Raw genomic sequence first — 144,179 nt, 5'->3', positions numbered from 1 at the left:
TATATTCCTCTTCCTAACTTGATAAGTGAAAAGGTCCCCTAGACTTAATGTGATAAGTGATATACAGCCCAATTTGTAATCTCCCTCTGACATCTTTAGCAAATGCACAGTTCTTTTTTTCTTCTTCAAAAGACCTGTGTCGGTACAGAGAGACAGCTTGCGCGGTAAACATATCGGATTATTAGTCATTTGACGTAGCTGTTTAATTGAGGTGGGACCGAGGGCTTCTCTGCGGTGAAAGACTGCGAGAGCTGCACAACAAATCAAAATGTGTCATGGAAGCCGATCGGTCTCGCCGGGAACTATGGGGGAGATTCGAGTGATGATGACAACTTATGGAAAACACGGTCCGAATAATGATGAAATGAACCGAGAGGGTGAAAAATAGTATGGAGATGGAGATGGAGATGGAGATGGAGAAAAGAGGATAATAAGACCCAAAAATGGAAAGCAGAAAGAGAAAGCGAAGGAAAAAGAAAAAGAATAGGCGCCTTGCAGGGCAGGAAATGCTGGCAGAGAAAAGCAAGAGGGGAGGTGGAGAGAGAAAAGGGGGAGATTGGGAATCATAAAAAGAGGAAAGCGCATTTATAAACACGTCTCTATAGTAACCAACTGGTAATTTGGCTGGTGGGAGAGGGAGAGAGCAAGGGAGGGCATGAGGGAGTAGCATTTACCATAGGCCTGTTATTACGGAGAGAGAGGGGGGAGAGAGCCAGGAATAAAGGGATAAAACAAGGCTATAGAGAGACTGTAATATGAAAACGAGGGAAAGAGGGAAGGGCTTGCATTAAGGGAAATAGGGTAGAGTGTAGAATACCAAATGAAGGTTAGTAATAGCGCACAAACAGATGAGATTTGAGGGAGAGAAAAAACGAGATTACTGTATCAAACAAATTGCAATGGTCCTCAAGAACTGTCAGCCGTCGAGAGGCGGAAAGCTCTTATCTGATTTTAAATCACTCTTTAAAGGTTAAACCAATCAGATTTGCCAAATTTGACAAGCGGAAGAAAGAAGAGCTTTCAAGGGACTGAAAAACTACAGTTTGAGAAAATAGTTTCTCTATTGCTCCCATCTAGGGAAATTCATTTTGTGGTTATCTCAATACAAATCTGCTTGTTTGGTAGGGTTGGGAATCAAGAACCCCGGTTTGGTTTCACTTTATTTTGGTGGTCCCTTTAACACATTCTTTTTTGACTATGAGTAAAGCAGCACATACATGTCTACTAACTCTCATTAGAGGGTGAGGGATAGAGTAAGTTACTTATAGTCAGTAGAATGTCTGTTGGGGAGCATCACAATAAAGAGTTATCAGATATTAAGCAGACAGTCTACTAATACTCTAATGAGAGTTTGTTGACATGAAGTTGCAAAGTTACTTCTAGTCAACAAAATTTCTGACATTCAGTTCTGTAAAAATAAATCTACTGGGCCAAATCATTTATGATCTTGCTGTCTGAATTAAACAAGTAAATATTGCAGACAATACATTATCTTACCTTTCTACAAGGAACATCAGTTTTACTCAACTGTTCTTTTGCAAGATTTTGCAGATTTTTTTCAAATAAATTTCACACATGAATAAAGCAAAATCCACTTAACTATGTTAAGTGAAGTACATCCTTTTTATTTTACTCTCAAGGCAAGTGTTTACACAAAATTCTCACAAAATGTCACTGCTTGCTTCTCTCGACACTGACATTAGCACGAATGACAAACAGACAGTGTGACCAGTGGTGTATAATGTAAACTAAGGAATTAATCTGCATTTTTCTGTAATTTAATCTCAATTACTTGTAATGTAATTGCATTAAAACTGTAGGCCTATGGAACTATTCTATATAAAACAACAGTGGATTTAACATCAAAATGTAACATCTATTGTTAAAATGTGTGTTTGTAATGTAACCTGCTTGTTTGTAATGTAACCTCCTTTTAGATACAGTACTTTGAACAGTTGATGAATAATGTATGCAATTTATAATATTTATTTGAAAGAATTAAAATAGCAGTTTCATGTCTCCTTGTATTGTTCAACTGGTGGAGGTTTATACGGAATCTAGGACGTAATTAGTAAGCAATTAGTAAGACGTAATTGGTACGGTAATCTAATTGCACGGTTGAAGATGTAATTAGTAATTCATTACTTTTTTAGAGTACCTTACCCAAAACTGGTCACCCGTATGAGTATAGTCAGATTCATGAACATGAACAGTTCACTGTCAAACAAAATAAAAAATAAATAAAAATAAAAATTGTACAGTTTGTAAAGATTATTGGAGTACATTTTACAAGAAAATACAATGTCTTTTTACTTCAAAATTTCACTTTTAATTCAGTGAGTTACTTTCCTATTCTTTGTAGCCTAATTATTTGTGACATTTACAAGAAATTTCTCAGTGAAAATAGTTTCTGCATCAATTTTATTTGTCATAAGCCATTCAAAATGACTCATTAATGGGTTGTAGACAAACTCATCAGTCTGAATCAGCTCTCTCAGTTGGTTAACCCTCCTGTTACCCTCAAATCTACCAACATCTTTTACCCACTGGGGTCAATTTGACCCCACCAATTTAAACCCCCACAATTTGATTTTTTCCCCAAAGGTTTAAGTCAGGTACTTTATGTTTCTTTGTTGACTACTTAAATAGCCCTTTAAATAAAACACCACCAACCCCCCACCCCCACCCCCACCCCTTATACATCCAGAATACTTATTGCACGACTATGGACAAATTAGCAAATCACTATAAAATGTCACTGATTTATCTAAAATTCAAAAATTATATATATTTTTGGTGTTTTAATAGCTATTTATTTATTATATTATACAATATATTTTATCAAGGATAGGTTTGGGGTCAATATGACACTCCCATTGATAGTCTCAGGATGCCTCACTGTTGGCACGACACAGGACTCATGGTAGCGTTCACCTTTTCTTCTCTGGACAATCGATTTTCCAGATGTTCTAATCAGATACATTAACTTTGCACCAGTCTTCTGCTGTCCAATTCTTGTACTTCCTGCAGAATTTCAGCCAATATTTGATGTTTTTATTGGAGAGAAGTGGCTTCTTTGCTGCCCTTCTTGACACCAGGTCGTTGTCCAAAAGTCTTGGCCTCGCTGTGTGTGCAGATGCTCTCACACCCACCTGCTGCCCATATTGAGCAGTTCTGCACTGGTGGTGACACGATTCCCTAAATGATTCCTCAGGAGGAGAAGTTCCTGGTACTTGCTGGACACTCTGGGACATCCTAAAGCCTTCTTCACTGCAGCCGAACCTCTATTCTTGAAGCTCTTGATGATCTGGTAAATGGAGGCCATTTTGATGCAAAGATGATCCTCCATCTTTCTTTGGAGGAAACCATTGCTAACAGAAGAACACAATGATTGGAAGCACTTCTTCCTTCCTTATAGCAATCATGTGCTGATGATATGATTAGTAAAATGATGTTAGCTGGTAATTTGGTGCCAAGGACAAAAACAGTGAAATTTGGGGTTTTGTGATAAAGTTTTTTGAAATTATGTAAAATGCCACTGATCACTCTGCACAATAATCTAGAAAAATGTGAATCAACATCATAACAACTGAAGCAGCAAAAATTTCTAATTTGGCTACAGCTGTACAGCTGTACCCTGTCATTCAAGTGGGAAGTGTCCGGTCTAACAAGGTGATGTTGGTGGCGCATCCGCTGTTCAGCTCCCGCAAAAGGTCCACGTACTCGTAGGAGATGCCCAGTTGTTGTAGGGCGAGCAGTACGGCATTGATCTCTATGCTGTCGAAGGCTTTCTCGTAGTCTATGAAGGCCAGTACCAAGGGCATCTTGTACTTCCGGCAGCATTCGAGCAGTTGGTTCAGCACGTGGATGTGGTCCATTGTGCTGTAGCCAGACCGGAAGCTGGCCTGTTCGGGTGGCTGTTGTTCGTCCAACTGCCTGGCTAGTCGGTTGTACAGCACCTTGGTGAAGACCTTGTACACGGTCGGCAGGAGCCAGATTGGCCGATAATTCCTCAGCTGTTCGCGGTCACCCTTCTTGTACAACAGCACTGTCTTGGCCGTCTTCCATTGATCTGGTGTTCTTCTCTGCGCCATGTAGTGGCTGAAACGGCTGGCCAATGCTGCCCACAGCATCGGTCCACCCTCTTTGAGCAGCTCGGCCTCGATTCCGTCCAGCCCTGGCGCCGGTCTTTCTGGATGTTCTGGATCGCATGCCTGACCTCACTGGTCAACACTGACGGGATGGCTGGTATGGCGTCGTCCTGCATTGCGGGCGGGTCGACTGGTGTCTTGCTGGCAAACAGGTCCGTATAGAACCCCAAAAAAAAACCAAAAAACTTTGCTAAGAGGTAATTTTCAATTGAGAAAGAGCATAAAGAGAGAGCTCACAAAGCACAAAGAGAAGTGGTTTATAAGGCTTCTGTGGAAGCTTTCATACATTTGCTCCTCCCTTATATTATGTTTTCCCCTCCCCCACGGAACAAAATATCAAAGTTCTTGCAAGAATTATGTTTTCCCTTCCCTGGAAATATATAATTGGCACTGGAAATATCTAATTTCTTGTGAGAATTATGATTCCCCCCTCCACTATATCGTGTGAACTATCAGTGGTTCTCGCAATACTTCAAGTAGGCCTATATGGTAATGTCAGGTTAGGGCCCTAAAGCAGAGGGAAGGTTTTTGAAGATCATAAAATCTCAACTTATAATGACCTCAATATCATCCAGAATAAATGTGGGATTTGTGCCTAATCACCAATGTGTGAACAAAAAAAAAAATGATATTTCTTATATGTTTTATACAGCAAAATGAGCCTGGGGTCAAATTGACCCCAAAGAACACCGATGCTACAAAAGTACGTACAGAACATTGAAAACCTATCATCATGTTAATTTTATGTTTACCCAGTTGTCCCCATTAAATTAGGAAAAGTCTTTAAATATGAAGCAAAAAATTTTTTTTAAAGTATGTATTTTGAGACGTTAAACACTGAATGGGGTCAAATTGACCCCAAAGGTAATAGGAGGGTTAATCAATTAACTGAAACACTGTCATTATGTTTAGTCATAATTTCTGACCCAAAGCAAAAACCATTACTGTGTTTTGTACTTGGTCATGACGCTTATGGTAATTAATGGCTAGTTGTTCATTTGACAACATGTAGTTAAAAATACACATTAGGAAAAGTTTTGTTGTAATAAATGGTGTTTTTTGGTAAATATGTTAAATATTGAAAAAAAAAATCATACTGTTTTTGTTCTTTGGTCTGTGTTTAAGTGTATAAGATCAGTTATTTTGGTGCTTCCTCAAAAGTACCAAGAATCATTAATGGAACCTTTAAGGAATTGAAGGAATCAGAATCAGAGGGGTTACACTTGCGTACGATTGCCATCCCTGTCATGTAAGTTTTGCTGCGATCATGTCGCTGAGAGTGAAGTAAATGACACATTTTCTGTGCCCTCTCTCCCTCAGTGTGAACAATCACCACCACTTACGAGCCAGCTTTAGAGCGCCGATAATAGGTCCTGCTCTGCTCAGACACCACTGAGGTGGGTTAGTGCTTATGTGTGTGTGTGTGTGTGTGTGGTAGATCCCTTACGTGATAAACATACCCAAGTCTCACGAACAAGTTGCATTCTGTGGCAGTTCTGGTTTCAGAATAGCCTTCCAGCTGGAGACAGGGATGGAATTGAAATGGTCCGTAAATTGGACTGTCTTTTGCTTCAATTTCCAAGCCAATTGCCACCCCAAATTTTGAAATTGTATTGGAATTGACCTTGTCTGTGCCGAAGTGATTTTGTTCCATACTTTTGCACACACACACACACACACACACACACACACACACACACACACACACACACACACACACACACACACACACACACACACACACACACACACACACACACACACACACACACACACACACACACACACACACACACACACACACAAACCATGTGCAAATTCATAAGTCAACACCATTGCTGAGTATTTTCACCTTAAAACTGCAGTGATCTAAAGACAGTCTCAAAAACGCGGTTTGAAATCGCTGGTGTTTCTGATGTCACAAACTACCTTTTAAACCATCACGTTAACGTGTGATCATCAACAAGTGGATCTCTGAACTAGTGTGAGTGAGTGAAGGCGGGGCTAATTTGCATATTCATAGAACTGCGTATACTAAATGAAGCAAGGGTGTAGAGTTGCATTCAATCTATTTTAAAACATTTTTTTTTCAAGGAAAAAACATTTAAATATGTCATTTTGGTGATCAAAGATGAGTTTTAAGGGTAAAATGAATGACTACAGGGGGACTTTAAATGGGGCTGTTCATCAGTATTAGCAATGTTTGCTTCATGAACAAAATTATTTCTTGGGTTAATACTTTTCAGAATCAGTTGAACCGGTTTGCAAAACAGGTCTGGGCTGCGTTCCCCAGAAGTATCTTTGACATGCCGAAATTGACAGTAAAGACCATTGGTGCTAATGGGTTGTAGGCATACAATGCTTTTAGGGCCTAAAAGAATCACAGAACCAGTTCATGAAATTGAGTTACACTTCCATAAGTATTATTTGACTCGTTTTCTAGTGTTTATAGTGGTATTTAGTGTAAGTTGACCTGTTAATGTTTAATTCTGTCAACCTAATTGAAAATATGTGCAAAAAAATAAATAAAATAATAATAATCAATGGAGTTATCTGCTTTTTATCAGTACCTTATACTGTAGATTGACTTGTTGAATTGGAGTTGCTGGTATGAACCTATGGTAACCACACAGGGGTAATGCACTACTGGTGCTGTTTCTCCTTCTGGGTGTCTTGCATATTAGGACACCTGAGAATAACAGCAGAGAACACAGTTTCACCAGCACCAGCTGGACCCCCAGAGACTGGTTCCCTTGATAGGGGGAAAATGAAAACTCCCAGCCAAGAATGCTACATTAATCACATATGCAGTCCCACAGGACTAGCCAGGTCGCACTGCTAGGGTTGAACCACAGTGAGTAGAGTATTAACAGCCGTGTACCACTGTCTCCGTGAGTGATGGTGGAACCCTCTAAAGGGAGTTTTCTCCTTAATTCATAAGCTGGAGAAGGTGGAATGGGACTCAATGTCACACTAATATCGCTAACAGTGAGCAAAACAAAACACAGCCCAACCCAGCAGGGTACCGTGGACCTATAAAGGCATGTTGTCAAGATTAATGGGCAGAACAAATCTACTTATATGCAGCCTGCTCGTGCCCTGACCTGAGGTAGCTTTGAGGTAACATATTTATTACATGTTTTGACTGTTGCGTGGTGAGAAAGGCCCATTGGGAAATATACATGGAAGTAATGGTTGTCTGATATGACACTCATAGTGATTGCAGCTGTTATATTTGTAAAGCTGTCATACAGTGCCAGTGTTTAAGACTTCCTGGTACTAAAAGTGTTTTATCCCTGGATTTAAGGAACATATATTCTCAGAAACACTTTGCAATGAGGTTTAATTTGTTATTTTTTTCCCCGGTGCATTAGATATCATGAACTAACAATACTTTTACAATCCAAGTTGTATTTTATGTATATTTTTAACATTTTGTTAAAAATTTGTATTTATTTGAGTTATTTATGTATTTATTGTCGGATACTGCCGTTTTTGTATAATTAAACATGTTATGTATTATTTTTTTTTTTTGCAGAACATTAAGTTTACAGAAAAATGCAGTATAAAGTAGGCCTACTTGCAAAAAAGTATTTTTTTGTTATTTATTAGAAAGCATACACCAGTTGAATTAGATTAATAAATGCTGTCAAATGTTTTGTTAATTTTTATTTCATGAAATCTAAGGCATTAACTACTGATAATGAATTGATCCATTCTGTAAAGTGTTGCCGTATTCTTTTTCCTGAGTGAGAGGATAGCAGGTTTCAATTCAAAAACAATCAATAACACTTTACAGAGCAACAGCAGCAGTTTATGTAGGTACTCCGTTCGCTTTTGTAGCAGATGAAATGCCAACTCTCATTCCGGCAGAACTAGGAGTGAACTTCCACTCCAAATAGATCCAGTCTTTGTGAAACACAACACTTAAATGTGTCCAAGGCAAGTGCTTCTAGCCTTTTCTCTCAAAACGTTTGTTGCCTTGCAGAAATTTCGCCATTATCTATCCATTATCATTTCTAAACGTCCTCATAGACTTGTTACTACATTCCTCAGGCAATTATGACTCAGTGGAATAAAAAAAATTAAGTGCCGTTTCACAGTTTTTATGTGCGTGAGTGTGTTTGTACATCGCTCTCATCCGTCTAAGCCAAATTTGAGAACCCTGCGAAGGCTCGGATGGCTTAGCGGCCGTCTCTGGAACGAGAAGAACAAAAGTGGAGACAGACCAGAAATACAACAAAGAAAGAAAAGAAACACAATCCTCTTTTCCCCAGAAGGAGAAAAAAAAAAATAACCCAAACATAAGCACAGGAGAGCTGAGATAAAGAGTGACTTATATTCTTCCATGCCAAACGGAGCTGTTACAGGATGAAATGCACATAGAAGGTGGCCCGGGCCCAAGTTCCCTTGGCTCTCGGCTGACCCTGGTGAGTTCAGGCTTCCCCGTTCGGGTCCTGAAGGAAGCGCTTCCCCAAGCAGTAGTGCGTTCCCACTTAATCCTGCTAATCCAACATCTCTCCACATGCGGCTCTTGGAATCTTGTTACTTGGCTTTGATCTGCTGCCTGCAGTGAAGCCGTCCCAATGTGTTCCCTGCCACTGAAGCTCAGTCTGGGGCTCCAAAACCCCTCCAATGATCCACAAGGAGAGGCAGAAACTGGCAGACGACTCCTTCCGGCAACAGAAATATTTAAATCGTGTTAGGAGAGCATTTGTTCAGGTCACATTTGCAATGACCTTGGAATATTTCTTTCTTTCGCAGGGCCAAACATAGTTATTTACTTCTAACTCTGATGTGGATTTTAAAATTCAGCGTGCTCATATCAACAACTGTAGCTTCACTCAAGTATTCACTTTCCGCTTTGTTCTGATTGGCCTGATATCAAGCACTTGATTGGAAATCCCATTTGTTTTCGAATATGCAAATGCCGCTGCAAGTTTAGGTGAAGTATGTAAATGAAGACAAAATGCTTGCAGGCCTACTTCCAACGCTCAATAATCCACCCACTCACACACCTACTCATACACACACACACACACACACACACACACACACACACACACACACACACACACACACACACACACACACACACACACACACACCCTAATATATAACACTAGACAAAAAGTAAATGTCTGGACGTGCTGTTACAGCTGAGGTCAGTTAAGATGCTGCAGTTCAACTTCAGATCGTAAATCTTGGATGATTTTTTTTTTTATAGTCGAATAATACTTTGAATAAGTATTAATTAAACAACTCATTAATATTTCAGAGTAATGAAATAAGTATTTTAAAAATCTTTTTCATCTTCTTCGTGGTCTATTTAAATATTCAAGTGGAATTAGAGTGTTTGGTTTATAATTTTCTCTTTCCAGCTCAGTCCACTAAATTTAGCCTCTGGTTCATTTGCCTAATAAGCAGCCGATATGTTTTTTAATTAGTGGCAAAGGCTACAGCATCTGACAAGCATAACTGCAAACCATTTTTTTTTTTTTTTGCTAAATTAACTTGTTTACAAGACCTGAGAGTGTGAAGACATAGTTTGACCAAAAAGAAAAGCCCATTTGAAGGTGGTGAGGCATGTGTTTTTTACTTAGATTTAGGGGTAAATCTGTCCCTACTGTGCAATACACACACACACACACACTGATGAGCCACAATATTATGACCAATCTCAGGGGAAGCGAACATATCATCTCCTAACAAGGCCACATATTAAAGTCTGGGTAGATTAGATGGTAAACAAACAATCAGTTCTCATAATCAGCGTGTTGGATGCAGGAGAAACGGGCAGGAATAAAGATCTGAGTGACTTTGACAAGGGCTAAACTGTTATGGCAAGGCGACTGGGTCAGAGTAGCTCTGAAACGGCAAGGCTTGTGGGTCGCTCCCGGTCAGCAGTGGTGAGAATTTTACCAACAAGGAGGAACAAACTACAAACCGGTGACAGGGTGTTGGGCGCCCAAGGCTAATCGATCCTCAAAGGCAACAAAGGCTATTCCATTATGGTCCGAGCCAACATAAAGTCTACTGTGGCACAAGTCACACAAAGTTTTATGGGACGAATGTGTCACATACAGTATAGGCCTATATATTTTAAGTAATTTGTTGTTGAATAAAAATATGTATACATCCCTGAAGCAAGATACATTTTCTTGATTGAGTATTAAGACTTCAGAGAATGTATCTTAAGTTTAGTAAGTTTATTTTTCTTACTGAACAAAATTTAGTGAAGTTTATGCTTAAAACAAGAAATGACAATCTTCAAATGGGGGAACAAAATCTTTATATATATATTTCCAATTTTCCCATTTACAGTAACTGGTTAAGTAAACGTGTTTTAGTTGTTTGTGTTTGTTTCAAGTACAGTATCTTTACTCAGAAAAGTTTGACACCAAGTTTTAGAGTGAAGAGATTCAGGGCGCAAAGCATGTGCTTCCTCAAAGAATTGGATACGAAAATAATCTAAAGGACAAAAATAAAAGAAAGCATGTGTGTGAGAAGGAAACAGGTGAAAAGCCAGGTGAGCTTTGATTAGTTAAAACACGTCTCTCATACTTCTGGCAGGTTCACTGACTGGTCTGAAGGTTGCGCAGGTTGTGAAAAAAAAAACATGAAAGTGAGTGGTTTTTACACCCACTCCAGCGATTTGTTTGCTAAACTAAAGAAGCCATTGAGCATCGTCGAGAGGTTGATTGGATAAAACCCGCCAATAGCATGCCAGGTGGATGAGCCAGTTTGTGATTGGTCCCCACAGATTTGTAGCAGAAGCAGGATAGAAGAATGTACAGGTTTCCAGCCTGAGCTGCAGGGCGAAATCAAATCACCGGCAGATCGGGCTGGGTTTACCGAGTTGTAAAATTGTTGAATTGTATTAAATAGTATGTAAATATAAGCATACAAAAACATTTAAAAGCATGTAGCTGTGTGCCTTATAACATCAAATGTATACACATATATTGACTAAAAAAAGCAATCCCTAACCTTTCGGCAGAGATTTTATATCCATGTTTGCATAATTCCTGCAGTGAAATGGATGTTACAACAGCAAAGACAATTAGTGGCCATGATTCATCCTAGCAAATTCTCCCCTCAGTCTGGCAATTGGTAATATATATGTGCATGTGTTTGTGTGTGTCTGAGAGTTGCACTAGCTTCACTTAGAAACATGTGACTGCATTAGCATAGTGTAGTCGTGAGTAATGCTGCTGAAGAAGCACTCCATGGTCTCGTTGTTCCTCCAAACGAGCGCTGTAGATCTTGAGATCTGTCTGCTAAACAACTGAATGATCTACTCAGTTCTGAGTCTGAGACTCACTGAAATCTCATTAGTGACACAACCGCTCAGAGTCATTAGCTAAACGGCTGCTGGTAATTATTCTTAAAGGGACAGGACACTATTTAAGATTGCCTTATGGATTCATTTGTTTATAATGTTATAGATGTTAATTTGAAGTTAATTAGTTTTTTGTGATTAGTTTGTTTGGTTTGTATTTCCCTAAAATAGCCCTCTAGATGATATCTAAAACATGATGTGAGCACGATTCCAGCATGAGCTTGATATAGCACCTGTTTAATAAATTTATAAATATTCGTGTGTGTGTAATTGTGTAATACATACAGTATATATTCGTCAAATCGATGAATCGTGATTAATCACATCTAACATAACATTTTGTGTTTAAATATGTGTGCGCACACACACACACACAAACACACACACACACACACACACACACACACACACACACACACACACACACACACACACACACACACACACACACACACACACACACACACATATATGCAGACATATATACACATACTGTGTATATACTGTATGTATAGCTATATGCAGACATACACACATACTACATTATAAACACACGTTTTTATATTAGATGTGATTAATTGATTTGACAGCCCTAAAATATATATAGGGGAAAGTGGGGTGAGTTGTGCCAGTTTTTACTCAAAGTGACTTTAAAGTAAGGCCATGGCAGTAATGCCTTCAACTTAAAGGGATAGTCCAAGTGATCTGAGGGCGCTCGCGCATCCTGGTGTGCGACGTGTGCGCAGACTGGTGCATAGATATATACACTAGATGTCGCCTTAAAGACATTCGTTCCAATGAACTGCCGTAGACAAGGCCACATCTAGTGTATATATCTATGCACCAGTCTGCGCACACGTCACACACCAGGATGCGCGAGCGCCCTCAGATCACTTGGACGTGGCTGTGTATAAGAGGTAAAAACGATATAAATACTGTTCGTTTTCTCACACAAACCGCTCGTTTCGTGTCTTAGGCCATCAATGTGTACTTACGATGGGGAATTGTTTAATTTGGACGATGGGGAATTGTTTTAATTTGGACTCTGTGCATGTTCTTTGAGACAGTGACCATAGACCTGCATTATACGACTGACAGACAAGAACGGTTTGACCTGAAAATATAAAAATTTAAACTACTGCGGAAAAAAAGACACCTACATCTTGGATGCCCTTGAGGTAAGCTAAAACATACCAAAAATTAATTTCAAAGTGAACTATCCCTTTAAGGATGTACATATATTTCAGGATGTGGTGCATCCCTGAGAACAATAACTTTGGATCTGAAATAAACTGTTTCAGAAATATAGCTTTTGGGAAAAAAGTGGTCTCATGGCACAACTTGCCCCTGGTGCGGGGGAAGTTGTGCCTTTGGGGGAATACATTGGGGTAAATTGTGCCAGTGATTTCTAAAGTAAAACAGAACATTTTAATGTTATGAACCGTAATGCTATATCAATTGCATAGGGATTTTGTATTGAACATAACTCTGGATCACAGTGTCATAGAGACAAGGGGGCGGGCTCATTTTACTCAGACGACCAATCAGTCTCTCGGGATCATTGTGAAGCTATCAAGCTACGCCCTAGCAACCATTTAGAGCACCATAGCAACACAAAATATGATATTTGTGAATCATTTCAGGCAAAAAGGCTTTGGCAATAGATGCCTGTTGACATAGCGCTGTCTGTCAATTATGTAACATATAAGAATAAAGTGACTAGGCTAATTTCTAAACATCCTATTGTGACATAGGCCACTTAAAAACGGAATAAAACTTCTCTTTAATAACATAGTACAAACTCAAAACTGAAATCAGTTTTAGCTAAATTAAACAAATAGCAGGCAGGCCTAAGTCAAACAATGATGAGGCATGCCCATCTCCTCACTTCTCAAGATTATCCCCTGTGAGTATGTAGGTCTAGGTGGTCTGGATCTGGCACAACTTAACCCAGGCCCTTTGGCACAAATCACCCCAGACCCAAAAGTTTGAAAAACTAGCATGATCCAGCAGTTAAGAGCTAACATCATGCTAACTGTATAGACTCATTGTGTAGCCTACTAAAGCACTAAAACATGTGTGAAATGTTTTCAAACTTGTCTATAATTGTTCAGACACTACAATCAAAAAACCTTAATCATAGAAATTTTACTTTGAAAGGAAAAAAAATGTTTTTTGCACTAAAATATGCTTAACTCTCATGCCATGTGTCTCTCTTCTTTGGAGGATGAGTAAAAGTGATTGCTTTTCAAAATAATGTGGTCACATGACCAATTTCTTCTATGGTTTTCCAGAAACAAGGGGTGGAACTACTCCCCCCCTGGCACAAATCACCCCACTCTCCCCTAAACATAAATGTGTGTGTGTGTGTGTGTGTGTGTCTGTTTGTGTTTGTGTGTATTTTCCCCAGGTATGGTTTTCCACACAAATAACTGCCTTTGCACATATTATTCTTTTTTTTCTTTTTTTCTTTAAAACAGATGCCCTACAAAACATGATCTTATTTGTGATTAAAAGTTCTATTTGGCTGTCAGCCATACTCGCACACATTTGTAATATCAGTAGTTATAATAAATCAGCAGGAAGCAGAACTTCCTCCCAATAGTCCCATAACAGTACATCTACTCTAAAAATTATGGCTCCAATACTTTGCACAAAATCAACAATGCTGAAATGTAAAGGTCTGACACAAATTTTCATATTTTATCCATAAACACAGAGACTAAAATATGTAAATGACACAGAAGCGTTGTGGCAGGGAACACCTGGGCCGCGCTGGTGCAGGTGTAGCAGTTATAAACACTGAGCGCTGCGGCGCTGGCTCTGGCTGTTGGTTGTAATTGTGGGCGTCCTCCCTTAGTAATTGTGCGGATAATGAAGACACAGAGGAGCCACAGAAAACCATCTGTGCAGCTTTCAGAGGTAATGTCCACCAGGAGGGAGGGAGACATTGAGTGTATGTTGCTTTTTGGATGCATTTTGAGATGTAATGTTGTTTTTCGAGATGCTCTCTACTGTTGGTTGGAAACGTAACCAAACCCTCTGGCTGTTTGCTTTTGCTGTCTTTAAAAACAAAAATAACAAAAAAAGCCTTGACATAGATCTGGGAATACTTTGACTAACATTTGGCGAAGCTGAGCTACTATGAGATGGAAGAGAGAGTCGGCTCTTGTTTTTGTGTGTATATGTGTGTGTATTTGTAAGCTTCCCCTCAGGTACGAGTGTGTGCCTTTGCAAAACTTATTTCAGAAACGCAGATGGTCTCTGCATAATGGACTAAAGCCGTCCCTTATCGCCACGTCAAAGGAATAATTCAATTTGGAGGACAAACACAGGGCAGGGGAACACAGGCATGAAAAGAAAGCGCGAGAGAGACTGGAGAAATGCTTTCATTAGTCTTCCTGTATCTCCACATATATGTATTCCCTCAATTCATCCACATTTTAAACATGTTCTCAGCTCCACAATGGAACTGAAGGTGTGTGTGTGTACTCAATATAGATTTCACACCGAAAGTTAGTACATCAACCTGAAGGTGTACAGTTTTAGAATTACACTAAAAGGCCTTTAACTTGCTAAAAAACACCAACTATCAATCAGACAACGCTACAATTCGTATGAATTCGTACGAGTGAGTAAAATGGCTGATTCGTATGAATTCGTACGATTTGTCTAAACCCCAGTAACGATTAGGTTTAGGGGCGGGGTCAGGGTTAGGTCATTCGTACGAATTCATACGAATTGGGCAACCCGTGAGATCGGGTTGAATCAGATGACAGAAAGCATGTTGTAGATTGTGAGCAACAGATTGCTAATAATTTATAGGCCTAAGAAATTGGCATATCAATTATAATACAGTAGCTGTACAATGTTAACGAAGATTAAATTGTCACATTTGTTTAATTTTTTTTGAAGTATCTGAGACAATGTCTATATTTATCTGAAACCTAACTGAGAACCATGTGCATGTATATGTGCTCTATGCGCACGTGTTTGAGGGAACACTAGGATCAACAGGGGAGACAACATATTAGAGATGAGCTGAGAGAGGATGGACAGGTTGAGGGCGAGTCATCAGACCAGAACTCTCTTAACACTAAGAAGGTCCTTTGGGAAATGGAGGGAGGAAAATGGACAGAGAGAGAGAGAGAGAGAGAGAGAGAGAGAGAGAGAGAGAGAGAGAGAGAGAGAGAGAGAGAGAGAGAGAGAGAGAGAGAGAGAGCTGCTGTTGTTTTTGACATACTGTCTTAGGCAGAGAGTGTAATGCATGTTGAGAGACAGTATGGTGATTGCTTTAATTTGTGTATCTATAGGGTTCCTGGACACAATAGAAATACAATTATCTGTCAATTTTCATACATTAAAAAATAATTATGCAATTTAAATGCAATTGAAAGTGCATTTACTTGTAACATTTTTAATTATAAGTTTAGATTGTGCAAGATGATGATGCATTGGCCAATGTGTTATTAAAGGAAATAAAAAGAAACATTTGCTAATTTTGTTGTTATAGAACAAAATGTAAAATTATTCAAAGAGGGGTAAGTTGGCCCCCTGTGTGGGGTTAATCCAACTCCCCCACCCACCAGATAAACTTTTACAGAATTCATTATACATTAATGTATAAATGACTTTTAATATAACTATTATATGTATTTTTTAATTTTCATTAATGTAAAATACTAAATCATCTTTTCTATTTAAAATTTAATTTTGACAATTTAGTTAAATAATTGAGAAACGATGACGGAACAAAGCAGAATCCCAGTAAAAAAAGATTTAACATTATTTAACAGAATAATGAAAGGTAACATTATTCTATGACTTGTATAGGCATATGAATATTTACATATTAAATTGCCCATATTTTAATTTTATATATGTCATAATAGCAAGTTTTTAATTAAAGCGAAGATGTCAGAAATGTACATCGAATTCAAGGAAATACTGAATAATAACCCCATTAATTACAATAGGTTTTGGTCAATTAACCTCAAAAGTGTTTCAGTTGACTAAATCTCACAATTGTTGATATTCAGGTGAAATCACAAAATCCAAAATGGCATAGCCATTCATCAAAAGTTTCATCAAAACAAAATGTTGAACCACATGTATTTCACTGCAAAATGTCATTTGTTTTCTTGCTCTCTTTTTCATTTTCTAAAGTCCATATTCTAAATATGAGGTTCACATGCTTTACAGGTGCAAAAGGTGTTTCTTTGATAACTTTAACTCTTGTCAGTTGTTTGTTGTTTGGATACACAGAATATTCTACAGTATATACACATATACATTTGTGAACATATACAAATAACTAATTACAAGAGCTAGGGTTGTGTCTCGTAAAACAACACATTGATTAAAAATTGGGTCAGGCCAATATTTCAGTTTATACAAATTTGAAAATAACTGCTGCCATATACCAGTATTAATGGAAACACCTTATTTGGAATACAAGGAATATATGTAACATATCATTTGGCCCGACACATTTTTTAATCAATGTGTTGTTTTACGAGACACATGCTTATTTGAAACATGTCCAAATTCCAACATTACTTAAACAATGTGCTGTGCACATATTCACTGCCATTGGAACAAACCATTTGAGATGTTGATTTTCAAACATATTCAAACAAACTGATTTGCTATTGTGAATCAGACTTATCAGTGCCATACTGTTTAACTTAATAATAATGGTCTATTCTTATTGTAATTATGGCAGGAAAAACTGAATTGAATCATCTGCTGTCTAGAAAAATCCTTTTCATTTAAAACAAACGTGAGGCAGCAAAAGTGTAAGTGGTAGATTTTTTTTTCTAGTTATATTTGGCTCACATTCAGCCTTAGATCTGAAAAGTGAGGAGAGGAGAGCCAGCGACGTCTGTGAAGCATGACAGAATTTCAGAGCTCTTTTTTTTTCTGAGGAGATGAGAGCGAGAAAAAGAAAAAAGGGTAGAGAGAGCGCACCCCACATTAAAGGTGTTGGGGGGATAAAAGAATGGGAAAAACTGCATTAAAGACGTCGGAAGTGGATGTACATTCAGTCTGAGAGGATTTGGAGATAGTTGAGGGGAGGTAAATAATATGAACAAAGGGATGGTGTGCAAATGCAAGAGAAGAGCGTGTTTTGTGAGACAGAACTAGAAGGGGAGGAAGAGAAAGGACGGCTCTGTCCTGTGAGAGGGAGCACAGTGCAGTGACCGTGAAAGTGCTTAAATAAACACTGCAAGAGAAGAGAAGGGGAGGAGGGTGCGGGCGAGATAAAGAGATGAACCAGCAAATTGAGCCAGAGGGTTGGAAAAGACAGAGCAATAGACTGTAAAGAGTGAGAGAGAAGAGAACGAAAATACAAACACCACTGAAACACTAAGACTGATCATCAGATATCGGCCGGAATGAATAACGGACAGATGAGGAGAGAGGAAATTAGATCAAGTGAAGCCAAATTTGTGGCGTTAATGGAACAGGCATTTTGAAAATGGTGACACCACCAATTCGCTGGACTGTAATTAACTATTTAGCACTCTCGGGACTGACATTGCTACCGTGGCTGCAAACTATCTTTGTAAAATGGATAGATATGACTGGATGAGCCACTTTCAGTGCTGTTGTAAAATAGCCAATATAAGGTATGCAACTGTGCCCACATTTCAGTCGTATTATGAAGAAAGTAAACAGACTACAGTAAAAAACAAAATCGAATATTTCACGGGAAGACTTGAAATATACCATGGAACTCATTAATTACTGTATTAATTTGCTATGTATTATCATGTTCAAAAACGTAACATGATGGTGCTTTACTAATATTTATTGAGCATTGGTATATTCGATCATAATGCTGCGGAGGTTGTCTTTTTACAAAAGCAATGAGTCACGAAAGGCTTTGCGTTACAGTTTTTCGCCACAGTTTAGGTCAACCTCTTAACTGTAGTAAATGCGTTTAAACACACAGCTTCTCGAGGCGTTTTGTTTTAAAATGTAAATATTCCATGAATAAAATACAAGGTTAAACATTCACTACCGTTCAAAAGTTTGGGTTTGTTATGATGTTTTTGAAAGAATTATCTAATGCTCACCAAGTTGCATTTATTTGATCAAAAATACAGTAAAACAATAATATTGTGAACTATTTTTACAAATATTATTATTATTATTAATATTTTACAAATATTTGTCTTAAATTAGATAAAAAAAAATCTTCATGTTAAAATGACAATATCATCATATATGTTTGCAATAGCTGTTGGGTACATAAGGGAACACAGTAAAACCACTACATTGTAATTATTTAATGTTTCATAATTGTTTAAATTATAATGAAAAGCCTACAATAGTCTGTTTAATCACAGGTTTCACTGTCGTGCTCCGCAATAGGTCAGCGTGTGTTCAATAAACTGTATCTTTAAGGGTAAAAATTATGGAAATGTTCATTAGCTTTTTTTTTTTTTTTTAGCCAAAGCGTGTCTATAATGTAGCAAAAACTGACTCAAAGACAATGCCACACAGTCATATACTCACCAAAGTAAAAAGTTTCCAAAGTGATGTTTCTTTTCAAGCAGTACAAAGTTTGTGTCATTTTTGTGTTCACTGAATTGTGCTCATGAAATTGGATTCATCGTATAACAAAATGAAAAGAAATGTGCAGTGAAATGTCAGTTTAGGCTGAGAGAGAGATACAGGCAGACAAAGAGATGATGAAAAGCTGTTCACCCGCCGCTGCGCACACATAGCGATACGGAGAAGTGTTTATGATAATTAACTTATAAGCACCAGCTGGTGTCTGGTTGCTCAATGTGTGGCGATGTTGCGGTTCATGTACATCTCATAGGTCAAGGGTCGAAGCCACAGCTGTCACACGCGGCCCGTGTTGTGTTTACGGCCAGGCAGGTCTTCTATGTAAATGCATTAGAGCGGAGAGAAAAAGACTGACAGAGAACGACAAAGAGGTCATGGTGGGGGGAGAAGGCGAAGGGCCGGCGAGAGCGTCATCTATGGAGCGAGGAACACGGATCGGAGTGTGTGTGAAGCAGGGGGGAATGGGTTTTTGCTTGGAGCTCGGAGCGGTTTGTTTGAAAGTTAGAGCGTCTGTGTTTCTGAGACTGCTTCGTCATGAAGATATTTACAGCCCACCATGTGTTAAGCACAGTGTTAATAAATTATTAGGAGTCGGAATGAAAGAAATGTGAAAATTTGTAATTAGCATAGACGTGCTAATAAATTAACATAATATAATCCTAAATAAATAAATGATAGAATAATATAAAAATATAATGTAGTTAGGGACCTGTGATTTCTGTGATCTGGAAACGATAGATAGATAGATAGATAGATAGATAGATAGATAGATAGATAGATAGATAGATAGATAGATAGATAGATAGATAGATGGATGGATGGATGGATGGATGGATGGATGGATGGATGGATGGATGGATGGATGGATGGATGGATGGATGGATGGATGGATGGATGGATGGATGGATGCATAGATGGATGGATGGATGATGGATGGATGGATGGATGCATAGATAGATAGATAGATAGATAGATAGATAGATAGATAGATAGATAGATAGATAGATAGATAGATAGATAGATAGATAGATAGATTGAGAAAGACTGATTTACTGATCTTTACAGTGGAGCTGTAACAGTTACAAATGTTGAAAATGGAGCAGGAAAACCAGGAGTGGATTATGAGCGGAATGATTATAAAGCATTTCGAGTTTGAAGAAGAAATTGCTGCCGCTCTGTTCCACTCACATACTCTGACACGGATGCAGTGAGCGAGAACACGGATGAGAGTGACCCCTCCGGCCCTGGGCCACGGTCACGTGTAATCACCCCCGCGCTTGTTCTCTTCTGCGGTTATTCTATATCCCTCTGCCGGCCTGCTACTTTTTTCGTTCCCTTGTTCTGCCACTGTCTTTTATCCCTCTCTGTGTTTCTCTTTCGCTCCACTGCTCAGCTGGCTTTAGGCAGTGCTGTCTATTCCATTCCTTTACATGGTGACGGAGAGAAAGCCCGTGGAAGGGGGGGTGACGTGATACGGCCTCTTGAAGGGGAGACAAACATTAGCTGTGTTTTAACACCTACTGAGCTGCTTGCTGTCTACATAGGCAAGGCAAATCAAGTTAGGTCACCTTTATTTATACAATATAGATTGTTTTAGAGCAGCATTACAGGGATAGATTTGCCATCTTTTTGTTATTTATGAAATATATATATAGTAACTAATGTAATCTGGATGTAATCTGGATGACGTTCAGATCCGTAATCTGAATCACATGTAATCTGGATGATGCAATCAGATTCAGAAGATTGAGTACATTTTAAAATACTCGTAAGTACAGTTCCTTTTCAATTGGTTTCATGATTACATGTTATTCTCACAATGGCAGTAAATGATTCTACTTCTATAAAAGTCTACTGCATATATCCGTTCAGAAGGTCTTCCAGGTTTGTGGAATTGCACACACAGACCAGCCACTGAAAACTGAGACCCACAGCATTTGATCACTGGATTAACAGAAATCATTTCACTTTTAACACGTTTTTTCCCCCTCAACAAAAAAATTGTAAAATCTCCCACTCCCAAATCAAAAATTTCAATTGACCGATAACATCTACATTTTTCAATTGGCCCAAGTGAAATTCTGTAAATTCTAAAATTAAATGTACAGATTTTCACTTGGGCCAATTGAAAAATTTAGATGTTATCGGTCAATTGAAATTTTTGATTTGGGAGGGTTAAATTTTTTTTACAGTGATCCTATTCAAATCAATTTGATAAATGAATGACGTCAAAAGTAATCTAAAAAGTAATCAAAAAGTAGTCATAATACCTGACCTAAAATGAGTAGATTACATTACATTACTACAATTTTTGTCATGTAATTTGGAATCAGTAACTGACTCCCAATTTGTTAGTAATCTACCCAGCACTGTATGTAGTAAATTTTAAAAATATTTGTAATTATTATTTTTTCTGAGATTTGGGTATCTCAGAATTTACATTTATGTATTTAGCAGACATTTTTATCCAAAGCAACTTACAACAGAAGTACAAAGCAATTCGTCAAGGAGCCAGCAATATTCGTAATATATACAATGTTTTAGTTGGCAACTAGATTAGAAAGCAAGCTAGAAAAGAGAAGAAATGCAGAAGTGTGTGTGTGTGTGTGTGTGTGTGTGTGTGTGTGTGTGTTGGTTTAAGGCTTAAGTGCTTGTGAAAGTGATGTGTCTTTCTGCTTCTTGAAGGATGTGATGTTCTCAGTAGTTCAGGAAGAGGTTGGCAGCTCATTCCACCATAGAGGAGCTGTGAGATACAGTATTTGGAGAGACTCTCAGGAGCAGTTTGAGAATAACTTTTTGCCTCGTTGTGTGAAGGAACAACAATGGAATATAATTATTAAACAATAATTATGGAATGTCCTTCACAGGGACAAATCATAAAACTATAGAATAGTCCAGTCCTCTCTAGTGAGATAAACCAGACCTGCTACTGTGTGCGACCCACTAAGGCTTCTGTTTCAGACCAATATTTTTATGCAGACATGACTTTTTATTTTTTTTCAATCCAATCTTAAAATCGTTATGTCCACCCTTGTATGTATTAAAACACTGGGCTATTGATTTATAATGCATCTCTCAACAGTTCTCCTCTACAGGGGGTGGGATGAATCTAATGGTGGATTCTGCACCTGAATGCAACACCAGTGTAATATCAATGTTCAGCTAGAGCTACGAAATGGCCCCTATACCCTCATTCACTATTCCCTAATTACTCCACTAAACTAATATAGTCCACTTGAAGGAATGAATGAAATGGATATTCTCTACTCTCTAGCCGTTGAGCGTAAATCGGTTGTAAACTCATGGTTTCGGACACCACTACAAATGGCTGTCCCCTCAAATAATACCCCATTTAAAGGACAAGTTCGGTATTTTACACTTAAAGCCCTGTTTACAGATCGTTTCTGATGAAATAGAACGGTTAAGATTAAAATTTGGACACATGCTGCTGTCCCGAGAATTTTAGGTTTATTTCACTTCTCCCCCCCCCACCTACAGATGGCAGCCTATGGGCACTGAAACAATCCTTCCTAAAATGCATTAAACTTTCGTTTACAAAGACGTGAAACTCACCGAGCGGTCAGGGGTGTTCACCATATGCTCACACAAAAATCGCTGCAAAAGATGCTTTCCAACAGGTTTTATCGTAGTTTTTGTCCAACTCCATTGAGTTGTATTGAATGTGCTGTGCGAGGTATGGTTTTATACCGCCGCTTCTTTTTCTGCTTCTTCTGTGTATTCAATGAAATGCCAGCGGTTTGCTTGCAATTGGCAAAGGTGCATTATCGCCACCAACTGGGCTGGAGTGTCTATTATTCAAGCTCTCAACGGAAGAATGTACGGGTGTGAGACGTTTGGAAAAATAGATCCACAGTTTTACAATGAATGGTAAAACACCTGTTGGAAAGCATCTTTTGCAGCGATTTTTGTGTGAGCATATCAGTGACCACTCGGCGAGTTTCACATCTTTGTAAACGAAAGTTTAATGCGTTTTATGAAGGATTGTTCCAGTGCACCTATACACCCATTCTAGAGGTTTTGGGGAAAGCGAAAGAAACCTAAAATTCTCGGGACAGCAGCATGTGTCCAAATTTTAATCTTAACCGTTCTATTTCATCAGAAATGATCTGTAAACAGGGCTTTAAGTGTAAAATACCGAACTTACCCTTTAAGGGTGTAGGTGGCGATTCTGGACACAGCCGAAGTGTGGAATGTTGTAAACTTCATGACCTCAACTGTCGCAGCTTTAGTTATGTAGCGGCGGAGGAGCTATCAGACTCTGGTGTTGACTGACAAAATAAACTGATAAATGACACACTACACAAATTAAGTACACAGTGTTTAGTGCGTCATTTGGGACGCAATTTTAGAAACCACCCAGAACATTCTAGAAACTGCATAGCAGCACATTAGCAATCGCTTAGCAACACCCTGGCAACCAACACTACACACTAGTGTTGTTGTGGCAAGTTCTGCATAGGCACAGTAAATGTGAATATCGAGCCCGATCTCACGGGAAAACGTACAAATTCTACGAGGTGGCTTATTCGTATGAATTCATACGACCTGACTCGTACGAATTAGTACTTTTTTGCAAAATCGTACATATTTTACGAATTGGCCAATTCGTATGAATTCATACGAATGACCTACCCCTGACCCCGCCCCTAAACCTACCCATCACGTGGGTTTAGACAAATCGTACAAATTCGTACGAGTGAGGTCGTACGAATTAGTACGAATTAGCCAACTTTTTATCATTCGTACGAATTCGTACGAATTGGTTGTGAGATAGCGTTGGAATATCTTGATTGTTTTATATTACCTAACTATAGATTTATTTATTTTTGTTGTAACACGTACTTTTGTTTGTTAAGTTACTATAATTATAATTAAACCCACACCTCTATAATGTGTTGTGTTCCAGCAATTAAATCCCATGAGCCCTGCACCTTCATGATCATTTCGGTAAACATGATTACCACATGATTCCTGCCTTTGGCTACACTTTCATCAGCCTCGGCTCTAAACAAACGCACTATCAGTCTAATTTAATTTCTTTAGTACCTTGATTTTTCTCCTCATTTGCAGAATCTTATGCTTGCATCAACTTGAGCTAAATGTGCCACTACATGGACAAATAGTGCTTCAGATAACACAGTATTTAGCGCTGTCACTCAAACATTGTGCTGGTGTTCAGGCCGACTGCAGGAGTAAGATAGCTCTCTGCCGACAAAACTGGGTCACATCCAAACGTTGTTGCAGAGCTCGTGGTGACTAAAAGTTGATAGTATTTTCTCACTGTTGTTAGTGGTAGAAATAACTATTTTAGAGGTATAAAATGTAGAAAAGATCAGGATAACACACTTGATAAACCCAACGGAAGCTGCTTTTAATGAAACACTTAAAATGTCAATACGTCAATATATTTCAGAAAACTTAAAAAAATCAAGTTATGTGAACCACAACAAACACAACTGCAAAATATAATGTGAATAAATCTTGGAAAAGTCCACAGGAAGTGACAGCTGTTTAGTGCTGCCAGCTCTTTCTATCTGTCTCATTATCACCTCATAGCATTTCAACAGTACCTGCCTGAACTTTCAGCTTTAAAAAAGCAGCTGTTAGCAAGGACACTTAGATTCTGCTATCCTTCCCCTGTGAGTTTAACTGTTATTAGCTTCTGCTATTGAACAGGGTTAAGAATTAATACCGTAATGGAGCTTTATTGGGCTCATGTCCTCACCACAGTCCTCTAGGTCAAGGATAAATCATTCTCTGCTGTATAAGAACAGTGGCTTCTCAACGTTGACCATAACTAATAACTTAACTTTAATCAGAGCTAAAACACTAGACAGCCGGCTAGCACTTACTGGAATGAAAACATATGTTGCTCTCATCTGTAACAGCCTTTCCATGTGTGTCCATTTGCAGTTCTTGCGTCAGGGGACTGAAGCGCTATAATTTGTGTTTTTTATCATTCCCAGGTCAGGGTTGGCGCTGAGAAACAATGAAGCTAATTACAGAACAGTTCCAAGGAGAAAATGTGCATCACTTTGTGTATTGTGTATTCAAACCTGCTCCGTAGGAGAAAAAAAAAATCTTACATTTTTTTTTTTAATTAAATATTTTCGAAAGAATGAGATTATATATTGAGAATTAAGTCTATTTTTCTTACCACACTGGCAAATTTTTCTTGTTAAAAACAAATATGATAAAAAATCATTATGCTTAAAACAAGAAAAAGAACGTTATTCTTTTTTTCTTTCTTTCTGAAAAAAGATTGTGTATTTATAGTATGGAAGCCCATTTCCGGCACATAAGGAAAATAAAACATGCAGTAAAAGTTGAAATTATGAAATTGACATAAGTCAAAATTATGTGATGAAAAGTCAGGATTGACTTAAAAAGTCATAATTATGAGATACAAATTATGACATACTAAGTCGAGATTATGCCTTTCTGTAAAAAGTCATAATTATGAGAATTATTATTACTATAGTCAAAATTATGACTTACTAAGTTGAAATATGACATACATGGTTGAAATTATGACATTCAAAACGTACTTTTTCTATTATAATTTTGACTTTTATCTTGTAATTATGACTTTCTATGTAATTTCAAAATGTAATTACGACTTTATCTCATAATTAAGACTTTTGAAGTCATTATTTCAGCGTTTAATCTCATAATTATAAACAAATATGTCATAATTTTTCTGATGTGACAAACATGGCCTTCCATTTCTTCTGGACAACAAGATTACGAAAGGTTTTGGGACATTTGTTTTTTTGCTTTGTCTTTGAATCTTTGCAATTAGCGGTTCATCAAATCAACTGAAACAAGCATGATTTTACTGGCAATTTACTTCTCCAAGGTCAGTCACACTGAGAAATACTTACTAAAAGCTTTTAACACACCTGTGACTGTTCTGCACCGAGCCATACTCAGTGATATCTTCCTATTCCAGTTCTTTCAGAGGAGAATACAGTGATTGTCTCACCTTTTATGAAGCAAACAAAAGTCCCACAGTTAGTGATATAATACTTTCAGTGATTGAAGTCAAGGTTCGTAACTCTTTCCGGCACTTTCTTCTTTGTTCCTAAGTGCCATTTACTGCTGCTTGTTCTCAATGAGGGAGAGCACTTCCCTTTAATAAAACCAGGCTTTCATATTATTTATATTGAGAACATTGAGGCACAGCTTTAAATGAGATTAATGTTGTCTGTATTTGTGCAAACCCTAGAAGTCAATCAATGTGATGGGTTTGGTTTCTACATGAGTCTATGTAGCAAATTAAATTTAATAGAGAGCAATCAGGGTAATACAGGATAATGAATAATTTAGATGGTTGATGTTAAGGGAATGAGATTGTTGTAGCTTGATTCATTTTTGCTTGATTTATGCCATAATAAATGTCTCAAAAATACAAAACTTCTAGAGAACTTTAGAAAAGTTAAATATATTTTATAAAAAGCTACTTGCACTCCTGTTAGTTTAGGTCTGGGTTTGTATTTCTTCAATTCTACTGCCATCCACTGGCACCAGATAACTTTACAACATGATGTTTATTGGCACAGTTTGCAACTGAGCTGGATATTTCAAATTTGCATTAGGTTATAGAAGCCCGAAGTTTACACAAGAATGAACATTTTTCATCAGTGCAAACCTGTATTATTTTCTTTCTTCTGTGGAGCATGAAAGAAGACATTTTACTTGAGAAATAATCTGCTGGTTGCTCTTTGCTATAAAGGGCTTTAGAGCTTTTCAAAAAGGACGCAAAAGCACCATAAAAGTATCATAGTTGTAGTATATATATATATATATATATATATATATATATATAGACTATATATATACTGTATATATACTGTATGTAGCTATGCACTGTTCCAAAGTGTGGGTTAGCAATGTTTTTTTAATGTTTAAATCCTTTTGTGCTCCACAAAGCTGCATATATTTGATCAAAAATACATTACAACTTAAAATAACTTTCTATTTTAATATACTTTAAATTTACTTCTGTGATGTAAAGCTGAATTTTCAGCACCGTTACTCCAGTCTTCGGTGTCAGATGATCCTTCTAATATTCTGATTTACTGCTGATATAAATACAAAGTTCTGGCATGAAACTCTAGATGGTGCAGGCTAATAGGTCCTTTTACTCTCCTGTTCATAATCACATCATTATCTATAGGGCGCAGCTGATTGGTTCCTGCCGTATCAGTGTTACAACCCGGTCTCACCCCAAAACGTCATGTACTGACGGGTCTTGACCATACGGCAACATACGACGAAAAGGGTACCCATAAAACGTCCATATGAGACGAAGACATAAGCACACCAGCAGCGCCTCTTAGCGGTACCCTAACGCATACCTAAACCTACCCATAACCCGAATCGTCACATATGGACGTTTTAGGGGTACCCTTTTCGTCGTATGTTGCCGTATGGTCAAGACCCGTCAGTATGTGACGTTTTGGGGTGAGACTGTGTTATATCAGTAGCCAATGAGCTCGCTGCAACCTTCAGATACTTGGTTAGCATTTGCCTTAGCAGTGCAGCGCGCTTCAGAAACCCTCCACCTTCCCCAGCTCCACCTGTTTTATATTATAATATTTACAAAATATTATTTTAAGAAACCGTGATACATTTCTTCACGATTATTGCTTTAATAGAAAGTTCAAAAGAACATAATTTATATGAAATAGAAATGTTCCATAACAATATGAATGTCTTTTCTTTCACTTTTGATCAATTTGTGTCCTTGCTGAATAAAAGTAATCATTTTATTTCAATAAAAATATAATAATAATACTGAGATACAGTGTTGGAGAAAGTTACTTTTAAAAGTAATGAATAACTATTGCATTACTCTCTAAAAAATAACTAATTGTGTTTCTTAGTTACATTTAATGGAAAGTGCATTAAGTTTTGCTTTTTACTTTTTCTTATCTGGGCTTCCATTTTCTATTTTTGGCAAATGTAAAGACCCTTTCACACCAAAAAATGAAATGATTAAGCCTCAGGCTGAAGGAAGTGCAAATTCATGTCTGTATGGTTAATAAAGTCAGATTAAATGCATAAAGTATGTGCTATCCATCATATATTATTATTGCAGAATTGCATAATATAGTTTGCATTTCACTGTTATTTATTTAGAGGAATACTGAATCTGTTCTTGTGCAAATGAGATGAGTAAAAACCTGCTCACATTAAATCTAGAACTACAATAACTATTGTGTTCACAGCAAACACAACGCCTCTGCATTTACTCCCGATTTCTCTCAACATGGGGACAAGAGAGATGTCAGTCAACACAAAACAAAGTAACTCGTGTCACTTATTTGAAAAAGTAACTCAGATATTTTATTGTAAATTTAAAAGTAATGCATTACTTTACTAGTTACTTTAAAAAGTAATCTGATTACTTGAGTTATTTGTAATGCGTTAACCCCCAGTCATTGAACTGATTCATTGAAAAGATATGACTCAAAAATGATACAATTCAAATAATAGAAACAATTCATACAGGTATGTGAGGTTTTTGGCTGACCTATCCCTTTAAAACAAATTGGATCATTTCTCCTTATGTGTCCATACTAGCCTGGTTAAAACCAGACCATTCTCAGTAGTAACTGAGTTATGGTCTGGCAAAGCTTCATTAATAACTCATTTCTAAAAGGGCGTCACCAACGGACGTCGCTCAAATGCCTTTGGGCGCAATTGGATAGACCTAAAACCAATCAGAGCGATCGTCATCGTGTAAAGCCATATGCTGCGTCCCAATTCGCCTAAGTTACACTACGCTATAAAAGTATGTACACTTTTTGTGAAGAAAAGGTATTTACTTTTGAATGTGTAGCAAAAAAGTAGGCAAGCTTTGGGACATACTACTTCGTCATCTTTATCGGACGGATCTGTCGCGTGCATCCTGTCACGTAAACTGCCCTGTCAATCATCTTGTCACAGTTAAAAATCCTCTATTAAATCTAATTTAATTTCCTACCGTTTCGGAGAGAAATGTAGGAGCACGTTCATCTGCCAGTGGGTCTTTCATGGAGACTGTCCTCTTATGTGTTTGCAATTTGAATATAATAATGCATTTAAAAGTTGCTGCGCTTCACCAACGGACGTCGCTCAAATGCCTCTGGGCGCAATTGGATAGACCTAAAACCAATCAGAGCGATCGTCATCGTGTAAAGCCCGCCTCGACGTTTCTGATTGGTGTCGCGATTTCGACGGATTAGAAATGGGCTTGAATGGGCTCTTTGCCAGACTACTTGCAGAGCAAATCTAAATTTGCCGGAAGTTGTCTGGGTTTTCCCAGGCTATGTCCATACCATGCTGACCAACAAAGGAGAGTTTAGATGAAGCATCATAATGTCACATATAAACCAACACAAAGCTTCCATTCCACAGCACAGTTAATGCAAGAACCTATTTGAGGAACTCAATGCCATTAGCTGTGATAACACTAGTGTCTTACTCTTTCCCTGGCTTAGCTTTGATGAAGCCATGGAGCTATTTATGGGTTGCTGCGGTCTGGCTGAAGGAGCTCAGCGTGAGGAAGGTGAGCTGAGATACTGTAAGTTATTGTACATCATCAGATCAGGATGCACCATTAGATAGACATCACTGCATTAGACCTTTAGCATCTGTGTGCTGTTTATGAGTATGAGTTAGTATGAGTAGTATAGCGACAAATGAAGAGGAAGGGCGGTTGAAGATTGACTCTTTTAACTGTTCCCATCGGTAAGATTGTTTCTTTAATGCCTCAATTGTTTTTCCTTGACAGCAATGAGATTAAGCGGAGAGCAAATGGAGACTTTTTCCTCACGTCTAGTGCTTGTCAGATTTTTCTCCTGAGAAAAAGACTCTAATCTCTTGTTTTCAAGAGTTTCTGAAGTGATCTCAAACGATAGCACAAGCTGTTCTCAGAGGAGACTGAAGTAAATTTGTCAAGTTTTAGGATTATATAGCATAAGCATATAGATGATATAACAGATAACAAGGACATACTGGTAATAAAGGAGTCCAATTTTAGTCTCACGAGCTATGAAAAAAGCAGGGTTGACAATGCCATATGGAAATTAGTATTGTTAAGCTGACGTTTATCTTCATTGCAGCACTATCCACCATCACACGCATACACACACACACACTTCCTCAGCTCTATGCAGCAGTGTTTGAGTCATTGTTCCTCCAGCTCTTGGGTCAAGCTGTGAGGACCTCATTAGTGAATGGAGTTCATAACCTATGATAATTAATAAAGGAATTTCAAAGACGAGAAAGTGAGGATAAAACCACGATGACTCCAGTGCTCCAATCATGAGTGTTAGTTTATTTTAAAAAGTGGTGGAGAAAGTTGAGAGGTCACATCACGGTGATGGCTTAGCCAATGAATATCAATTTATTCACAAACAATTTAATATAACCGTTACTATTTTTGACAAATAGTTCATGTGAAATTAAATGTATACAATAGCATTATGAGTGTAGAATATGTATATTTTTTAAATTGTAATATTTCACAATACTAGAATTTTTGCTGTATTTTTTATTAAATAAATGCAGCCTGTCAGAATATATATATATATATATATATATATATATATATATATATATATATATATATATATATATATATATATATATATATATATATATATATATATATATATATATATATATATATATATAATTATATAATATTATGTATATTTGTATTTTTTATGTATAATAACACAATTATACAATAAATATTAATGGCGAAATGTTTTTAAAAATCATTTAAACTGCAATTTAAATAACTTGTTGAGTTGCTATTTTTGATGTAAATTATATTCTCATTACACAGTGATTGAGGGATCATTCACGCTTATCAAGTAATTCAAGCACTCAAATGAACTTGCAACACTTAATTTGATATCTTCCTTCTGCTAATTTCAGCCCTGGGATTTTAAGGTCGGCGGAGAAATGCACCAGTAATTGATTGTCAAATTTGACACTCTGGATTGAATTTTCACTTTGGAAATTTGAGGGTTTATAATTTTAGACCCTAATGTAGGATGAATTTATTTTTCTTTTATTATTCTGTATTCGATCAATCACTGCCATGATATATTTCATAAAGTGGTGTGGACTGTGGAGATATCATATGATTGCTTATGACTCATGAGGGACAGAGGAATAATCATAATAATGAACCACTCTTGAGCTCGAATACAGTAGCCTACTTGAGCCAAAACACCAACTCGTTTGATTGCCACAACATTCATCAGGCACAGGCTGTCTCGCCATCTTTCTGCCTGCCTGTCTATCTCTGTCGTTCCCTTTGCTGCAATAAGCAACAAAAGATGATTGATCTGGCAGGCTCACTGATGGCTGGCGGTATCACACGCTCAGTGGACGATGGCGGCGAGCTCTATTGTCTTACAGTGATGCGGCTAAATGAGTCTCTTTATCAAAGCGCACACGGCGGCTCAAGATTCGCTTAATTGAGATGCACAGTGATTGTCCAGAGCTGAACGCTGCGAAGCGCTATTGATCGCCGGCGTCTTGTTTATGCCACATGTGACTAGGCATGATCAATGCTGGCCCTGCACTGTAATTGATCACCGATAGCCAGTCACCTGTATTGATTGAGACTCATTCTGGCTGGAATAATAGCTGTCAGCCCTGGCGGGAGGAGGAATTCTGCCCAGCTCTGGTCTTTATTCTTTCTGTCCAACCCCTGTTGCGCCTATCGTATAATATTAATAATGTATATATCATATTAATAATGTTATTATAATTTGCGTATTATAAATATTTTAAATTATTGGTATTATTATAATTAATGTTACTATAGTTTTGCATTCAAAATTAAAAATGAATTAATAAATTGTATTTATTTATTTATCTTTGCTGCTCTGCCATAAAGAAATGTGAAATGAGCAACTCAAATGAAATAATCAGACACCTGATGATTTCCCAACAAGGAGGAACATTTGACAATATGTTTTCACCTGATATTGGATTTGAAAACATCATGGATTATTTGATCCCTCATAAGCCTTTTTATTTTTATTATCTAAGCTCTTCTTGCTTTTTCATGTGATATTTCAGGACTCCAGCAGCTTTATTGAGTCCATCTGTGAAATTCTCTCTCTTTGGTCACTCATTAATTCTCTCTCTTTCTGTGTCCATCCATTTCTGTCTCACTCTTTCCATTCTGTCCACCATCATCCATCTTTCTCCTTTAATGTGCTACAGCTTTATCCTGCCAGTAGGCTACGTCCTAATTCTTTTCTTTTCTTTTCGCATGTCTTTTTTTAAACCCTGATCTCATTTGCAATAGGGATTTGTACTGTACATAAGGTCCTTTTAATACTTTTAGATATTACTTGCATATTTATATTTTTCATAACGTTACACCCTTATAAGAATGCCACAAGGCTTTCATCTATTGGCCTCCGTTTTTTTTTTTATACTTTTTTTTTTACTAACTGTTTAGTAAAAGACCAAATTCAGTATACAACTTATTGATGATGCATACTATCAGGCAAGATGAACCCAGAATATAAATGCAACGCAGTTTCTCATTAAAGGGATACTTTTTTTGGAAATAGGCTAATTTTACAACTCCCCAGAGTTAAACAGTTGAGTTTTACCATTTTCGAATGCATTCAGCCAATCTCCGGGTCTGGGAGTGGGAAAACTCTTTGATCATTTTTTTGAGAGAGATGCTAATGGTCTTGTCCGGTTCAATTCATTATGCTAAGCTATGCTAAAAGTGGGACCCCCAGACCCGGAGATCAGCTGAATGGATTCGAAAACGGTAAAACTCAACTGTTTAACTCGGGGGGAGTTGTAAAATGAGCCTATTTCCAAAAAAAATGGAGTATCCCTTTAAGCATTTCCCCATGTAAAACCATTATAAAGTAACCATTAAGCGTATTGTGTTCATGTTCTGGGCTCATCTGCTCACCTGTATCTGCTCGCATCAATAAGCTCTATACTGAATTTAATCTTTTAATAACACAGTTTTTGTACATTTTTAGCACTTTAAGTGTTTTAAGTGAATTAAATGTGGCAAGTGCTGTATATTGATCACAAGTGCCCAAAATTAGCATTTTATTCACAGAATTTAGTTTTTCTTCTTTTGGGAGGTGACCTAAATATTTTGAATCAGATATTGACAGGCCTGTGTTGCAGTGCTATGAATGTTTTTCCCTCCAGGTCTCCGCATCAGTCATTTGACTAAAAACTATGAATTAGGAGAATTAATGCATGTTTTACTTATTAATTACTTTTTTATTTTTAGAAATCACACAGAAAAGCATGGAACTGTTTTAATATCAAATGAGGTAAATGCATTATTTGTGTTAAAAATGACGGGGTTAAACATATTTAAACTCATATATTGTGTTAAAACCAACTTATAAATTGAGATTTGTTCAAAACAGGAGACTGGTGGGAGTGGTTACACGAGGCAGAGCAGGGCTGGGATACTTTCTAGTGGCTTTCTAGTATACTTCTAGTTACTTTCTAGAGTGTTTTTGTCAGAGCTGGGGGCAGCCTGAAATAGTCTGTAGCAAAATAATGAGACAGGCGTCACCTCAGCTTTGCGGAAAACTTTACTGAACAAGATTTAGATACAAATAATGTTTAAATGCATCTCCACCTCCTTCCTCGTCACTCGCGCCGCTGCTCATGGGTAATGTAGTTCACTTGAATATATTGTAAAGGTTTACAACAAAACTGTCAAACATCATACTTTTATATTTACTATTACTCAATAAAAATCAATATCACTTAAAGGAGAACTCCGGTCAATTTTAACATTGAGCTAATTTTTTTGTAAATTTGGAGTGCTGTCAATACAGAGAACAACGACAAAAATCGGTGTTGCCTACACCATGTTATCCTCTTTTTAAAATTTGCACCCTGTTGACTTCAATGGGGCAAGTTTTAAACCTGCTTTTAGCCTCTTAACATCCTTGATGTGTCATTACAAGTGCACAGCTAATGTGAGTGATTCCTTCAGAGTGAACATGGGTGAATCTGAATGCAAAAGATGTGAAAGATATGAATAAAAATGATGTTATTTCAGCCAGCGCACATACCTGTATTTACTTCCTGTTTTCGGTCGAAGTCCATAGTAATCGATTGTCGAGTTTATGCACGTGATCATATGCGCGTGAACTCGACAATTGTAATGACACTTGTAATGACACATCAAGGATGTTAAGAGGCTAAAAGCAGGTTTAAAACTTGCCCCATTGAAGTCAACAGCTAGGGTGCAAATTTTAAAAAGAGGATAACAGTGTAGGCAACACCGATTTTTGTCGTTGTTCTCTGTATTGACAGCACTCCAAATGTACAAAAAAATTAGCTCAATGTTAAAATTGACTTCTCCTAGAGTTCTCCTTTAAAACTAATACATTGTAACAGCCTAAATCTACTAAAAGGAAATCTGCAGGCATGCTGGCCTCTGCAAGGGACTGGCAGGTGTATCCCAGTGGAGGTTGGATGTTGGGGATTTGCAACACGTTCCTTAGCCAGAGCCTACAGAGAACTGGGTGTTCAGGGAGAGAACAAGAGAGCAGCTTTCTGCGTACCACTGAAGCAGCAGAGAGGGCTTCAAGGTGGCTATGGCTCAAAAGAGGAGAGCCATGGAGTGCTAAGTAGCTAGCCAGCTGGACAAACTGGGGTCTAATGTTGGTGTGTGATGTTGAAAGACCCGAAACACACGATGATTCCAGGAACATCACTGATGATATGTCCAGTGGCATAAGAAGATATATGTTTACAACTATGTGTGATAGAAACACACTTGATGTACGAATGTCTGACACATATAGAGACTGTTAATGTCACCATGAAATCAAAATGGACAATTCATATTTTTTATGGAATATTGCAGTATTTACATCGACAGCTCATCTCTTCTCAGATGACGTGTTTACTGGCAGGGGGGCGGGACAATCTGTCACTCACATGAGATCGACCAATAGCAAACCACAACCATCCAACGATCCAATCAGTTCCAATGGACAAAATCAAGTCCCGCCCTACATTTTTTCTTGTTTGAGAAGCCGTTTCACTTGGATATGCGTTACAATAAAGAAGAAAAAACTATCACAACTTCAGTTTTATGATGACTTTAAAAAATAGATGCTATTTAGTTTGCACTATGTTAAATACTATTTGCACAAAGTATGAATAGCAACAAATAGCATATTGTTTTTCACTAAATGCAAATAGTGATAGACGCTATTCATACAAATTGAAGCACAAATAGAAGTAATAGGCTATTTGTTCAAAAGGTCAAATAAAATATCATTTTTTAAAAGTTAAAATCAACTTATAAATTTGAAAGTGTTTGTTTTAGATGTTGCCAGTATGCTAATATCGTATGTTTTAAGTATCATCCACGAGCACAAAATGTATATGAGTTAGAAGCACACTTAAATATATGTGAATACTAATGAGATGGCATTGGTTTTCTCTCTCTCGTTTTCTCTCTCTCTATTCTCTTCTGCCATTTCAAAATGATGACAAACGCCAGCGTTCTCTCGGCTCCTCTTGCTGTACAATCCTCCATCAAACCTTCCCTTCATTTGCGCTCATACCTGTCTCTCTCCCGCCGGCCGCCCCCTTCATGCGCAAGGCCAATTAGGCTTCCTCTCCGGCTCTCAAGGGTCACTCAGTAAACACAGGTCATTTCTTTATTTCTCTTTCTTTTCCCCCTCTCCCTCCCCCGTCTCTTTTAACATCTCTTTCTCTGTCTGTTTCGGTTCTCCTTTTCCCTTTCTGCCTCACTCTCTCCATCAATGTCACATTTGTGGAATGCATTACAGTAAACAAGACATGCTAATCAGTTGTTTTGTAGGATGTTTTAGTATCATGTCAACCTGTCTCCTTCCTTTCCAGTGCTCCCAGTTAAAAGACAGACAAGACGTTGCCATGGAAACACACAACAGACACAGCTTTCTGTATAGCGAGGGTGTAATCTGAAAATCAAGATGGGGGGTTTCAAGGAGCCATAAATAACAATTAAAAAGCATGATAATAGACTGTTTAAATAGTGATTTATACATAGCCTGGCAAGCCAGACCTACATCAAGATGTTAGGTCTGGCAACTCTCCATAGACACGGCTCAATCCGAGGGGCGCGATAAACGGCTGTCTTTCAAATTCCCTCTGCACGCAAAAAAGCGTTTTGGGAAAACGCTCTGGTTGGTTGAAGCGCTGTCCTATTGCGTATAGGACAGCGCTTCAACCAACCAGAGCGTTTTCCCAACAGCGGAGCTAACGTTAGTTGATAGATTCAACTTCTGAATCTGGCCGGCAAAACTACGAACACATCTTCCTTTTTTAAGAATGACTTAAGTGCCGTTCTTTGCTCTTTTCTCAAAGAAAAACTTAACTCCAAGTCCTCCAGAGTCGCGGCCAAAGCCGATTCGAAAGACTGTTCTCCAGCAGCAGCCGCCATTCTTTGTTTTCAAGTAGCAGCAACCGTCGCAACTCTGTCGTCATTATGTTAAGCCCGGCCCGCCTACTCTATACCAGGCCCGTCGCGACAAGGCAAGCAAACCAAGCAATTGCTTGGGGCCCCGAGCTGGCCTGGGGCCCCAAGACAACGACTGGTTAAGAATAAAATGCAACGACAAACTGTGTGAGCGCCCCTTTGATAGTCAATGCAGTAAAGTGCAATGACACTGTTATCGGGATCCCCCTCAAGGGGGCCCCTCTCAGTAGTCGCTGACAGCAGCCAGCCAACCACGTGATCTCTGCTGCCGCAAAATACAAAAAACTCCTCGGCAGTCATCATGAAGCGGAATTATGCTTCAGGAAGCCAGAAAAGAATGAAGAGAAAGTAAGATGAGGAAAGAAAAAACAAGATAGTGGTAAAGTAGGGGTGTAACGATACACGTATTGGTATTGAACCGTTCGGTACGAGGCTTTCGGTTCTGTGTTCGGTACGCATTTTCAAACCGAACGTTTTCGTTGGACCATTTGTCCTGCCGACCAAAATTTCGTTATTTCAAATGTAGGCGCGTTGCGCGAAGGCAAGCGCGCTCATAATGTAGAGACGCCGGCGCGACCACAACATTGCCCAACATCAAATGGCAAACGTAATGCAAGCGGAACGAAACTGCTCATTATTGTGTGGTTGACGGACTGTTGTTTATCAGTTTGGACCAGTGCAGCGCGAGCCGATCGTGATCATGCGACACTGTTACTACACAGCACTAATAAGAGATCCAGTAAAGAAAGCATTTGAATTCGCCACAGAAGTAACATCGCTGCGAGATCTAGTGAGAAACATTCACATAGTTTGGCAGGAATAGTAGGCTATAATGCCTTCAAGTAACATTACGTTGGTTTTATTTTGATATTATGAATACAATGCCCTCAAATGTTAATCTGAACTAAAATAAACATTTGTTTATAACTACTACAATATTAGGCTACATTTAATTTTTTCCAAGGAGCTGTTTTGTTTTATATGCTCCTAAGAAGAGTCAATTATAGCTCCAGAATTGCTCAAAGTAAAAAAATAATAATCATATTTTATGATGTTAGTTTTAATTAAAAAAAAAAAGAAGAAAAATAAATAAATCAAGGAAATTTCTCTGGCATTTCTTTATTTTTGCTGTATCGAAAACGTACCAAACCGTAACACAAGTGTATCGTATTGAACCGAACCGTGAATTTTATTACACCCCTAGTGGTAAGTGATAAACTACACTGGATAAAATAGCTCCACTTGTCTTGTACAAATAGGCCTAGTGTAATTTTGCAGCAGTAGGCAGCCTACCGTAGGCTAGAAAAAAATATGTTTATGTTAGCTACCTGCCTGACGGCAAATGCTGCTTGTAACAAACAGTTAGTGCAACTTTTTTTTCGAACGGATGGAATATGGTTACATATTATAATATGTTTTTTATTGGGGGGGCCTCCATGTCCATTTTGCTTGGGGCCCCCAAAGTCCTTCAAACGGCCCTGCTCTATACGCGATGTGATTGGCCTGACCCAATTTAGGTTTTTACAGCTCCGAAAGTCAACAGAGTTGCTAGACTACCCTGGCTGCAAAATACATTTTGCTGCCGCTAGGGTGCGTCTAGATTTCTAGGCTAATTTATACAATTAATGGTAGTGTCATGACACTTTAGCGGATATTTTTCATCCCCAAAAAACTCACTTTATTGTTTTTCAGTGAACTGAATTGAATTAATCGCATATCGCAATAGATTTATTGTTGTGTTGATTCTCTTCTTCTTCATGAATGATCAGCTTGTGATAGAATAGAAGGACAATATTATATTTTTACTGTATTTTGATCAAACAAATGCAGCCTTGGTGATGATAAGAGACTTCTTTCAAAAACATTAAAAAACTATTACTAACACCAGACTTTTGAGATAAACGGACAAACAAAATATATAGGCCTGTTTCATTTTTCTAAGGGTTATGGTTGATGCATTTTATTCTCACTCGGGGTTTAACTGTAAAGTTTATTATTATTTTTTTAAATATAATTAAAGGATTAAAAGGGATTTAAGTGAATAAAGTTAAAGAAATAGTGAAAGGAGTGAAGTTATCAATTTAAACGATTGCAAATAATATTTTAAAACATGCACACATTCATTCTTATCCATCTAATATGTTGAAAACGCGGAACGTTTCTCGTCTCTTAGCATTTTGTTGTGAATAACGTGAATCACGTAACTGATAGCATATTTTCAATTCACGTAACTGATAGCATATTTTCAATTCAAAGTTATGAAATTTCATTAAAAAGTTCTAAAATTAAAATTCAGTTCAAAAACTAAAGTGTCACGTTGGTATTTTTACTCGTCTTCTGTGAACAGTTAAGGCCCTTCTTTGATTTAAATGGCCATCTTAATCATTTTGACATGGCAAGTGCTGTTAGAGCAGCCTAAAAATGTAACTTTTTACATTGACCAACAAAGAAAACTACTTTTTACTTTTTACATCGTAAGGGTTACGACCCTGCTATGAATCAACCACTCTGAGACTTTTGCCAAACACCCACAAAGAGAAGAACCACACTTTTTAACATCTTTAAATCTGGATTTCACAAAAGACAGGAAATCTCTGGTGTTACCTGATATAAGGGAACAATATCACCTTGCTAGATGAAGAAAAACATGCTGTATACCCTCAAAGAAGTGAGATCTCACAAGTACAAGGCAACTGCCTGAGCTGAACCAACCCTTCAGCTGATTGATGTACCACTTTTCTGGTACATCAAATAAACAGTAATTGATAGAAGACACTTTGTATGTGACTTAAAGTTGACCTTTTTTTTGGTTTTGTTTAAAATATAGACTTTTTTCAGTTGCACCTTCAGCATTGTGCCACCCTGGAAGTGTTAGAATTCACGGCTCTTCCGTGTATGATGCAAGCCGAGATCAAGAAACGTTCTCACATCCTCCTCTCAAGCTCTCACTCCTCAAGCAAAACTAATCCCCACTGAACTCACAGAATTCCTCATATTCCAGGGTCCCCCCCCTGCATCCAGTAAAGCCTACATGCGCACACACATACCATCCCTCTAGTGGCACTAATCCTGCTCTTCTCCCGGTTTCATCTCTCTTCTCGCCTCTCCTGTTCTTCAGATCTGTCACTACCGGAGCAAAACTAATCTTGCCCCCATCCACTTCCTGTGTTGCGCATCACTCTCTCTCTTCACCCTCATCTTTCAGTTTCCCTTTTCTTCTCCTCTGCTCTCACAGTAGGAATGATGTTCCAGGTACTATACTCTCGTAAAAATAAAGGATCTCTATTGGCATATGGTCCCACAAATAACATTTGACATCATGGAACTTTCCCATTCCACAAAAGGGTTATTTAGCAGAAAAAGGAATCTTAAAATGTTCTACAAAAAAGAGGTTTGTAGAACTCTTTGGAGAACCAAATAACATTTCAGTCTTTCTTTTTAAGAGTGTATTGGTCAAACAACACCCTTTTTATTGGTTTAAAAGCTGCAAAAGTTTTCAAAGAAACAGAGAGCAGTTTTACATATTAAAGCATTAGCTTTCATACTCATATTTTATTAATCCTTCCACATGTGACATCGTTGACCTAAACCGCTTAAGTACCTGTCATGCATTTGTCATCTTTGGCTAGACATCAAATAAACTCACCTCCATGTTTGTGACTTTTCTAAGCACCTCTCATCCTCAGAGTCTGTTTCTGTCCAGCTGGTGATGAATTTGTGCCAGTCTATTGATGGCCAAACCACATGAAAAGCCCCTGCGATTCACACTTTTCAATTTGCCAGACTAAAATTGGTGACTAAATTTACAATGAATGGACTTTTGGTGCATGCTTAAAACTGATTTACGTTTGGATGCTTTTGGTGGTCGTGCTGATATGTAGAAAAACAACAACAACACTTCGGTACATGACCATATTCACACTGACAGCAATTTACTGTGGGAAAAAATGACCTGAATTATAAGTATATAGACAGACTTTTTAATATTTTTGAAGAGAAATGTAAGCTCACTAAGGCTGCATAAACAGTGATATTTTGAAATATTACATTTTATATTTCAATACATTTTAAAATGTAATTTATTCCTGTGATGCAAAGCTGAATTTTCAGCATCATTACTCCAGTCTTCAGTGTCACATGATCCTTCAGAAATCATTGTATACTCTATGATGATTTGGTGCTCAAGAAACATTTTTATTATTATCAATGTTGAAAACAGTTGTGGTGCTTTATAGTTTTGTGGACACCGTTTTACTTTTTTCAGGTTTGATGAATAGAAAGTTCAAAAGATCAGCAATTGTTTGAAATAGACGTAATAGTGTAAAAGTCTTTATCTGTCACTCTTGATCAATTAATTGCATCCTAGCTAAATAAAAGTGATATTTTCTTTCAAACAAATACTTATAATTCTTTTATAATTTGGCATAAGGATTTTTTTTTTTTTTTTTTACTAAATGCAGCAACAACCAATGGGATCGGCTTTAGTGTTCAGCAGGAAAGTGACTTCAGTCAGAGTAAATGTACTTTTAGACTTCACTTTTTTCTTTTAGTTAGTAAGTAAAACTTTATTTTTAGCACCTTAAAACAGCACAAAGTGCTTTACTGAAGAGAAATTCGCAGAAAAAAAAAAACCATACACATAAATAATATTTGTGTGTTAACAAATATTGTTAAGGTGGCATTTAAAATAAATTTTAAATGCCACCTTAAACATCTTTGTAAATATACATTTTATTACATTATATACACATTTTTCTTTTCCTTAATCACTGTGTGTTGTCCTTGTGATACCTCTGACCATATCTCTCTGCCTTTTATGGTCTCGGCTAATAGCATGTCTGTCCCCTCACTAATCACATGTGTTTTTATATGTCTGTGAAACCACATTTCTCCCTTTTTTCAGCCTTCTTTTCTCTCTAATGTTCTCTGAAGCCTTTCTTCTCTCTCCTACTCATCTTCTTTTGTGTCTCTGGCTCTCTGACAGGCCGCGGAGAGCGATGCTGGACCACGAGAGCCGCTTGTCAGCATCCTTCTCTTGCGAAAGTGGATATCGAAGCTGGCCACATAATTACGGTCTTATCTTAGCCATTCACGGGCACTCATACGCTGACAGCAAATGAAAAGGCCCCAATTAAGCAATTATCTTTAAAGGTGCTGCCTAATGCAGTCATCTGAGCAGAGAGAGAGAGAACTGGAAGACTCGCTCTCCATCGCCATGCCTGATAACTAAAGGTAGTGGAGCTAAGATGGGACTTTTTAATGAACACAAAAAGAAGGAAGACAGCCAGCCCCATAAACCTGACAAATCTGTCAGGAGAGATACTAAATAGAGGCTACTAATGGTGAGAAGGCACACACATGCTCTGGTACAAAATCTAGTGAGCTGGCTTACAGTCTACATAGGCAGCTGCCTTTAAAGAGGCCGTTCATACAGCACACATACAAAAAAGCTGGTGGGAGTGGAATGGAACAAAATGCAGCTTTTTTAAATGGAACAGCTAAAAGCTTTTTTAAAATTGGTTTTAACATACCATCTCAACAACATAGCACTCATGTTGTGAGATGCTGATACTCTAATAAGCCTAAACACAAGATACACAAACATGGGTTAAAATCTTTAACGTTAAAGAATGTCTTTAGTTGTAATATATATATATATATATATATACAGTATATATATATATATATATATATATATATATATATATATATATATATATATATATATATATATATATAAACCACACAGTGAGACAATATCAAAATAATGAACCCATATTATGTATATACATTTTTTTTTTCCAAAAATTTCAAAATTGTCAAAAATTCAATATTTAACCAATATATTTGTGATATTATATATATATTGGCTACAATTATACATGGTATTTAATCATTTGTATTTATCGTTTGGTTAAATAATTAGTTTATTACTTAATTATTAATTTAAAAAAAAGTAATAATTGTGTTTTTGAAAGATTCTATTTTACTCACAAACATTGGGTAAAATATTTTTTTAAATATTTAAGTGTTAATTTTGTAAACAATAAAAATAGTATTAAAAATATATTTTAACCACACACAAACCAGACAATATCAAAATAATATATTTTTTAAAAATAATTATTTAAATTACAAAAATATTGGGTAAAATTGTGCGTTTTAATTATTTGATTATTAAATAATAAATTAAACAATGATTTTTTTTTTTTAAATAATCTATTGTGTACTTAATTAAATTAATATACAACTATTTATTATAAACATTTCTCTTACTTTTTCTTCACTGTTTGTTACATTTTCGGAATTGCTTTCTCTATAAATTCTGGCTTTGAGTTTGGCCGGAACATATTTTAAAAGGCAACATAATTTAGTTTTGGAATATAGAGTAGGCAGCTCACTATATTTTGTACAGACCTACAATTAGAGGCAAAAACTGTACCGTTGTGATATTTGACAGACACGTGTGATCAAAAGTCTCGCTGCAGACAGTGAACTGAAAGGAAGCCATTAAGTGCACATTCAGACAAACAAAGACCCCGTTCCTCTTGGCTCATGTCCCCCGCATCTGACAACAATAAGATACTAAATAGTTCTGCGTTTTTTGTTGTTTTCTCTTTGCTCTTCCTTTCCCTCATCTCTTCGTGCCTTTCACTGCCTCCCTCCTGCTCATTATAGACATTTTCTCTCTAATTGATCTTCTCTTCTTTTTTGTCTTTCTGTCTGCTGTATGTAACATCTAATGGTCAGCTGTGCTCCCAGTATCAATACAGTGGCTACAACAACACAGTCTCTCTCTCTTTTTTTCAAACATAAATGTATCCACCTTTTTGTCACCCTCCTACTCACTGTCTATTTTCTCTTTGCCACATAAATCCTCCCGTCACCCCGTCACCCCCTCTGTGCTCTTTCATCATTGGGCTGATGGCTGGTTTGCTGAGAAATGCATCTTTGATGTTAAGGGATCTAGTATGTTCTTCGTTTATGTCTTTCACATTAGCAGACATGTTCCTGGACAAATACAGAACACAGGATGTTAACAAGAAACAAACCTAGAGGGAAAAAAGTGCAAAATTAAAAGCGAGAAATGTGAGATAATGAGCTCTCAAAATAATAATAAGAAGAATAGTAGTCGTCACAATATTAATAGTCATGGTTTATGCTTCTTCTGTTATATAACTACATATTGTGATGTATGTACCACTTTTGTTGCATTTTGACATTATTTTCAGGACAACATTGGCACATTTAACCTTCAATTCTTATTACTATAGTGATACTACTGTAATACAGGCATTTTATTGTACCGTTACATTACAGTACAGTACTGTTTTACAATGATTTTAACCCTTGTGCTGTGCTGAAAACCCAATAACAGCTTTGGTGTTCCCGGTACCCTTGTAAATCGCTATTATGCATGGAAGCTTGTTTCTACCACGGAATAAAACAATTTAAAATATAATTGCGACATTTTATCTCACAATTCTGAATTTTCTTCTCATGACTGTGCGTTTAGTGATAGTGACTTTTTCTCTCAGAATTGCAAGATTTAAACTCACAATTGCGAGTTATAAAGTCTGAATTGAGAGATATAAAGTCAGAATTGCGAGATATAAAGTCCGAATTGCAAATATAAAGTCCGAATTGCGAGATATAAAGTCATAATTGCGAGATATAAAGTCAAAATTACAAGATATAAAGTCAGAATTGCGAGATATAAAGTCAAAATTACGAGATATAAAGTCAGAATTGCGAGATATAAAGTCAAAATTACGAGATATAAAGTCAGAATTGCGAGATATAAAGTCAAAATTACGAGATATAAAGTCAGAATTGCGAGTTATAAAGTCAGAATTGTGTGATTTTAAAGTCGCAATTACAAGTTACAAATTCAGAATTTTGTGATATAAAGTCGCCATTCTGATTTTTTTTCTTGCAATTGCGAGTTTATATCTTGCAAATCTGACTTTCTAACTTGCAAAAAAAGAAAAAAAAAAGAAAAAGAAGAAAGTCAGAATTGTGAGATAAAAAGTAGCAATTAACTTTTTTATTTTTTATTCTGTGTCGGAAACAAGCTGTCTTAGTTATACTATCATCAAATATTGGATTCAATCTTTTTATCAACTTGCTTTCTTTCAATTAGGATAGGTTTTGTATTTCTTTTTGGAACTGATTGATTGAAGGCCTCATTGATTTGACCAAAAAAGGAATTATTTGTGAATAATCTTGTCAATTCAATTAAATATGGAAAACAATTGCACTTTTTATCACACCGTGCTTTAATATTTAACCAGGAAGTTTGCTTAAAAATGCTTTTATTTTTTACAAAATGGAACAAAGGCACACTTGTGGTGTTCCTGTTCAAAAATGACCAGCCTAAAAACAACAACAATAACATCAACAACAACAACAACAACAACAACAAACATATAAATATCTTGTTATGCTATATAATCACCAAATATTGGATTTCATATTTTTGTCAGCTTGTTTTCTTTTAACTGGGACAGGTTTTGCATTTATTTTTGGAACTGATTGATCGTAGGCTCTGATCTGAGGATAAAGTTCATCTCTGTGAAAAAGAAAGCCTGTAATACTCAAAATAGTTTGTGTACATGAATGTGTGGTGCCCATACAAGTCAGTACACACACATTGGGAGTAGTGAGTAGTGAACACACACACACACACACACACACACACACACACACACACACACACACACACACACACACACACACACACACACACACACACACACACACACACACACACACACACACACACACACACACACACACACACACACACACACACACACACACAAACAGCAAAAACACACTCCTTGAGCAGTGGGCAGCCATTTTTGCTGCAGCTCCTGGGGAGCGATTGGGGGTTTGGTGTCTTGCTCAAGGGCACCTCAGTCATCCTCAAAAAAGTACAAAAACTATCCAAAAAATTTGGGAAAGTAGTTATCCCCAGTGTGAGCAAAGTCAGCAAGTTTTAGCCCAATGTGATAACATTAACTAAGATTTTTGGGAAAAAGAAAATCCTCTCCGGGCCAAAATGACCCGAACACAACATAAACTCAATTACGTCTTAATTAAAAGCAGTACAATAAATGCTTCCATTTAAAATGTAAATATGAATCTACAAAACTCCATATTTTCCCCAGGAGGATTGATTTTCAGACGCCCAGCAAGGTTTCTGTGTTTTTAGATAAACCTGCTTCCTTGATGTATTTTTCAATTTGTTAAACCTGAAGAGCTCAGTTTAGAAACAAGTACATGGCACAGTCATGCTGTTTGTAGTCTCATCTCTGGCAGTTCATTAACACACTTTGGTTAATTACGCTCAGTGTGGCACCTGTCGGGTGACAGTATCAAGAAGACGATTCAATATAACCACCACATCGACTCAAGGCTGATCAATAGTGTGGTCTCCAAGTCCTTCCTGGTGTCATATCGAGGCCATTGAAAGCTGTGCCGTCTCTTAGATCAATACAGACTCAACTCCATTTAAACACCTTTTTTTAACCCACCGTCTCAGTGTGATGCAGCCATTTGTGGAATGAAATGACTTCTAGCAAGAGGGGCACCTTGTTCAACATAAAGAATGGTCAACCGCTTCGATCCATCGGAGTGAAATATTGTGTCGTAAAGAGAGCTTAATGACGAGCCCTTAAAAGGAAATCTGAGGCTAAATGTGAAGTGCTATAGTCAATAGATGCATTCACTGTCTAGAGAGAGACGTTTACTTTGTAGTATCCATTACCCTGACACTGTGATTCTTATTGGCAAATGCATTTTAAAACTAAAAGGAAAAGATCAGAATAGTTATCCATTTGCTCCATATATTTTAGCTTTACATTTACTACATTAAATTAAGCAGCACACATTAGGGGGCAACATTCAGAGTGTATCTTTACTACTACGTCTATGCTATACAATCTTGTGTAATATAATCTATTCTAAATTAGATACCATGTTTGTAGAGTGATTGATATGAGGGTGTTTAGACATTAAGAGCCAGGTCACAAATCAGATATCCTTCCTTAAGATGAGTTCCGACAGGTCACAGGATTCATGACCAATAGACAGCAGTCCATTTTGGACATTTTTGTTGCATTAATTTGTTATTAGTATGTTTTTGTTGTACTATGTTTCACATAACATAAAATACAGTGCTCGACTCCCTCCAGTGGTGAACTGTATTGTCAATTTTGTGAGGTTAGGCTGCCCTCTTATGGAAAAACAAGTGAATATCCTTTAGGAATAAGATCATATTTTAAGTCTTTGGCATTATATACAAACAAAAGCTGCTATTATCTACATAAAGAAAAAGTGTTGTATCCCTATAAAAAAAATAAAAAAAATAAAAAAATGTTGTATGGTATTTGTCACCAACAAGACTAAGTGCATATCTAAATTCTTAAAAGTCCATCTATATGTCTAAATTCTACATCTAACTTCTATATATCCATCTATACAGCATGTAGCTGAAAGTAAAACATTTCACAGAAACAAATTTGCCCCATTATTGGTGGAAAATTTGACAATAATATAGTTGTATTTTAAGGAATTATTGTACTCCAACTTAAAAATGTAACATTTGACAGGTCACAGTGCATTTTAAAGTATGCTACAATAAAGATTTATTTATTTACTAATTTGTATGCTATATTCTGTAAACAGGAACAATGGAGGCACATTAATTTAACACCTAATCTTATAGTGAAATATTATACTTGTATCTGCATATTTATCTGCATTATGTCTTTCATGGGCAATACGAGTTGAAAGTAGGTTTACGGAGGTTTTTTTTTTTTTTTTTGCTGTGTAAATCTATATAAAGTGAACAACAGTAACTTTCAATGATAATCTCAGGTAATATTTATGTGTTTTATTTAATGTTAAAAGCATGTAATGTGACTTTGAATATCATTTAGTACTCCTAGCTTTGTAGCTGTACTAAAAGCAACAATGGATAATTCACCTCAGATCTTAAAATTAAAGTCGCCTTGTGGTGAAAATCCAACTTTTAATGTTGTTTATGTGTATATGTGGAGTTTTTAATATGCTTTAAGACAAACTATACGAAATGTATAAGTCAACACCATTGCTGAGTATTTTCTCCTTAAAACTGCAGTGAATCAAAGACAGTCTCAAAAACGCGGTTTGAAATCACTGGTGTTTCTGACGTCACAAACTACCTTGAAACCAATAGGTGTGTTCGACATCGACTGCGGCTGGATGCACCCGATCGGCGAGAGTAGCCGCGTACAGGCGGGGAGGAGCTGCAAACGGAGACGTGAAGTCGGACACTTTCTGGTTCCCGTGGTGACCACTCACGTGGTGTTTGCATACTTTACCACAGCTGAAGTGAAAAAAAATGCAAATAAATGCAAATAATAGATGTTTCAGAGACATTTTCATTCAATACTTTACGTAGGCCTACTGCTTCATACAGCGTCTGTTTGAACAAGAATAAAGTTCAACATAAGCTACTATCAATGAAGTTGAGTCTACGTTTTTTAATCAGTTTTAATTTGAAAAACATGACACAATATAACATCGCAACGACATGAAAAGAGTGTTTACTGTTATAAAAAAACTGATCTGAGAGCTTTAGAGGAAGGTGTTCGAATAAACACGAAACACACGTGATCGTTGTCATGCAGTGAATCCGGCCAATCGTGGAACCGCTGTGTCGTCATCAGCCCTCGTGCAGCCGCCCTTGAGAAGCTGCGCTGGCTGAGATCTCTGAGCTGGTGTGAGTGGAGGCGGGGCTAATTTGCATATTCTTAGAATTGTATATACTAAATGAAGCAAGGGTGTAGAGTTACATACAAGCTATTTTAAGGCATGAATATTTTTTTTTTTTCAAGGAAAAAACATGTAATTTTGGAAGCAAAGTTCAAACTGTGAAGAAATAAATATATTCTATGACAAATATTATTTTAGTAACTCAGTATGTATTTTTAATAATGTTTAAATTGTGAAATATTTGTGAATGAGATTTTTGTATTTATCAATTTTCTTTCATTTTTTTTTTTTTTTTTTTTTTACAAATGAGGACAATCTTAGTAGGATAAACAAAAATGTTTTTGATAATCATATTAAAAATAACATTTAAATTGGATAATATTCAGACTTTTGAGCTTTGGAGTGCTGGAAAAAAAAGGGATTTATGATTCAGTTCAGCTGTAGTCCAATAAATTAGCTTTTTTGTTAATTTGTGTATTATGTTCTGTCTTCATTCAGTTCTTTGTTTGGTGTTGTTAATGTTATATGCTGGTTATATCTGTTTCCCTGAGTGTGACAATACAATACATTACAATGCAATTTGCAACACTTATGTACTTGGGTTTGAGCCTGGTCATGTTTCAGTCCTTTTCCTTCTCTCTGCCTGTGTTTTTTTATTGTAAAAAAAAAAGCCACACACAAAAATATACTACTACTACTACTACTACTAATAAAAAAAAAAAAATAGAAATAAGCAAAAAGTGAGAAAATGACAATGCAAAGTTAACTCTGATTATTTGTTTCCAGATGGTTTATTTGGTCACACTTTATTTTAAGGTGACGTAACATTGCACTTACTCAAATAAGTACTGAGTAATATTAACTACATGTACTTACTTTAAAGTTACGTTTAGGTTTTGGTTTAGGGTTATTTTAACTATGCATTTACTGTTTAGTAATTACTATAGTAAGTACATGTAACGTACTTCACGAGGTCACATAAACTAGTACACCTCATGTAACATGTTTAGCATAGCCTTTTCTGTCAGCACAGGATTTATATGTGATAAATGCAGGGAGATAGTCAAGCTGACGGGGAAGATTTCAGAACTAGAGACACGCATCCAAACTTTAATCGAGGATAGTAAGCATGCTAGGGCTTTAGATACTGTTTTGGATGCGACTACCTTAGTGAACGCTGTACATTGTTCGGTTTCGTCTGAAGTAGAACCGTGCAGCAGGGCAATTGGGTGACGGTGAGGGGCTGTAGTCGCGGGACAAAACACAGCTCTTCCATTCCATTTACAACTTCAAATAGATTCTCCGCACTCAGTGAAACACCCACTGAGAATCCTGTTGAATGTGCCCTAGTTATTGGCGATTCTATTACACGGAACGTGAATATAGAGACACCAGCCACCATAGTCACATGTTTGCCGGGAGCCAGAGCGCCTGACATCAAAGCAAATTTAAAAGTGCTGGCTAATGCTAATCGTAAATTCTCTAAGATTATTATTCACGTCGGCACTAATGATGTTTGACTCCGCCAGTCGGAGATCACAATAATTAATGTTAAAGAGGTGTGTGAACTCGCAAGTACGATGTCAGGCACTGTAATTTGCTCTGGCCCCCTTCCTGTTCGCAGGAGTGATGAGATACTTAGTAGATTGTCTTCACTCAATGACTGGTTGTCTAAGTGGTGTCCACAAAATAATATAGAATTCATAGACAATTGGAAAAGTTTTTGGGGCAGACCTGACCTGTTAAAAAGAGATGGTATTCATCCCTCCTGGGATGGTGCTGCTCTTCTCTATGGTAATATGGCACATAGTCTTAGAGCTCAAACATGAAATGGGGCTCAGGTCAGGAAGCAGACAGACTGGCTAAACCGACCATCTGCCAGCGCCACGACACCAAGGTCAGATAAATCCCATCACATAGAGCCTCTTTCACCTAGATATCATCATATAGAGACTGTGTCTGTACCCCGAATTAGGACATACAAAAAACTTCCAAACCCATCTAAGGTTAAATATGTAATTGATGTTCAACAAATAAAAAACAGATATAATACAAATGAGCAAATGATAAAGCTTGGGTTGCTGAATATTAGATCCCTTACTTCAAAAGCACTTATTGTTAATGATATGATTACAGACTATAAAATATTATATTTGTATATAATATTTAAATACTATATAAATATTTGAAAAATATAAGTGTTTCTTAAGTCAGTACTTTTTAATGGCTTGTCAACTTTCCATTCCTCCACTGCATGATTCTAGGCACCACCGGATTGTTGTCAGCGCGAAACACATATTTGAGCTTGTGAATGCTGATTCTTGTCAGCGCTGCATGACTGGAAAAATAATAGAGACTAGAGTCGTTGCAAAAGTAACGATAGGCTACATGTCGCATTAAACTGGAAGATTTTAGAATGTTAGGCATTCTAAACTTTTGAATAAGAAATAATATCAAGTCGTCAAAATACAACTCGTCAAAACTCCGCGAATCACAACATGCGCGCGCGGTGAGAACACTCACAGCATACACATACCTGAACTTGACTGCAAATGATATTTTTGACATTATTCTTGATACTGCTTTCAATCGTAATGAAATAGAAATTAACACAAAAAACCTGCCTAGTGCCTACCTACAACACTGACGGTGGACTTGCGGTCAGGAGTAGAGCGGGTGCGGACAAATGTTTTTTTTTTTTAGCGCTGCTGAGGTATTCTTTGACGCGCACCATAGATGCGCGTGCACACACAATATATCACATCACACTCTGCGCATATGTTTTACAACATAATTTAACAAAAACATAGTCCTAACACTTTTTAAATAGCCCACTTAAAGTGTTTATTACATCTAAATTACTAAATGCTTAAGAATGAACAAAAATTTGCGTTACATATTTAAACTCGTAAACGCCCCCCATTAAGACCTGAACGCCCCCCTTTCAAAAATCTTGCTTCCAACGCCCCCGTTGAGAACGTCTATTCTATATGTACTAAGTTTGACAGAAACCTGGCTAAAACCAAACGATTACATTACTTTAAATGAGACCACCCTGCAAGATTACTGTAATAAACATGAACCTCATCTGAAAGGCAAAGGGGGAGGTGTTGCTGTAATTTATTAGCCTGGGTGCCAGCCCGAACCCCGCCCACAATATTTTTTGGTCGGGAAGTTCGGTCTGGACTCGCTCCGTTGAGGAGCTATTATGCCCGAACAAAAATTGTTCGGACCAATCAAATTGTCAGGGCGGGCTTTATACGATGATGGACAGATGAGCAACGGTAACGTAATCACCCACGTCACCAAAGAGCGCTTGATTTGAATTAGTTTACAACAAAGACGAGTGCAGCTGGAGAATTGAGATTTCACGAGTTCACATTTACAAATATGTCAGATAGAATAAATGCGTATATAAGATTTCACGAGTTCACACAAATAAGTCAGATAGACTAAATGCGTATATGACGTGCTGTCCGAGGGCTGTGGGCTCGGTAGCCATACTCCCCCCGTGTTCCTGGTTGTGAGAGAACAAGACAAGAGTGAGGATTCGGGGTGGTGGAGGGACCAAGGGATGCTGAAAAACTGTCAAGGAGTGTTAGGTAAGTTGACAGAGTGAATATGCTTCCTCATGCTGATATAGGGTAACGTTAGACATGGTATTGTTTGATGACAAGTTGATATTGGATTGATTATTTGTATGTGCTCCTCCCGAACTTTGTTTATGAAACATCATGTGTAGATTCCGCCATCGCGTCTGTTATAGAAGAAATCCACAGCGCATTCATTTTAAAAGAGGAACAGAGAGCCGCGACATTTTGTTGGTTGAAAATATGAATGAAGATGAATATGAACATGCGTCATTTACTCCGTTGCTCTGATTGGTTGTAGGCCTATCCAATTGAGTGCAGAGTTGTTGTTTTTTCCTGGTTCGGTTGAGACACGCCCCATAATCAAATCTCTATGGAGCAGTCTCAGACTCACATTCTGACTAGAATATGAGTATGACGAAGTCAGGCTAGTAATTTATAGTAATATTTTCAGAATTACTAAGAAGTCTAGTTTCAAATATAATTATTTTGAAGTTCAGGAGTACATAAATCCTGATGTACTCGTTACATCATAAGAAGAATGGCGTCTACGCTAATATTAGTCTCTCTGTTTATCCAGAGGTTTACCGCAGTCCACCGTATCCAGGGCGTATCCAGATCTGATGAAGGACCTTCGCCTGAATGTAACGACAACGCAGTCCTGAAGTGTCAACTAGTCTCTCCCCTGTGAAGACTTCCCTCCCCTCCCTTTACCTCTCTACAGATAAAGCATTGTCGGGATAATTCCGGTTCGCGTGGCTACACGGAAGCGATAATAATTCTGTATTATACATTTTAAGCCCAGACAAGTAGTTTGTTGAGGGTTGGTTTGAAGGGAAGGACTACACGACTGCACTGTGTCAAACATGCATACCTATAGATTGAACTCGTAATATGCATGTGCACGCCATCAGTGTTCTTGAGAACTTGAGAGTTTTCTGTTCAAACGGTGTTGTGTTAGCGCCCCCTAAGTTAACAACTAATCTAATTTCACTATTGTAAGACTTCATCTTCTGTAAAAAATGTTAAAAAAAGGGCAAAAGCAAGGTAAATGGCATGTGTTATTATGGTTTATTCTAGGAAAAAAATAATTATATCTTATTGATAGAACATTGAAAAGGATTAAAAACTATTTACAACAAATTGCATGCATTTGAGTAATTTGGTATGGATGAACATGCATGCTAAAACCACTATACACCTGAAAACCTGTCCATGCAAGCAGTGATACCACAGTCAAACACATTCTCCAGTATGTAATTATTTCATCCAGTTAGCTGAAGAGAAATTAGATTTAGCTTTAAAACAAATAAAAAAACAATTTAAGCATTTCATCAAGAATCAATATTTGGAGTACACGAAGTCATGCTAGTTTAGTACACATAGCCTAATAGTTATATAGAAATTGAATGTTTAATCTAAGCATGCAGTTAAACTTACATGACCTATGAGTAAATGTTGCAAAACTCAGAAATCAAGAAAAGTCATTCCAATATCTGACAGGAAGGCACTGTCCAGCAGTGTGGGAGAAGTTTCTGAAGTCACACCTGCAGGGGAAGGAGGTATTTATACTAAGTATACAATGACCAGTAAACAACTGAAGGTGATTTTCTTAACATAGATGCCTTGACCCAACCATCATAGAAGATCAACCTATAGAACGTATGACAACATATTATATTGATATCGCTTGTTCATAATATCATTATCACTCACCTCCATAATCTCTTGGTCTCCTCCGACCAATTCGATCAATTGTGTACCACAAATACGTTTTTATTTCAGTTTCACAGTCTACCCTCATTACACTGTGTTTTGATGCAGCATCTGAAAGAGTAAACCCGAAGAATGAATTGGAAATGTTGGATGGTGGTCCTTCAAACTCACAACCGCTCTTGTACACTTTAAAGATCAAATTGGCAGAGATCACAGTTCACTAGTGATTGAATAGAGACAAAACATAAGTAAATATAAACTTTCTTGGTATGTGTGAAGTGTTCATGCAGCAGTGAGATTACCTCGGATTACATCTGTTAAAATAAGCTTAGAGAAGGGCCTTTTATCTCCTCTGCCCTGCCAGTTGAACTCCTTAGCCAGATCATCTGTTAGGACTTGCTGCATAATATTCTTAACCACATCCTTGGGCCCAAAACCTCCAATTCTTGACAGATATTTTACCTGTAAAGAAAATACTTTTAAATATTTTATTAAGTTTTGTTTATTAATATTACATGTCTTGAAATACTTGATTCTTATCGGTCAAGCATGGCATTGAGTGGTCAAATATGTTGTGTTATGACCACAAAACTGAAATCTTGCACCAATTAAAGTTGAACAAGGAACCAGAGCTGGGTGAGAGAGAACTTGAAATAGTTATCTGTGTTATGCTAATCAATAGAAAGAGATTAATAATAATGTAGATTAATAATAAATATGCAATAATATTATAACACTGTATTTATTTATTTATTTATTTAATGCTGTGTTGACTCACATATTTTTGGCGTTTCGTTGCATTTCTGAGCTCATTTTCAGTCCTGACCACATCTTCAAAGGTTCTAAGAGGCAGATTTAGGCTTGTTTTAACATCTCTAGTGGGCAAGCTGCTACTGCTGGGCGCTTCAGAAACCGTATTGTCTCTCAGTAGTTTCTTTAACATAGAAGAGTTTTCCTGGACTGTGCTCTTGATGTCTTTCAGCATTTGGAGGAGTTCAGCCTTGTCTGTTGTGTAAAATGAGTTTTGCTGTAATTACAAAAAAAAAAAAAAAAAAAAAAAAAAAAAGAGAAAAGACAAAACTTCTGATTATGACAAAAGAAGCTGACTCACCATCAGCTGACAGTCTTGATGTAGATGTAGATGGTGTAGGAAGTGGGTTTTTTGACATGTCTTGAGTGCTTTCAAGTCTTTGTCTTTTTTGTTTTCCAGGAAATCCAGTGGTTAATAGAAACGATCTTTATTCGAAAATAAACAATACTTTAACAAATCAGTACAAAATTAATTAGTTGACCTTTTAATAGGTAAAATAATTTAAACAAATTGTTACTTACCGTTCTTTATGCTCTGCAATTTCCTTTTGCCCCTCTTTAGCCTTATCAAAAGAGACTGAAATAAGAGAACTATTTTATTATATATTATTTGAGAACTTAATAAAAAATCCAAAATTTTAACAATTATTTTAAATTAGTGACCATTACCATATTCTGCATGAAAGCTAATATTTAATTTCTCCCATGTTTTTCCTCCTGTTTCAGGTTTAAGTCTCTTCTGAACAGCATCCATGTACTTCTCTGGGGATCTGAATGGAGGCCAGTAACTTTGTTTCTTGTCTGAGCACAACCAGTTTGATGCGACCACCATCACCTCATCCGAGTCTTGCAGGGTGACAACTGCATACATGGTCACTCTAGTGAAGTGGGACAGAATTATGTTTAGCTCTGATTGAAAAATAAATATATGCTTAATTGAAAAGTTAACCAAACAAGTCATCTTAAAGTCATGGGATTGAGGACATTCTGACAAAATACACGGAAATAACCAATTCACAAGAATTTTTTCCACATTGGTTGTACTTCCTTAGTTGCACAAATTATGGAACAAGCTAAATTTCTATACTGAATGCAAGACATATGTATATTATTAATAACAAATGAGATCTTGGTCATCTTCAAGATCCTCACCTTCCATCAGACTCATTTCCATGGCACTTTAATTGTTTACCTTTGGATAATTCCTTAATGTAATACACTTCATTATCTCTGTTCCTCACTGCAGCTATTACTTCCTCAAGGTCCTCAGGATGGATGCAAAGTATTACACTTTCTTTGAAAACCAGAATATCATTCTGTTTTAAACGCCCAGCTAATGCGGAAGCAAAGCATTTCAGAGCCAGTGTAATGAGAACTGGGGTCAAAGGGCAGCCCTGATCCAACAGTTTGTCTCTCTCAATTGAAGCTTCCACAGATTCAGTTTCTGCTTCTGGTGCATCTCTGAGAAGGTTTTTCACAATGAGGTAATCCTGATACAGAGTTGGGTTTGACCGTTTTTGCTCTTCTATTTTATCCTTAATACAGGACAACCTCATCTCAGCGCAGAAGGTTTTGGGAGTGATCATGACAGTAGCTGAATTTTTTGGTCCAAGACCCTTTGACTGACACTCCAAGAAATCATCTAGACGTCTTGCTAGAATAGTTGCAATGATGAGGTAGTCAACATTAAAAAAGTGTTGACTATCATCATGTGGACTTTTCACAGTTTCATTAAAGTGTTTCTCAGAGCAGTTAAATGCACCTCTGTGGATTCTGTCATAGAGCATCTTAATGTATGGAATTAGATCCTGAATGTTGTCTTTATAGAAGGAAACTGGGATGGCGTCTGGTCTCGGTGTGTCTGACACTTGAAGAGATTGTACAGCTGACACAATGTCTACCTCACTGACTGCATGTGAGCTTTCTTCACCCATCGATGAACCCGTCTCATCTGTCAAAAGATCCTTTTTTAGATTCAGCCATTGGAAAACGGATTTTAACTGGGGATCTTTCTGAAAAAGGGTTGTGGGAACATTGTTGATCTCCAAGTACACAGGACGATGGTCGCGCTTCTCTGAGTCTCTGATTTCACAACTTCTGACTCGCCACATACATTCTTCTGGAACAAAAAAGTAATCCAGCCTGGACGCAACTTGACTGTGGAATGTATACTCCTGCTTTACAGGGTTCTTTCTTCTCCAGACATCAACTAGCTGAAGAGATTTCATGAACTTATTCACACAACTGCGCAGCTTTCTGTGGTTTGAGCTGTCTGTCACCCCTTTTGAATTGTCTTTGTCGATACATGGATTGAAAACCGTGTTGAAATCTCCACCAATCACCAGCAGCCCTGTGGTCATTGACTGCAGGTAACGTGAAAGTTTTTCAAGGGTTTTTGTGTCTAATTCATGGTTATAAACACTAACCAGAGTGTACAGCTGACCTTCCAGTTTACATTTCAACACAACATAAGCTCCACAGTTATCTTTTTCATCACTTATACATTCAAAATCTAGTCTTTTCTTGACTAGTATGGCTGTTCCCTTTTGGGAGGTAAACTTTGTGTAGAAAACATGCCACTCATTTTTTAGACCTTCAATAATATGTTCATCTCGTTCTCCAACGTGTGTCTCTTGAAAGAAAACCACGTCCGCATTTTGTAGTTTTTGAAATTTCTTTTCTTTGTTTCGTTTAAGTCCATTAACATTCCAGGTGACAAAATGTATTGTCTGTGTAGCCATCGACAGATCTGCTCTCACAGACCAAAGGTCCCTGTCAAAACAAAGAGTTATGAAAGGTAGGATTTTTTTTTTTTTTTAAAGAGAATTACTGAGACTGCGTTTTTAAACATTCTGGTGTCCAAAGATATTGCTTTCCTATTGTTTCTCCCACAACTGCCACTTTAGGTTTAACCAGGTGTTAAGATTCTTACTGAACCCAGCCTGGTCTCATTACTTAAACTTATAGGTATATTAGTACGCAATATTTACAGGGAGAGAACATTGTTTTGTATGTACAATATGGATTTATAGACAACATCAACACGTAAACATAAACAGCTACATGTATAATTGTAATTATATAATATATATATCGGTATTTTTTTTTTTCAATGATTTATTATAGACCATTAACACTATCTTTATGCCTAGACATAACCACTTTTATAGAGAATAAAATAAATAAAATGCAATGGCACAAAAATGTCCAATGACCAATTTAGTTACAGTAGACAATTAGAATGTTCTTTTCCAAACAATTAGAAAAATATCTAAATTATAAGGAAAGAAATAATAAAAAGCAGAAAATCAACGACCTTGGTTATTCTTTAGGGGCCATGAAGTTTACATAGGGTGACAAAAGCACACACTGTGCACTTACGTGTACACCACATCCTGTAAAGATGGTGCATTGACACAAGTATTGTAACAATTAACGCAGGAAATATGTTAACGCAAAAAGAAGCAACATGTGCGAAAATGTAGAGATAATGTGTTTCAATAGTGATTATAAAAGCGGGTCTTTAGAGCTCTCAGGGGTGGAAGATCTTTTGGAGAGAGAGAAACAAGCAAGCAGCAGCAAGCGGAAGCCAGCTATACAAGACCACATCCTCCGATTACAGCTCACAAATGAAATGATGAATATTTATGATCATTTTATGTTGTCTTTTTAGTGTATTTATATGATAATTGTCCCACAGCAAACACATTGGCCCTCATTTATCAATCTTGCGTAGAAACGGGCGTATATATTGGCGTAAGATTATGCTTACACTCCTCTCATCGCCTGATTTATGAAGCTGTGCGTACCTTTGAAATTCTGGTGTACGCAATACCTGCCCTTGATAAATGCCGCGGCTGAAAACGATCGTCATTAGAATAACACGCCCCTATTCAAGTCTCCGCTCCCCCCACGCCCTCATTTTACGCCATGGACACACGGAAGACGGCAAATTAAAGAGAAACTTCTTTGAAAAAAGAGAAAGCGAAACCAGGGAAGTGGAAAGAAACAAAATTGATTTCTAGATTTTTATTATTAATGACGCTTTTTGTTATTTAGAAGAAGAATGTCGTTATTATTATTTGTATTATTATTATTATTATTATTTAAAAGAAGAAGAATGGCATTTTTATTATTTTGTCAGTCTGAATTATTTTTTTGGTCATTGGAAGCCTTTCATTACTAAACCCAGTCCGTGCATACCTGCCGGGCCTAACCCTGGCCTAACCATCGTTTCAAAGAATAGTACAACGGCGAGCGCGTCGAGTATAAACGCCTCGTCCGTTTGGGGAGGTGCGCGCGCAGTCCGCGGAGACTCGCGCTGCGGAGCCAGGCGAAAGTATAAACAAGGCTTGAAACGTCAGGTAAAGCGCACAGGCTCGCAACTTAAGGAATACATATGCCTACAATTCAAATGCTCTGGTAAAGTCACACAAATTAAACATTGAAGTCCATGTTGCACAAAAATAAACACAAAGTTTATAATTACTATGTTGTTGTTTTTTTTACAGTGGGTCATATTATATTATATCTTTTAGTTTGTCAGTGCGTTTTGTGGTGTTAGGAATTGTTTTTTTGCGCATTCCCGCACTCAAAACGTGCGTACACCACCTCCCGAGCTGGCGTAGGATTTGAGCGTGCCGTACGCCAACGTCCATATTGATAAATCTCAAAGTTAACGTGGTTTTGGGTGTACGCCAGGTGTACGCTGGAAATTTGGTGTACGCACTTTTGATAAATGAGGGCCATTAAATATTACATGAAGTATTGGTTAAACAATTAAAGAAACATTATTTATTTTTGGACATTAAAGTGTGTTTAAATAAAATGTTACGGTATAGGTTGTCAATACGTAATTATCATACGTTAAGTGTCTGTCGAAACATCACCAAATAAGTGTCTGTCCAAATATAAAAGTAATTTTATGTGTGGTAGAACCACACTTTATGTAAAATATATAGGGATTCTAAATATTATTATTAATAATAAAATGCAACACTTCAGATGTGTTTTTAATGGTATAGTCCTTAATGGCTTTGTAATGATTGCCTTTAATTAAACAATGCTATTTTGTATTTCTTTGCATTCTTAAACTATATATATATTTTAATTTTAATCAACTATCAACAATCAGCATCATAATAATTTGAAGGAAAGTTACCTTATATCTACAGATAAAGTCAGAGAAAAAACTGGAGACTGTCGTCGATTCAGCTGTCAAGTTGAGAAGTCTAGATGCACTTGTGCACTGTTTGATAATTATTTCCTTATATTGCGCCATTTCCTGCCACACCTTTACTTTCATTTCTGCATAAGTGTGCTGAAAAAAAAAACAAATCTGAAAAAAAGCAGAAAGGAAATGTCATGTTGTGTCAGTTTACATTGTCTACATGTTTCCAGAGCTCTTTACGATGTTGTTCTGCAATTGGTGATGAAACAAATGAACATTCAGAGCATGATTTCTGAATATTTGGATAACAGCGCACAAAGAAAAAGATCCATTTTTGTGATCATTGTGTTTTAGTGTATTTTATGGGTCATTGTTCCACAGCAAACAAAATAAATATTACTTGATGTAGGGAACAGCCGAGCACAACATAAAACTTTTTGTCTCTCTCAGTCCACATGGGGTTTAGAGTATTAATTTTGTTCCACATTAATTTCACACATCTAGTTTAATTTTGTGGTTTTGTTTCATTATTACAGTTTACTTTTTTCTTTATTTACCCTGCAATGTGAAAACATGCTGTCAGGGTTCCACCAGATCTGCACACTCCACCTACTACCCCTGTCTAGTCTCAACATAGACGGTGTTCTTCAGTCTTCTATTCCCGCCTACCATCTCCGCTGATCACCATCATCATCCGTTCTCCGCTCTGGTTTCATCTCCACCGGCAAAGACATTCATATTACTCATTCAGCTAAGTTCATTCATCATCTCAGTAATGCATTACCTCACCATAACATCTGCTGGTTCCGTGCTTCTGTTCTCAATAAATCATTATTCTTACTCACCTGCCTGATTCTTCAGTAAAACTGACACATGCCCCATAGGTGGGGCGCATTTTAACAAATGAGGGGCACGTTGAAACATGACCATATATGACAGTTTAAAATGTTATCTGATCTAATGAAAAAAAATAATAATAATAATAAATAAATAAATAAATATATATTTATACAAGAAAAACCAAAATATTTTGTCAATAAAATAATGAACTTTTTCAAATAAAAGAATGGCGTTTTTTAAGAATTAAAATAAATACTGATGTATTGGGGTCTCGCCTGGGAGCACACCTATCAATACATACGGGTATAAATATGACTGGCATTACTCACTTCATTCTCCATGAATAATTTAATCTGACTCCAAATTTAAGTGTCACTTTTGACTATGTTTATGATTTAACTGTACAGCTGATCAGCACAAACAACCAACTGTCAAGCACGGTGGTGGAGGTTGATGATTTCGGCTTGAATCGACCATGAACTCCTCTGCATACCAAATTATTCTAGATTCAAATGTGAGGCCATCTTTCTGACAGCTAATATTAGCTTAAATTGGGTCATGCAACAAAACAATGATCCCATGTACTCCAGAAAATCTACAAAAGAATGGCTGAAAAAGAAAAGCAGCAATCTGTTGCAATGGCCCAGTCAAAGTCCTGACTTAAACCCGACTGAAATGTTGCGACAGGACCTTAAGAGTACTGTGCATTAACAAATGACCACAAACCTCAATGAATTGAAGCAACACTGTAAATAATACTGGGGCAAAATTCCTCCAGAACAATGTGAGATACTGATAAAGTCATATAGAAAATTATTACTTCGAGTTATTGCTGCTAAAGGTGGTTCTACAAGCTATTGAATCATAGGGTGTACTTAGTTTGTCACACGGCTTCTCCAATTTTTATTTATTTTTAATTAATTTTATTAAATAAATGATAACACAGTGTAATATGGCATGTGTTGTTGTTCATCTGAGGTTGTATTTACCTAATATTAAGACCTGCTAAGGACCACATGATTTTGTTTAGCATGTTCAGATAAAACCAAAGAATTCAAAGAGGGTGTACTTTCTTTTTCACATGACTGTACAGAATACATTATATATACATCCTGAACAGTCTCTGGATCGGCAGAAGTTCTGTGTCTTCTCCATGCATGCAGTACTGCCACTGCATAAAAGAGGAAGACAGCCCTCCTTGCCGTGGCAGTACTGATGGTGGGCAGCTCCGAGATAATCTCCGAGATGACAGTGGGCTGCACGGGAACGACCTCCGGGATGACAGCGGGCTGCATGGGGACGACCTCCAGGATGACAGCGGGCTGCACGGGGACGACAGCAGGTTGCACGGGGACGATCTCTGGGACATTAGGGAGAAGGGAAGTCTTCCTCCTCTGCCGTTTCTTATGGCGAGGTGCAGGCTCCGGGCTGGACAGGACCAGTGGTGAAGGGAGCTCTGGGCTGAGCATCACCGGCCCATGGTCGAAGAAAGACCGAAGTGGAGAGTGGGTCCGAGGCTCACCTCTAGCACCTCCTCCCCTGCGGCCTCCACGAGCCCTCGAAAACCTGGCCAGACGGATTCCCCTAAAAGACTCTGTTATCGGTGGAAGGGTGCTCAGGGGAATTGACCACCATGGCCTCCTCAGTCTGGCGGGCCCATAATGCAAGGCATTGAAAGATGTTCATACGGGGAGGGACCTCTTCCACTGGCGAATTCCCCCTCTGCTGCCTACTCTATGTCTTCGTGGTTGGGGAATAGCCACGAACATCCATACCGCTGGATCTATGTTTGGACGGAGTCGTTCTGTCACGGGAACACACGGAAAAACAGGTAGATCCATAAGCAGTATATTTATTGTTAGGGCAATCCAATTCGTTGTCATCCATGCAGGGTTCAAAATCCATATTAGCAGTCCAAGAAACAAGAAACAAGAAACAAGAAACAAGAAACAAGAAACAAAGCAGGCGAGAACAAACTTTGGAAGTGTAAGTGACATCAAACAACAACTCCATGACATGGACTGAAACAGACAGGGTGTTTATACACAGAAACTAAACAATGTAATGGGAAACAGCTGTGTGCAATGATGAGTGATGAGTACAGACAAAGGATCGTGGGAAATGCAGTTCCAGAATGAATGGTGACAGTAAGGGAGAGAGACCTCTAGTGGACACCCGGGGAAACACAAAACAGACACTGTGACAATTATACCTTTAAGGATGTTGCCACTTGGTACAGGGATTTTGCAGGGTAGTGGTTTAAAAGCGTTGATCAACAACACTAACATGACTTTTTTATAACTAAAAAAAATAAAAAATATCGCTCATAAAGTCAAAATGCATTTGTCTACATTTGTAACTGGTAACCACAGCAACCATTCAGCTTGACATTCAAAACGTCACATTCTTGAGTGGGAATAGTATACAGTACAGTAAGTGAGATGGCGCTTTACATTTGGTGTTAAGGCATTTTTTAAAGTGAAAGTGACATGGTAACCCATACTTGGAATTTGTCCTCTGCATTTAACCCATCCAAGTTAGAGCACACACATTATGAACAGTGAGTAATGCACACACACACACACACACACACACACACACACACACACGCACACACACACACACACACACACACACACACACACACACACACACACACACACACACACACACACACTCTGTTTACAGCTATTACTATTTTAAGTACATGTAGTAACGTGTAACTATGTCACCTTAAAATAAATTGGGTACACTTTATTTTAAGGTGTCTGTGTTACAGTGTAATTATACATTTAAGAATTGAGTAATATTAATTAACTACATTTAGCTACTTATCATAGGGTTAGGGTGAGGATCAGGGTTGGTTTAGGTTTAGTTGCATGTAACTAAGCACAATTTATAGTAATTACTACAGTAATGTAAGAAAACTCAAGTGTAAGAAAGACACTGTAAAATAAAGTCTTACCATAAAGGTTTACTCATTATTTTGTTCCTAATGCAATGATATTGGCTCTTTTTGTCCAAATGCTGTTTGGAGTCAATAAATTTTTTGTTTTAGAAATGTAACATTTTGTTTTGATTTTACTCCTGCATTAACACAACACTTTAAGAATTTCTGAAACCGATCTTAAGTGTACACTGAGGAATACATAATGTTAACACATACTACCAGATTGTTCTTACTTTAGATCCCTTGAAGAAAACACCTGAAATTTCCTTTTTATCTTTTGTTTTTAATACTCAGCCTATTTTACTTTCAAGAAGGCACATATGCAAAATAAAATTTAGCTAAAGGCACACCATCAAAAGATAAGGGCATGTTCATTTCACTAATTCAGCATATAAAATAATAAAAATATATGTACTTGTGTATTTCATTAATGCTGAAGTATACTGAAACTCTTTATAACAGATAGGAGATCTTACATTAGGTGTTGAACTATAATGAGGGATGAATGACAAAGAAGTACACTTGATTTTTACACTTAAATATTACAGTATAATGTTAATATGTTAAAATTATATTTTCAGCATTGGTATCATCACAAGTTTGCCTCAATTGCAAAGACACTCATCTCTTGAATCAATTAACCATTTTCTCAAAACAGTCTCTAAACTACACTCACACAACATATTCTCAGATGAATTAGAAATATTGGAACATGTAAAACAGATTAATTGTGTTGTATTTTTGTTTTTAGAGCTGATGTAATGTTCGAGATTGTCAGTATAACATCCATAATCACTGAGACGAACAAGAGCCAGCAAAAACATGCTACTTACTTAAATCTACTCTAACCTGCTAATTCTAAGAAAAGTTAATTCTCTGTAATGTGACCCAATAGTCACCTGTTTGACATCTAATTTCATGATTGTAAGACTTCATCTGTCTAAAAAAGGCAAAAGCAAGGTAAATGTCATATGCATATGGTTTATACTGGATGGAACATTGGAAAGATAGAAATTAAAAACTATTTACAACAAATTGTATGCATTTGATTTATTTGTTATTGATAAACATACATGCTAAACCACTATCATACACCTGAAAACCTGTCCATGCATGCAGTGACACCACAGTCAAACACATTCTCCAGTGTGCAATTATTTCACCCAGCTAAAGAGAAATTACATTTTGCTTAAAAAAAAAAAAAAAAAAAAAAAAAAATATATATATATATATATATATATATATATATAGAGAGAGAGAGAGAGAGAGAGGTGGGCGATATATCGTTTAGACGATAATATCCAAATTGTTGTCTGGACGATATGCAAAATTGGGATATCGAAAATTTCATAATTTGTACAATCCGACCCCCCAAACATGAAAAGAGCTGAAAGAAGTTAAAGAGAAAACAAATAACGCACACTATAACAATTATATGTAGCGATTTTTAACACTGTAGGGCAGTACTATTCCCGGAAGCAACGAGTGGCCCAGCCCATGGTCCCGTGTCGTCAAAAACGCACGAAATAGTGCGCGCAGAAGCACATGCGCAAAACCGTTTTGTAAAATGATATAAGAATTATTTTTATTTTATAATATGTCATTTTACAAAAGGACATTTTACAAACCTACGTTTTGCGCATGTGCTCCTGCACGCACTTTTCCAGTCACAACACAGCAAGGGAGGACGCGCTGAAAACTGTAATGCTGTTCTCTTCCTTCATAACTCGTACTGAGAAAGTTTGAGTTGCAGAGGAATTTGAGACTTTTTCACCTGTTCAATCACATCAAATTTTCGTAATTAGTAAGTCCGTGCTTTTTCTCTTTTTGTTCTTATGTGCTGAAGGGCCGCTGTGCCTTGGTGAAACGGTGTTTGTATGTGAAGAGCTCTTTTCCAAAACGCCATAAACCTAAAAAGCTGCCTCAAAGAACCAGCAAAAGTAATGATTATGTAAAATATTGCAATAAGACATTTTAATTGTTTATTAATTTCTGTGTCGGCTGCAAAGATGAAGTTTATGATAGGCTATTCTATTGACTCGCGATCTTTGCAGTAGGCTAGTGAACGCACCGGAGAAATGCACATTTATTAGGCTACATAGTTTTATTTTTATGCATTAAATCCAGAAATTGGTAATGAAAAAAATATTAAAACTAAGATACAATTAATATAAAACGAAATTCGTTTTAAAGAAAGGCTTTGTGCTTTCTGTTTTGAGGTCTCTGTGAAAGTTTGAAAGTCTTTTAGTGCGCTTTTAGAGCGCTCGCGTCCATAATGGAGAACTGTCACGTGATATTGTTTTTTCCTCATAAATGCAAACACGAAAAATAAAAGACAAAAGACTTTTTTTAAAAGACAAACCATCAATTTTTGAAAAAAAAAAGAAAAAAAAGATGGATTTAGCGTTTTGGGGAAAAAATTGAGGGATTTATATTGTTTTGAAAAGAACATTTTTTACTTTGAATTTATCATCAACAATATTGTTGTTTGATTTAATAATCACTGTTGCAAGAGGTGCCTAGTTCCGTTGTTTTTTTATTTGTATTTTTTTGTAAGTGCACAAAGTAGGGGCTAACTCAGATTCTGTTTAGTTAGCTCCTTTATTGTTTTTTTTTTTTTTTCTATAGCCTACAGTAATAAGTCAAATGCAGCAAGTCAAAAGACCAACTGGACCTTCTTTGCCAGTTTGCACACATTTCTTTGAAGGATGGCAAAAATATCGTCTGAATATCAATATCGAGATATTGGAAAAAAATATCGAGATATTCATTTTTGTCAATATCTCCCACCCCTATATATATATATATATAGAGAGAGAGAGAGAGAGAGAGAGAGAGAGAGAGAAAAAAAATATTTTATCATCAGAACCAATATATGGAGCACAAAATGTCATGCTAGTTTAGTACACATAGCCTATAGTTCTATACAAAATGAATGTTAAATCTGTAAGCAGTTAAACTTACATGACCTATGAGTAAATGTTCTAAAACTCAGTCATCAAGAAAAGACATTCCAATCTCTGACTGGAAGGCACTGTCCAGGAGTGTGGGAGACAGTGTTGTAGTCGAGTCACCAACTGTCTCGAGTCTCAAGTGTTCGAGTCCAAGTCCGAGTCACCAAAGAAGAGTCCGAGTCATGTCCGAGTCGAGTCACCATTACCTGAGTTCGAGTCCGAGTCCGAGTCCGAGTCGAGTCTCGAGTCCCCAGTGTTCGAGTCCGAGTCGAGTCATCAAGGTTGAGTCTGTGTTATATTTCAAAACTGCCTACATTTCTCTACTATGGCACCTTTAAAGAGCTGATATAATTATAAAAGAGGGTCTACATTAAACAAAAATGACACCACTGTGTTAACAAATACAACTTTTGATTTCAATAATGTAGGCTATTTGTAGCCTAAATGTTAAAATTAACATTAACAATGCTGTAGAAGTGCAGTTTATTAATAGTAAATGTTAACTAATGTAGGCTAGTTTAATAAATGGAACATTATTGTAGTGTTACCGATTAGTTATACAACGATTTAGATTTCAGACGTCTCGTGAGTTCGTTGTTGGACGATGGACAGTTATTTTAACCATTCATTAAAGTGAATCGGTTCAAATGAGTCATTAGTTCGTGAATCGGACAATGTCATTAATGGAAAATTTTCTAAAATTCTAAAATTTGGATTTCTCTGACCTACATATGTGCATTTTAAGGTGTTTGAAGGCCAAAAAAATTGGATAACAATAGCTTTAAAAGCATGTCAGTGAGCAGTAGCATAAATTATTTGTCAAGCAGATAACCAACGCATTCTCATCCTAGGGCGTCATATACTGACGCTTTTGACATTTCGTCTAGATTGAACGCCCATGGCACCCTTTAGCATCAATATGACATGCACAGAGCTTTGTTCGGTCATGGGTAGGTTTAGGTCTGGTGTAGGGTTAGGGTTAGACCGCTAGTAGACGCCCTCTGGCCCATTTCTATCTGTGTCTCATATTGATGCTAAAGGGTGCCATGTGCGTTCGATGTAGACGAAATGTCAAAAGCGTCAGTACATGACACCTTGGGATGAGATCGGGCTGAGATAACAGATTCGTAACCATGAGAATGAGGATAAATGTTGTAATGAATGATCCACAGTACAAAATGGAAATGCAGAATATTTCTGCTTATTGTTGACAATACACAATCACATATTCCAAACAGGAATGGCCTTAAATGAGAAATCTTTCAAGTATTATTTTGCATAGATGTTACATTTCAATCAAACACCAGTGCAATCTTTTTGTGTCCAGAAGCAAATGAGCAATTTATATATTAGCATTAAAGATTGGTTTCAGCAATTTTTTTCTTTTTAAAAGTTAGAAGTTAGAAAAAGTTGGTTTTCTTCTTTGATTAGTGCCAAAACCATTGATTAACTCAAGAAAGAAAAAAGTTGCTGAAACCAACTTCGTGGGCTGGTGTGGCTACAGTGCCAGGGCTGAATTAATCATGTTATCTTATAACCCCAGCCCCTGATGTTTTTAAAACCTAGAAACGCCCCTGCATATAGCCTGAAAACATCTCATCTGACAGAGGACTGTGCGGCGGTGCTGACTGCGTTATTTATTATTATTTATATTGCTGTGAGATTCTTTGCTGTTGCGCACAAATCCTGGAGATATTCTAGGATAGGCTGAAATCACTCATGTGGTGCATCTCTGTGTGAGAGATTTCAACAATCACCAGTCAGAGACGGCAACAAAGCCAAAGCACAATGAAATAAGGCAACTTATGATTTTGGGGGTTTGCATGGGCTATTGTCTGGTTTCATATTTGTCAGTCAACTTTTCAAAATACATTCGGGGCCACACTCAAAACATAAGGGGCTGAAGCCCCGACAAAATCGACTGACGCCGCGTCTGATGTCAGCTAAATGTGCGGAACGCTTTTCAGAGAAGGCAAACATTTTTTGTTTGTTTTTTCAGCACAATTCACACCCCGCTGTAATTCAGGAGAAAAAAATCTCTGAATGCTCCACGTGTTGTTTGAAGAATGTGAGAGTGCGCACGCGGCTGGGGCTTTCTCTCTGCTCGTTCAGGAGAAAAAAAAGATGAGGTCTTGGTGCCCGAAACAGGAAAAGTGTAACATCTTATATCAAATTTTAAATCTTATTTTCTTTAGTCAGAAACTTCATCCAACATCATTCATTTGATGAATGTTCAAGTTCGATTTTATTATCCTCGAGTCTGAGTCCAAGAGTCATTAGTCCGCGAGTCCAAGTCAAGTCATGAGTCGGACTCGAGTCCAGATAATAAGGACTCCAGTTGTTCTCGAGTCCGAGTCCAGGACTCGTCGAGTCCTCCATCACTGGTGCGAGAAGTCACTTCTGAAGTCACATCTGCAGGGGAAGGAGGTTTTTATACAAAGTATACAATGACCATTTAAACAACTGAAGGTGATTTTCTTAACATAGATGCATTGACTCAACCATCATAGAATCGACCTATAGAACGTATGATAACATTACATGATAACACTTATTCATAATATCATTATCACTCACCTCCACAAACTCTTGGTCTCTTCCGACCAATTCGATCAATTGTGTACCACAAATACGTTTTTATTTCAGTTTCACAGTCTACCCTCAGTACACTGTGTTTTGATGCAGCATCTGAAAGAGTAAACCCGAAGAATGAATTGGAAATATGTTGGATGGTGGTCCTTCAAACTTACAACCGCTCTTGTACACTTTAAAGATCAAATTGGCAGAGATCACAGTTCACCAAGTGATTGAATACAGACAAAACATAAGTAAATATAAACTTTCTTGGTATGTGGGAAGTGTTCATGCAGCAGTGAGTTTACCTCGGATTACATCTGTTAAAATAAGCTTAGAGAAGGGCCTTTTATCTCCTCTGCCCTGCCAGTTGAACTCCATAGCCAGATCATCTGTTAGGACTTGCTGCATAATATTCTTAACCACATCCTTGGGCCCAAAACCTCCAATCTTTGACAGATATTTTACCTGTAAAGAAAATGCGGTTTCAATTTATTTTGATGGTCCCTTCCATTGACTATTAGTAACATTGCACCTACATTGTCAGCAAACTATCATTAGAGTGTTAGTAGAGTATTATTAGGCTGGTAGGGTTAGGGTTAAAATAAGTTGACATGTTCTTGCAAAAATATTTATAGTCAGTAGCATGTCTGTTGGACCATCACAATTAATAAATTAGCGGACATTAAGCAGAGAGTCTACTAATACTCTAATGAGAGTTAGTTGACATGTTGTTGCAAAGATACTTAACAGAATGTTCAAAAGGGAAAATCTAAATAAAGTGTTACCGAAATGTATTTATTATAAATATTTTATTAAGTGTTGTTTATTATTATTATTATTATTATTATTAAATGTCTTGAAATACTTCATTCTTATTGGTCAAACACAGCATTTAGTGGTCAAATATTTTGTGTAATGACCACAAAACTCTGTATGTAGAATATAGCTCATTTGCACCATCTTGCACCAATTAAAGTTGAATAAAGAACCAAAGCTGGGTGAGAGAGAACATGAAATAGTTATCTGTGTTATGCTAATCAATCAAAAGAAATAAAAAATAATGCACATAAATAATGAATCTGCATTAATATTATAACACTATGGGCCCTATTTTAACGATCTAAGCACATGGTCTAAAGCGCACGGCGCAAGTTCACTTAGGGCAGTGGTTCCCAATCCTGGTCCTGGGGACCCACAGCTCTGCACATTTTATATGTCTCCTTTATCTGACACACCCAGTTCAGTTCATAGAGCTCTTTCCTAACGAGATGATGATCTGAATCAGGTGTGTTAAATGAGGGAGACATACAAACTGTGCAGAGCTGTGGGTCCCCAGGACAAGGATTGGGAACCACTGACTTAGGGCGTGTCCGAATCCACTTATGCTAGTTTAACGAACAGGAAAATATGGTCGGTGAGCCCGGCGCATGGTCTAAAAGGGTTGTCCCTATTCTCTTAATGAGTAATGGGTGTGTTTTGGGATTTACGTGCGTTTACCGAACGCGTCTCCAGAGCGCAAACGGATCTGCTCGTGCGTGAGGTAAAAGTGCGCAAGCAGATCATCTAGCCTACATAAAGATATGGTGGAAATTGGATCCGACTTGTCCCATAGACTACACAATAATAATCTTTTACATTGTAATCCTTTTATTTTAAATATGTGCCATGTTTGTGTGCTGCTGTGCATCCCTGTGTGTTTAATAAGCAGAGTGTACGCGCGTTGTGGACCCGCCTAGCGCACATTACTAACGCGCTCATTAAATAACCAAAATAAATAAATAAATTGCGCCATTGACTTTAGACCAGGTTTTACTTGGTCAATGGCACAGTCTATTTCTGTTGCCTCAAAATAGCAACGTGCCAATAATGCGCCAGAACACATGCATTGCATGTAAAACAGATTAATTGTGTTGTATTTTTGTTTTTAGAGCTGATGTAATGTTCGAGATTGTCAGTATAACATCCATAATCACTGAGACGAACAAGAGCCAGCAAAAACATGCTACTTACTTAAAGGGTTACTTCAGGATTTAGCATTAAGCTTTGTATTAGTAGAAAACCTGTAGTATTTTCGAATTACCATGCTTTCCCCCCTCATATCCCCCTGAGAGGAGAGATTTATGTATTTTTTGTCTGGAAAAAATCCTCCGATGACGCAAAAATCGTCATTTTGCGTCATCGGAGGATTTTCTGGCCAGAGGCTAAAGACTACAGCCAGTAGATGGCGTTGTTCCGCATGTTTTCAGCCCGCCCATAGAGGGTGGGATCTCACTCACAGAATGTACACAGTGTCAGCCGTCTTTCTTTGGAAGCTAAGCTAGCATGCTCTTGTTCTGTGGAGAAAGCTGAATAATAGGAGAAAGCTGAGTAAGTAGGGGTTACCATCTTCCTTTTCCCGGACTTGTCCGGCGGGCGAGACTGTTAAAAATGTCCGGGATTCGGCTTTTGCGTTCTGCGGTCGCCATTCATTGTTTACATGCACACCTCTCGTTTCAATCTAACTGAATTAATTCCGATCGGTGAATCTGACTGTAGTGTTTACATGAACGCTAAACAAGTGATTGGTTGGTTGATGTGCGTTTTAACATTGCTAAGAAAATTCCCGCTCCTCCGTGAGATATGCGAGACCCGGCGCGTCTCAGTAATGAAGCCACCGGCCTCGCGCCGTTCTCCCGCGGCCGTCAGCCTCGTCCTGCTCGCCACAGTAAACATGATGAATGGCGACTGTAGAACGCAAAAGCCGAATCCCGGACATTTTGGGTCTCTAAATCCCTGGCAAACTCATCACTTACTTAGGCTAGCCTTGTTGTTTTCAACTGTGCTCTCTAACCGGTAGGCGTGGCCTCCTAAGGCAGCGAAGCAAGTGCATTCTGGGAGTTGTTGTCTTTCATCCACATAAGCCAAAAATACATTTTCTGGCTTTTCTCAGTCTAGAAAGCTCCAAATTCAAAAATTTCTCCACATTTCTTCTACTTAAATGACCTATTTTAAATACACATTCATCTTCCCAGAGGTGAAGTATCCCTTTAAATCTACTCTAACCTGCTAATTCTAAGAAAAGTTAATTCTCTGTAATGTGACCCAATAGTCACCTGTTTGACATCTAATTTCATGATTGTAAGACTTCATCTGTCTAAAAAAGGCAAAAGCAAGGTAAATGTCATATGCATATGGTTTATGGGCGCAAATGCATTTGCTATTTAAACAATGTGGCGCAGGACGTGAAAATGATAACTGCGTCAGACTGAAACTAGCAAAAAACATTTGCGCCGTGCTTAGCACTGCATTGCGCCAGGTGTAAGATAGGGCCCTATATTTAATGTCCATTTTATTCATTTATTTATTTATCAAGTAGTCGTGGAATAAGCAGGATAATGTGCCGTCATTACTGCAAAATAAACCCCTTACAGGTGTTACAGGTCAGAGTGTACATTATCCCTTTCTTGAAATGCTGTGTTGACTTACATATTTTTGGCGTTTCGTTGCATTTCTGAGCTCATTTTCAGTCCTGACCACATCTTCAAAGGTTCTAAGAGGCAGATTTAGGCTTGTTTTAACATCTCTAGTGGGCAAGCTGCTACTGCTGGGGGCTTCAGAAACCGTATTGTCTTTCAGTAGTTTCTTTAACATAGAAGAGTTTTCCTGGACTGTGCTCTTGATGTCTCTCAGCATTTGGAGGAGATCATCCTTGTCTGTTGTGTAAAATGAGTTTTGCTGTAATTACAAAAAAAAAAGAGAAAAGACAAAACTTCTGATTATGACAAAAGAAGCTGACTCACCATCAGCTGACAGTCTGGATGTAGATGTAGGTGGTGTAGGAAGTGGGTTTTTTGACATGTCTTGAGTGCTTTCAGGTCTTTGTCTTTTTAGTATTCCAGGAAATCCAGTGGCTAATAGAAATGATCTTTATTCGAAAATAAACAATACTTTAACAAAACAGTACAAATTAATTATTTGATCTTTTAATAGGTAAAATTAAACAAATTTGTGTTACTTACCGTTCTTTCTGTTCTGTAATTACCTTTTGCCCCTCTTTAGCCTTATCAAAAGAGACTGCAATAAGAGAACTATTTTATTATATATTATTTGAGAACTTAATAAAAAAATTCAAAATTTAAACAATTATTTTAAATTAGTGACCATTACCATATTCTGTGTGAAAGCTAATATTTAATTTCTCCCATGGTTTCCCTCCTGTTTCAGGTTTAAGTCTCTTCTGAACAGCTTCCATGCACTTCTCTGGTGATCTGAATGGAGGCCAGTAACTTTGTTTCTTGTCTGAGCTCAACCAGTGTGATGGTGCCACCATCACCTCATCTGAGTCTTGCAGGGTGACAACTGCATACATGATCTGCCTAGCAAAAAAAAAAAAAAAAAAAAAAGAAGAAGAAGAGAAAAGAAAAGAAAAGAAAAGAAAAGAAAAGAAAAAAACAAGCCTGCATATTTAGCTGATATACTCAGGTATATATACTCAAAATTTGAAAGTTGACCAATCAAATCATCTAAAGTCATCAAATAATTCATTTCTATTTTGTTTGAAATTTGTCGTGAAATTAAGATCATCTGATTGGTCAGATTCCTAAATTACCGATAATACTTGTCACCTTTTGGTGAAAATGGAGGTTCTGACAGACAGGCCTATTGTCAGGGGGTGTTTTCAGGAAGACATGAATAAAGACACAGTTTTAATGATAAAAATCCACAGAACAGGCAAAAAGGCAGAAGCAAAACTCATTATATGTAAACGTGACCAGACAAACTAAAATGGAAATACACATAACTTATATACAAAAGATAATGAGGATAACACAGCTTTTCCAAGTTGTATCACCTGTGTCTCATTTCTTTAAACCCGTTTGTTCTGTTCATTGTCTGCTGTCACCAATGTGTTGTTCCCTTTCGTGGTCACTCCGAGTTACGTCGGATGACGACGATTGGGGTTTCGCTTAGAAAGCCTCTCACCTTCGAGTATATAAAACGAGCCAATGGCAATGAAATGCCATGGGTCTGCGGAATTTGCATAGCGTATCTCCGCCCACCGCAGGGGGTATATAAGGAAGTACGCTGCAACATGCAGATATGTTTTCGCTTCGGAGCCAAGTTCAGTACTTCACTCCACAAGCCTTTTGAGTGTCATCTCAAATCTCTTCGAGACGAGCGGCTCTTCAGTGTGTTGGTGTGACGGCGCTTTCCAGCGAGATCGCATTTCCTGCTGCTGATTTGTGCAGTAATCTGCCGACAGTGAGTGTGTTTCTCCCTGGGCGCTTCAGCACTCTGCTGAGCTTTTTCACTCTCTAAAAGAGCTGCACGCGGCACGTCTTTTTCAAGACGGTTCGCCCGTGTATTTTCTGGATGTGTGTGCGTGAGTCATCTGCCTAACGGTCGCGAGCGCTGTTTTGCGTGTTGGGCTTAATCACGTTCGGCAGCGCTCGTTGATGAGTCATGTTTTCATTGCGGGAACATGACCATCGCGATGTTTATAGATCAAGACTCAATGATCTCCATGTGAGTAGAGTCCCCTCTGCCACAACCCAATTTATCTCTTCCTCGAGAAGGGATACTTTGGCTGGTGGCCAGGGTGATCTGAGGGTTTGGTGTGGCACAACAACCGACGAGTCAATTCCTCGGGCCACACCCCCCTCCACATCGCAGACCATGCACTCACAGCATCACAAGGCGGGCTTGATTCCTCTGGAAATGAAGTTTCGACTGCGTTGCCTCCCACGGGAGTGCCATCGTTGCCGGGACCGATCCAGAGCTGTCAGCCATGCTTTCCCGGGCAGCTGAAAGCATCGTCTGGAGTGGCCCCGCCCTCCCCCCCGAGCGCTGTAAGCTTCTCCCGGAAGTGCATCAGGACGCCTGCGTTGCGCGAGACTCCACGTGACTTTCGCGGCCCGCGGGTGTCCTCCGCCTTCGCAGCTTTCGATCGCACGGCGATCATGGTCTGTACTGTATGTTCCCTGTCACTATCGTGGCACGGTCATGCAGTGCTGTGTGTCGCCTGCGCCTTCGATGCAGTGCTGTCCCGGGAGTTCTGTCGAACCGGCCGCAGTGGAACGCTAGTCCTTCCCTGGCCAACCCTGGCAGAACGCGGAAATTCTAACCACGCCCCCATGGTGGGACGCTATGCCTCCCATGCCCGGCCTGGTTTGTTCCGCCACGCACACTGCCGCCCTCGCTCAGGCGACATCAGCACCTGCGTGTTCCTGGGTCAGGTGATGTCCACTAGTGTGGTCCAGACATGGGCTTAGCCAGGTTGATGTGGGGGTGTCTGAGAGTTCATTTTCTAAGCTCCCCCATGTCCCGGGCTGGGCTCTTTGGCGGTGTGGCTTCTACCACCTGAAGTAGACTCGGGTCCTGCACCGATGGTCATCCATCCGTGTGGTCTCCTTAGTCTGCTTCCCGCCAAGGCCCCCTCCATGCGGTTGCTCCCCTCGGGTCTTCACCTGCCCTGAGCAGGAGCAAGTCGCAGGAGGGCGGCGCTGCCCGTCTCCGCCCCTTAGACTGCCACGCCAGCCTAAGCAGCACTCTTGAGATGGGCAGCCTAGTCGGCGGTGTGGTTGAGGATTGCACCCAACAGTCTTCGATCACTCTATAAGCAGGCGCAGGACCTTCTGCACCGACGGTCATCTGTCCGTGCGGTCTCCTTAGCCTGCTACCCGCCGACACCGCCCCTCTGCGTTCCTCCCCTCAAGCCTTCACTGGCCCACAGCACAAGGAGGTCGCAGGAGGGTGGCACCGCCTGTCTCCGCCCCTTAGCCGGCTAAACGCCATGCTAAGCAGCACTTCTGAGACGGGCAGCTTGGGGTTAGGGCTCAGTTCTTCTCAGGAGCTGGTAGCAGGGCCACTCCTTTCCCCGGTGGAGGGCCGGGGGGAAATTCTTGTTCAAGAACAGATGTCCCTTCCTCCAAGCCCCAAGAGGCTGTGGATGACAGCACGCGCCGCCCACGGGCCACGCTCCTCTCATCCCCCTCTGTCGCCAGACCCCTGCCAGAGCACACCCCCGTGGGACGCGCGCCCTCCCCTGGCCTCCTCTGGCAGGACGCGGTTAATGACCGTGCCCCCGCACAGGGCCGCTATGCCACCCTCGCCGGTGCCGGTCATTCCGCCTCGCTGCCCCACCGACGGTGCGTCTGTGGTTCGTATGACCCCTCTGGTGCACTTTCTGGAGGCCTGGCTAGAGCTTCCCAGACTGTCCCGCTGGGTCGAGAGAACCATCAGATTCGGCTACGCGATTCAGTTCGCGATATCTCCTCCCCGCTTCTGGGGAGACCGCTTCACTATGGTCGGTGACTCGGTGGCAATGCCCCTGTCATGAGAGCGGAGGTCGCCACCCTACTGGCGAAGGGTGCGATCGAGATTGTCCCTCCAGCCGAGATGAAGTCCGGCTTCTACAGCCCTTACTTCATTGTACCCAAGAAGTCCGGTGGGTTACGGCCAATCCTCGACCTGCGCGTCTTGAACCGTTCCCTTTACAGGCTGCCGTTCAAGATGCTAACGGCCAAACACATCCTCCAGTGTGTGCGGCCGCAGGATTGGTTTGCAGCGATCGACCTGAAGGACGCCTACTTTCATGTCTCTATTTTACCTCGACACAGACCGTTTCTTCGGTTTGCTTTCGAGGGGAGGGCATACCAGTATGCGGTTCTCCCTTTCGGGCTAGCCCTGTCTCCTCGCGTCTTTACGAAGGTCGTCGAGGCAGCCCTTGTTCCCCTCCGGGAACACGGGGTTCGCATCCTGAACTATCTCGAACGACTGGCTGATCCTAGCTCACTCTCGAGACCAGGTTTGCGAACACAGGGACCTAGTGCTCCGGCACCTAGCTCGTCTGGGCCTTCGGGTCAACTGGGAGAAGAGCAAACTCTGCCCCGTGCAGAGGATCTATTTTCTCGGTATAAAAAAAAAAAAAAAAAAAAAAAAGAAAGACTCGGTCGCCATGTGCGCGCAGCCACTGCTGACTTGTCTTCGTCAGTTCGAGGGCAAGAGTGCGGTTCCACTGAAACTTTTTCAGAGGCTCCTGGGGCATATGGCATCCGCAGCCGCAGTAACGCCGCTCGGATTGCTTCATATGAGACCGCTTCAGCTTTGGCTTCACGATCGAGTCCCGAGGTGGGCATGGCAACACGGCACGCTCCAAGTCCCAGTGACTCCAGCCTGCCGTCAGACCTTCACCCCGTGGTCGAACCTCAATTTTCTACGGGCCGGAGTGCCCTTAGAACGAGTTTCCCGGCATGTTGTTGTATCAACAGATGCCTCCACCACGGGCTGGGGCGCCATGTGCAATGGCGGGCTCCTGGACAGGACCCCAGCGCCTTTGGCATGTCAATTGCCTCGAGTTGCTGGCTGTACGTCTCGCCCTGCACCGCTTCCATGCGCTGCTCAAGGGTCAGCACGTACTAGTCCGATCAGACAATACCGCGACAGTAGCGTACATCAACCATCAGGGTGGTCTGCGCTCCCGCCGTATGTCGCAACTCGCTCGCCACCTCCTCATATGGAGTCAGAAGCATCTGAGGTCGCTTCGAGTCATTTATATCCCGGGAGACCTGAACCAGACAGCCGACGAGCTGTCTCGGCTTCGGCCTCTAGCTGGAGAATGGCGACTCCATCCCCAGACGGTTCAGCTGATTTAGGATCAGTTCGGGGACGCACAGGTAGATCTGTTTGCCTCCCACGACTCGTCCCACTGCGTCCTGTATTATTCCCTGACCGAGGGCACGCTCGGCACGGATGCACTGGCGCACAGCTGGCCGCGGGGCCTACGCAAGTATGCGTTTCCCCCAGTGAGCCTTCTTGCGCAGACCTTGCGCAAGATCAGGGAGGACGAGGAGCAGGTCATTTTGGTTGCCCCGTATTGGCACAACCGGACCTGGTTCTCCGAACTAGTACTCCTCGCGACAGCACCTCCCTGGCCAATTCCTCTGAGGAAGGACCTCCTTTCTCAGGGACAGGGCACCCTTTGGCACCCTTGTCCCGATCTTTGGAACCTCCACGTGTGGCTCCTGGACGGGACGAGGTAGGTTTGAGTACCCTACCACCAGCGGTGGTGGCTACCATCACTTCCGCTAGAGCATCGTCCACGAGACATGCCTATGCGTTGAAGTGGAACCTCTTCGTCAACTGGTGTTCTTCTAAACATCAAGAACCCACGAAATGCCCGATCAGTGTCGCGCTTTCCTTCCTGCAAGAGGGGTTGGAGCGAAGGCTGACTCCCTCCACCCTGAAAGTGTATGTTGCCGCTATTGCCGCACATCACGATGCAGTTGATGGTAAATCTCTGGGAAGGCATGACCTGATCATCAGGTTCCTGAGGGGAGCGAGGAGACTGAATCCTCCTCGTCCTCCCCTCGTACCCTCTTGGGACCTCTCAGTGGTTTTAACTGCCCTGCAGAGTGCTCCATTTGAGCCTTTGCAATCAGTAGAGCTTAAGTTCCTGTCTATGAAGACAGCGCTCCTGGTTGCATTGGCCTCCATCAAGAGGGTAGGGGACCTACAGGCATTTTCGGTTGACGAAGTGTGCCTGGAATTCGGGCCGGCTAACTCTCACGTGATCCTGAGACCCCGGCCTGGATATGTGCCCAAGGTTCCTACCACTCCCTTTCGAGATCAGGTAGTGAACCTGCAAGCGCTGCCCTTGGAGGAGACAGACCCAGCCTTGGCACTGCTCTGTCCAGTACGCGCCCTCCGTGCTTACGTAGACAGAATGCAGTGTTTCAGGACCTCAGACCAGCTCTTGTCTGTTATGGTGGGAAGCTGAAGGGAAAGGCTCTCTCAAAGCAAAGGTTATCTCACTGGATAGTGGATACCATTGCTTTGGCATACCAGCAGCAAGGTCGTCAATGCCCCCTTGGTGTGAAAGCCCACTCCACTCATAGTGTGGCTTCCTCTTGGGCTCTAGCGCATGGCGCCTCGCTAACAGACATTTGTAGAGCTGCAGGCTGGGCGACACCCAACACATTCGCGAGATTCTATAATCTCCGAGTAGAGCCAGTTTCTTCCCACGTACTCGCTTCAACCAGCCGGTACTAGATTCTGCTCAGGTGTCTTCGCTTGCTCGCCATTCCTCTCCACGGACGGGATACGTGCGATTATCTTCTCAGGTGAGTCTGATAAGCTCTGAGTTTCCTCCAGCACTGGTTACGTCAACGCCTGAGTTATGCCAATCTGCCATAACACAGCTTTTGCGCTTGACCAGGTGCCTCCATGTGCATGGTCCCCCCTCTGGGCGACCCCCACATGTGTATTCCACTGTAAGTCTCTTTGAGCGTGTCTTTCCCTTGGCAAGCCACCTTGCCACCCCTGGGGTTTAAATATTCCACCTGCGGCTAGACACCCCAGTGATACCCCATATGCATCCCTCTGGCTCATATGTGTCTCTCAAGCCCCCCCCCCCCTTAATGGTTGGGCGTAATTGCATATTTCTCCTGAGATATGCTTCCCAGTGTACCTTGGTATTCCTGTGTTAGGTAGGACTCCTTTGTTCGTGCTAGTCTCACAACAGGGAGCTCAGACTTACGCAGGGCACTGGATGACAGCCGAGGTGGCGTGATTAGACTGGAACCCCAATCGTCGTCATCCGACGTAACTCGGAGTGACCACGAAAGGGAACGTCTCGGTTACGTATGTAACCCTCGTTCCCTGAGTAGGGAACGGAGACGTTACGTCTTCCTGCCACTTCCGCTGTATCGCTGAAAAACGCCTGAGTTCAGTCTCGGCTCCTCAGCGAAGACATATCTGCATGTTGCAGCGTACTTCCTTATATACCCCCTGCGGTGGGCGGAGATACGCTATGCAAATTCCGCAGACCCATGGCATTTCATTGCCATTGGCTCGTTTTATATACTCGAAGGTGAGAGGCTTTCTAAGCGAAACCCCAATCGTCGTCATCCGACGTAACGTCTCCGTTCCCTACTCAGGGAACGAGGGTTACATACGTAACCGAGACGTTCTGTTTGTAATTTGCTATTCCTGCAAATAGTTTCTTTTAGTTTTTTGTATTTAACAATGTTACTGCTGAATAAAGATCTTGCTTATCTCATTCTTGCGCTACCATTTGTGACAGTTAGTGTAGGCCTTTTAATCTGAAATCTGATAATGTCTTGATTTAAAAACTACAATAACAAATCATTTCCATTGTCATTTTATTATTAATTACTATTTTTCATAGGACAACAGACATGATAGATATGATAGAACAAATAAATAGTTTACGCATTAATTATCTTTAATTGCAAAAAACAGTGTAAAAGTCTCCAATGCAGGGTAACACAGAAGGGCTTATTACGTCCTGTGATGTAGTTTGTAGTGTTTTGGGGGCAGTCATGTGTTTTTGTTTTGAAAGGGCTTCGGCAAGATGGCAGCGTGAACAGTCAAAAGTTTTGAGCTCTCTGTGCCAAACTTTAAATAGGAAGCAGTTAACGTAGCTGTCAGAAAAAGTTATTTTTTTTTGCAATCTAAGATATCTTTGACCCGTTCACGTGTGCCTGCTTATGACGGCCAGTGGAGGAAAGAGTACTGAAAAAACATCAAGTAAAAGTACCATTACATTGCAAAAAATGTAGTGCGAGTAGTGTAAAAAGTACCTGTCCAAAAAACTACTTGAGTAAGAGTAAAAAAGTAGCCAATTTAAAAGTACTCATGAGTAGTGAGTAGTGAGTAGTACCGAGCTGCAGATTCTACCCCCTTATAATAAACACTGTGCACTACAATTCATAAATAAAAAAACATTGTACATACTGTAATTCACATTATATTTTGTTCTTTGTCAGAAAGATTGAAGAATATCTATCATCCATCTTTTTTAAAATGCATCAAATCAGTACACTCATCACCATTTAAATCATATTGTGTGAAAAAAAAAATGCATTTAAAATAGGCGTAAGGCCACTGAGCCTGAGCATGCTATTGTTGCACATAAAATATCAATGTTCATAACTGTGCAAAGAATTCAAAAATCTTTAGAAACTCATATGATAGATCAGCATCACACACCATGAAATGGGTTAAAGGGTAACTAAACCCTAAACCAACTTTTTTTAGTTAATGCTCTGTAAGAATGGGGCTTTATTAGTGCTGTTCACGGATTCAAGTAATTTTTTTGACATTTGTGTTTAAAGTGTTTTAATTTTACAAAATATGATATGGCAGAGGCAGGCTAAATAGACATTAATTGCGCAGATATTAACATAAATAAATACATACATACTATTCAATTAAAATAAACATAAGACTTATTCATGTTTCTTTATTTATTTTTATCAATTGCAACAATTAACTACATTAATTAATCACGATTAATTGCCATTAAAAAAACGTACATTTTATAATGTAATAATTTCACAATTAATCTCCAAATTAATGTAGAAAAACATAAAACAGTATATTTTAAATATTTGTCTAACAGGTAGGAAAAATATACAGAAATTGAAGTTATCAAACAGTTTGCACTGCATACAATTTAAATTGTACATAGATTAATCCTTATTAAAGTAAAAAAAGATCTTTAGTCAAGAGCAGTGAGTGCTTTTCTCTGTTACCTTTGTTCTTTGATTAACTTTACTGACAGAAAGCTTTTTTTTTTACTAATAGACTGCTCAGACTGTTCTTATGAGGATACTCGACAAAACGGACATTTTGACATAATTGCGTGTGTTAATGCCATCTCTCTCATGTTCATCCATCCTCGGATGCTGCTGTTCTTTGCGCGATTTTTTCCCCCAAACTACTTCAGTGGAAATCCCGCCCTGCAGCCGATTCTAAAGATTTTATTGGTCATGTGAATCACAGTACTGATTGCCTACACCAAACACTGACCCCTAAACCCATAGATGTCTATGCCTAAACCCATAGATATCATATAAAGGCTAGATGTCTCGTCCGCGCTGCTGGCCAATGGAGCTCGACATCCGCACACGGCGGCCATCTTACCACAGGGTGCTCGCTCACTCATAACATGGTGCATGTACTTTTAAATAACCATAACTTGCTCAATTTTCTACCGATTTTCAAACGGTTTGGTTTGTTATAAACGTCAGAGATGTAGCTATTATACTGCATACATATGAATAATTATGTTCAAAATGTTTAAGCATTCAGAATTATAGCCACGTTAATAACGTTTGTAAGAAACCAAACCGTTTGTAAATCCGTCCAGATTTCAGCGAGATAAGAGGATTTGTGTGCGTGCTGCTCACTCACCTTAATTCACAGAGCCCTGTGGTAAGATGGGCGCCGGTGATGCCGGAAGTGACTCCGCCTTAAGACATCTAGCCTTTATATGATATCTATGCCTAAACCTACCCGTCATTGTAACCTTAACCAATGAAATTAGCTGCAGGGCGGGATTTCCGCTTAACTGGTTTGCGCCCTTTGGGATTTTTTAAAAAAAAATTATAGAAAGATTAAAAATACGGGAGAAATACGGGAAAATATTTAAACGGGATGATAGCGGGATAGCAATGTAAAATACGGGAGAATCCCGGGAAAAACGGGAGGGTTGACAGGTATGCCTATTATGGCATTTAAAATGTTCCTAATTAGGGGTGGGAGATATTGACAAAAATGAATATCTCGATATTTTTTTCCAATATCTCGATATTGATATTCAGACGATATTTTTGCCATCCTTCAAAGAAATGTGTGCAAACTGGCAAAGAAGGTCCAGTTGGTCTTTTGACTTGCTGCATTTGACTTATTACTGTAGGCTATAGAAAAAAAAAAAAAACAATAAAGGAGCTAACTAAACAGAATCTGAGTTAGCCCCTACTTTGTGCACTTACAAAAAAATACAAATAAAAAAACAACGGAACTAGGCACCTCTTGCAACAGTGATTATTAAATCAAACAACAATATTGTTGATGATAAATTCAAAGTAAAAAATGTTCTTTTCAAAACAATATAAATCCCTCAATTTTTTCCCCAAAACGCTAAATCCATCTTTTTTTCTTTTTTTTTTCAAAAATTGATGGTTTGTCTTTTAAAAAAAGTCTTTTGTCTTTTATTTTTCGTGTTTGCATTTATGAGGAAAAAACAATATCACGTGACAGTTCTCCATTATGGACGCGAGCGCTCTAAAAGCGCACTAAAAGACTTTCAAACTTTCACAGAGACCTCAAAACAGAAAGCACAAAGCCTTTCTTTAAAACGAATTTCGTTTTATATTAATTGTATCTTAGTTTTAATATTTTTTTCATTACCAATTTCTGGATTTAATGCATAAAAATAAAACTATGTAGCCTAATAAATGTGCATTTCTCCGGTGCGTTCACTAGCCTACTGCAAAGATCGCGAGTCAATAGAATAGCCTATCATAAACTTCATCTTTGCAGCCGACACAGAAATTAATAAACAATTAAAATGTCTTATTGCAATATTTTACATAATCATTACTTTTGCTGGTTCTTTGAGGCAGCTTTTTAGGTTTATGGCGTTTTGGAAAAGAGCTCTTCACATACAAACACCGTTTCACCAAGGCACAGCGGCCCTTCAGCACATAAGAACAAAAAGAGAAAAAGCACGGACTTACTAATTACGAAAATTTGATGTGATTGAACAGGTGAAAAAGTCACAAATTCCTCTGCAACTCAAACTTTCTCAGTACGAGTTATGAAGGAAGAGAACAGCATTACAGTTTTCAGCGCGTCCTCCCTTGCTGTGTTGTGACTGGAAAAGTGCGTGCAGGAGCACATGCGCAAAACGTAGGTTTGTAAAATGTCCTTTTGTAAAATGACATATTATAAAATAAAAATAATTCTTATATCATTTTACAAAACGGTTTTGCGCATGTGCTTCTGCGCGCACTATTTCGTGCGTTTTTGACGACACGGGACCATGGGCTGGGCCACTCGTTGCTTCCGGGAATAGTACTGCCCTACAGTGTTAAAAATCGCTACATATAATTGTTTAGAATGTTATAGTGTGCGTTATTTGTTTTCTCTTTAACTTCTTTCAGCTCTTTTCATGTTTGGGGGGTCGGATTGTACAAATTATGAAATTTTCGATATCCCAATTTTGCATATCGTCCAGACAACAATTTGGATATTATCGTCTAAACGATATATCGCCCACCTCTATTCCTAATATTGTTTTAGAAGTCCCCAACAACAGTTTTGCATGCATGCAATGACAAAAAAGACTTTAGTTTTCTTATAATATGCATTTATTTTTACCTTTTGACCGCGATTCTCAAATGATTCGTTTAGTGAAAACGAATTCACTTTTCAAAACCCCGCCTTTACGTGACGCTAATCTGCGGTGATTGGTCCGATGATGTTAGCAGTGTTTACAGAGATAATACTTATTGTTTAACCCTCTGATGGTCCTCGGTCATTTCTGACCGAAAAATTTTCTGTTTTGAAATTTTAAAAATCACAGCTTCATCGGAAGGTTATGAAACTTGGTGACTTTTCTGGCATTAGGTATGTGAATACAAAAAAAAAAAAATTGAGGCCATGATCCGAGCATGCTAAGTGGTCGTAAACAAAAAGAGTCACACTCGTGGTCTTCGGTCAAAAATGACCGACCCATTGGAAATGAATGGGAAATTTACAAAAACACAAAAATTCTCAGAATTTTTGTCTGTACAATCTACAAATCGGACACGATTCTAAAAAAAAGTACACCGCAGTAAAGGGGTGACACTCTACAACATCAAGAGTGCAAAAAATTCACACCCACCCCCACACACACACATACAAACACACGTTTATACACATACACACCAATAAATTCAGATTACAAAAATCTGTTTTGAATTTTTAAAAATCACAGCTTCATCAGAATGTTACGAAACTTGGTGACTTTTCTGGCATTAGGTATGTGAACACACAAAAAAATTGAGTTCATGATCCGAGCATGCTAAGTGCTCGTAAAAAAATTAGTTATGATTTTGGTCTTCAGTCAAAATTACCCCCATAGGAAATGAATGGGAAATTGACAAAAACACAAAAAATCTCTAAAAATCAGCCACGATGCAGAAAAAAAATGTTCAGCAATGAAGGGGTGAAGCTCTAAAACATCAAGAGTGAAAAACATAACATAATTAATAATTATAATTAATATATGTATATATAATTAATATAATAATTATTAAAATTATTAAAATAATAATTAATAAAATGTTATAAACCTTGGCAAAAAGTATTATTTGAGAATTTCTAAAAAAATACATTCAATCCACAACTTAAAAGTAAGTAATTTGGTCCAAAAACAACTAGAATTCACAAACATCTCCATTTAGAGCTATACAGGCATCTAGTGGTAAACCCATGCAATAACATGTTTTATTTAATTTTATGATTAATAAATTGATGATTTTTTTTTTTTTTTTCTGAAAGCCTAGTCTCTATTTTACCCGAAAATACTGCATAGAATTTAAAAAAAAAAAAAAAAACAACATTATTTTCAATGGCAAAAAATGGACTATAAATATTGCATAAATATTAATAAGTTCAATCAAATTGTCTCAAAATTCTAAATTAAAAAGAATAAATATTATAGAACAAAAATAAATTGCATTGGTTTTTACTGGGATGGAGGAAGTTTCATTTTTAGGTGTCCGGTCATTTATGACCGGGAAGGCCCCCAGTGTGACTGCTAAACGAAGACCATCAGAGGGTTAATACGGAGTACAATGATGCTTTTATCAATTAAATTGTGTTATAATAATGATTATAGTCCACTGCTTTGTAGTTTGTAGTAAAACATTTAAAATGAGATAGGGAATTTAATGTTATGTTAGCGAGCATAGCCCAGAGTTCATTGTAAAAGCACAATCAGTCTTTGTTTGCGTTAGCCCGAGGCATAAACATAACGTTTTTACAAAAAAAAAAAAAAAATGCAGTTACGAGGTATTATTCTATTCTTTAAGACAACTCCGAAAACAACGACAAACACTTCACATATCTCAATACAATTGTCATTGAAGACCTAGAAGCTAAACGGTGCTTACACAACAAACCAAATAATTATTAAGCTAAGCATGCTACATAAAACATAAAAGCAACAATTATTAATAACACTTACAGGTTGTGATACGGAGGAGGAAGCTGATGCAAATACACTTAGAAGAACTGAACCTTTCTTCAATATCAGCCGGCTCGCGAATCCAAGTTTGATTGCATTTAAGTTGGTAAAGCAATCTTCTTCAAAATGGCGCGAACAAAGCACAAGGCTCGGACTATACTTCTGTGGTATAGTTGCATATATGAATTGTAGCCACTTAGTCTTCAAATGCTTCAGAAGAACGCAGCATCTCGTCGCCGTGATGTTTTCAAGTTTTCCCTGGCCTTGGAGCACAATAAGTGGGCGTATCGTATTCAAATAACTTGACAAGTTGACGTCATCTAGTCAGAGAAAAAGCTTCGGTCTTCTAACGATTCATAAAAATGACTCAGAGTCGACTCTTACTTTTGAAAGACAATAACTTTATATACGGTGCACTTTCATATTTCAAACTTTGCAGGATGTTTTTGTTCACTTAGATCTATGTTACACACTACATGAAAGGTAAATTTCAAAATTCCATAATAGGTGCCCTTTAAATAGAGAGATTAAAAAATACCCAATTTCTCTCCAAAACGGTACCTCACCTATTGCACTGAAAAAGGCTAAGATAGTGAGCTAACACTAATTACACTGTAATTACATGCCATTAGGCCTAAATATGTTACAATTTAAACGTAAATGCACATTGAGAATTGCATCATTCCTTACATTTTACACAACTACATTTACTAACATTGTAATGTTGATAATATTATTTTTAAGGAAAATTGTGCATTAAATAGGGAAGTTATATACTGTAGATATATATATATATATATATATATATATATATATATATATATATATATATATATATATATATATATAACAAAAACAAAAGTTGAACATGAAAAATGTTTTTGCGCAAGTGCACTTGCCAAATGAAGACACATTGTATGGATCAATCAAAAAACGTTGTTTATTAACGAGCTGTAGTCATGCACTGACAGAAATGCAGTTCAAGTTAACGCCATGGTTCATAAGGTGCACTGATACTGAATCTGGCTGCATGGCGAGCGTGAAACGCGGCAGTGCACAGATCATGACGCGCGTCTCTCTATAATGTGATTGTGAAGTAAATGGGAACGGGAATTCACCGCATTATGAACTCGTCACGCAATATTGGTTAATAAACTCACACAACAGAGTCTTCTGGCTACTGTATCCTTGTCAACCTGAGTTCACCCGTGACAGTACCGATACATCACTTAAAATGTACTCAAGTAAAAGTAAAACTACACAATTTTTAAACTACTAAAAAAAAAAAAGCACACACTGTGCACTACGTGTACACCACACCCTGTAAAGATGGTGCATTGTGGGAAATCAATGCCAATAATAAACGAGCGCACAACTGATGCGGGCGCGCGCGGTAAATGACTTCCGCGAGAGGATAACAGATCTACACGCGAAGAAACGGGAACTTGCGAGCTCATTCAAACCCTGCGCGCGCGCATAACATCATCTCTGCACGCAATACAAGCCCTCGCGCGCGCGCATGATCATTCCCCACGCGCTCGCGCTTGATCTGCTCTCGCCTGCTGCTTCTGCTCGCTCAAACACTTTTATTTTTGGCAGTCGAGGGGCGGGACTTACTGTTTTAATAACCTCAAATGTCATTGGTTACTTTTCCCCTTTTCCAGAAGTCAGTTGCGATTGGACGCCTGTCCAATGACTCGTAATTCACTTGACTTGAGACATGAGACATCACTTCATTTGTTTTATTTATTGTGGTTTATTGATGTGTAATGTGATTTAATGCATTGTTAATACAGAATAGATTTTTACCAGATACTTTATTAACAGAAAGTCTTATTGCATTGTGTTGTTAAGAGATATTTAGGCTACATACTATGACGCATTTCCATGGTTATTAGCATTGCAAATTGACCCAAATTTGTATACATTTTTACATTTTATATTTATAACACTGTGATTTGTGATATTGGCATTAAAATATCTTAAAGAAATTGGAGAAAAACGGGAATGTAAAGTCATACAAGTGAAACTCGAAAAATTAGAATAAGTTAATGTGCAAAAGTTCATTTATTTCAGCTTACAAGGTGAAACTAATTCAACCTACAAGGTGAAACTAATATATTATATAGACTCATTACATGCAAAGTGAGATATTTCAAGCCTTTATTTGTTATAATTTTGATGATTATGTCTTACAGTTTATGAAAACCTTTTCACAATATTCTAATTTTGAATTTGTTTCTAATTTTGAACTTTTGCACGATGTTTTAACTTTTCGAGTTTCATCTGTATTTGCTGTATATCACCACTACATTACCACTACTCTCATTCACCACTATTTACGTTTACCCAACCAAAATTATATTAGTTCTGTGAACCTCAGAAATGTAAAACGTGACCATTAAATAGTTGCAAATATAACAAGGGCTTTGGATGAAAGATACATTACTTGTTTATATCAATATTCAAGAGTTGTTGTGTAAGCTTTTTGTTATCATCTTGTGTATTACTTTTATGTCAATTTTGAGTGGTTTATTATATTTTCTATTAAATGTAAAAGGGATTCTGGCTTCTCAAGATACAGTACAAGGCATAAATAATTACACCCCTCTGAAACCCAAACAAATTCAGAATTTTTTTCTTTATAGGTCTAGGACATTTTTTTTTTTTTTTTTAAGATATGTTATGTTCAGATGGGGTGTAATCATTTATATGGTGTACTGTACTTGCCTCATACTTTCTCTTATTAGGTTATTAGTTAGATGGTTAAGATCACTTTATAATATTTTAATATCTAATTTGCTGGGTTTAATTTTGTTCCTCTATATTTTGTAGCAAATTCTGAAAAGGCATATGTAAGCTAATTCATGCTGTGTAGGCTACTGTATCTTAACTTGAGAAGCCAGAACCCCTTTTGCATTTAATAGAAAACATAATTAACCACTTATATTACCTAAAATGTATGTGTCATTAGTCTAGCCTAAATATTTCTTAACGACACAATGCAATAAGACTTTCTGTTAATAAAGTATCTGGTAAGAATCTATTCTGTATTAACAATGCATTAAATCACATTACACATCAATAAACCACAATAAATAAAACAAATGAAGTGATGTCTCATGTCTCAAGTCAAGTGAATTACGAGTCATTGGACAGGCGTCCAATCGCAACTGACTTCTGGAAAAGGGGAAAAGTAACCAATGACATTTGAGGTTATTAAAACAGTAAGTCCCGCCCCTCGACTGCCAAAAATAAAATTGTTCGAGCGAGCAAAAGCAGCAGGCGAGAGCAGATCAAGCGCGAGCGCGTGGGGAATGATCATGCGCGCGCGCGAGGGCTTGTATTGCGTGCAGAGATGATGTTATGCGCGCGCGCAGGGTTTGAATGAGCTCGCGAGTTCCCGTTTCTTCGCGTGTAGATCTGTTATCCTCTCGCGGAAGTCATTTACCGCGCGCGCCCGCATCAGTTGTGCGCTCGTTTTTTATTGGCATTGATTTGCCGTCATATTCTGGGGGAAAAGAGCATTGTTGTGTGTAACTGCCAAATATGAAGACAGTTAGGAATGAAATCTCTGGAAAGGAGAAATCTGATAAAATGTACAGTAAAGAATGTGTGTATTGCTAATGCCATTGACGGAAACGCAAATAAATGTATTGACACCAGTAAATAGAGCATTGACGCAAGTAATGTAACAATTAACGCAAGCAGGGAAAATGTTAACCCAAGAAAAAGCAACATGTGTGTAAATGTAGAGATAATGTGTTTCAATAGTGATTATAAAAGCGGGTTTTTAGAGCTCTCAGGGGTGGAAGATCTTTTGGAGAGAGAGAGAGAGAGAGCAAGCAGAAGCCAGCTACAAGACTACATCCTCAGATTACAGCTCACAAATAACATCAATATTTATGATCATTTTATGTTGTGTTTTTAGTGTATTTTATGGTCATTGTCCCACAGCAAACAAAATAAATATTACATGATGTAATCGTTAAACAATTAGAGAAATGTTATTAATTTTTAAACATGAAAGTGTATTTTTGTTTAACATTATATAATCCATAAGTTAAATTGTTGTCTATATGTTGTCAATATGTCATTATCATACATTTAGTGTCTGTCGAAACGTCACTAAATAAGTGTCTGTCCAAAAATAAAGTAAATGTATGTGTGGTAGAACCCCACTTTATGTACAATACATACGGATTCTAAATAATAATAATAATAATAATAAAATACAACACTTCAGTTGTGTTTTGTAATGGTATAGACCTTTTAATAATGGATTTTTAATGAGTGCCTTTCTTGCTTTGTCAAATGTTTGTTGGATAAATTAAACAACAATATTGTTGTTGTATTTCTTTGGATTGTTAAACTATTTTTTTTAAGCATCATAATAATTTGAAGGAAGTTACCTTATATCTACAGGTAAAGTCTGTGTGGAACAGGAGACTGTCGTCGATTCAGCTGTCAAGTTGAGAAGACTTATGCACTGTTTGATAACTGTTTCTCATATATCTACATTTCCTGAACCTGCCACACTTTTACTTTCATTTCTACATAAGTGTGCTGAGAAAATAAGTTTCTATTTCTGAAAAAAAAAAAAAAAAAACAGCAGAATGAAATGTCACGTTGTTGTCAGTTACATTGTCTACATGTTTCCATGAGTTCCTTACTGTGTTATTCTGCAATTGTTGATGAAGCAATGAACATTTGAGCATGAATTATAAAGATTTGGATTACAGCACACAAATAAAATAATACATTTTTATGATCATTGTATGTTGTATTTTTAGTGTATTTTAAGGTCATTGTCCCACAGCAAACAAAATGATGTTGGGAACAGCCGAGCACAACCTAACACTTTTTGACTTTCTCAGTTTGTGTAAATCAACATTGGGTTTAGAGTATTAATTTTATTAACCCATTTAATCCCAAATTTTTCCCAGACACAAAAATATCCAAATCATGTGTCATTACTCATTAGTATCCCTTTGAAACAATCAATCATAATTTTTTGAAATTTTCATGGAAAAGTGTGTGAAAAAGTGTGTTTTATGATCGGTCACAATTGTGACCGGTGGGATACTGTGTTGTATCAACCATTGTATTGATTTAATATAGGTCTGTTTGACCTGTGCAGTGTGTTTGTGTGTGTTTTTGTGTGTGTGTGTATGTTTTTTTTTTTTTGTGTGTGTGTTTTTGTGTGTCTGTGTAGGTGGGTGTGTGTGTGGAGATCAGACATCAGAGGAGACGTGACCATGTGTGTGTGTGTGTGTGTTTGTGTATGCGTGTTTGTGTGTGTCTGTCTGTGTCAGGGCCGGATTAACAATTTCCTGTGCCCTGGGCAACAAGACTCAAGGCCCCCCGTAGTTAGGGGGGTTGGGGGGCATACTCCCCCGAGAAAATTTGGATTTCTCTGACCTACATATGTGCAATTTAGGACTTTTGAAGGCCAAAAAATTATAAGAAATAGGCTAGCTTTAAAACCTTGTCATTAGATTATTTGTCAATACCTGCTCTCTCCTCATCTTCATATTTCTTATTCTCTCAGTCTTCTTATCCTGGCCTATTTCTACCCCTCCTAAAGCTGAACTTTGACTGATAGTCTTTTCATTTTCGTCTGTGTCAGTGACGAAAATAAACATAGGCTCAACTGATATTTATACGTTTTATGAATCATTTTCTTAGACATGTTAATTTACTCAAAGCTACCAGGAAAGCTGTAGCCTAAGTCAGTATTGTCATTAGGAACCTTCTGCAAGCTTTGGGATTTGAAAATGTCTGTTTTTAAATGTTAAAAGTAATTTTAAATAATACAAATTATAGACTACGTTTAACGCAGTTGGTGGAATTGGCAGACGTTCCCTTAAGCATCGTGCACTGTGGAAACGCGTCAAAGCATTCTCAGGTATAATTATGCAGCATTAATGCATGAATGATTTTGAACGAATACTTCATCATGTCGATATACAATGGTCACATAATGTTAAAACTAATCTTGCTATTAATATCTTTGTTAGACTACCGACCCTATAGAACAAATGTCCGGCTAATATCGAGCCTGAAATTAACTTTACCGCGCTCAACCAGCGGGAGTGCATTTCACGAATTAGTCATCACTGGCGTTCAGCGGGGAGGGAGGAAATTCTGCGTGAACCCGCGTAGATGCAGTTTATGCAGTGAAGACTGAAAAGAGTTTGATAACTTTATTAAATTTCTGTGAATTTCCTACCTGTCAGGGCCCCCTAGATCTCATGGGCCCCTGTGTGTGTGTGTGTGTGTGTGTGTGTATGTTTATGTGTGTGTGGAGATCAGACATCAGAGGAGACGTGACCGTGTGTGTGTGTGTGTGAGTTTCTGTCTGTCTGTCTGTCTGTCTGTGTGTGTGTGTGTGTGTGTGTGTGTGTGTGTGTGTGTGTGTGTGTGTGTGTGTGTGTGTGTGTGTGTGTGTGTGTGTGTGTGTGTGTGTGAGTTTCTGTCTGTCTGTGTGTGTGTGTGTGTGTGTGTGTGTGTGTGTGTGTGTGTGTGTGTAAAATTAGGTAGAAAGTAAGGTAGAACAGTTAGCCTATGTGTATTAGTATGTAGATGTAGGTTATCCCACCAGTCACTATTGTTGCCGTTGACATGTTTGTGACACATTAAACAAAGTTGAGTAATTGCAAATGCATATATTAATACTAGACACCTTAAAAATGATGTGTACCAAAAATCTATGTCCTATCTTTATGTTAACATACTTTACCACCCTTTTCTTTGTGAGCTTTCTTGCTGCCATCCTCTTCTCTTGGCGCAAACACGAAGTAAACAGCTCTGGTCATGTGACAATTTACAGTAAACATGCGACACTGCACATATTTCATTGAGACCCTTTATTATTTCAATATCTGCTGGAAATGCATTGATAGATCATTTAGTAACATTTTATAGCCTTAGAAATTAAACATTTTTTTACTGTCACTATTGTGACCGGTGGGATTAAATGGGTTAATTAATTTCACAAGTCTAATTGAATTATGTGCTTTTTTATTATTATCATCATTACAGTGTTTACTTTTTTCTTTCTTTACCCTGAAAAATAGAAGTAAAATGTGACAACATGCCCCATACCTAGGGCACATTTTAACATTTGAGGGGCATGTTGTAACATGACCATATGACAGCTTAAAATGTTATCTGATCTAATGAAAAAAAAAGATATATACAAGTGAAGGAGTGGATTGGAATCCACTGCTGCTTCAATGTATACATGTATATAATGAGTGATTATAATCAAGGAATTAATCAATATTTTTGCTTCTAAATATCAAATGAGTTGAATGACTTCTCTGGAGATTTTACTTTGTTATAGAAGTTACAAGTGTGATTACTGAAATGTTCTTTTCATGTGTAAGAGCCATTATGATCGCAAATGTCTGTTGTAGTTCCACAGGAGAACACTGGGTGGAGTATGGGTTTAAAGGTGCCGTAGAATGGATTATTTTATTATTTTATAATGTTTCCTGGGGTGCCCTTATAATGTTAGTATGTTTATTAGATCAAAATTTGTTATAATTTAGAAATAAAAGGCATATTTCCTAGCCTGATTTCATACCCTGATCTGGACACTCTGTTTGAAGGGGCGTGTCTGCTGTGAGACTTCAGTGTAAACGCCCACTGCTGTGATTGGCTGACATGCTTGCATATGAAATATCTGGCATTACATATAGAGCTATCTGGAAAACATTTACTATTACAGCGATTATACGTTTTTACTATTACAGCTATCGGGATTAACGAATCATGATAAGTTTTTTAAGTATTTAGCCTGTCGATCGCGTGAATGAAGATCTTATCACTGCAACGCGATTTACTGATGCATAAACAGTGTTGAACGACTTTGAGAGAAAGATTATCTGTCTGGACTTGAACAATTACACATCAGAAATTCACATAACCCACTGGTTCTCCAGAGGCTCGGATGAAGGAACTAAAAAAATATTTTTGTGTTCAGTTGTAACGTTAGTTAAGTTACATCGAAACACTGAGCAACTGCCATGCTTCGTTCGCTCGTCTGCAAGCCATCGCGATGTCTCTCGAGGAAAAAACAATATCGCGCTGGATCTAGATAACACAGTGTAAATTATCGTTAATAAAATCACTACTTACCGCTTGCGGGAATATAACGTTAGTTGAAATTGCCCCCTTCGTCCGTTTGAGACGCCGAGAGAAGCCTGGCTGCTTGATATTGTTCCAGGTTAGAAAAACAGTCCGCGGTGAAATGGGCAGAGCAACTAACAACTTCGAATTAAACTGTAGCGGTATCCGATTATAGATAGATTATAGATAGATTATAGATAGATCTGCCATTTTCTCTATGATCCTCGCTTGTTTCTTCACCTGCAGAACTTCCGATGATTCGGCTGTGCAGTTTCGCCTGGCACTGAGCATGGGCTGGCTTATGCAAATTTTTAGAGGCGTACATATTAATGATCCCAACTGTTGCGTCACAGTTGGTGTTATGTGGAGATTCGCCTGTTTTTCAGGGGTGTTTTTCAAAAACGAGATTTAAATAAGAAAGAGAAAACTATGGTGTTTGAGACTCACTGTATGTCATGTCCATGTACTGAACTCTTGTTATTTAACTGTGCCAAGATAAATTCAATTTCACATTCTAGGGCACCTAGATAACTTATATAGATAATCAGAGAGCAAGAGAGGCCAGGTGTAATGGGGAAGCAAACAGTTTTTGACCGTGAGGATCATGAATCATGTAAGGACATGCTAACTATTGAGTGCAATGTGTTTGAGCATCAGAACTGAGCCAAAACAAAGAAGATAAATGCAGTATTGGACTGGAAGTGTATTTGTTTGGAACCACGCGTCAGATAGCCCTACAAACACCTCTAACTAGTGACAAGATGGTAAATTGTCGCTACACATGTATTCTTTAATGTCTGTATTTGATATCTGAATGCAGTAACAGTGCTTGCCTATTTATCCCAGCTTTCAGAAATGAAATAGGGACATGTTTTGTGTTTGAGAAAGGTCTTCAACGTGTTAAAACATATAGGGGTCATTGAAGTCAATTCACGAGTTCACACTTACAAATAAGTCAGATAGAATAAATGCATATTTGGCGTGCTGTCCGAGGAGAGGGCTCCGGGCTCGGTATTTGGCCCGAACCCAGAGTACTCCCCCCGTATTCCTGGCTGTGAAAGAACAAGCCAAGAGTGAGGAGTCGGGGTGGTGGAGGGATGCTGAAAACTGTCAAGGAAGTTAGATGAGTTGACAGAGTGAATATATATATATGCTTCCTCTCATGCTGATAGGGTAGACATGGTAATTGTTTGAGTTGATTGATTGATTGATTGCTTGATTATTTGAACGTGCTCCTCCCGAACTTTGTTAATAAAACATCATTAGTTTAAGGGACCATTTCTTTGTTAAAGCCTATATTTTCCATTTAGACTAAAGTGTCCTATCCTGAGAGAAAGAACTTGTTATCTTGATGTTTTGAGATGAGACTCCTGTTTATAGTTAGAGCCTGGCCAAATCCAACCTTGGAAAAGCTGTGTGTCGGTGTGTGTGTTAGTCTTCTTGGGTACAGGTTAAGGAACCACTGCATTATTGGAGATTGACTGAGTTGTTGTTCGGGACATGCTGGCACCCAGCAACCCAAATCTGCGACCTGGAAGGTCACGACGTGCCTAACTACAGGGTCCGAGTGTCAGCGGCATAATCTATGGAGATATGCTTCTGTCTATCTGTATATGTGTGGAAAATTACTATGTTTATCAATTTCTTAGCCAATCAGAATCATTCAACCTGTAAGCAATGACGTAGCTTAGACCTTGGAAATGGTATAACTGCTGTGATATTTGTAACTGTAAGTGGGGCGGCCTACGGACTCCTGTGTGAGTCTTGAAGCTGAACTTCTGCTGATGAAACTGCAAACTATCTTCAGTAAAACTTTTCTTCAGTTTTTTATAATTCTGACTCCGGGTCTTCTTTCAAACATCTGGTCCATGGGTCCTAAACTGTTAACCCCTAATACAAGACAAACTAAAATATTTTGCCAATATAATTAACTTTTTAAAATAAAATAATGCCAATTTTTAAAGAATTACAGTTTTTCTCAGTCGCTTTGGTGCATTTCTCACATCACTATTTACATTTGCACAACAGTTAGTTCAACCTCCACAACATTTAGTCATTTGTGCACATCATAGTAGCAGTTTCTTATTCCTTCCAACAAATTGCAAATGCTTTTGGACATGCATCAATTGCTTTCATACAACTCTCTGCTGTTTTATAACATTATCATTTGCTTATGTCATGTCAGTCAAAATTAACTATACTTGTGAATGCTGAATAGTCATTCCATATAAAACTAATAGTCCTCATTTCATTGCTTGAGTCATCACATACAAAAATGTTTAACTAGTTGTCAAAATCTGTAATTAAAAAAAAAAAAAAAAAATCCTGCAAAAGTCTCCTAAATTGAACAATTTGCAATTGAGCAAGAGATGATATTCGCTGGGATGTAGATTACTGTAAATTATGTGACCAGACAGAGAGGAACTTCTGGATGTGCATGAATGATTACAGTCCTATGTATGTTGTATGTTCAGTTCCAATACAGTATATAGGCCTACTGCAATATTGTGTACAGTTGTGCACAGCTCTACCCAAAGGGAGTTTATGTTTGTTGTAAATAATGGTGTATTTTTTCTTTTGCACAATGCTGTGAACAAATTAGAATTGCAAAGAGCATATGCAGTAAAAATGTGAAACATACATATTCAGTGTCTTGTACTCAGTTACCTCATAAATACAGTAATGTTTAACTTTACTGTATCTTTTCAAATGGCTGTGCAAATAGTATTTAGTGCTGTATTGAGCATTTTCAGGTAGTGTCACCAAGATCTGACTTTTATCATTGGAAAACATTTACAGAGTAAACTGTCGTAATGAAAACATGACTAAGCCATTTGACTATCTTGTTCATAAACGATGGTGTCAGGACTTTTTATTTTGATGACAGTGACACTTTCATTGACATAAATACTTGCTTTTGAGGAATGGGCTATCCATTTTGAGCAAGTGACACGCTTTTGCAGGTTATCAACTAGGTTTTGCAGTTTGCACTAATTGTTTTGAGAACTGCATTAACTGTTGTGCAAATGTAAATAGTGTTATGAGAAATGCACCAAAGCGACTGAGAAAAACTGTAAAAATAAACTAATTTTGGAGTTTGACAATGAACCATGCTTGGAGCGGCCCTGATCGCAACACACTATACAACATGGTTCAAAACAATGTGGGCAAATATAAGAAGAAACATTCAGACATTCAAAAAAATACAGAGACGAACACATCACTCCCCTCCCTCCATACACAGCTCTCAGAACAGCGCATATACTCAAATGTAATATATGAAATATCAATATGGACTATATAGAACTTTACTAAAGAACCGCTATAAAGCCAAAACAATCTCTGTTACCATAAATTATACGTTTATCTCTGTAAAGCTGCTTTGAAACAATCTACATTGTTAAAAGCGCTATATAAATGAAGAAGAAGATGACTATATGCTCATTTAAAGTCAAAACATATACACGAACAGCCATATATGAAACATATAAATTGGAACAATTCCATATATTAAGACATACATGTATCCCATATAAATATGTTTATATATGTATTACAGGCCACATTCAAACAGCCACAGAATAATGCCAACATTTTCCAATATACATGTTGTGATTTGAATAGTCACAGCATGTACAAATAACAAGATCACATGAGCTGGGCAGAGCAAGGAAGGCGTTTCCTTGCAGTGTGTCAACTCCTAAGAATGTGCAGCAGACCCAAATTAACTTGGACGGATGTGCACAAAAGTTTTAAGTAAATGCAGTGCAAAAAAACACACACAAAATAACAACAAACCTCAAGACTTCTGGAACAATGTCCTTTGGACAGACGAGACCAAAGTGGACATGTTTGGACAAAAAGCACAATGGAGAACACCAAACAGCATTTCAGCACAAACACCTCATACCAACTGTCAAGCACGATGGTGGAGGTTGATTATTTCGACTTGAATCGACCATGAACTCTGGAGTCAAATGTGAGGCCATCTTTCTGACAGCTAATATTAGCTTAAAATGGGTCATGCAACAGAACAATGATCTACAAAAGAATGGCTGAAAAAGAAAAGCAGCAATCTGTTGCAATGGTCCAGTCAAAGTCCTGACTTAAACCCGACTGAAATGTTGCGACAGGACCTTAAGAGTACTGTGCATTAACAAATGACCACAAACCTCAATGAATTGAAGCAACACTGTAAATAATACTGGGGCAAAATTCCTCCAGAACAATGTGAGATATTGATAAAGTCATATAGAAAATTATTACTTCGAGTTATTGCTGCTAAAGGTGGTTCTACAAGCTATTGAATCATAGGGTGTACTTAGTTTGTCACACGGCTTCTCCAATTTTTATATATTTTTAATTAATTTTATTAAATAAATGATAACACAGTGTAATATGGCATGTGTTGTTGTTCATCTGAGGTTGTATTTACCTAATATTAAGACCTGCTAAGGACCACATGATTTTTTTAGCATGTTCAGATAAAATCATAGATTTCAAAGAGGGTGTACTTTCTTTTTCACATGAAAGTACAGTATATATAGAAAACATTTTCCCTCATATAAATCTAAGTTCCCACTGCCCAGTGATTTGAGGGAGCAATAATTCAAGTTTGCATATTGGCATAACGAATGCATATGACATTATACCTTCAAGAATGTTGCCACTTGGTACAGGGATTTTGCAGGGCAGTGGTTAAAAGCGTTGATTAACAACACTGTCATGACTTTTTTATAACTCAAAAAAAATTCGCTCATAAAGTCGAAATGCATTTGTCTACATTTGTAACTGGTAACCACAGCAACCATTCAGCTTGACATTCAAAACGTCACATTCTTGAGTGGGAATAGTAAATGAGATGGCTCTTTACATTTGCAGTTAAAGGGGTGGTTCGGGATTTTTGACATCGGACCTCATTTTTAAGTCAGCCTGGTTGTTATTCATCAGTGGAGACATTTTTTAAAAAAAATTATCCAGTCCTTATATTTGGATAGTTAGCCGATGCTAGGCTAGCGCGAGTCAAGGGTAGATGTTAGCCAGCCATTAAAAAACGTTTTACCCACTCCACAGTGCACCAAACGCAAATCAATTATAACACTAGACTATCGATGCAAATGTACGTTGAGAGAATAATGTTAGAAATCAAACTTACCTTTCATCTCAATGATCCCAAAGGAACTAGTTTCTCAGCAGCTGCGGAATTTTACTTTGCTCCGGTTAGTAATGCGGCAAAAAGTAAACACAGAAAAGAAGTGCACTACAGTGTGTGCAGTACATGTGTGTACCGGCTCACTCGGTTGCCTATCAATATCACTCCGCTGCTGCTGTAGACAAGGCTTATGATTACAGGGAACAAATTATAACTAATGCAATGTGATGAAAGGTAAGTTTGATTTCTAACATTATTCTCTCAACGGACATTTGCATCGATAGTCTAGTGTTATAATTGATTTGCGTTTGGTGCACTGTGGAGTGGGTAAAACGTTTTTTAATGGCTGGCTAACATCTACCCTTGACTCGCGCTAGCCTAGCATAGGCTTACTATCCAAATATAAGGACTGGATAATTTTTAAAAAAAAAATGTCTCCACTGATGAATAACAACCAGGCTGACTTAAAAATGAGGTCCGATGTCAAAAATCCCGAACCACCCCTTTAAGGCATTTTTAAAGTGAAAGTGACATGATAACCCATACTTGGAATTTGTCCTCTGCCCATCGTAGTTAGTGCACACACGAACAGTGATAGTGAACACACACACGCACGCACGCACGCACGCACGCACGCACACACACACACACACACACACACACACACACACACACACACAGTTTACTATTACATATTGTAAGTACATGTAGTAACGTGTAACTATGCCACCTTAAAATAAATTGGGTACACTTTATTTTAAGGTGTCTGTGTTACAGTGTAATTATACATTTAAGAACTGAGTAATAATAATGAACTACATTTATCTACTTATCATAGGGTTAGGGTTAGGATCAGGGGTTGGTTTAGGGTTAGTTGCATGTAACTAAGCACAATTTATAGTAATTACTACAGTAATGTAACAAGTGTAAGAAAGACACTGTAAAATAAAGTCTTACCGTAAAGGTTTATTCATTATTTTGTTCCTAATGCAATTATATTTGCCTCTTTTTGTCCAAATGCTGTTTGGAGTCACTAAATTTTAAAAATGTAACATTTTGTTTTGATTTTACTCATACATTTACATAACAGTTTAACAATTTCTGAAACCGATATTAAGAGTAAAATTTAGGAATACATAATGTTTACACATACTACCAGATTTTTCTCACTTTAGATCCCTTGAAGAAAACACCTGAAATTTCCCTTTTATGTTTTGTTTTTAATAATCAGCATTTACTTTCAAAAAGGCACATATGTACAGAATTTAGCTAAAGGCACACCATCAAAAGATAAGGGCATGTTCATTTCACTAATTCAGCATATAAAACTGATCAGGCATTTGTCAGCATCTATTCAACTTCTGTTGCATGCTGAAAAATATATATACTAGTCTATTACATTAATGCTGAAGTATACTGAAACTCTTTATAACAGATAGGAGATCTTACATTAGGTGTTGAACTATAATGAGGGATGAATGACAAAGAAGCACACTTGATTTTTACACTTAAATATTACAGTATAATTTTAATATGTTAAAGTGATATTTTCAGCAGTAGTACAGTATAATCGCAATTATAGTTTGTCTCAATTGCAAAGACACTCATCTCTTGAATCAATTAACCATTTTCTCAAAACAATTTCTAAACTACACTCACACAACATATTCTCAGATGAATTAGAAATATTGGAGCATGTAAAACAGATTAATTGTGTTGTATTTTTGTTTTGAGAGCTGATGTGATGTTCGAGACTGTCAGTATGAAATCCATAACAACTGAGACGAACAAGAGCCTGCAAAAACATGCTACTTACTTAAATCTACTCTAACCTGCTAATTCTAAGAAAAGTTAATTCTCTGTAATGTGACCCAATAGTCACCTGTTTGACATCTAATTTCACAATTGTAAAACTTCATCTGTCTAAAAAAAGGCAAAAGCAAGGTAAATGTCATATGCATATGGTTTATACTGGATGGAACATTGGAAAAGCATAAATTAAAAACTATTTACAACAAATTGTATGCATTTGATTGATTTGTTATTGATAAACATACATGCTAAAACCACTACCATATACCTGAAAACCTGTACATGCATGCAGTGATACCACAGTCAAATACATTCTCCAGTGTGCAATTATTTCTCCCAGCTAAAGAGAAATTAGATTTTGCTTAAAAAATAAAAATAAAAATTGAAACATTATAAGCATTTTATAACCAGAACCAATATTTGGAGTACACAATGTCATGCTAGTTTAGTACACATAGCCTATAGTTCTATACAAAATTAATGTAATGTAATTAATCTGTAAGCAGTTAAACTTACATGACCTATGAGTAAATGTTCTAAAACTCAGTCATCAAGAAAAGACATTCCAATATCTGACTGGAAGGCACTGTCCAGGAGTGTGGGAAAAGTCAATTCTGAAGTCACACCTGCAGGGGAAGGAGGTATTTATACAAAGTAAACAATGACCATTAAACAACTGAAGGTGATTTTCTTAAAGGGGTCATATAATACCATTTTTGTACAAGCTAATATGATTCTTTAGGGTCTAAATTAAAAGTTTGTAATATACTTTAATTAAAAATTCTCATTAGTATTGTAAGAAAACACTAATTTTACCTGGTCAAAAACAGCTCTGTTTTCAGCACGCCGTTTCAGTGCATGTGTCTTTAAATGATAATGAGCTTTGCTCACCCCGCCCCTCTGCTCTGTGCGTACACCGTTTCTACACACAATTACACAATAACCACGCGTTGTTCATTATAAACGTGGGATTATGAAATATATTGAGAATGTCGTACATAGAAAACATGCCGTAATGTACCCTGAGAGTAAACCTTAGACGCATTCATCGTGAAGCCTGCAGCAAGGCTTGCAAATTTCGCAAAGATTAATATAAATACTAATATAAAGGTTAATAAAACATTACACTCACATCTTCTGGAGGTTCAGCAGGAACACGTTGGTACCGATCCGTTTTTTCTCGTTTGTAAAGCTGTCTGGTGTGAAATGATTCGCGCAAACATGAAAGTATGGACGATCGTGGGGAATCCCTGTGAGGGAATCCCCGCGTCAATCCTTTGGGCATATTGCTTCAAAAACAAAACTCAGCCACTGCATCTTCAACCGCTCGGATTTAGGAACATCCAAATGACTGCTGTGTTCCTTATTACATCTAAGAACTGAACACCATAATTGCTTAGACGGCATTCTACCCCAGCATAACAACAATGGCGGACTACTATGACGGCTGTCACAGCTCGCTGAGGGCGGGTCTTGTGTTGAAACACGGCTGTCAATCACAATCGCGGGAGGGGCGTTGGATATTATGACGTCACAATATCGAAAGGCTTTATTTCAGAGAGGGTCAAACATATAAGGAGATTAAAACAAAACCACTGGATGGATTTTTATCATGATAGGATGGTTGTGTACAGGCACTGCCAACAGACATTTCAGTGCAATCAACTTGTAAAAGTGCTTGTACCATTATATGACCCCTTTAACATAGATGCCTTGACTCAACCATCATAGAAGATCAACCTATAGAACATATGACAACGTTACATAATATCACTTGTTCATATCATTATCACTCACCTTCACAAACTCTTGGTCTCTTCCGACCAATTCGATCAATTGTGTACCACAAATATGTTTTTATTTCAGTTTCACAGTCTTTCTTCGTTACACTGTGTTTTGATGCAGCATCTGAAAGAGTAAACCCGAAGAATGAATTGGAAATATGTTGGATGGTGGTCCTTCAAACTTACAATCGCTCTTGTACACTTTAAAGATCAAATTGGCAGAGATCACAGTTCACTAGTGATTGAATACAGACAAAACATAGGTAAATACAAACTTTCTTGGTATGTGTGAAGTGTTCATGCAGCAGTGAGTTTACCTCGGATTACATCTGTTAAAATAAGCTTAGAGAAGGGCCTTTTATCTCCTCTGCCCTGCCAGTTGAACTCCATAGCCAGATCATCTGTTAGGACTTGCTGCATAATATTCTTAATCACATCCTTGGGCCCCAAACCTCCAATTCTTGACAGATATTTTACCTATAAAGAAAATGCGGTTTCAATTTATATTGATGGCTTTAACACTTTCCATTGACTAAGTAACGTTGCACCTACATTGTCAACGAACTATGATTAGAGTGTTAGTAGAGTATTATTAGGCTGGTAGGGTTAGGGTTAAAATAAGTTGACATGTTCTTGCAAAATTATTTATAGTCAGTAGAATGTCTGTTGGACCATCACAATAAAGAGTTAGCGGACATTAAGCAGAGAGTCTGCTAATACTCTAATGAGAGTTAGTTGGCATGTAGTTGCAAAATTACTTAAAAAAATGTTCAAAAGGGAAAATCAAAATAAAGTGTTACCGAAAGTTATCCTGTTTATTATTGAAAAATAAACCCCTTACAGGTGTTACAGGTCAGAGTGTACATTATCCCTTTCTTGAAATGCTGTGTTGACTTACATATTTTTGGCGTTTCGTTGCATTTCTGAGCTCATTTTCAGTCCTGACCACATCTTCAAAGGTTCTAAGAGGCAGATTTAGGCTTGTTTTAACATCTCTAGTGGGCAAGCTGCTACTGCTGGGGGCTTCAGAAACCGTATTGTCTTTCAGTAGTTTCTTTAACATAGAAGAGTTTTCCTGGACTGTGCTCTTGATGTCTCTCAGCATTTGGAGGAGATCATCCTTGTCTGTTGTGTAAAATGAGTTTTGCTGTAATTACAAAAAAAAAAAGAGAAAAGACAAAACTTCTGATTATGACAAAAGAAGCTGACTCACCATCAGCTGACAGTCTGGATGTAGATGTAGGTGGTGTAGGAAGTGGGTTTTTTGACATTTCTTGAGTGCTTTCAGGTCTTTGTCTTTTTAGTATTCCAGGAAATCCAGTGGCTAATAGATACGATCTTTATTCGAAAATAAACAATACTTTAACAAAACAGTACAAATGAATTATTTGATCTTTTACAGTTTTTCTCAATTGTTTACACACATTTTCTGGTACTTGAGACACAATGACCACAACATGTAACTCATTCACCAACCCCCTGAACCAATTCTGCTAAACTACAAGCACAATTCCTGCTTTACACTCAAATTGCAGTTCTAAAACACACTTTTTTCAAAACACTGCACACAATTCTCTGCTTTTGGCACAATTTTCATGCAGAAAATCTCTTGTTTTCTCAAGGAACACACTGCCATTCAAATATGCACACTGACTCATCTCATGGGCAAACACCCGTCACACAGTTTTACAATGAGCAATCAGAGCTTTAGCATAAAAGGGCAACAAGTGAGCTCTTCAATGAGCAATGGATGCCAACATTGGATTTTATTTTTTATTGCTGTAACTGTATACAGTCAATTCTTCTGTTGTTTTGTATGTAGACCACTGTATGTCCAACTTTGTGTTGGTTGGGATGTACACTGTGTACATTGTTTTTGTGGGAAAAATAAAATATATTCGTTACCGTGTATTTGTGTGTTCTGAGTATAAAAACAATATTCTCAGATATTTTACAACACACTTATGTATGTACTGTCTGTAGAAAGTGTAACACTGAACAAAAAAAGGCCTAAATCATTATGATGAATGGAGAAGAAGTGTTTTCCATTCATCATAGTGTTTTACATTGAGCACATCAGTGTTCAACTGGTTCTTATAAATGTGTATTCATATGATGGTTTGTGTGTGTCATTTGAAAACAAAATACCATTTTGAGAAGAAATAACATTGTTTTGAATGTAAAGTTTCATTTTGCAGGAGAATTGAGGGGTTTTGCCCATTGTGTGTGTGTTTTTGGATTTGTGTGTAGAGTTCTGAGAATATGAGGCATGCTTTCAGAAAATGTGTGTAAACAATCGAGAAAAACTGTAATAGGTAAAATACTTTAATCAAATTGTATTACTTACCGTTCTTTCTGTTCTGTAATTACCTTTTGCCCCTCTTTAGCCTTATCAAAAGAGACTGCAATAAGAGAACTTATTTGAGAACTTAATAAAAAAAAATCCAAAATTTAAGCAATTATTTTAAATTAGTGACCATTACCATATTCTGTGTGAAAGCTAATATTTAATTTCTCCCATGGTTTCCCTCCTGTTTCAGGTTTAAGTCTCTTCTGAACAGCTTCCATGCACTTCTCTGGTGATCTGAATGGAGGCCAGTAACTTTGTTTCTTGTCTGAGCTCAACCAGTGTGATGGTGCCACCATCACCTCATCTGAGTCTTGCAGGGTGACAACTGCATACATGATCAGTCTAGTGAAGGGGGAAATAATTATGTTTAGCTGATTGAAAAATAAATATGCTAAATTGTATAGTAAATTGAAAAGTTAACCAAACAAATAATCTGAAAGTCGTGGGATGGATGACAATCTGACAAAATACACAGAAACAACCAATTTACAGTGTTGTTGGTGGATTTTTTTTATTTTTTATTGGTTTGACTACCTCAGTTGCACAGATTATGGCAGAAGCTCAACAATGAATGCAATACATATGTATATTATTGTGGCGAGGGGGGCGTGATTCAGCGAGGTCTGTAGCGGGAGAGAGAGAAAGGAGACAAGCCTCTTTCCACAACGGCTTATATACGGTCTCTTCACGCAAATTACCACAACAAGACACAAGTGTTCGTCATTTGTACTTTGTACCACTCGTCTCCTTTCTCTCTCCCCCGCTACAGACCTCGCTGAACCACGCCCCCTTCGCTACAATTATTAATAAATAAAAAAAAATCAGCAAATGAGATCTTGGTCGTCTTCATGGTCCTCACCTTCCATCACCCTCCATCAAAATGTATTTTTCTTTATTTATAATAGACAAAGAATCACGCTCTTCACACACTCTCCTCTCTGTATTGCCTTTGTCTGTTTTAGACAAACTGGCTTCTGATTCTTCTTCTATGTTGTGCGCAAGCGTTTCCTCCTTTTTATTCCAATCCTCATCCTTAGACTCATTTCCCAAGCACTTTAATTGTTTACCATCAATGTTTCCTTTGGATAATTCCTTAATGTAATACACTTCATTATCTCTGTTCCTCACTGCAGCTATTACTTCATCAAGGTACTCAGGTTGGATGCAAAGTATTACACTTTCTTTGAAAACCAGAATATCATTCTGTTTTAAACGCCCAGCTAATGCGGAAGCAAAGCATTTCAACGCCAGTGTAATGAGAACTGGGGTCAAAGGGCAGCCCTGATCCAACAGTTTGTCTCTCTCAATTGAAGCTTCCACAGATTCAGTTTCTGGTGCATCTCTGAGAAGGTTTTTCATAATGAGGAAATCTTGATACAGAGTCGGGTTTGACCGTTTTTGCTCTTCTATCTCATCCTTAATACAAGACAACCTCATCTCAGCGCAGAAGGTTTTGGGAGTGATTATGACAGAAACTAATTTTTTTGGTACAAGACCCTTTGACTGAGAATCCAAGAAATCATCTAGACGTTTTGTCAGAATATTTGCAATGATGAGGTAGTCAACATTAAAAAAGTATTGATTCTCATCATGTGGACTTTTCACAGTTTCATTAAAGTGTTTCTCAGAGCAGTTAAATGCACCTCTGTGGATTCTGTCATAGAGCATCTTAATGTATGGAATTAGATCCTGAATGTTGTCTTTATAGAAGGAAACTGGGATGCCGTCTGGTCTCGGTGTGTCTGACACTTGAAGAGATTGTACAGCTGACACAATGTCAACCTCACTGACTGCATGTGAGCTTTCTTCACCCAGCGATGAACCCGTCTCATCTGTCAAAAGATCCTTTTTTAGATTCAGCCATTGGAAAACGGATTGTAACTGGGGATCTTTCTGAAAAAGGGAAACATTATTGATCTCCAAGTACACAGGACGATGGTCGCGCTTCTCTGAGTCTCTGATTTCACAACTTCTGACTCGCCACATACATTCTTCTGGAACAAAAAAGTAGTCCAGCCTGGATGCAACTTGACTGTGGAATGTATACTCCTGCTTTACAGGGTTCGTTCTTCTCCAGACATCAACTAGCTGAAGAGATTTCATGAACTTATTCACACAACTGCGCAGCTTTCTGTGGTTTGAGCTGTCGGTCACCCCTTTTGAATTGTCTTTGTCGATAAATGGATTGAAAACCGTGTTGAAATCTCCACCAATCACCAGCAGCCCTGTGGTCATTGACTGCAGGTAACGTGAAAGTTTATCAAGGGTTTTTGTGTCTTTTTCATGGTTATAAACACTAACCAGAGTGTACAGCTGACCTTCCAGTTTACATTTCAACACAACATAAGCTCCATAGTTATCTTTTTCATCACTTATACATTCAAAAACTAGTCTTTTCTTGACTAGTATGGCTGTTCCCTTTTGGGAGGTAAACTTTGTGTAGAAAACATGCCACTCATTTTTTAGACCTTCTATAATATGTTCATCTCGTTCTCCAATGTGTGTCTCTTGAAAGAAAACCACGTCCGCATTTTGTAGTTTTTGAAATTTCTCATCTCTGTTTCGTTTAAGTCCATTAACATTCCAGGTGACAAAATCTATTGTCTGTGTAGCCATCGACAGATCTCCTCTCACAGACCAAAGGTCCCTGTCAAAACAAAGGGTGATGGAGGGTAGGAACTTTTTGTTTTGCATTCTGACTTAATTACTGAGACTGAGTTTTAAACATTCTGTTGTCTCAAAAAAATTATTTCCTTTGTTGCATTCCTTGTCTTTGTAATTTTGAGTCATGAGTGGTGTTGTCTAGACAGGTTATCATGTATGTAACACCCACGATTGGCACTTTCTGTTTTACCAGGTGTTAAGATTCTTACAGAACCCAGTCTGGTCTAATTGTATATAATTACAGTTGTAACATCTGCAACATTGTCTCAAATAAAGAGAGATGAGGATCTAAACGCGAACAGTTGTGCACAGTCACAATAATCCACAAACAGGCAAAACATGAATCTCCAAGGCAGACGAGGCATGAACACCATGCTGAGACCGGTCTGTACCGGTCTGTGCAGCACCATTTCAAGTTGAACAAGCCTAAACGCTCTGAGGTGGGTGGATTGCAATCCAATGCTGCTAATGAGTGATTATAATCAAGGTATTAATCAATATTTTTCCTTCTAAATATCAAATGAGTTGAATGACTTCTCTGGAGATTTTACTTTGTTATAGAAGTTACCAGTGTGATCACTGAAATGTTCTTTTCATATTCTTTAATGCCAGTATTTAATATCTGAATGCAGTAACAGTGCTTGCTCATTTAGCCCGGCTTCCAGAAATGAAATAGGGACATGTTTTGTGTTTGAAAAAAAGGTCTTCAACGTGTTAAAACATAGTTTTAGTTTAAGTGACCATTTCTCAGTTAAAGCCTACATTTTCCATTAAGACTAAAGTGTCCTATCCTTGAGAGAAATAACTTGTTATCTTGTTTTGAGACAAGACTCCTGTTTATAGTTAGAGCCTGGCCAAATCCAACCTAGGAAAAGCTGTGTGTCGGTGTGTGTGTGTGTGTGTTAGTCTTCTTGGGTACAGGTTAAGGAACCACTGGCATTATTGGAGATTGACTGAGTTGTTGTTCGGGACATGCTGGCACCCAGCAACCCAAATCTGCGACCTGGAAGGTCACGACGTTCCTAACTACAGGGTCCGAGTGTCAGCTGCATAATCTATGGAGATATGCTTCAGTCTATCTGTATATGTGTGGAAAATTACTATGTTTATCTATTTCTTAGCCAATGAGAATCATTCAACCTGTAAGCAATGACGTAGCTTAGACCTTGGTGTAGGGTATAACTGCTGTGATATTTGTAACTGTAAGGGGGGCGGCCTACGGACTCCTGTGTGAGTCTTGAGGCTGAACTTCATGCTGATGAAACTGCAAATTGTCTTCAGTAAAACTTTTCTTAATTTTTTTATAATTCTGACTCTGGGTCTTCTTTCAAACATCTTGGGTCCTAAACTGTTAACCCCTAACAGCTCACTAGGCGCGTTTAAATTACAGATTTGAGTAAAACTTTTGCGATCTTTTTCTAAATGTCGACAAAAAACTATTGCGAAATGACGGCATTTATTAACCAATGTCATGCGACTAAAACCATTGCGTTTCCACTGCAGTTTTGCTAAATATTTATTTATTCGAATTGCCTGAAAAACCACCTCATGCGAGCGTAAAAACGTTTTTGCGAATTTGACGTGTTTCCATTGGGCATATTTTCAATTTGCAATATGAAGGGTAATGGAAACACAGCTACTCAAACACAGGGGGGCTAACGAGATAACAAGGGAAGGAGCAGTTGGTGGGGAAAAAAAGGGAAATTAAAGGTCCCGTATTATGCAAAATTCACTTTTGCATGCTGTTTGGACATGAATGTGTGTTGGCAGTGTGTGTACACAACCAGCCAATAGTGATAAAAATCCACTCACTCGTTTTTTATTACAGTTTTTCTCGATTGCTAAGACACATTTCTGGAAAGCTGCTCTCCTTTTCTCTAAACTGTGAACACAAAACCCAATTTTCAAGCTACATTCACAAAACCTCAGACTCTTCTTGCAAAACCAAACTTTCACCTCAAAACAGTTCAATCTGTGCTCAAAACTGAACTATGTTGTCAAATCGTGCCCCGAGTCAATCAAAATTAAAAACACTACTGAACAGTCACTAAACACTATAGAAAAATAGAAAACACAATGCTCAGGACATGAAGCTGGAGAAATAAATGTTTATTGTTCACTGTAAGCTAAATGCATGTTGCAAAACAAAAAAACCTGTGCATTTAGCACTTGTACAAAAAGACAAAACAGAAATCTTGTGCATTTACACGTAGCATTTGTAAAAACAAACAGAAATCTTATGCATTTGCCACTTGTGTACAGTAAGCTTACTGTATATGTTCCCTCACATCATTAGCCACAAGTGTGATCAATTTTGAGTTGTTGTGTTCAAGTGGTGACACCTGTGCTTTAATTGTGTTTGACTTTTGTCACCTGTGCTCACCATTATGCAGCATGGGTGCAACACAAAGAAAATGTGTTGGCAAGTTGTGTCTAAACAGGTGAAAAGTGCTTATGGTTTTGCCAAAAGAGTGATTGATTCAATCAGTGGGTTCAGGCAACTGAGCATTTGGTTCAGACAATAGGGTTTAGTGTTTTAGCAATTGAGAAAAACTGTAATCCCCATAAATCATCAGCAGTGTCTCCCAACGACCTGTTTTCAGAATGCTGTTTTAGTGACGTCACTAAGCACAGGCCCCATCCACGAGTGTTGACAGACACTGCCGTTCTAACATAGACCCGCCCTGATCGAGTCCACAGCTGCTGCACTGACGAGAATGTCTCCCAAGCGTTGTAGGTGTTGTGTGGCTGGATGTATTACAGTTTTTCTTGATTGTTTACACACATTTTCTGAAAGCATGCCTCATATTCTCAGAACTCTACACACAAATCCAAAAACACACACACAATGGGCAAAACCCCTCAATTCTCCTGCAAAATGAAACTTTACATTCAAAACAATGTTATTTCTTCTCAAAATGGTTGTGGCGAGCAGGACGAGGTCGAGGGCCGTGGGAGGACGGCGCGAGATCGGTGGCGTAATTGTGATGAGCTACACCTGTGAGACGCACCGGTCTCGCATCTCTCACGGAGGAGCGGAGGCATAAAGGAGGAGCGACGACAGTGAAGAGCGAGAGAGGACAGGCCTGTGTTTTTTTGTGTTTTAGTTCATGTTTTGTTTTTGGTTTGTGTTGCCAGCAGTCGTCCGTGAGGGGCTGCTGGCTTTTACTTTCATTTTTGTATTTGTGTGTTTATTTATTAAAATCTTTAAATGTTCGCCGGTTCCCGCCTCCTTCTTCCCGTAACATCTGAATCTCGTTACAATGGTATTTTGTTTTCAAATGACACACACAAACCATCATATGAATAGACATTTATAAGAACCAGTTGAACACTGATGTGCTCACTGTAAAACACTATGATGAATGGAAAACACTTCTTCTCCATTCATCATAATGATTTAGGCCTTTTTTTGTTCAGTGTTACACTTTCTACAGACAGTACATACATAAATGTGTTGTAAAATATCTGAGAATATTGTTTTTATTCTCAGAAAACACAAATACACGGTAACGAATATATTTTATTTTTCCCACAAAAACAATGTACACAGTGTACATCCCAACCAACACAAAGTAGGACATACAGTGGTCCATTGACTTTATACAGTTACAGTAATAAAAATAAAATCCAATGTTGGCATCCATTGCCCCATTGAAGAGCTGACCTGTGGGCCTTTTATGCTAAAGCTCTGATTGCTCATTGTAAAACTGTGTGACGGGTGTTTGCCCATGTGATGAGTCAGTGTGCATATTTGAATGGCAGTGTGTTCCTTGTGAAAACAAGAGATTTTCTGCATGAAAATTGTGCCAAAAGCAGAGAATTGTGTGTAGTGTTTTGAAAAAAAAGTGTGTTTTAGAACTGCAATTTGAGTGTAAAGCAGGAATTGTGCTTGTAGTTTAGCAGAATTGGCTCAGGGGGTTGGTGAATGAGTTACATGTTGTGGTCATTGTGTCTCAAGTACCAGAAAATGTGTGTAAACAATCGAGAAAAACTGTAATCCACATAGCTCTCTCTATTTACTCCCGATATCTGAGGCAGCCGCTGAAGACGAGGTGGAATTATTTTAGAAATTATTAATTATTTCTTTTAAAGAAAATGCTCCCTCAACTCTACCGAAATTCATTTATGTACTTGCGCACTTCTTATAACTTACTGTGTTTACTCAGCTCTTACGATGATTTTCTGAAGTAAAACTGACGCTTCATCTTTTGTGTGATGTACAATAAACTTTATTAAACTCATCAGTATATGTTTGATCATCATTGGCGACCTGGTCCGAAACAGCAGGCTTGTAGGCTACAGACTTGTAGGCTATTAATAGTGGATACATACAAGCAGATGACAAATACATTATAACCGTAATTGAACTACTAAACTATACCTGTTCCATCTCTATACAGCACTCTGACTCTGTAGGCATTATTGTCCGACTCTGGGTCGAAATTAACACAGTTACTGAGAGTTTCTGATATTATCATCATTCCGTGAGATGAAATTGTCCTGAGAGACTGAGCGTGAGCTCATGAAGCTCCGCCCCCTGTGTCGTCCAGCAGCAGCTCATTTGCATTTAAAGGGCACACACTAAAACAGCGCGTTTTTCTGAGCCCCAAAAAATGACAATTTAAACATGCTGTAAAAAATGATCTGTTGGGTATTTTGAGCTAAATCTTCACATACACACTCTGGGGACATCAGAGACTTATTTTACATCTTGTGAAAAGGGGCATAATACGGGACCTTTAACTTAAAATGAACTAAACAAGGTAGCCAGAGTAAACACAAGGTGAGACAATACAAGACAGATTTGAGGGTTTTGAGTTACAGTTTGTCAAGTTTAGGTTTACAACCAGGGTTCGGTGTTTCTATATCATTGTTATTCACCTATCATTTCTCTCTGATTTCAGGGATAACTTATGGGTTGGGTTAGGTTTAGGGGTAAAGATTAACATGTTGAACCAGGAACATTGTTAAAATACAGCAATAAACTGATATTTTCAAGAAGATAATCCCATTAACCATTTCTTAAAAATGAATACAGCGCAAAGAAAATGGAACAAACAGGCAAGTGTAATCACAATAATATATATATATATATATATTTTTTTTTTTCCAAAAGGGTCAAAATGCAGTAGTTCAAATGATTGCATTTAGCCTACAGTGCTCTCTTGCAGTATAGTTTTGAATGAAGTAGAAAGTAAATTTAAGTTGTTAATCTCTATCGATCTAATTACAATATGGTACACTGTAAAGGCGCACATATCTCATTCAAATGCATACCTTAAACATGACATGTTGCAATAGGTGATGAAGTAATGAACAATTGCGTTTTTAGTGTATTTTATGGTCATTGTCCCACAGAAAACAAAATAAATATTACATGGAGTAATGGTTAAACAATTAAAAATGTTAATAATTTTTAGGCTTTAAAGTGTGGTCTTGTTTAACATTATGTAATCCATAAATTAAATTTTAAATGCTGTCAATTTGTCATCATCATACGTTTCAGTGTCTGTCCAAACGTCACTAAATAAGTGTCTGTCCAAACATAAAAGTAATTGTAAGTGTGACAGATCCACACTTTAAGTAAAGATCATGTTGCAGAAATGAAAAAAAAATTAAAAAATGAAAAAATAATAAGAAGAATAGTAAAATAATACAACTCTTCAGTTGTGGTTTTTAATGTTACAGTTCTTTTAATTATGGCTTTTTGAAACCCTACATGGGTGCCTTTCTTGCTTAGCCAAATGTTTGTAAGATAAATTAAACAACAATACTATTAGGTATTTCTTTGGATTGTTTTTAGTAAAAAAAACAAAAACAAAATACATTTAGTACGTAAATTAAGTTTTAGAATTTTAAGCATCTTAATTTTTTTTTTTTTGATGTATATTTATTATTTAAAGCTTTTTACATTTTACAAAACTAAGCATCATAATAATTTGAAGGAAAAGTTACCTTTTATCTCAGGGTAATGTTTGGGACAGTAGACTGTCGTCGATTCAACTGTCAAGTTGAGCAGAGTAAGAAGTTATGTTCTTGTATCTTGGGTGTTGTCAGAATTATGTTTTGGTTTTGGTTTGGTTCTGTTCCTGTTCCCTGGATGGGGTGTGTACATTACACACCCCATCACCAAATCATAGACAAATTCAGTTAAGACAGTTGTATTCATCTAAACAATACACTAATCAAAAATACAGAAAAAACAGATTTCTAAAATAAGGTATAGGCCACAAATCTGTGAGTAGGCTACAGTTTTAGTAGGCTATCACCTGTGTAAAGCCTACTCCATTAACTGGAACAGATTTTCACTGGAACTGAATATTACATCCAAATATTGTTATGTAATCAATCAGCATATTGTTGTGTAACTTCACCTATTGGAACAGTATTTCACAATTTTTCACAGGAACTATATATTACAAATAACTATTGCAAAAGAACGATTTACAAAACAACGATTGCGAAAGTGTGCACGGATTATGAATTTGTTCACGTTGTAAGTAGTTTTTTTTCTTATCTTTTTCTGTATAGTTCTATTTTGTTAATACATTTTGCATTCTATTTTGGCTTTCTCGGGTGTCCCTATTTTCGTTGTGTCCCTTTTGAGCCACAGGGCGAAACGGGTATGGATTGAAAAACCAAAGCATATCTTTTTATTCCGTCTGAACTGTGCCCTGAATTACACATATGATGTTTGTCAATTTAAAAGATAATTATGAAAGTCAATTTTTAGACTGGTTTTAGAGGTTTTCACCAAACCTCTCGGCTCTGTGGGATGAACATCAGCAGCATTATGCTATTGACTTGCATAGTATGGAAATGTTGATAAGGAAACACAAGAGTTTGCATACTGTTTGCGTTTCTCCTTTGCATGTTACCTTTTATCTCTGTGTTTGCCCTTAGGTGAGGTTGCATGCATGACAATCAACAAACTGCATTTCTGTTTGCCACCACCCCGTGTTATTAAATCACATGAAAATTCAGCAAGTCCAAAATGTAAGCTGTGATACAGCTGTGATAATGTTTAACTATTGAATATTAAAATTTGTTTAAAGACTATTTAAGATTATTGGCCTATAGATGTGTTGGAGTATTTTGAACTGAAATAAATATAAGAAAAAGCAGAGATGCAAGTCCAAAATGTAAGCTGTGATAAAGCTGTGATAATATTTAACTATTGAATATTAATATTTGTTTAAAGACTATTTAAGATTATTGTCCTAGATATGTGTCAGAGTATTTTGAGCTGAAGTAGAAAAAGCATAGATAATTGTGAGAATAATTGAGATTGTCTTTACTTTAGAAATATTGTCCTTATTTATTGAACCCACTCTAACAGTGTCTAGGTGTGTTCTGTTAATTTGTAAAAGATGAGAGCAAAGTCACTTCTATTTATAGCAGGGATAGGCTACATAATTACGTTGTCCTCCAGTTTAGCTCTAACCATGAAAAAAAAAACCTCACCTGCCTGGCTGCCTCTTGCCTTAAATTGGAAAAGAAGCAGTCAGTCAAGTTTAAATTTTGTAAACTGATCACCACTTTATATAACAAACACGATTAATGTAACCATTTTAAAGAAAAAAGGATGTTTTGTTATAGCTTTTGGAGCAAGGGCACAGCCATCTTGCAATACCACAGCGCGTGACGTCACGGCGTTGGTTGTTTTGCCTGAGGGACGTAGATATTTAGTAGAGGACTGACAGGGAAAGTTAAAGACAGAGACATTTAAAGATGGAAACTGGAAAGCCACATCATAAGTCAAAAGGAGGGGCACTACTGTATTGCTCTTGGTTGTAGAAATTATTTTTACATAGTTAAAGCAAAGGGCAAAAGAGAACTAAAACAGAGAACGTAACGTTACTGCTTCACTGGCTATAGCGGCATTTAAAAGGAAAAACCCTGTGCATCAGCAGAGTATGCAGTGAATATTTTTTGGAAGAATATTACATTGAGGAAAATACCTTTGATTCGGGCAATTTAGTCACCGCACCAACAAACTTAAGCCTTAAGTTGCTAATTTCTTATGTTTCTAATTTATCTGGCTATAACGCTCACGCTCTATCGACCGCCCAGCACTCCTCTCATCACACATTATCACACTATTGTTTTCCTCCAGCAAAAACAGAACACGAAGACACTCTATAGTTATTTATATATGTGATTTGGCGAACGATTTGTGATAAGTTGTTTTAATTCATTAAAAATATATTTTTACAGCACTCCATCAATGCACTGATTTAAACTGTTTATCAGAGTGAATGAAAGAAAGAAACATCATGCTATTATTTCATTCTACTAAATGACCCTGCAGACGATTGTGACATTTATAACCTTACAGTAAAGAGATTTGTGGTTTTTGATGTCACTTTGAATTATAGAAGTGGCAAATTGACGGCACCTTGCCATATCGGCTCAAATGCGTAGTCAATGACCTATTACAGGCTCAACAGTCCTTTCAAGTTTGTCTTCCTCCATTTGAGAAACTTTTAATGTGTTTAATGTGTTCAAACAGTAAAGAAATGCTTATATTAAACTGGGCGTACACGGTGCGTTTTTTTTCCGCTCTGAGAAACGTACAATATTTACCTCAGGCAAGATTGTAGACAACCAACCCCCGAGACGTCACGCTGTATTGCAAGATGGCGGCGCCCTTGATCCAAAAGCTATAACAAAACATCCCTTTTTCTTTAAAATGGATAAATTAATCGCGTTTGTTATATATATATATTTTTTTTATTAGAGTGAAAATCAGTTTACTAATGTAAACTTGACTGACTGCTTCATTTCCACTTTAAGGTGCATTCACACCAACCGCAATTACACGATTTTAACTTGTAAAAAGCATTCATGTCCTCGTAGAGCTCGTAATCACAGGTCTGAGACTCCTGCTTTAACATGACTGATGTACTACCTGACCGCTGCAGATTCATAGGCATTGATATTGGTGCCATAGAAACGCATAGGTGTTCGACTTGAACTGCGCTGACTGGTCGGTGTATGAAATCAAAGTAACGCAAAAGCGATTCGAAAGCATAGAGCCATCTGCTCTCTAATCACTCTCGCGGTGATGTTATACACCGATCGGTCCGCACGGCAGACTAACACACCTCTTATCTCCAGTCCGAGGATGTGAATAGCTCAGAATAACGTCATGTGTTGGCATCTTGAGACTACGGTAATTACAACACAGCGAGATTGCAGCATTAATAATCCTGAAGACATTGATTAGCTTGTTCAGGTGTGTTTGGTTAAGGTTGGAGCTACAATGATTAAGGGAATGATTACCCCTGGTCCAGAACACAGCCGGACTCAGAGTCCGTTCCACCACCATCGACCATGGAGAAAACATGTGAGCCCGCCACAGACGGAGAGTTACCACCTGCTGCGATGCGTCAGCCAGTGCCCTAAGATAAGAGGTCAGATTAAACCCTCTCCCTGGAAGAGGAGCCCCCCAGTTGACCAGGGGTGTGAGCCTACGACATCAGTGGCCCGAGGGTATTTTGGTGGATTTTGAGACTGAGGACTAAAGTTGGAGGTATCGTCTCCCACACTATCCCACCCTATTTAGACTTTTTTCATCGCTGTTCCAGCACCATCGACTGTATGAGCATTAACCTTTTAGCGACACTCACTGGACAGAACTGCTGTGATGCGTAAAAAGAACAATGTAATAAAATGTTGCCACATTCACATTCATCTGTTTCAGATAAAACTGAACATGCTTTTAGCGACAATCACTGAACATTTCACTTTGAAACTTTGCACGATGCAACGTAATATAATTTTGCAGAAATGTTGCTATAGGTAGGCCTATGTTATTCCATTGAGCCTGGGCTGAATTCCCTTAATCATTCATCACAACTAGTTGAGTCTTGGTGTCAGAAAGCCTAAAAAAAAAATCAGATAAAGAAAAATCCAAAAATTAATCTCCAGCATATTCCATTGTCAGACTCTATAGGAACTTTAACTGGGACTGGCTTCTATGGTCAGATGACACTAAAAAAATAGATTTTTGGCAGCAAACTCACAAATTGGTTTTGATGCAAACAGGGATAAAACGTACCCCCTGTGTATGATTAAATCTAGTGCTGGATCTTTAATGTTGTGGGGCTATTTTTCTGCAGGAGGTCCTGGACATCTTGTTTAGATGCATGGCATTGTGGATTCTATCAAATCAAAACTTGACAGCCTCTACTAGAAATCTTATAATGGGCCATGCTTAGATCTTCCATCAGGACAATGATCCAAAACAAACATCAAAATCCACACAAAAATGGGTCACTGAGCACAATATGAAGCTTCTGCCATTCTAGTCCCCTGACCCGGGCTGGATTTTCCGATAACGTTGTCTCTTAGCGCACTACGAAGACTCTTAAGGTATAACTTAACTAAAGGTATACCATTACTAGGCGTGTTCCCCGAACCATACCTTAGGAAGCTGCTTAAGATATACCTTCTTACGTGCGACGTTACCGGGTGCTGTCCGTGGCGATGGTGCTGAATTGGTATATCGATGGCTCGAGAATTAAATTATTCTCTTGTCCAGGGGCTGTTTCACTGCTTTATGCTAGAAAGTGGTGTTCTTTATAAAAGAAGCACTTCAGAAATAGTTGAAATTACATTTATTAGGACTATTGGATATTATAAAAAATACCAAGCTATAATAGCCTAGCCTACATATTTTAAAATTGTAACATATATTGCTGCCACAATAATCATTTCAAAAATGTTACGTGCTTTCTTCTCTTTCCCATTTTTGTTCGCTGAGGTGGAGCTGCAATGAAATATTGTTCTTGTAAATACTTTCCAGCATTTCAGGAATAAAAGTTTACATATTACGTATGGTGCTCGGCAGTGATCAAAAAGGATTTAAACAGTGAATTTTGAATCTCTTCTTGTTAACTCAGAGATGTGGATTCAGACGGCAATTAAATTACCACACGACCTGTTTGTCAAAAAAGAGTAGGTAATTTGGACAGTGATTTTTACGTGGGTTGGGAGAGAAAAAACACTGATATTATGGATTTGGACGCCACTAAAATCAACGACTTACCCCTGTAAATGTTTAAAATACCGGACGAGCCCATGAGAAACAATTAACGTCCGAATAGGACTTAACTGAAAGTAGCCTATGCTTTCACTGGCCTTTAAAAGCGCTCTTTTATTGAAATTAATAATATAATATATAATAATAATATAATTAAAATTCTAACAACAATCAGTGTGATTGACAATTTTATTATTTGAATGAAAACACTTGAATTAGCCTAAATGAACTCTGTCTGGGTGTATTAAAACTTGAGAATTATATTCATATAGACCTGCAACAGTGATAAGGTAAAGCTAAGAGTGGTCCAGACCAACCTTCCGAACGTATGACTTACAGAAGGTATATTTAACTAAGAACGTTTCGGGAAACACATATTAACGACAAGGTACATCTTAAGGTGTAACTTAAGAACGACGTAGCTACGTTGTGAATCTTGTGAATCTATTGTTTTTCCTTTTCATGTTTGGTATCAAGTGTCTCAGTGCAATTGGTAAAATGGTCTTAATTTCATTGCAGTCATTGGTTTAATGAGAAAGATTGAGAACTTGGGAGAATCCTGTTCTCCTCTCTGGGTGATATCTCTTCAAGATATCTCCCGAAACCAGGTGCTACCCCCTGGGGTACATGGATTGGCCCAAACAACTCTAAACAATATTTGTATAACCCTTTTGTTCTGGTCTGGGTATTTAAGGCTAGGTGACAGAGCAGTCTTTGGGACCCTTTACCAGGATCACCCCCATACAGTGCTGTTTCAGTGTTTTCCTGTTAGAAGGCACTGACACATCACTGTGTGTCTCTGTCAGGAAAGCATTACTTACTTTTAGAGTCATCTTTGAGTAAATGATGTCATGTATTTATTATTTCTGAATTGGCTTTTAATCATTTACTTGTGTAATTGGCATGATACATTTTTACCTGACAAATAAATGTTACATCTTGATTTATTCTGAAGTTTTCTGAAATCATTATTTTAGAAGACTATGAGGAGGCTGGTGCTACCGCAGCTCTGTGTCCAGGATAGGTCAAACTAAAGGCAAACTATAGGCACGTCATCTGAAGATCTTTTGATTTCTGTCTATCATTGACTTGGCAAGTTGTACGGAAGTGGCTAAATAAACTACACTTTTTTGTATGAGTGAGCAGTAGGCAACCGACTTAAGAGGTATTAGCAAACCCTGCACCCTCTGACCAAGATCAGACTGGTGAGGCTGTGTCCGTGAAATCCACGTAAACACGGGGCGTGTGAATCTGTGCGGCATCGGGTCCCTTAATGAATTTAATCCCACCGGTCACAATAGTGACAGTAAAAAAATGTTTCATTTCTAAGGCTATAAAAATGTTACTGAATGATCTATCAATGCATTTCCAGCAGATATTGAAATAATAAAGGGTCTCAATGAAATATGTGCAGTGTCGCATGTTTACTGTAAATTGTCACATGACCAGAGCTGTTTACTTCCTGTTTGCGCCAAGAGAAGAGGATGGCAGCAAGAAAGCTCCCAAAGAAAAGGGTGGTGAAGTATGTTAACATAAAGATAGGACATAGATTTTTGGTACACATCATTTTTAAGGTGTCTAGTATTGATATATGCATTTGCAATTACTCAACTTTGTTTAATGTGGTCATAGAACTCACAAACATGTCAACGGCAACAATAGTGACCGGTGGGATAACCCATTGTATCTACATACTAATACACATAGGCTAACTGTTCTACCTTACTTTCTACCTAATTTTACACACATGCACACACACACACGGTCACGTCTCTTCTGATGTCTGATCTCCACACACACACACACACACACACACAGACAGACAGAAACTCACACACACACACACACACACACACACACACACACGGTCACGTCTCCTCTGATGTCTGATCTCCACACACACACACACACACACACACACACACACACACGGTCACGGTCACGTCTTCTCTGATGTCTGATCTCCACACACACACAGACACACACACAGAAACACACACACACACACACAAACACACATACACAAACACACACACACACACACACACACATGGTCACGTCTCCTCTGATGTCTGATCTCCACACACACACCCACACACACACACACAGAGACACACAAAAACACACACACAAAAAAAACATACACACAAAAACACACACAAACACACTGCACAGGTCAAACAGACCTATATTAAATCAATACAATGGTTGATACAACACAGTATCCCACCGGTCACAATTGTGACCGATCATAAAACACACTTTTTCACACACTTTTCCATGAAAATTTCAAAAAAGTATGATTGATTGTTTCAAAGGGATACTAATGACACATGATTTGGATATTTTTGTGTCTGGGAAAAATTAAGGATTAAATGGGTTATTAATTGAAAGTATGGGATACTCGGAATAATCAAAGATCTAAATTAATTCATAATCAATATTTATGACTATTTTCTAATCAGAAACACAATCTAAATTTGATCATCATTTGAAATTGGAGTCAGATTAAGCGTAGAGCTAAAGTAATATTGAAACTAAATTCCAATAAATTAAGTTAACTTCACTGGAGAGCTGAAAAGACATACACGCATTATTCCTTCGCCCACCGTTGGATTCCATCGTTGGGCCAATGGGTGGTCCTTACACTTTATTAAAATGACAGATACAATCCTTCTCCACATATATGGTGGTTGAAATAATAACCAGGGCTGAGTTTCCCGATAACGTTGTCTCTTAGCGCGCTACGAAGACTCTTAAGGTATAACTTAACTGAAAGTATACCATTTCTAGGCGTGTTCCCCGAACTATACCTTAGGAAGCTGCTTAAGATATACCTTCTTACACTGTAAAAAATTTCTAACACTCCCAAATCAAAAATTTCAAGTGACCGATAACATCTAAAATTTTCAATTGGCCCAAGTGAAATTCTGTAAATTTCAATTGACCCAAGTGAAAATCTGTAAATTTAATTTTATAATTTACAGAATTTGACTTGGGCCAATTGAAAAATTTAGATGTTATCGGTCACTTGAAATTTTTGATTTGGGAGGGTTAGAATTTTTTTACAGTGTACGTGTGACGTTACCCGGCGCTGTCCGTGGCGATGCTGCTGAATTGGTTGATATCGATGGCTCGAGAATCAATTATTCTCTCGTGCAGGGGCTGTTTATGTGAGAAAGCGGTGCTCTTTATAAAAGAAGCACTTCATAAATAGTTGAAATTGCATTTATTAGGACTCATGGGATATTATAAAAAATAAACCAAACTATAATAGCCTATAATAGCCTTGCCTACATATTTTAAAATTGTATCATATATTGCTGCCATGATAACCATTTCAATTATTTACGTGCTTTCATCTCTTTCCCGTTTTTGTTCGCTGAGGTGGAGCTGTGATGAAATATTGTTCTTGAAAATACTTTCCAGCATTTCAGTAATAAAAGTGTACGTCATGTACGGTGCTCGGCAGTGATCAAAAAGGATTTAAACAGTGGATTTTGAATCTCTTTTTGTAAACTTGGAGATGTGGATTCAGACGGCAATTAAATGAACGTACGACCTGTTTGTCAAAAAACAGTAGGTACTACTTTGGACAGGGATTTTAACGTGGGTTGGGTGAGAAAAAACACTGATATTATGGATTCGGACAGCACTGAAATAACCGACTTACTGTACGAGCCCATGAGAAACAATATTAGCGTCCGAATAGTACTTACCTGACAGTAGCCTATGCTTTCAATGGCATTTAAAAGCGCTCTTTAATTAAAATAAATGTATAAAATGTTATTATATATAATAATATAATTAAAAATCTATTATCAGTGTAATGACAATTTTATTCTTTGCATGAAAACACTTGAATTAGCCTAATCGAACACTGTCTGGGTGTATTAAAACTTCAAAATTATATTCATATAGACCTGCAACAGTGATAAGGTGAAGCTAAGAGCGGTCCAGACCAACCTTCCGAAAGAGTGACTTACAGAAGGTATACTCAACTAAGAACGTTTCGGGAAACACGTATTAACGATAAGGTACAGCTTATTAACGACGCAGCTTATTAACGACGTAGCGTTAAGAAGGTTTCGGGAAACCCAGCCCTGATTGGTAGCAATGTTGTTCAGAAAATATTTCAAAAACTATTAAGAAAATAAAACAAACCAAAACCCCAAAAAGAACCAAAAACATACCACAACAACTCAACTTAAGAAAAACATTAAACAAAAGGCAAAAATGAAAACAAAGGTCAAAACCAATCAAACCATACGTAAAACACACAAACCAATAAGACCTCCCATACAGTACACCAATAAATCAGACAGAAAGATTTCACAAAATGAATACCATAAAAATAAAAAAAACACAAAAAGGATGGCTTGATTATCCAATTAACGAAAGATAAACAAAACACAAACTAATCTCAATTTCTCAAAAGAATAAAATTGTCATTACACTGATTGTTGTTAGATTTTTTATTATATTATTATATAATATTATTAATTTAATTAAAGAGCGCTTTTAAAGGCCAGTGAAAGCATAGGCTACTGTTAAGTCCTATTCGGACGCTAATTGTTTTTAAACATTTACCGGGGTAAGTCGGTGATTTTAGTGCCGTCCGAATCCATGATATCAGTGTTTTTTCTCACCCAATCCGCGTAAAAATCCATGGCCAAATTAGTACCTGTTTTTTGACAAACAGGTCGTGTGGTAATTTAATTGCCGTCTGAATCCACATCTCTGAGTTTACAAGAAGAGATTCAAAATCCACTGTGATCACTGCCGAGCACCGTACGTAAGATGTACACTTTTATTACTGAAATGCTGGAAAGTATTTACAAGAACAATATTTCATCGCAGCTCCACCTCAGCGAACAAAAATGGGAAAGAGAAGAAAGCACATAAAAATTTGAAATGGCTATTATGGCAGCAATAAATGATACAATTTAAAAATATGTAGGCTAGGCTATTATAAGCTATTATAGTTTGGATAATTTTTTTTAATTATCCCATTAGTCCTAATAAATGCAATTTCAACTATTTCTGAAGTGCTTCTTTTATAAAGAACACCGCTTTCTAGCATAATGCAGTGAAACAGTAGCCTGGTAATACCAAACTCTGCTTCTTCGCTTTGCTTACAGAAGCAAAATGAAATTGAGCGGAAGTATGAAGTCTGACGTAGTCAGGCTAGTGAAACAGCCCTTGCACGAGAGAATAATTGATTCTCGCGCCATCGATATACCAATTCAGGACCATCGCCACGGACAGCACCGGGTAACGTCGCACGTAAGAAGGTATATCTTAAGCAGCTTTCTAAGGCAGTGGTTCCCAAACCTGTCCTGAAGGCACCCCAACACTGCACATTTTCTTTGTCTCCCTAATCAAACACACCTGATTCAACTCATCAGCTCATTAACCCATGTGATAATGAGCTGATGAGTTGAATCAGGTGTGTTTGATTAGGGAGACAAAGAAAACGTGCAGTGTTGGGGTGCCTTCAGGACAGGTTTGAGAACCACTGTTCTAAGGTATGGTTCGGGGAACACGCCTATCAATGGTATACCTTTAGTTAAGTTATACCTTAAGAGTCTTCATAGCGTGCTAAGAGACAACGTTATGGGGAAACCCATGACTGTATATGTATGTATGTATGTATGTATGTATTATGTATATACTACCATTCAAAAGTTTGGGATTGGGAATTTTTTTTAATGATTTTAAAAGAAGTCTCTTATGCTCAACAAGGCTGCATTTATTTGATAAAAAATACAGTAAAACAGGAAGTCTGTGAAATATTATTACAATTTGAAATAAATATTTTCTATTTGAACATATTTTAAAATGTAATTTATTCCTGTGATGCAAAGCTGAATTTTCAGCATCATTACTCCAGTCATCACTGTCACATGATCCTTATGAAATCATTCTAATATGCTAATTTGCTGCCATTATCCCTCACCTCCTATCTTCGTTGATCATTCTCCTTACTGCTTTTGGGGGTGTTCCTTACTTAAAAGCTGAATATCCCAAGGCAACTACAGCCACCAGCTTTAATTGTGTGTTTTCCAGCTTGCTGCCCCTTGAGCCCCTCCACTGCAGACGGACAGCAAACCAAATACATTTAACCTAAAGATTAGGGCAAACAAACACGTGAAACAACTTATTCTCGAAAAACACATCTTCCACCAAACAAACACTAAGAAAAATATACCAACACAGACAAATAAATGCGAGTAAAAAAAAAAAAAAATATATATATATATATATATATATATATATATATATATATATATATATAAAAAGATAACATTTGTTGTAAAACCCATTTATTACAAGCGTGTTGCATTTTAATGTGTTTGTTTCCTCTGTTGATTGAGCCATTTCTCTTGGGCTACAGTCTCTCAAGTTGTCCTGACAGTCTCTCTAGCTGCTCAGTCTCTCTGGAAACATCTAGAAAAGCCATAATGCAGGATGTTGTTCATTTTGTTCATTCATGTCTGAGTGCTTGAGATGATTAAGATGAGGTAGTGAATGGGAATAACAAGTCTATATTTCTTTACTTGTTTCTGTGTTGTAATAGGATGATATTCTCTCTTACCCATCAATTTGATATTGCTGGTTTGTGACCGTGAGAGTTTCATTGAATTCTTTAGTCCTGATTCAAGAGCATACGTTATGTACAGCTTTACAAAGAACAAGAGAAGATTCAGTTTAGTCATTGTGAAAATTAATACATGCTTGTCTCAATAAATGCAAGATCACTACCTTTAAGTTATTGAAATTTTTAAGGAATTCCATTTTTGCCTTGTTGAACATGTCGTGTTTTATCTTATCGACTGTGGTTATTAACATTTCTTGCCTTTTCTTCATGGACCCAATTCCTGTCACTGCTGCAGCTTCTAAAATAAACAACAACCAGTATTCATTTATTGGCATTATCATGGAGACACATCAGAAGAAAAAAAAATATTTACAGTAGAAGTAGTGAACATAGTTGTGAAAACAGTAGTGAAAATGATGGCAAGTAAAGTAAAAGCTATGGTCTGACTGAATCAAAAAAAAAAAAAAAATACTGTTGGTGAAAAGCAACTGGCTTTCTCTGTTACCTATTACCAGCAGGTCTTTAACAACTTAAATTGACCTTGCCACAGATGGTTGCTGTAAAGAACGCATGATGAAGGAGTAGAGAAACAAAAACAGTCTTTAATAAATCCACTCAGAATATAGGATAACACATGAGATAAACAGGAACACAACCACTAAACACTAATGAGATTGGACAAAGGATCAGAATGAAACTCAGGGCTACATAAAGTAGGGAGACATGATGATTGGTAGATGAAAGAAATCAGTAAACAAGGGAACTAACTAACACATACTACAGAAACTAATTTGAAGGAACAGCCAAAAAAAACTAACTAACACAGATGGGGAAGCAGACAGGGAAAACCAAAACTCAATGTCAAGAAAACAGAGCATTCACATTACAGCCCTAAGTCCCTGTACTGGTCACATATATTATTTTTCTAGGTTTGTGTTTCTTGTAGTAATTATTTTTTATTCCTCCTTTTTACTTCACATAAAAAAGAGCTAGTGTTTAAAATATTGTTTTTTAGGAAAAAAAAATTAATTAATAGTTTGTGATTGATTAAAACTTTTAATGGTAACTTACTTTCATAGCAAGAAGCCATTTCATTCTTAATAGTTTCTTGGATTGATGAGTAGATGTCCTTCTTTATATCAATAATCTCTCTGTTGAGCGATCCCTTCAGTTCAGTTTCCTTTCAAAAAGTGGGGGAAAGCCACAAATGAATATATCAAGGACTCTGCTGACTTCTGTACATTTCAACATCTACTGTTTTATAAAAACAGTCTGTTTATTGGTAAGAAACGGAATTTGCATATTCTTTAATGGAAGTAAAAACAGACAGAGGACAAGGGCCAGATTACGGACAACTGAACTCACCTCTGTTTTAATGAATTTCTGAATGTTGCGTAACATGGAAGATCTGGAATGAGCAGAGACACTCTGGCTGATACTGAACTTATCAATCTCCTCCTGCAGTGACTTCCCTGTTTTTCCACTCACACTGAAGCCAAGAGAAAACAAAATAGTTTAATTTAATAAAAGTTTACAGAACATTGTTGTAATCCTTGAGAAATAATCTGAAGCAATAATTAAAGGAAGGAGATGTAAGATTGGATCATCTTTGTATATCATTCAGCAAAATTATCTTTAAGTTTTTAATTTATTTCATTACTTTGAACAAATTTCAATTCAAATGTTAAATTTCCAATAACCAAATTTCCAGAACATGCAAACGTACTTGGTAACACTTTATAATAACTGCATGCTATTAGTTAAGCATTAGTAAACAGTTAATTCACCATTTGTAAAGCATTAATGGACATCAATAAACAGGGTAACACTTTACAGTAATAGGGCATGAGTAATCATGTACTAATGCCTGAATCATAGGCGTAATTTGCGGGTGGGCGTGGGACATGTCCCCACCACTATTTTCTAAGGTCGATATTGTCCCCACCACTTTTGAAACATCTCGCAGCACGAATGTACCAATACAAATAGACAAAACATCTCCAGTTAACTAGCAGAGCATTCATTTCGTTCGTTTAAATAAGAGGCGATCAGTGGCGCGGATACTATGTTTGTTTCTGGCTCGCGCACAGTCTTCACTCGGACGCGCGCTTCAATCTGTTGTGGAGAGACTCTCTATTCGTTCCAGTGAAATTAGAAAACAAAAAGCACACAAAGTGCCCCTGCCTGATATACAACCACTGAAAAACATAATCGGTTTTGATGAGAAAAAAAAAAAAAAACTATAAGAGTGCGGTTTAGAAGCCAGAACCTCTGACACGCTTGGCAAAAGTTCTACCCCTGGACCCAGGCACGTGCACACATAGACATCAAAGGGGGCTTGAGCACCTGCCCTTTTTATTCCTGGAGAGAAAGTGCCCTTTTTTCTGGGGTGCTTTTTTTCTATTTTTGAAAAATAATATATATTCCTGTTTGCGCACAGCTTCCCTGTCAAACAAATATATTTATTTAATTAATTAATAATAATTTAGCCGTAAATAAAATGACCCACATGATGACCTTTCACCTCATTCCTCACGCTGCACGCACATTTTTTTTTTTCGCGCGGCTATGCGCACTACCAGAGGATGTCTTCAAATCTGCGGCTGCTGGTAAGTGGCGTTTCATTCTCAGCGAAGTGATTTTGATGTTCGTTTACTTATTATTATTTTACAAGGACGACGTGAAGAGAGCATGCAGAGATGTTGTTTATATTGCTGTGTGTAACGTTAGGCTATAGAAGTAACTGTTTTCCTGAATGCCATCAAGATTGAAACCGAGACTGATTTCATAGCAGGTCAATAAACAAATAGTTAAAATTAAGTCATTTACATTTTAGACGCAATGACTATTTTTGTTATGTTTCAGCAGCGAAAATAGTTCCAAACAAAGATCAAGAACCATCACGAATCTCACAGCAACACTTGTTGCATTACTGAATGATTCAGCATTTTGAACGAATCGGTTGAGTCAAAGATTCAATTACCCATTCATAAACTGCCTCATTCTGAATAAATCAGCCGTTTGAATGAATCGTTTGAATGAATGACTCAATGACTCGCTCATTAAGACGGTCGCCTGCCGCCTCCTACTGGCGGTTTAGTTTTATAAAGTATCATTCTTTTCAACATTCCTTATTTGTATATTCAAAAATATTTAAAAAATAATCCAAATTAATACAGTTATAATTTTTCAATGTTAATTATTTAATTTGATTGGTAACAGCCTAGTGTCTTATTATTTTAATTGAATATATTGATCAAATTTGAGAATTTGAAATGAAAGATGGAGCATACATTTAATAAAATTAGTGGAAAAATGCCCTTTTTAAAAGGTACAAAAAATTAGTGTTTTCAAAGTGATGTAATGAAACATTGACAATTTAAGTTTGAAGGGAGTAAAGCCTCTGTTTAGGCTATTAAGGAAATGTAATTTTGCCAAAAGAAGAACTTTTATTTTAAATAAATGTTCGTTTTAAATCAGCCTACTTCAGTGTGATATGTTACCATATTATCATGCTTAACACTGAGAATTTGAATAATTGTAATGTGATGATCAGATGCAGATATTTAAATCAAAGAATATGGGCGGTTTTGCGGGTGGATTATTTATTTTTAACAGTGGATTCGGGTGACTCAAAGTGCACCAAATTAATGAATTTATCTTTAAAATGTACAAAATTTTCTTCCGGGGGGGCATGCCCCCGGACCCCCCTACAGATACCAAGCTCCACCAACAAAAATAATGTGGGAAACACATTAGGCTATATGATGATCTACAAAAAAATACGAATTTAATTATCTTATTATTAAAATACATTATTAGGATTTTTACCACCTCCGCCTCATTTTGAGGATGTAAAAACCCTGTTACTGTATTTTGATCACAGCCCTATTTAAAGCCTTGTTCCATGTGCCCCCTTTTATACTTTGAGCACCTGCCCCTCCAGAGGTCTCTGCACGGCCCTGCCTGGACCAGTTAAATACACACGTAAATTAGTCGGATCAACATATAATAGGCCTCATTGAACGACCACTTAACCCTCTGGAGTCTGAGCGTTTTCTGGGCCCTTGAGATGTTCTGACATGCCCTGACATTTGTGCTTTTTTCAGTTGCTTATAAACATATTAATGGCAAAGGTGTAAATTCACTCTATAAAGCACAAACAGGGCTACCATAATATGTGAGCCACGTGTATGTACATGTTTTAATTTTTGAGAGAATAATGTTTATGCGTGGATATTGAAAAAACTAAAAACTAAAATGTCTGAAATAAGGCCACAAAACACATAGTAAATATGTGTCAATAAGACTTTTGACCAATGGATGTCGTCGCCTATAGTTTTTTCTTCAAAATTATGTGAAAATAGTCTTGCTTTATCGTTCAAATAAAACCATACATTGATGTAAAACAGGTTTTGCTTGGAAAGCCAATATGCGAGGAGGCGTGAACGAGGAGTGGTTTTCACCTGTATTACCACCCACTCTGCATAATGACTCTGTATAATGATGAGCCATTCACACAGGTGTGAAACTGGCTGAGCCACAATGCTTGGACAAAAGATATTTAGAAGAAGACTTATATTGACCATTTAAGATTTTGCTTACATCTATCTTGTACATATGTTGTGCTATTTTATTAAAAAGGTAATAAAAAACAATAATTACAATTTCAACAATATTTCAAGTGTACTCTTTCTTTGTAAAAAAAGAGAAAGATTATAGGCCTACATTTTATCTATGTATTCATTACTTTGAAAATAGCCAACATTGGAACAGCTAACATCTTAGTTGATGACTTTATTTTTGACAAAAATATTAGGCTATTTTATATATAGAAATTGCTAAACAAAAGCTTATTTGACGAGGCAGTATATTCTACAGTAAAAACTGTACCCAAATCTACTAAACAAAATGTTGTCTTTCATATTTCGCCTGACTGTAAAGTTGTTTTCATGAAATATTAGGGCATATAAATGTTAATTTGCAGTTTACGTTGCTTATACAAATAGCCAACATTTTATTTCAACATATTTCAGTCGATTTTTACTCATCTCAGTATAGCAATACAGTTTGCTAAAACATCATTATTCGTTGACGATAGGCTTATTTACTTTAAATCCAGGAAAGTTGTTAATGAAAAAATTATTAAAATTAAGATACAATTGATACAAAACGAAATTCGTTTTAAAGAAAGGATTTGTACTTTTTGTTTTGAGGTCTCTGTGAAAGTTTGAAAGTCTTTTAGTGTTTTTTTTTAGAGCTCGCGTCCATAATGGAGAAAAAACAGAGCGCATGCCGTTCATTCGTCAATAAACAGAAACCCGAGAAGGAAAAACTTACTAGTAGGGGAGAGCGGGGCACAACCTAACGCTTTTTGACTTTCTCAGTTTGTGCAAATCTACTTATGGTTCAGAGTATTTATTTTTTCCCCACATTAATTTCCCACATGTCTAGTACAATTATGTGTTTTTGTTTTATTAATACAGTATATACTTTTTTCTTGATATACCCCGAAAGAATGGAAGTGAAATGTGACAACATGCCCCATAGGTGGGGTACATTGTAACATGTGTGGGGCACATTGTAACATGACATATGGCAGCTTAAAATGTTATCTGATCTAATAAAAAAAATATACAAAACAAACTAAAATATTTTCTAAATAAAATACAATTAAAAAACTTTTTCATATAAAATAATGGCAATTTTTAATAATTAAATAGAAACTCATTTTTGAGTTTTGACTACGAACACATGAAAACACAGCTATACAACATAGTTCAAAACAAATAAATAATTAGTAATTTCTGGACATTGACTCTCAGTCTTTATTCACCTTTTTCTCACGTTTTCTCAATAAAATTAATAAAAGTATAGAATATAATAGCATATTTCTAATAGGGGCACATTGTAACGCAGTGTTACAACATGCCTCCGCCTGCACAACTGGGATTTAAACCCTGCTAGTGTCTTCTGCTAGTTAGCGAAGCATTAAAGAACTATCTCAACTGTTAAATAACATCTTGGAGATTAAAATAATATCAGATTTGTCTTATTTTAAATAAACACAAAAAATAGAGATGAAAAATTAACTTAAGTAAGAAATTTACTTTTGCTATGGTTTAATAAATGTCTATGGATATCTTCCAAAAATAAAATAATTTTGGCGGATTTTTTTTTTCTATATAGTGTTGATATGGCAACTAGTAAATAAACAAAGTTCCGTCATCCAAGCATGTGCGGAAGTATTTAAAACAAGCGTGTTACAACTAACCCCGCGTTAGGTTGTGCCCCGCGCTCCCCTATTCCTCAGCTCGTATTCCTCGTATTCCTCATTATTCCTCACAGCGCTGCAAGACGGTGTAAGCAAGTAATGTTCTGAATAAACTTGTGTTTTGGTTTTCTCGAGCTGATGGGGGCGTTCACAGGATTGCGCGGATTACCTCAGCCATTTGCGTTTGAATAGCGCGCGCTCTCCGTGGGCGGAGTCACATTACATTTGAATTAGCTCTAATTAGGTCGACTGGAATCGCTCTCTTTTAATACAGATTTCACAAGATGAGAATATTTGTTTTTTATATAAATTACTTCATTTAAAAGAAGAGATTTCAAGCTGCATAAAGACATATCACGTGTATGTGTGAGAAGTATTCACTGAGTTATGGTTCATTTTCGGACGCGTTTCAGAATGGACGGACCGAGAGAAGGCAGAACTCGCTTCGTGTTTATTTTTCTTTATTTGTCGAAAAGCACAACACTATGTTTTTATTGTGAGTATACACAAAAATAATACACATTTAACAGAATCGATTGATGTATAGAACTCCTATGGAAAATCAAAGTCAACAGAGTATTCATGAGTTTCTTTTACACTGATAAAAAAAAGCGAGCTGGTATCGCCGGCGATACCGTCGACCTCAGGGGGTTAAACCCAATCAGTGTACTATTTAAATCGATTGCTGGACATCTTAATGTTATTGTACATCTGTTTTATGATTAAGCATTGTGTTACCCAAGAATGAAGATCTTATCATTGCATCATTTTATCATTGCTTATCAATGCAGTTTCTGCACTCTCACTAATGATTTCACCAATGCAAACATAAGGTAAGTACAGTAAGAGCTTTGCTGTGCAGTGTAACAGCGTCATTGATTTCATACCGAGTTTTGGCAAGTGTCCAGATAAAATCGCGCCGTGTGATTGACAGCTTGGGCGATTGGAAAGGGATTGTTCTTTGATCGCTTTCTGTATATACTGTATATTAATCACAGTTTAAGTAAGATTATTTTCATCCTACTAAGAGAAACACCGTGAAGTTGATTGTTTAGTCACTGGCTTGATTTACTAATGCATAAACAGTATTGAACGTCTGCAACTGAAATTATCTGTCTGAACTTGAACAATTACACATCAGAAATTCACATAACCCACTGGTTCTTCAGAGGCTCGGATGAAGAAACTAAAAAAATACTTTTGCGTTCATTTGTACATCCAAACACTGAGCAACTGCCATGCTTCGCTCATTTGCAAGCCATGATGTCTCTCGAGGAAAAAACAATATTGCGCTCGCGCAGCTCATTTTCTCATGGGCGGGCCAAATTCTTTTTGCGGGCAAAGAAGAGAAAGGGGAGGTAACCTCTCCCCTTATGACGACATAAGGGGAAGATTTCTAGATTCGCCTGTCTGAGCTTTCATTTTCTCAAAAATACCCAGGGCTTGGTTTACACCCATCAAAACGTCTAGCCACTGGGGGACCATAGGCAGGCTAGGGAAACTCATATAAAGGTTAAAAAACCTCATAAAGTGAAATTTTCATGCAATGGGACCTTTGAACATGTTAGTACATGTTTGATAGTTAATGCATTAATTAACGTTTAGGGGTAAACTAAATCAATCAGGCTCCGTAAGAATAAATAAGAAATATTTTGACTTTGAAATACATTTAAACAATTTATTAGTCATAATTTAAACTACTGAGATCAGCAGCTTCATCATAAACATTACTGAAAGGCACAAGGGTTAGTTTGTCATTAATTTCACTGATCCTTCTTATTAAACAGAAAATACTAAATACACTAATAATTTATCTTAAAATATCCTACTGTTTTGTGATATTCTCTTTCCCATCAAATTAAACCTTCTATGACTTACAACAGTTCCTGAGGAATCGGTTCCCAAAAAATAGCCAAACAGGAAACATGAACTAAGGTCAGGGGAACGTTTGCTGGGATCAGTAGTTCACCCTCCATCCAGACACAGGCCGTGATGAGACTGTACCTCAGTTCTCTGACCACACAACATCACTTAACTGGGCTGAATCCTATAGTTGTAGTACGTGTGTGATACTAAGTTCATGATAAATCATGAGCTGAAATTGGTAAGTAGTTAACAGTGAATTTATTATGATGTGGCCCCTCAAGTAAAGTCATGACACAGTCATGCATTAACAAGCCGTTAGTTGATGTTAGTGTATGGTAAGTTAATAATGAATTAATTATGATGTGCCTCCTCAAGCAAAGTCATGACACAATGATGCACTTACAAATCATTAACTAAAATATGAATAAACATATACAATAAGAGTGCCATCCTTATTCATTTACACTCATGGTGAAAAAACAAAGTTACAAATTGTGTTGTTATTTTATTTTTATTTATACAATTAAACATATGTTAACTTAGAGAAAGCTAAGTTAATGCTAATGCTAATTAAAGCATATACATATACATTTAAACAACAAAAAATACAGCTAATTACTCTACATAATTACTGCTGTTTAAAGCATTTATAGCTGTATTTTGAAACTGCTTTTTATTGTCTATTAATGCTTTATAAATGATGAACAGACTGTTTACTAATGATTTACTTAACTAATGATTAATAGCATGCAGTTATTATAAAGTGTTACCACATACTCAAACTTTGATGATATTCCAAATTAGGAAATCATGATGTAGGATATTTGTAATTTGTAGTGATTACAATTTAGCTCAAAGGATTTATTAATTAATTTATAGGGAATTCAAAAGAGTCACTTATTTACAACCGAGCAAATGACTCGTTCGGGGTTCATTTGAACTGGCTGTAACTATCAACTCTGCAACGGATATAAATATCCGAACTATAGTGAAACACTATATAGTTAGCAAGGTAACTTAGATCAGAAGTTTAAGACGTTAAATTTGTAAGCACAATAACACAAGTAATATTTCTCTTTAGAATACAAACAAGACTTTATTGATTATTCTAACACATAAAACTAACATCTAACACAAACACACACATACACATTCATACGCGTTGCAGAAAGAAAAGAGTAAGGAAAGATTAAGTTTTAAGAGTGAGTTTAAGAGTGAGATGATGTAATCCCAAGTTTCTATGCACTTATAAGACACAACCTGAATGAACCATCAATCATTAGTTTAACCTATCGTTTCCTAGGTTATTAAATCTGTATCAAATACACCAGTTCAGCTTAAGAGTCTGGAGGCAGTACTTGCTTGTCTTTGCTTTTGGGGATTCCCTTTTTTTTGCGTGAAAGGGGTTTTCCCGGTCGTTCTTGGCTGTTCTCCTCGTGCCTGATGTCTGGGTCACGTGGTCAGTCACGTGGCGTGCTGGCGGAATGAAAGTCTTTGTTTGAAGCTGGCTTTGCAGAAGAAACGTGGCTCGAAATCTTGTCGCAAAACTTAACTTAGAACCGAGACTCACAACGGAAAAGAAAGGAAACTAAGAAAAGAAAGGAAATTGAGAGGAGTAGATGGTGGCTTGAATGAAGCTGTTTAACCCATGTTCTTCAGATCTTGATTTGGGTTATTTCTTCTGCGCGTTTACATGGTTCCTAGTCTGAGAGAGCGAGAGCAGAGAGAGCTTTGTTTCTGTCTAAGATTTTTAAACTCAAAGTTTGTCCTACCTCCTGAAGAGATTGGACCAATTAGAAACTGTCTTTATTTAGGAGGTGGCGTTCTCTTCACTTCTTATCATAAGTCAAGCTTATCTGTGCTCTCCTTACTAGCAGAGAGAACAGAGGCTACAGTAAGACATTATTACTATTATAAGAATACGAACATTTTACACAGATTTCAATCAAGTCATCTTTTGAATCATGAGCATACGATCATATTGATATGAAACACAACACACTTTCATTCAAACATCTAGGCTAACAGTTATAACAATTACATGAATTGTATGGCATCTAAGCATATCAGATGCACCCATCTATTGTAGGAACAATATAGAATCATGTCGTTGCATGATGCTTGATCTATAAGTCCATTGAAAATTGTTCTTGAATGATTTTATGTATGTTATAGGTAAAATCTCAGTTCTGTGGTTTGAAACGATTTTACACCCTGAGGTCTATCAGAGGTCCTTAAGGAGGAGGGGGTCTGGAATGTTGTGGGCTCGAGCAGCTTCCGCTGTTATCTTGATCGGGCTGAATTGTTCCATCTCTGAGCCAATCATTCTTTTCCAAGCTATCTCACATTGACCAGTTCTTCCTTTAGTTGGGCTCATCTTCTTTGAAGCTTGCATGGCCATAAAGTTCTTAGCTGGGGGTTTTCGTTGGTCAGTGGAGACTGGCTGGCTGGAGCCTTCTTTTATGGCTCTGGGGTTGGTGATTTGGTGTCTGGAATGTTCAGTTCTGTGAGAAATTATGTTTGCACAATTCACCTGGAAGATTCATTTGTGTTTGATTCGCACTCAATCCTACAATGACAATGCAGCCAAAGATAAATTATGGGAAATGTCTTGGGTTACTTGACTGTAACCATGCCATGTTCCCTGAAAAAGCGGGAATGAGATGCTGCGCTTGGGAAAACATCTTTGTTTGTCTGGCCAAAGAATTTGGCTTAAATAACCTCTGATGATGACGTTATCGGAATGCGCACATCAGAGGCTATAAATAGACGTGTGACAGGTGCGCTCATCAGGTAATTTTGTCTGAAGAACGTCCTAAAGAACGCCCTCAATTCAGTAATGAAGTGCAGCATCTTGTTCCGCTTTTTCAGGGAACAGGGTTACAGTCTAGTAACCCAAGACGTTACCTTTCAAAAGCTAATTTTGATTTAAGCGCTATGGGAAAGAGAATACCACCGCCACAGCACTGGAAGTGTCTGACCCCTGAAGGTTTTGTAGTGAGGTGGGACAAAATATCGATAGGGCGATATATCGTTGTCCTTCTCCGTGCGATACGAGAATCAATGCTACCATATGTATCTGTGTAAGCGCTCAGTGAAGAGCGTCAAATATGTCTATTTTCAATGCACCACCTTAAAGGCTTACATTCTTCTAGTGGAGGGAGCCCTAGCACTCAGAATGGTCTCTATAAAATTCACTGAAAATCCAGCATCTCTTCTCCGATCCCCCTCAGGGGCCAAACAAGAAGATTCCATAGCTTGGGCAGGGGATGGAATATTATCCCCTGCGCCTGAGACAGGAGATCTCTCCTGTTCGGTATCGCCCAGGGTGAGCTGTCGTGGAGACATATTATTTATAAGAACCAGACTCTGGTCAGTCAATGAGGTGTTATGAAACAGAATGGTCTCTATAACATCCGCTGAAAATCCAGCATATCTTCGCCGGTCACCATTAGGGGCCTAACAAGAAAATTCCATAGCTTGGGCCGGGGATGTAATATTGACCCCTGCACCAGAGACAGGAGATCTTTCCTGTTCGGTATCGCCCAGGGCGAGCCGTCGAGGAGAGATATTATTTTTGAGATCCAGACACTGGTCGGCCAATGAGGTGCTATTAGCAAGAAGCATGACCCTTGTTGAAAGGCCTTCGCCAGGACTCCTGGGAGCAGAGCGATCGGTGGAAATGCATATAGACGCTACCTGGGCCATGGGTGGTGTTTAAGATGAACTTGACAAGTGCGGAGGTCAGCTGTGCCTGCATGGTGACCTAGTGTCATAAAACCCCTAAATACGTTCTGCCGTGCAAAGGCAAAAGACCGTAACTTCGTTTTTGGTCGAAAATGAGTTATTTATATTTTTGGTACATTCAAGACCTTCTTTATCATGTGGATAAGTATCTTGAATCAATTCCGTTTTTTTTTTTCGAGAAAATAATGATTTGTCTTAACAGTAACTTCCAAAAGCCCATGAGAAACTAAGGCAGAACACCGTAACATCAGTTACCGCTCTTTGGCTTTGTTTTGGAACGCTCAAATTACGAGTTACGGTGCTCTGCCTTTGTTTAGCCGCGCGTCAATATGAAGTTACTGTGCCGGTGTTCAATCAAATAATGCTACCTACCAGATTGTACGGTTATCTGCCTTTGTTTTAATGTCCATTAAAATTAAAATTACGGTGTAGCCTGTGTACTTTGTACAGCTGCCATCAGTCGCTCTAACTTCTGATGTCCTCAGAGCTTTGTCCTGCGGTCAGAACATTTAGTATGGTCTGAACCCGCTCCATCGACAAACGTGCGATATCGATCGCGAAGGATTATGCAGAGTTGACAGAAAAACGTTACACATTGCCGTATCAGATGAATACAACCCAGAATTAAAGCTCGGCAAACTAGCTGGCAGAGTGCCAAAACTTCGCCTTCAGCCCCGCCCTAAACGCGGTCGATCGAGTCAATGCTGGACTAATAGGAGGTATTTTGTCATGTCAAATGTATTAATAATGCCATCAGAATGCAACCAAAGCACAGGATAGCAATAAGTAGATGGCTATAAATAATTGTAAATCATACAAAATAAATGCCTTGATCACTAGATTTTATACAGGTGTGTACTATAATGATTTTGTTAAGTGATCAGCAACTAAATATTGATAATGTGGAAGTTACTGCCTTTTGCCTTGGCATGACTTCTCACTTTTTGCTGACAATACAAAGGCAGAGTACAGTAACTTTAAAATAGTGGTCAAAAGTCAAGTTTGAGCTCAAGATTTTTTTATGTATATAATTTCCATTACTAAAACATCTATATACCAGATTTCCAGTGTCCTACCTAGTATAATTAATTTGGCGGGACAACTAAAAATCTTTAAAGTCATTTTTCTCAGTTCCACACTCTAGCGACTTAAGGTCTTTTGCCTTTGTAGGGCAGCGTTGTCCTCTGGGCAGGAGAGAGACCGCTGTTATTGGCGTTGAATTTCAATCCTAGAGATACAAAATGAAACTCTTGAGACTGAACGGAGTCAGAGCTGCATCCATGCATTGTGTATGTGCGGGATAATAAGGCTCGGTCGAATGTAAGAACTTGATATTGTTAAGCTTCGCCCGTGAAAGCAAACCTCAGGAACTTCCTGTGTTGTGGCAGAATTTTGACATAAAAACATGTGTCCTTGAGGTTGATTTTGACAAACCAATCTTTGTGTTGAATTTGAGACACAGTCATTGAATATTAAACATATACTTTTTATATGAAAATTCAACTTGAATATTCTGAAATAACGGTTCAGACTATGAAGGTCTGAAAATGGACGCAACCCCTCATCTTTTTTGGGAACCAGGAAATAGTGGATGTAATAACTTGGCTGTCTGTCTGGGAGGGGAACATGTTTTGTTGCCCTTTTGTCCAGCAGAGTTGCAGCTCTTGTATCAGCAAATGCGCATGTTCCGGATTCACAGTGGTGTAGACCACGCCATTGAAACGCTGAGGATGGTGTGAAAACTGTATTCTGTTGCCTTTTCCTATGGTTCTTAAAGCCCAAGGAGATGTGTTTGGCAGTACACACTGCAAAATTCTCCGAAAGGAGCACTAATTTTGATGCCTCGTCTCTAGTGTTGTTTTTGGCGGCCTGTTTTAATTTTAGTTTTAGTCTAGTCTTTGTGTCAAGCTGTCATTTTAGTTTTTATTAGATTTAGTCACGTTCATACTCTTTTTAGTCTAGTCAAGTTTCAGTCGACTAAAAGTCTGAGCATTTTAGTCTATTTAGTCTATTCTAGATATTTTAGTCTAGTTTTAGTTGACGAAAACTGATGACATTTAGTCTAGTTTTAGTCAATGAAAATTGTATTTTAGTCTCTTTTTAGTAATGCAATTCTATTTAACCCAGTCAATATAGTATAAGTACCTAGTAGTATAGACAAAACCAAAATGTTCTTTAGCCAAACCCATTTCAAACAAGGTTATCTTATTATATTATTGTTACCTTATAGACTCAAGAACACATCCATTCCAGACACGGAATTCACTCTGATTTGAATTTACAACATATTTATTTTACCAACCAACCCTCTATGCACACCTTGGCAATAGAATCGCCATTGGCTAGTACATTTTTTGGGTTACTCGGCCAGACTGATATACTGTATATATATAACTCCACCAAATCAGTTTATCATTGTAAAATGGCACAGCTTTTTAAATATCTAAATGTACACTCTTAAAATCAGTCAATCAAGCATTATATTATGATAATCAAGCATAAGCCTATTTAATGATATAACTTTAGTAATTAGAACTAAAACTTGATAATCATGCATTACACTGAACTGGTGGTGCTTAAAGCTCCAGTATGCGACTTTGGTATTTGACCACAAGAGGGCGCAGTTTCCAACAATAACAAAGGCGAAGCTTGATGACGCTATGAAGGAGGTGACGATGGGAGATATTTAATGCGTTTTCACCATCTAGCGATATATCTACATGGAATTAATGAATCATGATCACGGATGAGGTAATTCATTCGTTTTTGTATTACCTGTATGTCTGATCGTATTATTTTATGTCATCATAATTAATGAACTGCAAGGAACGTGAAATGGTATGCTATATTATCCCGTTACAACATACAGCTATTTGTCAAATGATTTATTTGGTTAACGTTGTGCAGTTTTACGTTTTTATGGTTAATGCCGTGTTGTTTAACGTGTTCAAACCAATATCTAAAAGTAAATTTGAACGAACATTTGCAAGTAATGACTAAATATATTTTTTAACATCATATCCGATTGTATTTAATTGTACTGCCATAATCTCGGTCACCACACGTGATAAAAAGCCTTACCAAAGTACAAAGAGCAATATAACTTTGTTTATACGTGCTATTATTGACAGTTGCATGTCTTACCTGTCTCAATACACTCGCGAGAGAGTCTCAGTCAAGTCCAAGATTGACGCGCAGCTCTCTCCATCTCGAAAACGCCTGCCGATGTTTATCCGGGTTTTATTCCTCCGTTTGTCACACAGTCCGCGACTCCGCGTGTATCCGAATATTGACGCTTTCGTTTTGTTGGCACTTCAATAAAGAGTTCGTGATCCATAACAGCTATAACCATACAGTCTATGGCTATAACGCTATAACCACCACTTCCGCATTTGACCATGCGATATTCCGGTGTGGTGGGTCATATTTTTTATTTTATTAAATTTTATTCTTTGTCAGACGTCTGTATTGTTTATTGTGATAAGAAAAAAAACCTCAATAAAGTTGTTGTAAAAAAAAAAATATGGAATATCCTATCACATGGTCCACACCGGAAAAAGGGATAGAGCGGACATTACGTCACTGAGGCGCGACATTTCTTTTCCGGGACGGCCAGTTATTTAAAATCGGAATTTCTCTGAAATAAAAAATCTTTGGAGACTTTTGAGATATTTTAAGTACACAACTGGAGGAAATATATCACACTGTGCAAGTTATTTTCGGAAATTTTATTACAAAATTCCTACATATTGGAGCTTTAAGATATTGTTGGTCATTCAGTGTTTCTAAAAAAATAAAATAAAATAAAAAGATAATAGTAATTGATAATAGTAATTATTATTAAAAGATAATCCTACTACTAATTCTACAACTAATAATGACAATATACAACCATAGACTGTAACAAATATACTGTATAGTATAGGCCTACAACACATGAGCTGCTGGGTTCATGAATGTTAATCACCTTGTCAGCATTCGTTCGCTCTGATTTGCTGAAATTAAAACAGGGATGAGTGCCATCCAATAAGATTGCCGCTCGTGCCTTAGTTCCGCCCACTACCAGAGAAACGTCTTGGTTACTAATGTAACCCTCGCTCCCAACAGACAACACCGGACGGTGACGGCAGAGCGGACTCTGCCAAGGGAAAGACACGGGCTCACCGCAGGGAGCTGATCGTGGAAGAATATGCATATGGGATCACCACAGGGATCACCACATAGGGGTGGGCGATATGGCAAAAATATCATATCACGATTTTTTTCAGGAAAATCACGATTAACGATTTTATCACGATTCTTTTTATGTTGGTTGTACTATTTTGTGATTGAGCATTACAGCCAATCTAATGTCCATATTCTAAAAAAAAAATGCCTTAGGTAACAAAATAAAAAAAATAAAAAAATGGTGGACAGGGGCAAAGATAAAAATATTTGTCATTATTTTTTTTATTAAATATTAAGATTAAAGATACACATTACACATAAACAACTTAATATAAAAATTAAATAGGCTAACAGTGCTTTATGTTTTCAGCTACAGTAGGTGTATTTAACAGTAGCATTGCAGAAAGTAAATGAACAAATATGAAAATAAACAGAACAGACTTCACTATATAAATTATACATTGATACTTATTAAAGCTACTATTAAAGTTATCAGTCAAGAGCAGTGAGTGATTTTCTCTTTGCATTTTGTTGTTTTATTAACATTAAAGGGATAGTTCTCCTAAAAATTCAAATTATCATAATTTACTATCTCAAGATGTTTTAAACTCGAATAAGTTTCTTTCTTCTGTTGAAAATAAAAGTTATTTTTGAAGAATGTGGGTAACCAAACAGTTGATGTACCCCAGTGACTTCCATAGTATATTTTTCTCCTATGGAAGTCAATGGGGACCAGCTACTGTTTGGATAGCCACATTCTTCAAAATATTAATATTAGAAAAATATTACAAAATATTAGAAGGAAATTAATACAGGTTTGGAACAACATTAGAGTGCGTAAATGATGAGATATTTTTGGGTGAACTATCCCTTTAAAGACAAGCGGCAGCGTGTCTGTTTACTATTACTACTGTCTCTTTAAGAGTTGCGCGCGACGCGTTTAATATACACGCATTTGACAAGCAGATTTTCTCTCAGTTTTCTCAAGTTTACTTTCAGTTTAGACATAACCGACTTTATGTAAACCGTTGTGTGTATTTAACAGTATAAGCACAATAAGACTCGAAAGATAACTTAACTAACGTTAGTCCAGTATCCAGGCGCTGGTAGACAGGCGTTGTGCATGTGTGTGAGCTTCACATGTAGGCTACGCGCTGAGAAATGTATGCGTTAGAACAGCGCATCAGCACGCCAATTAAATGTTTAACCGACAAGGCATTAAAGCACATGCAAATTATGAACTTTTGTGAACTGCAGTGTCCCGTTCCGCTGTGTTAACATTTTATGTGAATATACGTCGCGTTGTTCAGTATGTTGGGACAGAGGCGCCAGAACAGATAGGCTAATGCACGATTCTACGATATTTCTTCAAAAGCAGATCGTGGAGACATTTTAATCGTCCACGATCAAAAATCGTCATATCGCACACCCCTATCACCACATATGGAACCCAGCCTAGTACAAGTTACACGTAGCATACGAGCACTAGGCCTGGCGTCGGACGCTCCGCAACGTCCGACTGCCGAAGGGGTGCGGAGGAATTCTACAGGATTCGCCTGAGTGGGGAACTCGACTGGAGCAAAAAGCACACGTATCCGTTCCAGTGGAAGGGAGTGGCGCAGCAAGCTGACACTAGAGCAGGAACTTCGGTGTTACTGGCTGGTAAAAGCGAGCACACAGGAAGAAACCGGCTCAACACGTAGGCTATAAAACCTAGCGAACGTGTTAGATGTTGCTCAGCCCGCAGCTCTACAGATGTCTGTCAGCGAAGCACCGTGTGCCAGTGCCCAGGAAGAAGCAACACTCCTAGTGGAGTTCCCTCTCAACCCGGGCAGGCAGGGCACGCCTTGGGCTTTGTAAGCCAAGGCGATGGCATCCACTATCCAGTGGGCCACCCTCTGCTTGGAGTCAGCCTTTCCCTTCTGCTGGCCTCCGTAACAGACAAAGTTCTGATCTGAGGTCCTGAGGCTTTGCGTTCTATCCACGTACAGACACAGAGCGCGAATGGGACAGAGAAAAATCAGGGCTGGGTCTGCCTCCTCCGAAGGCAGCGCTTGCAGGTTCACTACCTGGTCCCGGAAGGGAGTGGAAGGAACCTTGGGCACGTATCCGGGCCGGGGTCCCAGGATAAGGTGAGAGTTAGCCGGGCCGAATTCTAGGCACGATTCGTTGACCGAAAATGCATGTAGGTCCCCTACCCTCTTGATAGAGGCCAATGCAACCAGGAGTACTGTTTTACAGGACAGAATTTTTAACTCTGCTGACTGCAAAGGCTCAAAGGGTGGTCTCTAAAGTGCCGAAAGGACCAGAGACAAATCCGAAGAGGGTATAGAGAGTGGGCAAGGTGGATTTAGTCTTCTCGCCCCCCTCAGAAACCTGACAATCAGGTCGTGCTTTCCCAAAGACTTACCTTCAAGTGCATCGTGATGTGCGGCAACATACAGTTTAAGGGTGGAAGGAGACAGCCTTCACTCCAACCCTTCTTGCAGGAAGGAAAGCACGGTCTGACTGAGCAAGATCGAGGGTTCTCCTCGTGAGAAGAGCACCAGTCAACGAACATGTTCCACTTCAACGCATAGAGATGCCTG

General features: G+C 37.8%; 3 protein-coding genes across 4 annotated transcripts; all 3 read right to left on the bottom strand.

Annotated features, from left to right (window-relative positions):
- Positions 1-47,426: 47,426 nt before the first annotated feature.
- Positions 47,427-59,724, bottom strand: LOC308696777 (uncharacterized protein). The gene is made up of 10 exons (XM_081375677.1): positions 59,636-59,724; positions 55,627-57,246; positions 55,144-55,352; positions 54,997-55,051; positions 54,776-54,900; positions 54,443-54,669; positions 53,967-54,126; positions 53,665-53,775; positions 53,389-53,495; positions 47,427-47,969 (listed from the first exon to the last, which is right to left on the bottom strand). Exons 2-9 carry the CDS (start codon positions 57,213-57,215, stop codon positions 53,416-53,418), a joined length of 2,556 nt encoding a protein of 851 aa, XP_081231803.1. The 5' UTR covers positions 57,216-57,246; positions 59,636-59,724; the 3' UTR covers positions 47,427-47,969; positions 53,389-53,415.
- A 5,739-nt stretch (positions 59,725-65,463) lies between these two features.
- LOC308696780 (uncharacterized protein) lies at positions 65,464-90,520 on the bottom strand. Of its 2 annotated transcripts, none has more exons than XM_081375680.1 (8): positions 90,401-90,520; positions 73,112-73,320; positions 72,964-73,018; positions 72,745-72,869; positions 72,431-72,657; positions 69,271-69,430; positions 68,966-69,076; positions 65,464-68,800 (listed from the first exon to the last, which is right to left on the bottom strand). In XM_081375680.1, exons 2-8 carry the CDS (start codon positions 73,311-73,313, stop codon positions 68,688-68,690), a joined length of 993 nt encoding a protein of 330 aa, XP_081231806.1. In that variant the 5' UTR covers positions 73,314-73,320; positions 90,401-90,520; the 3' UTR covers positions 65,464-68,687. The 2 variants fall into 2 exon arrangements, with proteins under 2 accessions (XP_081231806.1, XP_081231807.1); XM_081375681.1 differs by having other exon boundaries at positions 73,112-73,316; positions 90,401-90,476.
- Positions 90,521-101,579: 11,059 nt separating this feature from the next.
- On the bottom strand, positions 101,580-113,899 carry LOC308696781 (uncharacterized protein). The gene is made up of 8 exons (XM_081375682.1): positions 113,845-113,899; positions 105,356-105,564; positions 105,220-105,274; positions 104,086-104,210; positions 103,771-103,997; positions 103,190-103,349; positions 102,886-102,996; positions 101,580-101,714 (listed from the first exon to the last, which is right to left on the bottom strand). Exons 2-8 carry the CDS (start codon positions 105,555-105,557, stop codon positions 101,632-101,634), a joined length of 963 nt encoding a protein of 320 aa, XP_081231808.1. The 5' UTR covers positions 105,558-105,564; positions 113,845-113,899; the 3' UTR covers positions 101,580-101,631.
- Positions 113,900-144,179: the final 30,280 nt, after the last annotated feature.

Source organism: Scardinius erythrophthalmus (genome assembly GCF_964197995.2).
Source record: "Scardinius erythrophthalmus genome assembly, chromosome: 10".
Taxonomy (NCBI): domain Eukaryota; kingdom Metazoa; phylum Chordata; class Actinopteri; order Cypriniformes; family Leuciscidae; genus Scardinius; species Scardinius erythrophthalmus.
The sequence above is the reverse complement of the archived record's forward strand: the minus strand, read 5'-3'. Positions and strand labels throughout refer to the sequence as shown.

Bases quoted from the DNA above. Each gene is read 5' to 3' on its own strand.
- LOC308696777 (XM_081375677.1), bottom strand. From the start codon at position 57,215: ATGGCTACACAGACAATACATTTTGTCACCTGGAATGTTAATGGACTT. The intron at 54,901-54,996 runs GTAAGTAACAAT...TTTCGAATAAAG, and splicing joins ATTGCAGAGCATAAAGAACG to ATCGTTTCTATTAACCACTG. The intron at 53,776-53,966 runs GTAATCTCACTG...TTACTCTTTCAG, and splicing joins TTTAACAGATGTAATCCGAG to ATGCTGCATCAAAACACAGT.
- LOC308696780 (XM_081375680.1), bottom strand. From the start codon at position 73,313: ATGTATGCAGTTGTCACCCTGCAAGACTCAGATGAGGTGATGGTGGCA. The intron at 69,431-72,430 runs GTAAGTCAACAC...TTTTCTTTACAG, and splicing joins CAACGAAACGCCAAAAATAT to GTAAAATATCTGTCAAAGAT. The intron at 69,077-69,270 runs GTAAACTCACTG...TTACTCTTTCAG, and splicing joins TTTAACAGATGTAATCCGAG to ATGCTGCATCAAAACACAGT.
- LOC308696781 (XM_081375682.1), bottom strand. From the start codon at position 105,557: ATGTATGCAGTTGTCACCCTGCAAGACTCAGATGAGGTGATGGTGGCA. The intron at 105,275-105,355 runs GTAATGGTCACT...CTCTTATTGCAG, and splicing joins TAGCTTTCACACAGAATATG to TCTCTTTTGATAAGGCTAAA. The intron at 103,350-103,770 runs GTAAGTCAACAC...TTTTCTTTATAG, and splicing joins CAACGAAACGCCAAAAATAT to GTAAAATATCTGTCAAGAAT.